The sequence below is a fragment of the Muscardinus avellanarius genome, assembly GCF_963383645.1.
Source record: "Muscardinus avellanarius genome assembly, chromosome: 2".
Lineage (NCBI taxonomy): Eukaryota > Metazoa > Chordata > Mammalia > Rodentia > Gliridae > Muscardinus > Muscardinus avellanarius.
In genome coordinates, this window is record NC_137787.1 from 49,617,444 (window position 1) to 49,761,622 (window position 144,179).

Below are 144,179 nucleotides of genomic sequence, written 5' to 3' on the forward strand. Positions count from 1 at the left end.
TTCTCATTTTTTCCTGTAAACCTAAACTCTTCTAAAAAGAAGTAGCCTGCTGATTTTTTTTGTCCTTCAAACTATATTTAATTTTATAATGACATTTGTCTTCAATTATTTTCTGGTATGAAATTTGCACCAGGTGGTTATGTAGATCATTTCTTTTTGTATTAACTTTCATTGCTGCACTGTAATTATACATCACAGAGAGCTTCACAGTCTATGAACAGACATGCACACAGGCCTTGGTGTGCTTCTTTTCAGGTCCCACTGCACTACCCGCCCTCCCCCAACATCATAGGGACTTGGTAGTGACATGACACCTTCATACACGGACATAGCATTCTCCCTTGCATGCTCATTTCTTCCTTTCCTAAATAAATGTGTCTATATCTCTGGAAAAAAAAACCTGGATTAAATCCTCCAGCTGCTGCCACTTCTGACCCATGGGGCAGTCCAGGCTGCTCCCAGACCATGAACATGGTGAGTCTAGATAGAAACGAAATGCAGGATTCTTCCAACTGGCAACTGGCAACCTTTGCTCAGACATTCACTCATAAGTCTACAGATGATTTTTCCTGTAAAAATGTACTGGGATCTAAAGCTTGGTCTACACAGTCCTCCCACTTCCTCTCTGCACAGATGATCTGGAAGCCTCCCTCAGCTCTCTCTCTCTTCACTCTTCCACTTATTTGACACTGATAGTTACCTCAGTGAATCTTCTACAAGTCTATTCCTGAATTTTGCCTCTTTGATAGATATAGTGATGATCATTTCTACATATCAACTTTACTAAGCTAAGTGATGCCCAAATAGCCAGTACAACATGATTTCTGGGTTGTCTGTAAAGATCTTAGTGGAATCAGTTGATGGTGTAAATTAGATCTGCCCTCACCAATGTGAGTAGGGTTCATTCAATCTGCAGAAGTCTCAAACAGAACAAAGATAAGGAAGATTGCTGCATTCCCCCCTCCTCTTGGCCCAGGGCATTGACTTTCTATTGTACTACTCTCAGGCAACAAAACACCGAGGTCTTAGGGTGCCCAACTTTCAGACTTACAGGAGCAGTATCCCAGCAGTCCTATACTCTGGCTTCTGCCTCACAGTAGGAGTTGAGCAAGTAAAAAGTCTTTGGTTTTAAGCGCCCTATTGTCCTGCCCTATTGTCCTTCTACTGATGCTGCTTACGAAAGATACAAGCTGTTTTCACTGAGCCCACCATATTGCAGATTTGCAAGTTAAATAAAGCTTTGTCATTGTTATTTAAGCTGCTAATGATGGTTTGTTATGCATCAATAAATCAGAGTTGTAAGCTTCAAATTAGCCCAATTTTTCTAATTAGCCTTTAATAAACATTGTTTTCTACATGCAAATGAATTCTGAGAACTCCCTCTAATACAGGACACCAGATTCACAGCCTTCTGGAATCACTACAGTCCACTTTTGTGTTGTTTGATTTTCTGATCCCTAGGAAACCACTATCCCTACATTTCAAGAGTAGATTCAAAATAAAAAAATAACAGCATTATAAAAAGGAACTAGAATTTGAAAGAATAATATTTTTGGTAGGTGCAGGTTTATTGTATATATAGAAATTTATGCTAAATTTAAATAATTTATCCTTGTTGTTTTTTTGTATATTTCTTTGTTCTTGCAGTACTTGATATCAAAACCAAGGTCTTGCATGTGCTATATAGGTACTCTACCACTGAGCTATATCCCAGACCTTATATTATTTTATTTTGAAATAAGGCCTCTCTTAAATTGTCCAGGCTGACCTTGAAACATGTGGTCCTTCTGCCTCAATCTCCCTCACAGGTGGGATTACATGCATGAGCCACCACACCAGGCTAAATTTAAATAATTTCTTTAAAGTAAAATTTTTTACACTTATAAACTGATAGTTGATTGTTGGAAAACTACAAACAGGTCCAATAAATAAAGAAGACTAGTTATGACTTAGTCATTATTTAAATTTTTTTACAGATTTTCCAGTTGTATTAAGATTTACTTATTGATAATTAGACATTTATTTGCATAAAATTTATTTCAGAAGACTTTATTTTAAATGTCAGATATCTAATATTATGCATATTTTAATTTCATGGTCATTATTGAAAATAAGTTTTAATAGGAAAGGACGATATTTAAGTATTCACATTGGGTATCAGGATAGGCAAGTCTCTGGAATAGGCACTTTAGATTCTAAACTGAAACAACAAAAAATTATGTCTATTTTTTATTGGTTTTGGAACACGGTAAATATTTGATAGATATCTGTAAAGTTGATACATCAACTATTTCCATAGAGTGACATGATCAATTTTGATTTTAAAGGAACACCATTTATATCAATTTGGAAGCTAAATTAGATGAGACTGCAGCCAGGGAGTTCAATAGGGCATTACTGAAATAAGAAAGCAAGAAACAAAGTGACAGCTGTGGAGATAGAGATGAGAGACTCAAACACTAGGTAGGGGCTGAAGGAGTTACCATCCACAGGACATAAAGGAGAAGGAGAATACAAAAACTACAAGGTCTTTAAGAAAAGGACACATTTGTGAAATCAATGATTTAGTTCAGTTTTACTCGTAGTATCTTTAAAATGTCTTTGGGATATCTAAGTGGTAATTATATAATTATATAATCATATAAATCATATAATTACTTTATGTATATATAGGTATATAAATCATATAAATTACTTTATATATACAGGCATATATATAATACTTTATGTATATAGGCATATACACATAATTATATATAATGATAATTATAATAGTATAATGTTACATTACTAATATAATATATAGTATATTATATTACATATACATATATGTAACACATATATGTATATACTATACATATAGTTAATATGTAATATATTATAAAATATTATATAATGTATATATAATTAATATATTGTAATTAACATATATTAGTATTAGTATATAATATAGCTATAAAGCATATAGTTACTTCTATTAGAGTTAAAATATAATATATGGCATATTATTTTACTATTATATGATATATCATATTAATATGGCAATAATTATATATTATATCTAATATATAGTACAAAATATATTATAGTATACATAATTTTATATATTACATTACAATATAATACATTTATAATTGTAATTATATATATATATCATCTGCATTTAGAAGTACAAGAAAGAGAAACATTTTTGAAATTAAATATATATGCTGCATATCTGATACCAAGAATATAAAGGGGATGAATTGGGTGTAGATTTTAGAGTAAAAAAAGTAGTATATGGAAACTTGGGGAAAATCAGCAAGTAGTGAATGTAGAGAAAGTATAGCTGGAAAATAAGGCTGAGGTAAAGAAATAAAACCAGCTGGAAATTTCTAGAAAGTTGTGTATATAGGCCAAGTTCTAGAGGTCAAGAGGGTTATTAAGAAGTGTTTATTAGACTTAACTAACTCTTGGAAAGAAGTGCTTCAAAATCTTGGTGTGATGGGAAGAAGTGGAATGGACTTGTGCCTGGGGGTAGAGAAATGCAAAGAGCTGCAACATAGAAGAATATAAAATGCTAAACATAGCCGGGCATGGTGGCGCACGCTTGTAATCTCCATGCTTGGGAGACAGAGACAGGAGGATTGTGCAGGTTCGAAGCCAGCCGCGCGCGCTGGCTTAGGAGACCCTGTTTCCAAATAAAATGTAAAAATAGGTCTGGGAGTGTAGCCCGGAGGTAGAAGGGCTTCCAGGAACCCCAGTACCACCAAAATAAATAAATAAATAAATAAATAAATAAATAAATAAATAAATAAAATGCTAAACATGATGTCAGTCTAAGGAAGTTTTTGTTTCTTTTAAAGAGGGATGAAACTTAATTATACCTTTGATAAACATAGTGAATGTGGAGAGAAAATGACAGGAATAATTAATGGGTGTTGCTCAAGAACAGAGAAAGAAATCACATCTTCAGGGAAGATAGAGAAGAGGACTTATTCATTAAATATGTATTCCCCCTTCTTTTAGTATTGCCTTCAATACAGCAGAGACAGAAAAGCTTAAAACAAATTCCAGATGATCTCAAAGCAAGAATTTCACATGTGCTTTAGGTTCCATCATAAAATACACTCACATGAAGCTTGGAATCAGATCTGAGATTATTGAAGAGGAAAGGAGAGGGTCTGGTTTCCTAACTGGTAGCACACAGTGTGGAAGAGGCAGTAGGGTTCTGAACACAGAAGGTGCAGTGGCACTATGTGTTTGTGTATGCATTTTTGTGCATTTGAAGGAGAAAGAGAGAGATGGGAAGGGAGAGGAAGAAAGAGGGAGAAGGAAAGGGAGAGGGGGGGAGGGGGAGAACGAGAGGGAGAGGGAGAGGGAGAAGGAGAGAGAGGGAGTTATTTGTTCTGGGAAAACACAGCTATCGAGAAAACTTATCAATGCAACAGACAAGTTTCCTATTATGGGAGGTATTGCTAGTATATTGCAGCAGAGTTCCACTACTGAAAGTTTGTATCAGAACCTCTTTCTTCAGCACACTCAATAATGTCTAACTGACTTAGAACACTAGCAAATACCTTTAGCCTTAGATACTTAGATTAGCTGGGTGCAGTGGCACACACTTGTAATCTCAGCAACTGTAGAGGCTGAAGGAAAAGGATTCTAAGTTTTTGGCCAGGCTGAGCAATTGATGAGAGACCCTGTCACACAATAAAACAAAAAGGGCTGAAGGTAATAGTCCATTCCCAGTACTGCAAACAAAAAATAAAACAAAACAAAACTTAGATTAGATTCTGTTTATTTTGCCTTAACCATAAACCATAAAACTTTAAAAATATATGTATAGAAAAAAATTACTGATGGGAACAGGAAGTTTGGAAACATACTGACAGTTTTCTTTCTCAAAACAAAAGGTATTCTACTGAGAGTAAAGAAGTATGTCTTGGAGAAAGGACTTGGGGAATATTATAAATATTTTATCCATGAACTGATATTCAAAAAACTCACTTTTGTCCTATTTCTGGAAGCTTTTTGCTTTGAAGGAAAAATATAAATTCCTCTGTTAATATAATGAAGTAAAAAATATTCTCATTGAAGCAATATAGTAGAATAAGTAAATATAAAACTTTTCTGTTACAAATATCTTGAAGTGCTTTGTTAAAAATATAACTTTTTCTGATAAAAGAATTGCTGTGTTTACAGAAAAAGATGAAAACTACCCCTGGTCAGAAGAAAGAAACTTTAAAAATCCAATCCTATGGCTTTTTCCTAAAGGAAGGAACTTGAAAAAGAAGCCAACTGTAGCTGTGGTTGTGTATTGAGCTTGATTTTACATGCTCATGGGGATAAGAAATAAGTTTTTAGTTCATATAAAACAAGAATTTAGCACTGAGACACCTGAAAATCACTGAGATTCTACAAGAAGTTACACATTGACTTCAAAGGAAGGCAAAAGGAGTCTCTATCCACCTGCAGAAGTAGAGAGTCTCTTGCTGTGGTCAAAGCAAAAAATCATATTTCCCTCAGTAGTTTAAAGCAATATACATATACCTCAAGTCAACTTGAGGTCAAATTTACAGAGTTTTAATTGGTACAGAAATACCAATACCAGAAAAAAAAAAAAAAACTTGCCGGGCGTGGTGGCACATGCTTTTAATCTCCGCGATTGCGAGGCAGAGACAGGAGGATCGCACAGGTTCGAAGCCAGTAGGAGACCCTGTTTCCAAATAAAAATATAAAATAGGTCTGAGAGTGTAGCCCGGAGGTTGAAGGGCTTCCAGGAACCCCAGTACCACAAAAAAAAAAAAAAAGAAAAAGAAAAGAAACTTAAACCTTCATGGAGTTTTGGGCAGCACAATGATAATGCATTCAAGAAAAAAAAATGAGTCATATCTTTGACATCATAAATTGCATATTTTTATTGCAACTTTTCAGCAATGCTGTAAGTTTTGTTATTATAATAAAACCATGTATTATAGAAATTTTGTGAAATAAAATGCCTACAGAAATGGTAATAGAAAGTTTCCATCTGAACAAACAGAAGTCATTTAAGATAACTGGCACTTGTAAATGCCCATTCTGTCTGGATAGACGGTTTTTTGTTTGTTTGTTTGTTTGTTTGTTTGGTGGTACTGGGGTCCCTGGAAACCCTTCTACTTCCAGGCTACATCCCAGACCTACTTTTTTATATTTTTATTTAGAAACAAGGTCTCCTAAACCAGCACGGCTGGCTTCGAACCTGCGCGATCCTCCTGTCTCTGCCTCCCAAGCGCGGGGATTACAAGCATGCGCTACTACGCCTGGCCAAGATAGACTTTTCACAAGTAATCTTACTGTGAAAGCTGAGTTCATTTCTGCAATAATTAATTGACAATTAGAAGACATAGCCAATAGGACTTCAAAATAGAAGATCTGTTCAAAAGACCAGAAAAGAACTATGTACAAATTTATTAAAGTAAAAAGCAAGAAACTAAAAGCATTAAGCCCAAACCATTAAATTATGAGAATAGGCAGACTTGAAAGAGAATCAAGTAGAATATCCAAAACTAAAATATAGTAATTTCAATAAAAAACTTATTATATGACCCAAATTGCAGGTAACACATTGAAAGAGTTAATGAATGATTAGTTATGAGTTCCAGGGCAATAACCCAGGATGTAGAACAGGGAAATATAATTACCTTTACCATCTATTTCACTTAGAAATAAAAGCCAAAAGAAAAGAATGTTCACATACACTCACGATTCTAGCACTCCATGTTTTGAAGGGAAAATGTCAATACCTGAGTTAGTAGAATGCGATTAAAACTTTCTCAAGGCAACAGGGTAGAGTAAGTTTACGTGAAACATTTCCACTATACATGCCATATCTTTATGCATATACTCACCTAAAGTAGATAGGCAATTTGGGGAGCCTAGTGAAAAATGAAAATATTAGCTCCTTCACCAAATGTGAATACAGTGAGAGCAGAGTGTTGAGGCGCAGTAGCCTGCATGGCGGCACAGATCACATCCATGAAGCCCGCCTTCCTTCCGCTCAGCCCTCCCTTCTGTTTTAAGATGAGCTGCATGTCTTCCAACTAAAGTGTGTTCTACACGATTACTGAACTCCAGCTCCTCTTAACTACTTATGATTTTTCTCCTCAAATCAGTTTATTAATCCAGAAAAATGCTAGTCAGTATTATTTTCTTCAAAGAAAGAAGCAAGCCAATGATAGATTGCAAGCTTTTTCTTTTTCCTTGATTGTGTGAGAGGATGAAAACCCAAATACTGTCTCTGTGTTGCCATTGTTTAGTCTAAGTTTTCGGTAAAATGAATATCACCTGGATTCTGAATGACTTCTGTGTTAAAAAAAAAAAAAAGAAAAAAGAAACTATTGCCAAAGCAGTAGAAATTACATTCTTCCCAATCTGAGTGGGCTTTGGCAGGCACCCGATTCCTAGATTGTCTACAGAATCACTAGTATGTGGACCTGAAGAATATCAGTGGGACTCAGAAAAAAATTATGCCTGGAAAACGCCCTTTCCTAAATTGGCTTTGCCTTTAATGGAACTGAATTTACAAGTTCAGTATTTCCAATTGGCCCCACTTCCCTGAGCGGTCAGTGTGGATAGCAGCTGTAGATACTAATGGCTGCATCGGCATTTCCCGTTTACTCTTTCGCCTTCAGTTTCTCCCTGAGCATTTTCTCCAAGCCAAGACTTTTGCTCCAGTCTTTTGATAAATCCATCTTTAGTAATGATTGCATCATATCAAAGCCAGATGTCAATTCTGTCAAAATCATTTCACCAATGAAGAAAATCTATGTGTCATCTGAAGTAGGTAACAGCTTTATATATCTGAATATATTTCTTGACCCCTTTGATGAAAAATGTGCCAGAATGTATGTTCCAAAAAGCCAGAAGTATTTATTTTGTTTACTAAAATCGTCCCAGTAGTGGCAAAGAGTAGGTATTCAATAAATAGCTGAGGGATGGATCTGATTCTATAAATGCTCTTTTTGCTATTTAGTGAGGTAAATGGCAGCAAAGCATTATGGTAGTCGTACATTAAATATTAAAAATTGTTAAGCAAACCAGCAGATTGTTCTAAGGAATATTTTCTGTACCACTTAGACAAATATGTGTCATAGAGACAATACTGAAAGTTATGATGTAAAGGCATAATTTTATATGACTAAAAATTGACAAGACATATCAATTTAGTTTTTTATACATATTTGGTTAATTGGCCAGTAAGCTTAGATAAAAAATAAACCAAATATATGCACAATTCATAAGTATGTACTTATTTTATAATATTGTTTTTCTGTTCCCTTCATTTCAGCCAAATTAATATTATGTTATAATAGAGATTATCATATCATTTTGTTCTTCTTTAAGAAAATATAATTTGACATAACTTATCAAAATTAGAAATTACATTCGGCCTAAACAATTTATAATATCATGTTTTAAATTTTTCCTTTCAAAGCATTAAATACAATTTAGTAAGATAAATAGAAACTAGCACAGTGGCACATATCTGTAATCTCAGTACTTGGATGACTGTTTTGGGTCCAGCCTCAAAAACTTAAGAAGACCCTCAACAACTTAGTGAGACCTTGTTTCAAAAACAAAAAATAAAAAGGGCTGGGAGTATAGGTTGGAGGTAGGGTTGAACCTAGTTGAATTTAATACTAGATTCAATTCCCAGTACTCAAAAGGAAAAATATATAGAGTATACACTTTTAATGGCTATCAAATTTTAAACTACAAAACTACATAAAGCTAAATTTTAATATAATTTTTAAAATTCTGACAAAGTTTTATAAAATGTTTTAAGAAAAATAAAATTATCAGCAGTTCTTGTAATTAGTGTTCATCTAGTTACCCATGAAAAGAATTATTATAATTCATGTCTATGTATTAATCAATTTCAAAATTATATGGGCTTTTTACAACTCTTTTTACCTCAAAAGCTCTCTTGCCTGTCATGTGTAACTGTTGAAAATGACTCACTAATTTGTGTGTTCCTCTATGAAGAAAAATTACAATAAAATTAGGACTCTAAGCAATCTAGGAAAAAAAATAATGCTTAGTATATAAAGATCTATTCAATTCCTGCTACCCAAAAGGACTTGAAAGGGTAATTACTTTGGTTTTATATCTTAGCTGAGCACCTTTGCCACTCAGATCCTTCTTGTACATAGAAGCAGAAAAATGAGAGCTCTCTCAAGGGAAAAGCCTGAGAACCTCAGTTCAAGTGATTAAAATGTGCACTCATCACCAACAGTGAGACAAGCCAAACCAAGTGCTCGGACAGAATACAACGAAGACAAAACATCTCACTCCTATAATAATCCTAGAGGGTTTGTACAACGTGATCAAAATCATATCAAGATATCAAACATACCCAAATTAAGTGCACTCTAAACCTTCCTATAATTCTCAAAAATGTTAACAGAATGCTGCCATATTAAAATATAAGCTATATCTCTATGTAATGATATGGAGTAAATGCACTCTAAGACAAGATTTTTTTTTAAGATTCAGAACAGTATTTCAGCTTTGAAAAGATTAGAGGCAACAACAATTTCCAGAACAATGAAAACAGAGATAATATTTGCTACTCTGGGATCAGGTAGAGACTAAAAGATGTTTATTTTCCACTTTTCACTTTTCTGTATGGTATGATTTATTTATTTGTATTTATCTATTTTTGTGTGTGTGGTACTGAGGGTAGAACCCAGAAACATTCTACGCCTGAGGTACACCTCCAGCCTCATTTTTCATTCTTTATTTTGAAACAGGGTGTCGCTGAGTTGCAAAGGACCTCAGTAAATAGCTGAGGCTGTTGGCAAAATGTGATCCTCCTGTCTCAGCCTCCCAAATGCTGGGATTACAAGTGTGTGCCACCATCAAAATTATATGATTTATTTTTAACATAATACAAATTTTATTTTCTAATTTAAAAATAAAATGATTTGATTCCTGTATGTATTATAAAATTTATGTTTGAGTCTTAGAAAATAAAAAAATGTCAGGCAAAAACAATTGGAGTTTGTCATTTAGTTGACACAAGACTGATTATAGGTTATGACTTAGCTTTAACTGATTGAGGCACTACATACAATTCATTGAAATTGAATTACTCATCTTCACAGATGAGATTTCTTCTATCTCTAACCCTACCTTAAGTACTAACATGAACTATAGCTTATTTAAAATGTCGCCAACAGAGGGCAGTAACCAACCACAAATAGTTCCATGCTTTCTATCCTTAGCAATGAATCATTTTTGTGGAATTTGAAAGATAAAATATTCAACATACAACCATTTTGTTCCCTATTCTCAAAAATTATGATCAAATTCCAGTTTTCTCCCATGCAAACAAAGACTTCAAATAAACACCTATTCTTCATAGGAAAAATTTTTTCAGCCCTTTGGGTAAGGAAGAGAAAATATGATAATAGAAAGAAGATTATAAAATGATTTACTGATGACAGAAGATACCTTATAGAAATCAGAATGTTATGTCCCCTCTGTCTTCTAATCACTTGTATGTGGGCTGTTACAGCATTAGTACCCATTGGAAAGGTCACAGACAAGGGATAGCAACAAACTTGGATTTAAACTCTGCTATTATAGTCTGATAAGTGCTAAAACTTTGGACAATTTAATTAAGGTTTAAAATTCTCAGATTACTTAAAATTTAAAAGAATGGCAATAGTGATTTTAAATAGCGATTTTAACTCTAAGATTATTTTAAATGTATAACAGAGTACTATATATATAACAAGTGTTCAGTCATATGCAGTAGGATTATAATGTAATTTACTATTATCACACAGATTCCTTTGTTTAGGGCCCCTGAAAGTAATAATAGAAAAATTTAATTTTATCCTTAAACATTTATCTGTGTACATGCAGATATACATAAATGTATATAAATGGTGTTCATATGCTATTAATATATGACTAATTTTGATTTCTTTAACCAAATTTTAAAAATTTGGTATATGTTTAACTCATTAAAACAGAGACCTGAGCCACTCATTGTGGCACACATCTATAATCTTAGCACTCTTGAAGCTGAAACAAGAGGATCTAATCACAGGTTACAGGCAAGCAATTTAGCAAGACTCTCAACAACCTAATGAGACCTGTTTCAAAATAATAAAATAAAATAAAAAGGGCTGGAGATATAGCTCAGATGTAGAACATCCCTGAGTTCAATCACTAGTAAAACACACACATACACACACACACACACACACACACACACACACACACACAGACACACACACACACACGATGATGCCACGTTAGCTTTCATCTCAATTTTATACTTTTCTTTCTTTTTTTTTTTTTCTGGTGGTACTGGGGTTCCTGGAAACCCTTCTACCTCCGGGCTACACTCCCAGACCTATTTTTATATTTTTTTATTTGGAAACAGGGTCTCTTAAGCCAGCACAGCTGGCTTAGAACCTGCGCGATCCTCCTGTCTCTGCCACCCAATCGCGGGGATTACAAGTGTGCGCCACCACGCCCAGCGTAATTTTATATTTTTCAAAGGAGAAAAATCTAGGATACTAAATGAGAGCTAATAAATTAATAGAAATAGACACAACAAAATGATAAAAATGAGCAAAAAACAAAGAAAAATCTCCAAGTTTAAGTATAAAATAATCAATAAAAACTTGAACATTCAATTTTATTTTTAGCAAAAGATTGCAATTTTAAAATACTGCTGTTTTTGTCTTTACTACTAAAAGTTTATAATGTCATTGAGGCAGTGATCACATGAGTACAATCCCACTGTGAAGTACTAATGAATAGAAATTAATGTAAAATAAAATATTTAACCATAGATTCTACTTTAAAGATTTTTTAAAAAATCAAACATAATGACCAACGCATAAAAATTTGTCTTCACATTTTGGATATTGAACAATTGTGAACAAGAAACCAAGTTTGTATAAGTTAGAAGAAGGAAATTAACTGAAAGTTATATTAAGTTTTATATTGTTTTGGTGCTAGGGACTCAACCCAGGGGCATTCTACCTCCACACTACATTCCTAGACCTATTTTTATTTTTTATTTTCAAATAGTGCCTTGCTAAGTTGCTGAGGGCCTGGCTAAATTGTTGAGGCCCTGGACTTAAACCTGCAATCCACCAATCTCAGCCTCCCAAGTACTGGGATTACAGGTGTGCACCACCATGCCTGGTTTACATGAAGCTTTGAAATAACTTCTAAGAATATTTAAAGACAGAGGTATTGAAAGATGAGAAATTCTCTCATTTGACACAATCCTTATTCATTAAAAATCATTATTATTAATAGGATTTACTTTAATACAGTAAATAAACATTGCAGAAAGCAATTTTATCTATCTTATTCTTTGTTGCCTTTTTTTAAAACTGTAGACCAATTATTGTCATATAGTTAATGATTAATACATATGCCCATATATGTATGTGCTAAATTATTTTATATTTTATATACTTTTATTTGTATGTTATAGTCTCACATCACAATGTAAAACACATTGACAGTGGCACACATGCACACACTTGGTTCCCCCCTCACATTTCCATCCCCCTTCCCAATACAGAGTGTTGATATTGAATTTGGTATATTCACATATGTACACACAGTTAATGGTAGTATTTCCATTAATGAACCTGCTTTCCTCCTCTTTCCTTAGAACACCTTTATATAGAATTCCTCTGGCATCCCGATTTTTCGTTAATTTTTATATTTAACAAAAGCAGATAAATCTCCACACTGATCTCCATAGTGGCTGCACTAATTTGCAAACCCACCAAAACTGTAAAAGAGTTTCTATTTTCCTAAATCCTTACCAACATTTATTGGTTTTGACTTCTTGATAATTGCCATTTTTGATTGAGGTTAGATGGAGTCTCAGTATAGTTTTGATTTGTGTCTCCCTTACTGCTAATGATGTTGAATATTGAATTCCCTTTAAAATCGGGAACAAGACAAAGAAGCCCACTATCACTCCTTTTCCATATAGTCCTTGAGACTCTTGTCAGAGCAATAAGACAAGAGAAGGATATAAAAGGAATTCAAATAGGAAAATAATTAAAATTATCTTCATTTGCAGATGACATGATCTTATAGAGAACCCCAAAACACAACCAAAAAACCACTAGAGTTAATGAACAAATTCAGTAAAGTAGTGGGATACAAAATCAACCTAAAAAGTTAATAACTTGTCTATACACCAACCATGAATCCACTGTGAAAGAAATCCAGGAAACAATTCCATTCATAATAATATGAAAACCAGTAAAATAATAGGAATAAACCTAACCAAAGAGGCAAAATACTTATACAATAAAAACTATTTTACACTTTTTTTTTTTTTTGGGTGGTACTGGGGTTCCTGGAAGCCCTTCTACTCCGGGCTACACTCCCAGACCTATTTTTACATTTTTATTTGGAAACAGGGTCTCCTAAGCCAGCGCGCACTGCTGGCTTCGAACCTGCGCAATCCTCCTGTCTCTGCCTCCCAAGCGCAGGGATTAGAAGCGTGCGCCACCACGCCTGGCCTATTTTATACATTTTAAAAAATGTTTTCTAAAACTTTTTTAAGGTTCTGGGGATTGAACCCAAGTTCTTTTGCATGATAGGCAAGCAATCTACCACTGAGGAATATCCTGAGCCCCCAAATAAAAATGTTTTTATAAAACATGTATTTAATTATAATAAATGACTTTATAAATTGCTAAAATAAAGATTATCTGTTAGTAGTATTTTTATAATTCTTACCAAAAATCACACCATCAACCATTCTTGCTTTAATAGACTGGATCTTATCTCATTAGACAAAGAGATAGGTAAACACAAAACCAGTATATTAGTGAGCTATTTCTCTCCAAAGTTCCAAATGACAATAGCCAATATAATTTTCTTTGTTCTGTTTCTTCATTTGTTTGGTACTGGTCATTGAATCCAGTATTCTGTTTTCTGTTACAGGATAAACCCTGTTATAGTTAGATAATGTCCTCTGAAGAGCTCATTTATTGGTGTTTAGAGCTAATATAATGAAGTTATGAGAATTATACTCTCTCCAGTACTGGGGATTTTATAAATTCATTACAATGGACTTATCTAGATGGTAACCTAGGCTGCTGGAGGGTGGCTGGAGAAGGTGATACCCCAGGGCCTTAGGGATTGTGATTTTGTCTTTGAATCACCTTACTTGATGTGAGAAGACCCTTTGTTTTCTCACTCCCTTTGTTTGTTTCCCTGAGCTCCTGACACCAGCCTCACATGGACTGAACCCTGAATTTAAAAAAAAAAAAAGAAAAACTGTAAGCAAAAAATTTTCCTATTTGTATAATCAGGTCCTTGGATCTTGGCTTATATCAGTGAAACTTGACTAGACACACCTCCAATCCTTTATATTTTGAAATGGGGTCTAAGTTGCTGAGGCTGGCCTCAAAACTTTGGTTGTCTTGTCTCAGCTCCCCACTGGGATTACAAGTGTGAGCCACACCTGAAAGAGCATGGAGCATATCACAGACATCAGGACTGGAGGAAGAGAAGTTTATTGTGGAAGGGGAGAGGGAGAGAGAGATCTGACAGGCCACCGCTGGCCAGTAAGAGAACAGCAGCAAGGTCCACCGAGGGTACAGGTTTTAGGGGACCCTGAATGGCAGGAAAGTCCATGAGGAGAAGAGTAGACATTTGCAGAATCAGGTTGTTTGTTTCATCATGGTCACCTGCTTACTGAGAAGTAACAGTTTCAGTTGTGAGGTAATAAAACTGTTTTGGTCAGCACCAACATGGTGGATGACTTAAAATGGCTGTGTTTATGCTAATAATTTCTCCTTTTTTGTTTTAATAATTGGCCTGTCAGGATGAAAGTAAGGGTGAAGGTCATTCTTCTTATAGCTTCTTCCTGCTGATAGGAGGCATAGTAGGCTCACGTTCTGCTGTCTGGGTCTTGCAGGTGGCTGTTGGTAATATTGGAGAGTCCTCAGGTAAGTGGTAATATTCTCCTCACATCATCTAATTGACCATTTGGTTGGTAAAGGTTTTTGCCTATTCTAGGACTGTCTCTTGGAGACATCTGAAAAAGTATGGTAGTAGAAACTCAAGGGTAGTATGGGAGGAAGGGGGCCAGGGAGCAGGAGAACCCAGTTGAGTATAGGTTTTCATAGGGATCAAGACAGGAAAGGTTGGCTGGAACCAAAACTCTTTTTATGGATTTTAGAGGCCAGATCTTGGACTGTCTGTATGTTTTGCTCTATTTTGCCTGATTGATTGACATAATAGCAGCATTGCTTCCTTAAAAAGAGTCAGGTACTGACCTTTTCAACTGTAAGTGTTATGAACATCACGATAACTTCTGTGGGTTCTTGGCTTCCATGGCCAAAAGAATTTCAACACACACCAGTCAGAGATAAAGGCAGAGGTTTTAATTTAAGCAAAGTAAGAATACACATTCAAGGAAAATTGGGACCATCTCAAGAGAGGCCATGGGGAGCTGAGTTGACATTTACAGAATTAGGTTGTTTGTTTAGCCATGGACAACTGCTTACTGAGAAGTTACATGAACATGCTGTGATTATATAGTGGTTAGTATTCTGCATTGTGGCCACAGCAAACTCAGTTTGAATCCAGGTCACAGCACCAATGAAAGGGTGCAGGATGTATCACAGACACCAGGACTGGAGGAAGAGAGGTTGTGTGTGTGTGTGTGTGTGTGTGTGTGTGTGTGTGTGTGTGTGTATGTGTGTGTCCTGGTAAGGAGAATACAGCAAGGTCCACTGGTGGTATAGGTTTTATGAGGCCCTGGGGCAGAAATTGAATGGCAGGAAAGTCCATTAGTGGCAGAGTTGACATTTACAGAATTAGGTTGTTTGTTTAGCCATGATTATCTGCTAACTGAGAAATGATAGTTTTGAGTTGTGAGGTAATGAAACTGTTTTGGTCAGTCCCCAACATGGCAGATGATTTAAAATGGCTGAGATTATACCAATAATGCCAATATCATTTTTTTCTGGTTCTTTTTAAAAATATTAATGAAAATACAAGAAATATGCTTAATAGAGAGAGAGAAAAAATAGAAATTTCAAATTAAAAAGTATTGACCAAATTCAGTTATTACAAAACAGGCAGAAATTTTAGTGATCAGGATAGATTTTAAAAGAATAAGCATATTTGATTCCTTTAATCCCACAGCCTGGTAGTATTTAAAATGTTTTTGAGATATATGATTTTGAACATAACTTTTGATTAATATACTATAGATATATTTCAATGTACCTCTGTACATGATCCATATAATTCAGTCTAACCTTCACTCACATGAACTTTGAATGATTTACTGAATTTTGGTACTGAAGATTGAACCAAGGGCATTCTATCTTTGAGCTACACCCCCAGCCCTTTCTATTTTTTTTTTTTTTTAAATAGTGTCTATCTATATTGCTGAGAGTCTGGCTACTTACTTACTGACGCTGTCCTCAAACCTGTGATCCTCTTGTCTCAGCCTCTCAGGTATTGGCATTACGGGTGTGATTCCAATGCTGCCTGGCTCAGATTATTTTTTAATAAACTTAAACAATGTAGCACATTTTCTTCTCTACCCAATGCTTAACCAATCCTACTATGCCTTTAAATTTTTTCTGATACTGTCATAACCTAGAAAAATATTATCAAATACATTTTTTGGTTCTTTCAAATTCTAAACTGATATATTAAAAGAATCTTAGTCCTGGGAAACAAGTCTTTTATTAGTACTATTATTGGAAGTACTATACTTATAGTACTATTTTTACTACTGTAAGAAGATGAGGCCATTTACATGATCAAATACAAAACTCCATGAATCTACGGCAATAACCCCCTGTTCATCCTCCCAAGTACTAGAAACACGGGCATATACCATCACACCCAGCTTAAAAGATGGGACTTTCTAACTGGATGTTGGTTTAATAAAAAACAAAATATTTGTGCAATAAATAACTCCTAGTTATTAAAAAGAATTGAATCTGGTGGGAAACACTGCGTGTTAAGTGCTGTGTGTCTGTGTATTTATATTACTTTAAAGCTCAACGTGATGTATATCTACAAGCAACAATAAAAATATAAAAATAAATAAAAAAGTCGGGTGTGGTGGCACACGCTTGTAATCCCCGCACTTGGGAGGCAGAGACAGGAGGATTGCTCCAGGTTCGAAGCCCGCCTTGCTGGCTTAAGAGACCCTGTTTCCAAATAAAAGTATAAAAAAAAAAATAGGTCTAGGAGTGAAGGCCAGAGTAGAACGGTTTCCAGGAACCCCAGTACCACCAAAAATAAATAAATAAATAAATAAATAAATAAATAAATAAATTGTCAGAAGACTATGTGACAATAAACAGTTAAGTGACTAAAACCAGAACACAATTTAACAGACACAATATAATCTAATTTTTGAAAAGAGAAATATGTATTTATTTGTAGAGTTATCCATGACAGAATATAAAGAACAAATTTTATAATGCTTATGGTTAGATACTTATAAGTAATATGTACTACTTAAATTTTGAGCAGGGTGTTGCAGTGCATGCCTGTAATCCTGGTACTTGGGAGGCTGAGACAGAAGGATCACAGATTCCAGGTCAGCCTCAGCAACTTGGCAAGACTATCAGCAACTTACAACGACTCTGTTTCAAAATAAAAAAATAAAATAAAATAGGACTAGGGGTTTGGCTTGGGAGCAGAATGCCTCTGGGTTCAATCCCTACTATCAAAAAACAAAAAATAAATAATAATCTTTTAACTTTTTAATACTTTCCTTATTTTCTATAATGCATAGATTTTTAAATAGGCGCTTTGTTAGGACTTCAATTTACTTGAAATGAAAATCATTTGAGAGAATAATCATATCCTATACCTAGATGCACTTTGTTAAGAAATCACCAAAAACTCCAAAACTCACAAGAGGAAATTTCAGAAGGAATGATTCAGGAGAATGAGGGGCACTTGGAAGACCAGTAGCAGATTGGGCAGTTAACAAGAATTTCCAGATACAAGTAGGTTTGTAAGAGTCAGGTTCAGAGTAAAAACTGGTCCTCAAAGAAAAAATAAGGATGTTGGCTGGTCTTGTATGCTCTGAAATTCTGGGCAGGATCACACCATCTAACCAACCAGCTCCTCTGAGGTTGGAATTCATGAAGGAATTAGCTCCCTCTAATCGAAAACAACATGAATGGAAATATAGAGATTATTCTGAGAACAAACTTAAGGTAGCATTCTTAACCAAAAAAAGACATAATGTAACTAGTAAACCCTCAAAGCAAGTCCATTAGGAGAAATAAATCAATCTATGCGTATGCTATTGAGGGAGACTGAAAGAAAACTTATCTATTTTTACACATGATTTTCCTGGGACATTCAGAATAAAAGTAGTTTTGTCATGGGAGAAGTGTTGATTCTGGGAAAAGTCCGGAGGAGTTCTTGTTTGGGGGAGAGGGGTCACACCTCCGAACCTTCACAAGTCTTTGGCTTACATGACAGAAAAGAATTTTAGCACATGCTGGTCAGAGACATATACAAAGATTTATCTTAAAAAATAAAGCCGGACATGGTTGTACACACTTGTAATCCCAGTATTTGAAAGGCTGAGACAGAAAGATCACAGGTTCACAGATAGCCTCAGCTACTTAGTGAGGTCCTCCACAACTTAGTGATATCTTGTTTCAAAATAAGGAATAAAAATTAGGGCTGGAGGTGTAGCTTGAAAGTAGAATAGCCCTGGGTTCAATCCCCAGTACTATTTAAAAGAAAGATAGAAAGAAAAAGAAGAAATGTATATTCAAAGGAGAATGCAGGCTATCTCCAGATCTCTAGACTGAGAGACATTTTGAGAGTTCATGTCTTCTCTTTAAAAAAAAAAAAAAAAAAAAAAAACCTTGGTGGTGAAAGGCAGTTATGGTAAGGTATGTGAGGATAACATCAATGTGGTGATCATGATCCTGTTTATGAGCCTGTTTAGGTGGTCTGATCATTCACAGGCCCTGAGGCTGACCATCATCTTCATCAGCTGATCAAGAGCTTATGCTGGAAAGATCTCTAAATTATAGGCTTTTCAAGATACTGTATCTGTCCTGTTGACAGATCACAGGGTAATAATAGCTTTCTTCAGTTAACCTTAAGATTTTTAGATTTACTAGGAATTTGAGAGAGACATGGCTGGAAGAATGAACTGGTGTGGGGAGTAAAGGTCTGATGAATTTTAGCTCCTGGGTTTTATATTAAAGTTATATTTTCTACATATTTCTTTTTTTCTTTTTATCCAACCTTAGCTGGTAGTATACAAAGATTGACTTTTAATGCAGTTTACCAGTATCTGTCCTGGCAAGACAGGTGAGCCTAGGGTTGGAAATAATTTTTGTTTATGAGGCTAATAAACCATTCATTGAGATGGTCTGAGCATCTTTGAGCATTATTTTAGCTAATTAAAGAACAGTCTCTTCTTTAAGGATCAAGGGCTTTTGCTGTAAGAAGTAGAAGGAAATACAGACCCAACTTTTCTGGTTTACACCATGTGACATTCACACTTATGAGCATCATATTATATATGCATATGATAGTACAGTATCAATAACAATGCCTAAGAAAGATGTTATAGAAGTACAAGCTTAAATCATACTGAAAACTATAAAGCTAAAATAAAATACAGATAGTATAAGCAAATTTTAAGTGGGATCCAGTTAATGTAAAATTGAAGAATTATTAAGACACAGTAATTAAAAATATAGAAAACAAAAAGTATGAGACCAGTTTAATAGACAGAAGGTAAATAAGACAAAACAAAGTCAAGAAACTAAAGAAAAAAATATGTATTGTTAGAAATAGAAAATCTAAGGTTTAACTTTCCAGGTAGTAGCAAAAAAGATCTTGAGAATTCTGGGGAAAATGAAAACAAAGATGACTCTTGTTCTTCATTCTCTGGGATTTTGCTTTCTTTCTTAAGGGAATTTCCAAACAAATATCCTAAATAAAGAGAGTAGATACTGAAAGCTGGGTTGGCATAGCAGTCAATAAGCTGCTGGTTCTCAACAGGGGGCAAATTGATTCCTGACACTTTATACATTCTGGGCTCTTTTCTCTTTTTGTGTTCACCAACCCAATGTGCTGTGTACATAATGAGCCCCTTAATATTAGAAAGAAAAAAGACCTTCAAAGGTGCAAGCACCATAAATGAGACAACAGGGCACAATAGTTAAGCCCAAGGATTCTCAAGTTGGACTTAACATTTACAATTCATTTAGTACTTTCTGTGTCATCTTACAGGGTAGTTGAGAAAATCAAATGGGGTCACCTAGTTAAAACTTTCAAATAACAGTAAATGTTAAGAAATAATTACATAGTAAAAATTAAGTACCAACAATAGATTAAATTTAAGTACCAAAAATAGATTTGAGAAGCTGGATGTGGTGGCACATGCTTGCAATCCCCGCTCTTGGGAGGCGGAAACAGGAGGATCACACAGGTTCGAAGCCAGTCGCGCTGGCTTAAGAGACCCTGTTTCCAAATTAAAAAAATATTAAAAAAAATAGGTGTCTGGGAGTGTAGTCAGTGGTAGAAGGGTTTCCAGGAAACCCCAGTACCACCAAAATAAGTAAGTAAGTAAGTAAATAAATAAATAAATAAATATTTGAGTAGTTAATACTGCTGTGATTTTGGATTAAATGTTATTCATCGGGAAACTTCAGCTTTCACGTATGAGGAAGGGGAGGACGTGGGGAGAGAGCCGGAGGGAAGCTCACCAAGTGCTGGATGAATGCCTCACTATCACTCTGACCTACGTTATGATGCGAAACTGCAATGCGCAGATAAAGTACATAAAAATAAATATACTAAAAATAGAAAAAGAAAATATGGTAAGCAGACACATGGCAGAACCTAGGAGAGAAGACAGCAAATATGTGAGCACTTTTTTTTACTGCTTAGAATTCTCACAGGAGGCTTGCTGTGATGGAAATCTGGCTTTTTTCTCTCTCAGCAAATTTCTCAGAAAGAATGAGAAGGCAAGCCAGGCAAGAAGGCTGTGTTCTGATATGTGTGCGTGTGTGCGTGTGTGTGTGTGTGTGTGTGTGTGTGTGTGTGTGTGTGTGTGTGTGTATTTATATATCTATACTTATTTATCTGTCTCTATGTATCTTCCACTGAGTTGGAAAAAGAGACAAGACAAAACAAAGATTTACATCAGTTCTCCATAGGGTAAGGAAAAATGCACACAAAAAGGGGAAATAGTAAATTTCTCTCCTGTGTTTTCTCCAGTTCAACAAAATATTTGCTCCAATATTTATACTTAATGTTGCAAAACTTGAATTGTCATTAAGATTATATACTGAGAATGCTACCATAAAGGGTAAAGGAGCCCCACCACAAATCCACAAATGAAGTTTTTTGTCTCCTCTAAAGAAAAAAATAAATTGGAGGCAAAGAGAAGACTCCTTTGAGAGGAAAATTCAGAGGGGTTTGTTGCCATGCACAGCCAGCACAGGCAGCCAGAGAGCTGTATGTTAAAATTCACATTGCTTGCCAAGAATGGCTTCCCCCTTTGTGGGAAAGACTGCTGAAAAGAAGAATCAGTATATTTAGAAGAGGAATGCTTTTAGTTCACAAAGTTAGTATATTAGTAGTCTATTGGTTACCAGAAAAGACATTTTTAACTTTCCATTAAATTGGCTTTGCAAAGTATTTTAAGAAAAAAAACTTGCTCCTTAAAATAGAATATCTGATTCTAGAAATCCAGGATAAAATTCAAATCAACTTGTTTTTTTTATCCCTCTGTATGAGATATAATATTTAAAAACTCCAATATGTAGCAATATTTTGTTGTGAAATGTCATGCCTAGAAAATTATAGGAAGATTAGCCTTCTCTACTTAATATGTTTGGCGTAATAAAACATCATTCAATCAAGATGTTGACCTTAAATGATGCAAGTTATGACTAAGACTTCTTCAGAATGTCTCTTGTGAGGCTGAAGAAACACACAAACCATGACAAGCGCTTCCTGGCCCCACAGGTTACAACCACTTCTCCATAACTAGTCTCATGTCAAACTTGGCAAAGAATATCTTACTAATAAGAAATATGAACTAGATAAAACAAAAATGAGAGTGACTCCAGTACTAAAGCTTGTAACAGCATGTACTTTGTGATATTCCTGTGAAAATTCAGCCTACTTTGTAAAGATGGGATTTTCCTGATGGAGTCAGCTTGACTGACGCCATAAAATGCCTGAAAACTGTTTTGTTGTTGTTGTTGTTGTTGTTGTTGTTGTTGTTACTACATTGCCTAACAAGAATTGACTCTAATCTTCAACATATTTCAAGTTTGTCATTGGTTATTGTTGCTTTTTAATGAATTTCTGTTTAAGTCTGGGGCTTAGCATAAGTAAATTTGCAAAAAGTATTTATATCATAGCCTGAAATTAAGTATGTAGGAAGAAGAAAGAAGATGGAGGTCCAAGAAGATGAACCATAGGAGGTCTAGCAGTTTTACTCAGCCTGGTTGTCCTGTGCTGTATCAGGTAATAATATTGTTACAATAAACATACCCTATCATCAAGGAGAAAAGCATGGAAATAAGGAATATATCATTTTTTTCTGCCCAAGTTATGCTTAACATAACAACCCCTCACATCTACGAAGCTTTTACCAACAGAAGGTATATTTTCAATCACCTTCATGGGTCACCCATATTGGTGGTCCATTTTCTCTTTACTGTGGTCCAGTTTGAAAGAGTAGCCCTTACCATAAACATAACACTCAATGGAAAGAAAAAAAATGGATAAAACTTGTAGCACCTAAAACTCATAAACTTTGCATAAAACACATAAAAAACTCAGTCAGCTGTCACCTGCATTGTTTTCCTGCTAATTCTTTTGCCCAAGTTAGAAATATAGCAAAACCTGGTGATGATAGGAATATGTCTCATTTTTCTTGCTTTCTCATAAAATGGATACTTTTATATTTTTATTTAGAAATTAAGATAATTGAGATACTTAATCTAAAACACATTCACACAAATGCACTGACTTCAAACTCCTACTTAATATTAGGTTTCTCAAGTACCCCTAAAATTAGCATGATACGATACTAAATTTTGGCCAAAAGTGAGATAGCTGCCTTATATCTGTCTGGTAGCACTGATTTGCCACTACATAATAGTCCTCCCCTCCCCATTACTTTTTGTTCTGATCCTTTATCCTAGGTAGATCAAGCTAAGAGGGAGGAACGGAGGTTTTGTGTGACATGCTGAATGCATGTCAAACTACAGGAGAGCACATATTCTTAAAAGGCAAGACTTTAAGTTGCAAGAATGATGGTATGAAGTGAGAACATATTTAAATTCCAAATTGTGCTCAAATTATAATAGGTCCAAACAAGGAACGATTTCTCTTCCTGCAGAGTGGTAAGGCCAGAGGGCTCATGGGCTGAGGGTTCTTCCAAACACTTACAAAGTACATTAGAGAAGCTAATATGTGAGAGCATTTTAATTTGATGACTTGGGGCACATCTAGGCAACTCAGATTTACCCAAAAGTGGTAAAAATTTTACCACTAATTTACTTAGTGGTAGATTACTTAAAATAGGTAAGGTTACATTTCCCACATCAGCAAAAGGGGCTTGAGGGCAAAGTTAATATCATTAGAGCAAGAAAAGTGAACCACAAAGAGAAAAGGATTTAGATTTGGGATATAAAGCTAAGACTGAGACAGAGTGAGAATTTGCCTCTTACCTGCTCCAGGTGAATACCTTTGCAGTGCAGTCACATTTTGGGTGAAAAGTAATTGCTTAGAACATGAAATAATAAAATTTCTAATCTTTCCCATACTTTAAAATTGACACAAATGACTAAAATGAATGCTTAATATGATAAAACTTAATTTTGGTTTTTATGTTTATCAAAACTTCTAATTTTAGGTTTTGACATCCTATCTAATTTTGGTGTTCTTTATCCTATGTTCTCTTCTTACAATACTGAAGAACCAATTTCCATCCAGATTATGTCTTAATTTTGTAGCTTCCTGAGCTTGTTGAAAACAGATATATTTTAATAGACAAGAATCTTCCAGGATAAAATAAAAAAATGTTTCCCCATATATGGAGTAGGAAAAAAACAGAATTATTTCTGTATCTTTGTTAAGAAATATAAAAGCTCATATTTACAGCCTAGTATGTGTTTCAAATTTTGAGTTGGGAAGAAATAATAGAATATGGTAAGGAATGAGAAGGATAATATTTAGTATTAGGTGGGTTCTTGAAACATCTGAATACTGGATAGATTCATAAAAGTTAAAGATACAATGGTTTATAGTTAGTTTGTTGGTAAGGACATTTATCCAAATAATTTAGAATTAGAGGTATACACAATGGAATGGCAAACTGGTAATAAAACCACAAAAAGGATCTTACACAAAGAAGGAAGAGCTGAATCTAGAGTCTGTAAGTTAATGAATCAGACTCTCTTATTATTTTAGCATCAAGTTCCTATATTTTCTTGAACACAAGAATACCCACATTTGTGTGATTTTTTTTGTTTTTTGTTTTTTGTTTTTAATGTGGTACTAGGGATTGAATCCTGGGACATCCTATCACTTAGCTATACCCCCAGACCTATTTTCTATTTTATTTGGAAACAAGATCTCACTAAATTGCCAAGACTGGCCTTGAACCTGTGATCCTCCTATTTTATCCTCCTAGGTACTGGGATTTACTGGTGTGCACCACCACACCCGGTGTTTGTATATGATTTATAGGAAAAAAAAATGATGAAAATTTTCCTCAACGGTAAGTACAGCTTCAGTATGAAACCTATGATCTTTGGGGAAATCATTTCTGCTCAGTTATAGCTCTTGCACATAGGTTTCTTTTATTTTAATTTCTTATTGGTGCATTGTAGTCACACATCTTAGTAGAGTACACGATGGTAGAGGCATACATGGTTCTTACCACAATAAGAAAAGGAGATTCTCACGTGACTAGGCTGAAAGGTAGTTTGGTGGGAGGATATGTGTAGACTATTAGGAAAACTCAAATGGAGAGGACTGTCCCTCTGAAGCTCAGACATCATTCTCATCTCTTGCTCCTGGCATCTACTCCTCCTCTCCCTTATTCTCTGGGAGAGTTTGCTGCTCCTTCCTCTATTCTCTTTTGCCACTCACTCAACTCTCAACTAGCCATCCTCGCATAACTCCTTTGTACACAACCATTACGGCTTCCAGGCCTCACTACACAACTTTTTACTTAAGAATCTGGCATGTGCTATCTACCTTTTGTTTTTGTTTTTTTGTTTTTAATCTTAGTTGAAGTTTCCAAAGGAGGAAATCTAATTGGCTGAGCCTATACCTGTTCCTCAGCAGAGCCTTTAGATTATCTAAGATTTAACCAATGTCCATTGTAGTACAAAGAATGGGCCACTTTTCTCAATACCTAAATTGTGTTTAGTAGCAGTGATTGAGGTAAATTGTCAGGTTGGTAGAAAATCCAGAACCTGGGGGAGGAAGTGGCCTGCTAAAGTGAAGGTCTGACATCTTGCCCTGAAGCCAGACTGCGTGATTTCAAGCACAGCCCCTATGTTCTGTGCGCAAGCTTCTTGGGCCTGTGACGTGTGCATTCAGGAAGGAGTTTCTTCATAAGTTACTTGTGAGAATCAAATAAGACAACTAAATTGTACACAAAAGGAAAGATTGATTACCTGTGAAAGAGAGGTTGAAGGAAAGTAGTTAGAAATTGGAAGACACCAGAAGAAAATGAAATATAGAAAGCAAACATGTGGTGGATTGGCTGCTTAAATAACCTCAGCCTTCCAAGTGAAGTAGATTCTCATCTTATCTCATCTCTAGAGGTCTTAGATCTCAGCCTGACATGACTAAGATCACGACTTAGGTCTGACATGACTTAAGTATTTCTCTGATGGAAAAAGAGTAAATGTTGGTGTTGTTGCAAGGAACCTACAGCAGAATGAAGCTCAGTGACATCTCTAAAGACTTACATATTCAAAGTAATCATTTGAATGACAACAACAGGAATGTATTTAGGAAAGGTCTGCTATATGCTAGGGCCTGCCTTTTGTCCTCTTTATATTTAAATCAGTTAGTATTTATATTCAGCCTAGGAATTATTATTATGATCATTCTAGGGAAACAGAAACTGAGGTAGACCTAATTTAAACAACTTGGCCAAAGTTGTAAAGTTAGCAAGTGACCTTGCTAAGGCAGGGTTAACAGACTGATATTTTGCATTAAACAATACAGTATTATATTGGCTTGAGTAAGAGGGACTACCTTGAATTATTTTCAAAAACACTGACAGTATGGAAGCTAAGAAACAAGTTGCAGAAAAGAGTTCATTTATTAACAACGTACTAATAAATATATAATGCTTCTAAAATAATTCTAGGGGGATAGGTGGTTTTTAAAACTTTTTAGAATCCTAGAAAGCAAAAAATAATAATAGCTATTCAAAATTGATAATGTGTGAAACTGTTTAAGCTGTTTCTTTCATCTATTTCCTCCATAGGGAGAAAGAAAAAACAAAATGAGGCTTTTGAAAAGTTTGGCAAAATTAGACTAAATAGAGTCAGAGTTGGCGTGACCTAACAGGAAGCCAGCCCATTCCCAGCTGCCACTGATCTCTGAAACAGACTCGGAGGCTCCCTCTCTTCCTAAATACACAGAGACTTTGGGCTAGATAATCTCCTCAAATTCTTACCTCGCCCTTTCACTGCTAGCAGGATCAGATTGCATTTTTTTCGGTATCCTTCACTTCCCCTTTCTTGATCTGTTTAAAAGAAGAAGTGGAGAAGATAAACCCTTTCTTCAACACTTGGAAGGAAAAGCAACATAACCTCAAGTCCGTGTGGAAATAAAAAATCTTTCCAAGAATTTTCTTCAGAGATTGTACTGGTGAGTATTTGGGAACATGCTGTGTAATCCATGAGAAATAAATGTTATTTCTTTTTCTTTGGGAATAGCAGGCAAGGCAGGGCAGAGGAACACAACCACCTCTTCCTTTAAAATGAAAATCAGCTCTTCCTTATAAACAAAGTAGACTCATATTGCAATGCAAAATTTAGTTCTCAGCATTTTGTGTTTTAGTTCTTAAGCGAATGTGTGAGTAGTGCTGATGTATGTCAGACCATGAGCATTGTTGTAAGGAGTTGGGGAGATGTAGCCTTTCCATCACACTAAGATTGTTGTAAAATCCTTTCTAATTGTGCTGATTAATTGGAATTTTTAGAAGGTTTGGTTTGCCTTTACATTATACTTATTAACATATAAAGAACAATACTTGAGAGGGAAAGAGCTTCTATCAGCCACCTGTTAAAAGAAACTTCTTACATTAATATTAGTTGGTGATATTTAAAATGAAGTTTAAATGTTAGAATTCTTGCAATCTAAATATTTTACACTAGCATTAACTAGTCTCTCTATGGTAATATTTTACAAATCTTCAGAGACTAAAGTTTGTATCCTAACATGCTTAAGTGAGAATATGATCAACTTTGTATGTTGGGCAATTTTATAAATTAAAGCAATAGATATTTACATGATGTACTATCATGTTACTATTGACTATGAAAATGATATTAAACTTTGCTTCTGGTAATGAAAAAAAGCAAATAATCTAAAAGCATACACCCGCAGAACTATAATGTGAAAAACAATTATTTAGTTATGAAAAAAGCTCATTTGTATGAAAGAAGTGAGAGTTAAGAGAAATGCCATGTGGGAAAAAAGAAAAGATAAGCCACAGCCACACTGTGACTCAGTGCTCTGGAAATTAGTCACAAAATGACTTTGTATAATATGAGATAACATAAACACAGAGGGCAGAACCCAGGCAGGAAGCATACAGCCCAGAGAGTCATATTTTATATGTAAAGGCACAATATTTATGTCAGAGGGGGAAAATGTGACAATGTTGGCATATGGCAAAATTTTTAACCCTACAATTGTTTCATAAAACATTTTAGAGATGCTTTTAAATTCTTCATTTGAGTGCAAGATTATTTCAAGGCATATTATTTATATCTTCGCTAATCCTTATACAAAAGAATCAGTAGTCTGTTTAAAACCTTAAATAAAGGTGAAATGTCAATATGGTGACTTTTGTTTAATAAAATTAAAAAATATTAAAATGATCAATAGATATTTATAAGTATTAGTGTGAATATAAATAACTAACAAAATAACATAACACCTTAAAACAAGAGCATCATTTTGAAATGCTTTAAACACCTTGAGTAGTTATATTGGGAAACCAAAATTATCTTCTTCAGGTGACCATAAAAGCCTGTTAGAAAACTTAAGTAACATATTTGTTTTTTTCTTTATTAGATTTGCTGAACTGGATACATATTTATTTTGTTTTGTTTCTCTTTAAGACACAGTCTAATATCTGTAAACATTTGTTTTATCTCCAATGAGAAGATAAAACCCCTTCCTTCTGTCAGTGTGCTCCTGTCCAAATGAATTATGCCATTTCCTGGAGTTCTATGCCTATGTGATTGTCCCATCCTCTATGTTTTACAGGTTTATAGGTTGTTTTTCAACCTTAATCTGTTTTACATATATATATGTTTGTTACATATATGTAACATATATATATATATATATATATATATATATATATATATTTGTTAAGTTTTTAGAAGTCCATAGAAGAAAAAAAAGTGTGAAACTAGTTTCCATAACTAAACATTCTTTCCTTAAGAATTAAGTTACTGACCTAATCTAAATCTACCATAATTCAAATTCAAAAGGAATATAGGCAGAATGGAGAAGAGAGGCTATATTCAAAGGCTTAATTTATTTCCAGAATGCCTAGCAACTTCACCAAATAGTAAGTGTATGATAGATTTATCATGAATACTTGCTTCATTAAAATCAATGTCAGGAACTTTGAAGAGAGATTTCAACTGAAATAAAAGCATAAAAATGCAAGGTCAGCACCTTCCCTAACAACAACAACAACAATAATAAAAGTTGGGGGAGCTGGGCATGGTGGCACATGCCTATAATCCCATGTGACTGGGGAGGCTGAGACAGGAGGATCACAGGTTAAAGACCAGCCTCAGAAAGTAGTGAGAATCTGATCAACCTATTAGGACCCTGTTTCAAAACAAAAATGCAATAGGGCTGGGGGTGTATCTCTGTAGCTCAGAGGTAGTATGTCCCTGAGTTCAATTCCCAATCACACACACACACACACACACACACACACACACACACACACACACACACACTGGGGAGAAAGGGAGATAATCGGAAGAGTAGAGAGTACTCAGAATACAATTTTCAATAAAAATGTGATTTATAAGTATATATTAACTAAATTGACAATATAGATTAAATTAACTTAATCCTATCACCAATTTACTTTTGTTGCTATGTGTGCATTATCTAAGAATTATACTATAATCCAACTCATCTAACCTCAATAAACACTTTCTCCATTCAACCAGCCAGCATTTTTATTTTTACAATCTACCTTATTAAATCATTTGGAGAATTTAACCTGGTGGGGTAGCTTTTTAAATTTAAAAATATGGTAAGTGTATCCATTTTAAAAGTAGCTTTTGTCTTTTATATAAACACAGAAACACTATAATTCTGGTTATTGCCCTACATTAGGAGGGGAAATCTGAATTCAGCTGGAGTACCTAGTGAAGCCCTTGTTTTTGAACATCCAATCTCACTGCCTGAGGAAAGGGAGCATGCTTTTCCAGCAAGTTCTTTTCAAGCTAGCCCATCTGTCTTGGCTCTCAGAGAGCCTCAGCAAGCACTTTCTTGGTATTCCAGAGACTCACTGCCCTTGTCTTCCTGTCATCCCTTCCCCACATGACAAGTGTCCTGCACAATGAGAGCCTGGGATTCCACTACCAAGTGGCTGAGGCCCACTGAGTCACTCCATTTTTCTTCTTCCCCAAACTAACAATCACAAGAAGTAGAGGCTCATGTCTAATCCACTGTTTGCAGTTCATTCCGGCTTCTCTTTGGCATCCCATGTTCTCTCTTGGTTGGGGATCTTATGTTCTTTCAGTCGGAACAACTATATTTTAAAATCATTTTTAAAATAAAAGCACACCATGATCCACAGTAAAACCACCAGTGCTGCAGTAATTCGACCTCAGCTGTTCTATCTGGTGGATCACAGCTCTCTAGAGACTTAGAATTGTTGCACAAAGCTTCTCAATCAAATGGGAATGGATAAATAGTGTGAATTATTTTTTGTGGCCGATGGAGGCCACTTCGACACCAGGAATGTGAACAGTGGCCAACTGCAATAAGGCTGTTATTGTCACACATGATGTGCCTGGCCCCGGTGAGCTGTACTACACCGTCAGTGCCACTACCACCCTGCTGCCAAGCTCATTTTGGTTTCCTCCCATTCTTGACTTTTACCTATTACTCTCAAAAGCTCAAATTAATAACACCACCTCCTTTCTCCTTTCCCAGGGCTTAAAAATGGAGTCTCAGAAATAGCATAATCTCGCTACATGAGAGGCTGAAACAGGAGGATCACAGGTTAGAGATCAGCCTCAGCAACTTAGCAAGGCCCTTAGCTGTTTATTATTTTTAAAAAAAGGGGGGGAGGTTGGGAATGTTGCTCTGATGTGGAAAGTACCTGGGTTTAAACTCAAGTGCCCAAAAACAAAACAAACAAAAATTCTGCACTCACCCTTTTTTCGTGCTGCCAATTTCAAACACACCTAAACACAAAAGAAATGAAGTTCTGTTAATGATAAATGAGTGAACCTTAAAGACTCCAGGTGAGCCAGGCGTGGTGGCACACGCTTGTGATCCCAGCATGTGGGAGGCTGAGGCAGGAAGATCACAGGTCCATGGCTAACCTCAGCAACTTAGTGAGGCTCTCTGCAACTCAGTGAGACCCTGTTGCAAAATAAAGAAAAAAAAATAGGGCTGGGAGTGTAGCTCCGAGGTAGGATGCCCCTGGGTTCCAAAAACTCTAGGCAAAGTGAAATAAGACTGACAAATTAGGATAAATAATATATAATTCTACTTTATATGGTTATATAAAACAAAATTTATAAAAATATTTAGTAGAATAGAGGTATGAATGATGAGCTATTGTTTAGGGTGCGCAGTTTCTGCTTGACATAATGAAGATTTTGGAAATGGATACTGGTGCTATTTGCATAACACTGGGAATATACTTGTTAATGCAATGATGTTGTATATTTAAAAATTATAGCTGGGTGTGATGGCACATGCTTGTGATCCCAGTGCTTAGGAGGCTGAGACAGAAGGATTGCAAGTTCACAGCCAGTCTCAGCAACATTGTGAGGCCCTCTGCATATATTGTTTCAAAATAAAAAATAAAATTGGACTGGGGATGTAGCTCCGAGGTAGTATGCCCCTGAATTCAATCCTTAATACCGCCACCAACAACAATAAGGAAACTTAAAATATCAAACTTTTTGTAATATCTACTTTACCATAATAAAATATGTTTAAATTATATTAATAAGAGTTAAGTTTGAAGAACTCTATATTCATGATAATATTTTTATATCTTCTCTAATATATTAAAAAGCATAAATATTTTAAAATGTCAGTTGCCTAAATCTTTAAAAATATGAACAGAATCTTTCTGTTCTTTGCTATATCAAGGCTAATCATTTTACTTATAATGTTTTTCTCTGATTATATTATGAGGGCAATTCCTATTTCATACAATCATCTGGCAAGTGTTCTCTTCAATCTTTTAGATTTTCTGAAAGAGTTAATGGCCATTGGTATTATTTATTTAAGTACTTGGTAGAATTCTATAATAAAGGAATCTGAGGCTGGAGTTTTCTTTGTGGAAAATATCTGAAATTACATATTTTTAAAAACTGGTATTACAACTATTCAAATTATCTATTTCTGAGTAAGGCCAGAGCCCTGATAGTCTGCCCTCTCTAGTGACTCCTCAACACAAGACATTTATCTTTCATGTGTTTGTTACTTTCTAATATCTAGCATCTTGCCTCTAATGATGCTTCTGGTCTTTGAAGCTGATAAGCACATATTAAGCTTCCAATAGCTAACAAACTATGAGTTAACCCAAGAGTGCATCTGTCCTCTGTCCCTATTATGACCCAGTCTCAATTCAAATACTCAGTAACATATGTGTGTGTGTGTGTGTGTGTATATATATATATATATATATATATATATATATATATATATTTCCCATGGTACTGGGGATTGAACCCAGAGGCCTTTTACCTTTGAACCACATGCCCAGTTCAACTTATTTCTTATTTGGAAGCAGTCTCCATAAGTTGATGAGAGTCTTGCTCCTTGCTGAGCCTGACCTCAGACCTTTGATCCTCCCATCTCAGCTTCACAAGTACTGAGATTCTAGATGCGTGCCACCACACTTGGCAGTAATATTTTTAAAATAAAGTTCTTTATTAGAATACATTTATATTTACAGCTTTTCCCTTCCTTTATTTGGATCAACATTTATTTCATCAGTGCCACTTTTCTTCTTCAGAAATTCTCTCCTGTCTTCCTGGACTCTATTTACATGTGAACCTTAGGATGCTTAAAATTACCTGACACATTCTACTAATGACTTTTTGTCTGTTTTTTCCATTTCAATGTGTATATCTTGATAATTATTTCTTCAGGTTACTATTCCTCTTTTCTACCATGCTCAATTGGTTTATAATATTATCTAGTATATGTTTCATCTTACACGCTATTATCTCCATCTCTTAGGATTTGATTTAGATCCCTATGTTCTAAACCACTGCTGACTGTACCCAGTATTTTTTGTAGCTCTTTGAACATATGGAATACAGTTAAAATGACAGTTTTAGGATTCTTCTCTACTAACTCTATTTTCTGTCATTTGGGTTCTTCTCATTATAGGTCACAGTTTGCTATTCTTTGCATACCAGGTAATTTGGATATAAATAGTTGATCCTATGAATTCTAACTTTTAGTTACTGGATATAACATGTTTCTATAAATATTCTTGAGCTGTCTTCTGGGTTGCAGGTATATTGCTTGGAAACAATTTGGTAATTTGTTGTCTTGTCATTAAGCTTTGTTGGGCAGGAACAAAGCAGTATTTGTTCTTTTGTTAATTTTTCCCCACAAGTCAAGCGACCTTCTAAACACTTGGCTCCATGTTCCCTGAATTGCATTTTCTTTTTCTGCAACTCAGGGACAGGAGGTACTTTCAGCTCTAGGTGTGCTCCAGGTGCTGTCCCCTCTACCCACCAGGTGGTTCTTCACCCAGACTTGAGGACTTTCCTTTTCCATGCACTCATGACTATTGAGTAGAAAACCCAAACTCTCTCGGGAGACCTCTGGATCTTTTTCTCGGTTCAGCTCTCTCTACCCCTGCATACATCAGCCATCTCGGCCTCCCTAGATTCTCTGCCTGGTTTCCTGAGCTCGGGGAGATCACTGTGTCCCTCCACTATTTGATAGCTCTGAATCTTAATGTGGAAATTCTCTCCAGGCACTACGCTGGAGCACATGTGGGGGTTCAAGGCTGAATATCTTTTTCTCAAAAGAAATTTATTTGGATCCTTTATTTGGATCTACATTTCATCAGCGCCACTTTTCTTCTTCAGAATTTCTCTCCTGTCTTCCTGGACTCTATTTAACATGTCAACTTTAAGATGCTTAAAGTACCTTACAGCCCACACATCTTATTAATTACTTTTTGTCTGTTTTTCTGTTTCAATGTGTATATTTTGACAAATGAGCTTCATACCCTTCCCCCTAAAGACAATTTGATTTCATAGAGTTTTATTTTTTTATGGGGCAGCATAAATCCAGTCCATGTTAATAAAATTTAGCTAGTAGTAGAAAGGACTATTTTTAATTATATCTTTAAAAATTCTAGGCATGGTGGCATACACCTATAATCATAGCACTTGGAAGGCTGAGACAGGAGGATCAGATTCCAGGCCAGTTTGCAATTTAGCAAGACCCTATTTCAAAATAAAAAATAAAATAGGGATGAGGTATGGATTGGAGGTAGAATACTACTGGGTTCAATATCAGTACCACAAAAGAAAAAAATGCATACATATATATGTATATACATATATATGTATATACATATATATGTGTGTGTGTATATATACATATATACTTTATTACATATGTGTATATTATATATAATATAAAATATATATGTGTATAGATAATCTTTAAGGATACTAATTCAGTAATTTGTTAGTTTTCTTGGATGAGCACAGTTATTATCTGCTCCATTCCAGGAACTATGTTATGCTTACATTTACATGCACTTGCATGTTTATATAATGAAGCACTTAAATTTACCGTTCCTAATAAATAGCTGTTTCATCTTAGATAAGCAGTTTATTTGCTCGTTATGTTTTTCTGATAATAGCTGTTAGAAAATGATTGGATTTTGCTCTCTTGTATATTAGATGACAAATGAGCTCCACACACTTAAAATCAATCAAGCTGTCACTAGTTCAGCAGGCAGGGCCAGAACGAGGTGTGCACAGAGCTGCTTCCCTGGAGCCTCGAGAGATTTATCAGGAACTACAGGTTACTGTTTCCTGATAGTTTCCTATCAGAAATTCTAATTATCTTCCCTCCCCTGCTTCTTATTTCTATATATAGAAACCTGGGTGGAATAAAGATAAATTAAGACTTTCTCTTTTGTAAAAGGAAGTATAGTTTCAGGTGTTTCCTACCCTATACTAGTTGAGACAAACAGATAAGTCTCTGAATAACAAATTTTACATGCTTTTGCCATTGGAATTTAGCTTTATGGTTACATAAGAATACATATCCTATCCAACTTTTTATAGGTTCTTTAGTTCATTTAATTCTATAGTTTAATCTCATTTATCAGAAATATTTAGATGATGAGGAAATAAAACAGGTACCAATAAGGAAATGATGGTGTCCATGTTCTGATGTGAGTTACAAAACAGTTTAGAGATACACAATTTACCTCAGAATTATTCAGGCCTCTCTTTTGGTGCCAAATATTATTTTTTTCTAGTCCTAGGCGTCCTAGAATTAACTTTAAAAAAAATTGGTGAATTCGTGAATAATATGTCAACTGAAGTGAACTATTTAGTCAAGTCTTTCCTGATTTAGATTAGCCCCAGTTCTCATAGCAGTAGAGATTTTTTGATATATGTTCAACCCTGAATGAAACTCTTCTCAAGCCTTTTTATGTCTGAAGTCATTTATTAACTATTTCAAACAAGTAAAAGTGATCCTGAGGCATCAAGCTTTGCTTTATTGCTGCATATCACTATGATGGCCCTGTTACCAGGTAGCAGCAGAGCATGACATACTGGATCATCACCTCCTTATTCCTAAGACAAAGAAATCAAGTGACGGGATAAGTACTGGAAGCCTCTCCTGTGACAGGCATGGGTGAATGGTGGTCCACGAGTGGTCTCCAAGAACATACGTGAAAAATATCTGTGCCTCTGTCTATCTGGGCTATAGAAGGAAATTCATAACATTCTTAAGATATTCTAGAAACTTTCACATTAGCATAAAGGATAATCAGAGATGTGCTCAAATATCTAAGGAAAAGGGTTAAGATATAGTTAAGATCAAGAAGAGTTTCAAGCAATAGCATGTCCTGAAAAAGGCAAAATAAATATTTTAAAGGCAGATGGGGTGGAGCTGGAGATATATCATATGATAATAAATCTTCAAGAATCTTTTTGAAAGGTAAGGAAGATATTAAAGCATTTTAAGATATTAAGTTCTATGATTACTTCCCAATAAACAGATTCAATTTTGAATATCTTCAAAGCTGAGTGTTATCTATGTGATTTTAATATTTTAGATCCTTTACAGGACACAAAATGTATACAGTGTATTAAATCTTAATAATTTATAAATTAGCCCAATTACTGAATTTGAAGAAGCTTATTAAAAACTCAAACCTTGCTGGGTGTGGTACTGCATGCCTTTAATCTCTGTACTTGGGAAGCTGAGACAGGGGGATTTCAGATTCAAGGACAGCCTCAGCAATTTAGCAAGACTCTCAGCAGCTCAAGTAAAACTTGTTTCAAAATAAAATAAATCACTGGGCATGGTGATGCGCGCTTGTAATCCTCACGCTTGGGAGGTGGAGACAGGAGGATCGCACAGGTTCGAAGCCAGCCTCGCTGGCTTAAGAGACCCTGTTTCCAAATAAAAATATAAAAAATAGGTGTCTGGTAGTGTAACCCATAGGTAGAAAGGTTTCCAGGAACCCCAGCACCACCAAAATAATAATAATTAATGATAATAATAATAATATTAATAATAATAGAAGAGCTGGGACATAGCTTGTAGGTAGAATGTCCCTGGGTTTAATCCCCAGTACCAAAAAAAAAAAAAAAATCAAAAATAAAGTTTTTGCTTTACATTCCCAGAAAACTATAATAAAAGGAGTTAGCCAGAATATTTTAAAAGAAAGCATTGTCTGATACCTGATTATATGATTTTGGTTAGGTAAGACTTGGATAGATAAAAGAAGAATGGCAATTTAAACTATTTATTTTCATAAAAACTATAAAATAAGTTGGGGGCAATGGTGTATACCTATTTCCAAATACTGCTTGGAAGGCTGAGATAAGATGATGGCAGGTTTGAGCCTCAGCAAATTAGGAAGACCCTCAGCAACTTAGAGAGACTCTGTTACCAAATTAAAAAGTTAAAAAGTCTGGGGGTGTAACTTGGAGGTAGAATGCCTCTGAGTTCAATCCCCAGTAAAAAATAAATAAATAAGAATGAAAAGTAAAGAACATTCACAATGAGGAAAAAGAGAAAAAGAAAACTATTCATTGGACCTTGTGAACTAGATCTTGTGAATGATACGGGTGCTTAGCATGCTCAGGACAGCCCAGGGTACTCCTTTCCTGACTCTGATGTTTTACTGTCCGAGTGGAACAGGCTGAAGATTGACTTATTAACAACCCCTACAAGACCATGACTCAGTTTCTGGGGGCTCCCTTTCCTTAAGAGTGGTGATTCAGAGAAGCTGAATGCAGGATGTCCTCTGGACAGATGGATGGAGTCACCCACAGCTGCAGTTTCCACCATAGACCCAGCTCTGACCCCTTCTAAAAATTTTCCATTAGAATTCTGGGGTTTTTCCATATTAACACTCATTTTTATTATTATGAGAAAATATCTCAATGACATGAATAAAAAAAATGGATCACTGCTTGTTTACCATCTCTCATTCACTTTTAAGGATAAAAACTTTAGCTAACATTTGAAACCATAACTGTTTTTTGTTGAAAAAAATACCTGATTTGTCATGTATCTGAAACAAAAATGTTCTAAAAATAAAGCCTATTGAGCATACCACTTTTTATTATCTTAAAAAGAATATAATTCAGTAGCATTTTGTAGAAATTTTTAATTTGTGAACTAACATTTTATCTTTTATTCTCATGTCCCAAGCTGAGAGCATTAGAAGTAGGAAGTTGCCAAGTCTCCAATGTATCTGCCTCAGCAGAGCCAAAAATCTGGGATGAAAACAGACTCTGAGGGAAAAAGAGAAAACTGGTCTAATTTTTAGCTATTGATCTTTGAATTAAAAAATGGTAATATCAACCTACATATGTCATGAATAAAGGTTTTAATTTGAACCCTAGAAAGGTCTTAAACGGCTCCCCATGTCTTTTCAAATGCATTTTCCTCTTGGATATAGATGTCATACTCAACATGAATTAATAATTTTAATGAATACATTAATAAATTAACAAATTAACCAAGAGATGGATTGGGAATTTGATCATGAAATACCATTTACCTACTTAACTAAATAATGGATTCCCACAAATATAAAGGGCAGAAAAAATAGACACAGGCAGCCATAGGTCTTTTTATATCATTCGCATTTCTAAGACATATACCAGATAAACATATTTGATATATTAAATTATTTTCTTTCTCCTTTCTAGCCAGATTCTTTTTATACATTCATATTTTTTCCATTCCCTTTGATTGGAGCTACTAGCATTTGTAGTGGAGCAGAATTATATTTTCAGAAATCTCCATTTTTACTTTATATGAAATACCAATATTTGTTTGTTTCTCCATAAATACATTAAAATTGTATGCTTTGAAGACCTTTGCTTTTAAACAAATTCAGTTATAATATCAAAACTGAAGCCATCGTGATGAATGGTGAACTTATTAAAAAAATGAATGCCACCTTTTAAAAACAAGATCTTATAATGTGTGTGTGTGCATGTGTGCACATATGCATATAAACCCAGGGGAATTCTACCTCTGAGCTATAGCCCCAGCCCTGTTTTTTTTTTGTTTGTTTGTTTTGTTTTTTTTTAGTTTGAAAATAGGGCCTTGCTAAGTTGTTGAGGGCCTCCTAAATTGCTGAGGCTAGCCTAGAGCCTGAGATCCTACTGTTTCAGCCTCTCAAGTTCTTGGATTACAGGCATGCATCACCATACCTGATGATAATATCTTTACAAATTTAACTATAAAATCCAGACAAAATAATCCCATATATTTTTTCTAATATTGTTTTAGCACTTTGAATAACTATATGCATAACAAGCATAATAAAAAAATTCATTACCATTAAAACAGAAACTTTAGCATTATTTCCTTTATTATATGTTTCTATTTTATTTCACTTTGTCCATGGTATTTTAATACTAAGAGACTGATAGCACATCACATTCTTTAGACTCTTGTTGCAAATTAAGGTGTATGTTTACATGTCCTTTTTCTTCACTTTGTAATTATCTCTTTACCCCATAAGCCTCCCTTGCCCCGTACAGCTTGCTAGTGTCCCTTCTCCACACTCATCTTTCTTAACTGACAAACAGAACTAATATTGCTCATTATTGTGGATGGGGAGTTATTTCTTCTTCTCAAAAAATATAAAAACCAAAATCAAGGGGAATAAGTGTGAGTCGGGCATGGTGGTGACGCTTGTAATCCCAGCATTTGGGAAGCTGAGAAATAAGGATCGAGGTTTGCGGACAGCCTCATCTATTTAATGAGGCACTTTGCAACTTAGTGAGGCCTTGTTTCCAAATAAAAAATAAAAAATAGGGCTGGGGGTGTAGCTCGGAGGTAGAATGCATCTGGGTTTCATCCCTATTACTGCAAAAAAAATAAATAAATAAAAATGATTTTTATTTTTACATTTCTTGATCTAGATTTTACTTTCAGTACCTAAGCCCAAAACAGAAAATAAAAATTTCTTAGTAGTGATTTGATTAAATGCTAATTTCTAAAGGTTTTAAGTAATCTGAAATTTGTTTCACTGGGAAAAAAAGAAGATACTTATAAAGATAATGGCTCTTCTACAAATTTGCAGTTGCTTCTTCTTGAAAATGACCATAACTTCTGAGTGTGAGGAAAAGATCCGCCAGTATGAAAGACTGAAAAAAGCTTCAATTTTTTTCATAAAAAATACCAGGATAAGCCAGACGTGGTGGTGCACATGCCTGTAATCCCAGTACGTGGGAGAATAAGACTGGAGGATCACAGGTTTGACGTCAACCTCAGAAATTTAGCGAGACTCGGGAGTTTAGCAAGACCTATGTTGCCCAGAGGTAGAACACTCCTGGGTTTAATCCCCAGCATGGGGAAAAAACAAACAAACAAACAAACAAAAAACCGAGAAGATCCTTCAAATATGTATCTTTATGATTTCTAGTAATACATAATTTTGTAACCTTTCTTCCATTTTAGTTTTTTAAAAAAATTTTTAAATAAATGTAGTTTGTTCATGCTCTATGCCATTTCATTGTAACATAAAATATTCACTCCTTCTGCTTGGTATTGCTGCTACCTTGCTATGACATTATTTTCCACTTTTAATGCTGTGACTAACAAGAAGTTAGGTCTACACAGTGAATAGCTTTTAATGTTTATTCCTAGACGAAACTCCCTTGCTTTAAAACAACGTCCATGACATCTACTTCTGTATCTAAAAGAGAAAGAATAACAAGCATAAAAAAAAAGGTAAAATAGCCATAGTTTACAATGTGAACTGTTTCTACTCGTTAGGGAATTTCACATTAAGTAATTCTCCAGAAAATTATGACTTCCCATAACAAGAGCCAAATACAAAAGAAGTTCCCTACTGGATTAGCCAATCCTTTCGTAAACATGATCAGATTCAATAAACTCTGCAATTGCTTTAAAAGCTTTTAGTTGTTTTAACATTTATTTTAAGCACTCTATGTTTCTAGTATTAATTGACTTATCAGGTGAAGAATGTTTTGCTTCATTATTTTCCATGTTTTATTTTTAGTCTGGATGATGTAACCTTTCTTCCATTTTAGTTTTTTAAAAAAATTTTTAAATAAATATAGTTTGTTCATGCTCTATGCCATTTCATTGTAACATAAAATATTCACTCCTTCTGCTTTGTATTGCTGCTACCTTGCTATGACATTATTTTCCACTTTTAATGCTGTGACTAACAAGAAGTTAGGTCTACACAGTGAATAGCTTTTAATGTTTATTCCTAGAGGAAACTCAATTTTAAAATACAATCTGAAAATTACACTGTTTTATAGCAAAAATAGTAGGCATCACTTTAATGTCAAACCAGTTTTAAAGATGAGAAAAGGGGATTATGGGCATTGTAGAAGTAACTGTCTCATTCCTTCAAGCACATCATCATCATCATCATCATTACAATAATAATAAAAATAATAATAATAATAATAAAATGTTTAAAATGGGTTAATAGCTTATTTGTAAAATAAAAGCTAGCAAAATAATTCCCAGGTTGCATTTGACTATTAGTAGGGAAAGAAAGGTCCATAGGATACACCTTAAATAAGGTGGCCATTGTATCCCACATAGGACAGAGGTAGGATGCTTCAAGCCTGGTAAACTCAAGAAGGAATCAAGTACTCCTTATTTTCTTATTTCCATTATCCAGGAAAAATCAATATTAGTTTAAGGTAGATTTCTTCAGCCCTACCTGGTGGCTGGCTGCTCAGTCAGAGGTATGCCATACACAAAGGACAGGCTAAAGAAAATACTATGCTGATCTGCCCATGCACTTAAGTTAGGGACCATTTTCACATACACTCCATCTTCAATCCTAAAAAATTATACTCTACCTCTCCCATCTCACTGGTCAGAAATCTACAATATAAAGTATCCATACCAGTCACCGTAAGGAAATGTAATCACCATGGTTAATGTAGATTAAACTAGTTTTATTATTCCTTATATAGGCATACATAGACTATCGTTCCTTATGAGCTAGCTTTGTGAGCATATTGAATCTGTTAATTATGCAAGAGGCAGATAATGGTTGCTTCAAAAAATTGACAAGATAATCAAAACAATATTTTTATAGAAATAAGTTTAAGTCAGAGAAAGATGGAAGACAGAAATAGCTCCCACCACAAGGGAGAAAGAGGTCCTTAAAAGAGTTAACAACTGAAGCTCTTGAAAGGTGGACTTTTAAACCTTATTGAGGTTCCCATCTGCTCTCTTAAGGTTGGTCACAATTGGATCTTTAGAGACTAGTGACTTTTGTCCAATTTCGAGCCTTAATTTGAACCACCTAAACAATACTTTATATCTAAAATTTGAAGGTAAAACTTATAAATTGATGGATTGTCATTCAAAAGAAAAACATTAAATCTTTCACATTTAAAGAAAAATCCACTACTTCTTGTCATTTTGAAAAGACAATGTGAATTGTTTTTCACATTTAAAAAAACAGAATCACAGCAAGGAAATCTTCAACTCCCAATCTGCTCCTCTACAACTCCAGCGTCACACACACAAACACAAGTAGGCTTTGAAGTCCATCTGCATTCCCTCTACCCCCAGCCCACCAAGGAAACCTCTCGCTTCCTGAAAGATACGTATTTTCTTCAGGCTAAAATGAAACTTTCCTTACCTGTGCTTAGGACGTCATCCTCTATTTATTTTATTTTTCTTTTACCTTTGGTCTCTCCTTCTCACATGGCAGAACCACATAAAACATACTCTGACTGGATATGTAGGTCAGTGGGATGGCATTTGCCCAGCACACAAGAAGCCCTGGGTTCAATCCCCAGCACTGCATAAACAAACAAAATTGTATGCTCCATAAAACATTTCCCTTCAAATGCTCCCTTAATTTCAAGCATAGATTTTAATAGTGTCCTGAATTTCTATTTTCACAGCCCCTATTTTTTGATCCTTCCCCAGTTTACCGAATGCTGCCCCATCACTCTAAAAGATCTTTTGCAAGAGGACTGAGGACTCCATTGTCAGTCACTAAGCTGCACATGTGTTTTAGCCCTTGCCTTGGGGAAACCTCCATGATTTAGGTATCATTAATTTGTGACAGTTCCTGAAAATATTCAGTCCCTAGGCTCTGTGTCATTACAGGCTAACAGGTTTCCTCTAATGTCTCTGGCCTGGTCTGCGTCTTCTCAGACCTGTTTTCATCATTCCTGTTCTTCAGAATTAGCTTCTAGCGTAATCCTCCTCAATCTTCACGGTCACCTAATACAGTCACTATGAGGGTTATATAAATCACTATTTATAAAGCACTTAGAAGAGGGCCTACTCCATATCAAGTGCTTAGTGGTACTTTTAAAATAAACAAATATCATAAAGAGATTGTCACACTTTTATCTCCAGCAGAGCCCTCTATCCTGAGCCTCATATCTACCTAACAAGGGTGTTTTATTTTATGGCTCCACTTGACGTCTCACAAATATTTCGCATTCATAGTGCCTCATTTGGAAATTCTTTATAAGGCAGTATTTTGCTTTTTCCAGACTCCTCACCTTAGTGCCTGGAACCATCTATTGTCCTCTTTGCTTACATCAGACACTGTACTAGTCTTTGATTCCTCTTTCTTGCCCAGCTACTTTATCATCTTAATCATAAAATTTTCTTTAGTTTACTTTTTACTTTTCAAATCAGCCTACTCACTCCAACCCAATTTCCCAAATCATATGACATATTTTGGGCATCTCTCATTCTCAAACATAATCCAGAAGATTTTGATTTTCAAATATTCTAGAATATTCTTCAGATTACTTCATAAATCTCTCAGGTATACATGTTGAGGATTTTTGTCTTATATTTTACATTTTCTCTCTGTGTGGTAAATGTTTGTGATGTCATGGCATTAAATATAGAGGGTGCGCAATATCATGTGTGAAGATTTTTATATAGTCTATTGCTTAGTTGTATCACTTCATGCTTCAGAATTGAAAGCATCTTAAACAATCTGTGATCATTTAATACTATCTCTTAAATTTCTCTAATTCTTCCATAAAGGTTCATTCTTTCTAAGAAAATATATCATATAAAAAGTTCTCTCTTCATACCAGGTGTAGTGGTGCAAGCTTGTAATCCCAGCATTCAGGAGGCTGAGACCAGAGGATCGTGGTTCGCAGACAGCCTCAGCTATTTAGTGAGGTTCTTCGCAACTCAGTGAGACCCTGTTTCAAAAAAATAAAAAGACTAAAATAAAAAAAAAAATAGAGCTGCAGGTGTAGCTCAGAGGCACAATTTTCCCAGGTCCCATCCCCCAGTACCACACACACACAAAAAAAAAACCACCTCTCTCCATTGAACTTAGAAATATAAAATTTTTCATCCAGGCGTGGTGGCGCACGCTTGTAATTTCCGCACTTGGGAGGCGGAGACAGGAGGATTGTGCAGGTTCGAAGCCAGCCACACTGGTTTAAGAGACTCTGTTTCCAAACAAAAATAAAAAAAAAAAAGGTCTGGGAGTGTAGCCCGGAGGTAGAAGGGCTTCCAGGAACCCCAATACCACCAAGAAAAGAAGGAGGAGGAGGAGGAAGAGGAGGAGGAGGAGGAGGAGAAGGAGGAGGAGGAGGAGGAGGAGGAAGAAATAATATAAAATTTCTCATACATTTACTTCACTTGCCACAATCTGTCCAGTGTTTCCCCAGGATTTTAAAAAATTTTGATATTTAAATTTAGGATCTATCATCTAGATATAACTCCACTCATATTATGACTCATTATTATTTTGTGTACTGAAGATAGAACTCAGGGACATTCTACCTCTGGGCTACATCCCTAGTCCTATTTTATTCTTTACTTTTAAACAGGACTTACTAAGTTACTGGCTTTCAACCTGTGTAACTATCATTATTAAGAGCACGAATTCCTTTATCCTGCCTATATGACTCAATCCCTTTGATTTTAATGGCAGTAAAATGTGATTTATTAACACACTGTGCTCTCCCATCTTATCTGCAATTTTCTAAAAAGAAATTTATGTATCAAACACTTTCTGTTTAGTGTCAAACTAAACTGCAATAGTTAAGGGTTATAAACCAGGATGACGATAATGGGTGGTGCTGGTGACATCAAGGATGTCAGGATTTCTCTAAATGTTCTATGGTACAGAACATGCTTATTTAATCTGAGGATGGATTAGACTGTTTACAAAGCTACTCTGCCTCTCACTCCCCTCCCCCACTTCCCTGGTCTTTTTCCTTCCGCCTGATTTATGATAAATCACATTTACCATTCTGTAAACAAATGGGGCAAATTTTCAAACTTTCTAATTTTTTTCAAGTTTTATCTGCAGGCACTTGATCCTTCTGTAAAATGTCACAAATGGAGTTTTCAGGCCCGGAACAGGCTTTGATGAGAAAAGTCTATGTACATTACATACATAGGATTTGCTGTGTGATTTACATATATCTTCCCCTATGTATACAAGTAGACAAAACAGACTCATTTATTAACATGTAAAAATATGTAAATATCATAGGTGTTTAAAGCTTTTTCCTTTAAAAAAAGATGATAATTAAATTTGGATCTCTGTAATTCCTTTCTTCTGTCTATTCTTTTTTTTTTTTTTTTTTTTTTTTTTTTTGTGTGTGTGTGTGTGTGTGTGTGTGTGTGGTACTGGGGATGGAACCCAGGGGCATTCTACCTCTGAGCTACACTCCCAGCCCTCCCTATCTTTTATTCTTTATTTTGCAACAGGGTCTCACTGAGTTGCAAAGGGCCTCACTAAGTAGCTGAGGCTGTCCGAGAACTGTTATCTTCCTGTCTTAGTCTCCCAAATGCTGGAATTACAAGCATGCGCCACCATGCCTGGCTCTGTCTATTCTTTTGATTTTTGTTTTATTCTGTTGCCTTGCCTTGGAGATGAAATAACATTAGTGTATTTGTTTCCTGCATTTTATCCTTCTTTAATACTTAAATCATGTTGAAATAAAAAAGCACATACAAGATGAAACACAGAATTTTAGTATTGCTAATACTTAATTTGCATCCTCATGCTCTTAAAATACTTCTCTACTGTGCTCACAGACACTGTACTATCCACATTAGCAGATATTTAATTTTCGTTGAAATTCCAAGGAAAAATTGATAAAGTTTTAAAACAACACACACACACACACACACACACACACACACACACACACACACACTTAGGCAAAGGTACAAAGAAATAAATACTTTCATATGCTCCTCAAATAAGTATATGTTGGTGTTATATCTCTAAATGATCATTTCAATACATATTAAAATTCTTAAAAATGTACAAATTTTAGGTCAAGTAATTCCTTTTCTTTGAATTTGCCATAAACAATTAAGAAAATTTTAAGACATTAAATTATAAATATACTTATTGCATTAATGACTGCAATTGCAAAACTAGAAATTACCTAATTACCCAAAAAATATGGGTTTGGCAAAATAAATTTCTAATTATCCAACAAAAATATTATGCAGCCCCTGAATGAGGTTATTCATGTCAATTTGGAGAAATATTAATATCATCATGTTTAATGATGAAGATTAACTCATGTGCTATGATCATTCATGTATACTCATATAATCAAATACATGTATTCAATTATATATTCAGGTATTCACATGCATATGAAATCACATGCAAAAGTGATGACCTCTGAATGGAAAGGTTGATGGCTCTTCACTATTTTCCTTATTCTGCTTTATGTTCTATAATTGTTCAAAAAAGCGCATATAGTACTTCTCTAACTTATGAACATTGCTTTAGTTTTATAAATGTTAAATACATGAACTGTTAAATAGTTAAGAAATAAATGAAATAAAGAATATTTAGAATTTATATTTTAAAAATACTAAGAAAATCTAGCATTTTACTTTACTCTCTACATCTGGATGAAAGTACATATTTAAATGTATTAAAATTATTAGCAATAGATGGTGGTAGAAACATTTTACTAAACTATAGTGAATACCACCAACAATACCAAACTAAATGTGTCCTGTGGATTTATATAGATATTCAAATCAGTAAGAAAAAATGAACTGAAAAAGAACTATCTTAAATGTCATTAAATATAAATAAGAGAATTCTAAATAATTATGTTCAAAAGAATTTTTAATATTTGTCCATTCCAGAGATGAAAAATATAAAATCTTCAATTGACATAGGACTTATACACTTAATACAATAATAAAAATTATACTATTAATTTCTAATGAAAATTATTTATAATAAATGGGTTGCAAAATATACAGAAGACATATCCCATAAATACATTTATTACACTGCTCTTGACACACTTCTTCATAGCTTTATTTATTTATTTAATTTATTTATTATTTTTGAGGGTCTGGGGATGGAACCCAGGGGCATTTGACCTCCGAGCTACACCCCCTGCCCTATTTTTTATTCTTTATTTTGAAACCGGGTCTCTCTGAGTTGCAGAGGGCCTCACTAAGTAGCTGAAGCTGTCTGTGAACAGCGATCCTCTGGTCTCAGCCTCCAAAATGCTGGGATTATAAGCGTGCACCACCACGCCTGGCTTGTCATAGCTTTAACAAGAAACTGATCATTGTATCACTTAAGGTGCTGATAAAGTTTACTACATTTTAATAATGTGTCATGAAAGAATTCATTCAGATGCAATAAATGTCACATATAACAAAACTTCAAAATCACAATGTGGAATTCCTTGTCTAGGGAGCATTTTAGAGGACCCGCAGTCATGAACTAGGACAGAGACTTTAAAGGCAATCAACCCAGATCTCTGGGGAATGCTCATTACCCAGCGCTCTCTAGAAGTCTGTGCCATAGCTCTCTACAGACCAGCAGTTGAACTGAGTCTGTGCGGGTTTTGATCCCTTGACACATCAGCTCTGACCAGATATTGTGCGATTCCATTACTGTCCATTCAGTGAAAGTTTGTGGGATCAGATCTTCTGAATACAAAATATAAAAAGGTTTTCTGTATTATCTTCTCTAATAGAGGGTTAACTTATAATCAAAGTCTATTATATTTACTTTCATCTGTATGGTCACAGATAATTTCAGTTTATATATTTTTATAAATTTTCTTCAGTGAACTTTTACTTTATGCAAATAAATTTTTTGTTCTGATTTTTTAATTCATTGATTCTTCCACAAACATTCATTGAGTTTCTTAATTACCAGTGAGAACAGATGTAATTCCTGCATAGAAAGAGCTTATACTTAAGGCAAAAGACAGAAAGAAAATAAATATACAATACAAAACATAGGAATAGATAGAGTTGTTTTAAGAGCTTTTGAGGTCATTGAATATAACCATGGCTCTATTTTGTCCCTGGTATTCAAAGAAGTATTCTGAGAAGACCCCATGTGAGCAGATATGACATAGGAGTATTTATGTGCATTCATGAGAATAAATCAGGGTACAATCCCAAGAATGAGGAGGTAAAGAGGACCTTGGGTTTATCACAGACCCCTTTGCTGCAGTCAGGAATGTTTTCCCTCCTTTTCCTATACTACTAATGATGGCTACTCATTTTTATGAAATCTTGTGCTCCATGCTACATATTTAGCTTTTAGACCCTTAGAATATTTATTATACATACTTTATTATGAGAAATTATGGAAAAGTTTCTATTTTAAAAATACACAACTAATTTCCTGAGGAAAAAACATATTATTCTTCAATTTCAGGTTATAAGAATTAAGTTCCAGAGCAGTGCTTTCTGCTCTCTAACAACTGATTTTCAATTATAATTAATGGTAAAGAAGGGTTTAAGTAATGATGGTCTGTTTCCCTGGCTAATTATTTTTAAATTGTGAACTATAAAGTATCATTTCTTATTAGAAGAGATTATAGAGAATAGATATTTTTCCAAGATAGTATTCCCTTTCAGGAAACACACACTCACACGCACGCGTGCGCGCACACACACACACACACACACACACACACACACACACACAATTCAGGCAAACTGGTTAGAAAGTGTACTTCTTACTCTGGCAACTTCTGCATTTCCTATGGAATATTATAGGTCTTGGCCATTCCTGTCCCACAATTAATAATGCGGCCAGCAGTGTAACCTGGAAGTCTGTCTCTGTGCAGAAGGGAAAGAACTGGTTTCCGCATTAGAAAGTCGACAATATGGCCGAAATAGCTCCTGCTCTAGCCCACCAAGAGAAGTGTGGTCACTTTCTCTTCTGAGATAAAATTTTAAAGGCACTTACTTGACAGACTAAGAAAATTCCTCCTAAAGTGTACCCCACCCCCAATTCATACACTGGAATCCTAACTTCTAATGTGACTCTATTTAATAAAGATAAGACTTTTAGGAGGTAAAGTTAAATGAGGTCATATGTTGTGTTACCATTTCCATAGGCTTATTGACCTTACAATAATAATACTAAGAGCATTCTTTTTCACTGCTTGTCCACACACAGAAGCTTTGTAGGTACTTATTGAGAAGGTAGCCATCATTTGCAAGCTATGACAAGAGTCATATCTGGGAACCAAGTAGTCCAGAACTTTGACAAGGGACTTGCCAGCCTTACAGCACTATGAAAAACAAATTTTAGTTGTTGGGCCACTCAGTCTGCGATGTTTTGTTATAGCAATATCAGCAAACCAAGAAAGTTTCTGTGAGCTTTCTCCACAATAATCCCTGTGCCCTTACTTGATAAAGGTACATCTCAAGCCCTGATGTGTAGTTTGGAAGTAAAAGCAAAGGAAAGCCACTTCCACCTAGGTCTGTTTCAGCAGTCTTCTCAGAACTCCAGCTTGCAGTAGCTTATTGAAGCCTGCCTATATTCATTATTTGGGAATTTTTTTTCATTTATTTTTAATGGTTTAACTGTCAAAATAAAATTTTGCCTATAACATTTATATGTTCAGAGTTCCAAAACAATGGTCCTACCACATGGTTTGGAATAAGATGATGACTTCCTTCATCAAATTTTACTGCCTTTTAAAAATTCTTACCCTTTTTATTAAAACAAACCATACTAATTAAATATTTAAATTTTACTATATTGAAGTTTTTTACAAATTTGATAGTATGTCGCAACAATTAAAGGCACTTGCCTCAGAGACAGATACACCTACAGTATCATTAACAGAGGCTTCTATATGGGTTTTTTTCTGCTAGTTTATCATTTTCAACCACTGTCTCTTTTCTCTATAAAATAAGGATGAGATAAAATTCCCTGAAAGTAAGGCTGGCATGGTGGCACAAGTTTGTAAGCCCAGTACTTGGAAAGCTAAGACAAGAGAATGGTAAGTTTGCGACCAGCTGAGACCCTTTTTCAAAATAAAGAATAAAAAGTAGGGCTGGGAGAGTAGCTCAGTGGTAGAATGTCTCTGGGTTCAATTCCCAGTACTGTAAAACAAACAAACAAACAAACAAAAATTCTCTTAACGTGTATGCTGGATACAAATGAGAAAAGCAACATAATAATAAAGGTCCAGTCATGGAACCTGCTGTTTGCATTACAATTGTTATAATAAATGGGCAAACTGTAATTTAGAGCTCTAGACAGAAAATCTAAAGTCTTATTACCAGATCATTCAAGATTTGACTAAAATTACATGCTTAAAAGAAATCCTAAGCAAAATAAGCTTTGTTCTTTTCAACTCTTGTTTTTAGCCAAGTTTTAAAAAAAATGTGTGTATGGATGGTTTCTATTTTCTCTCAAGTTTAAAGAAAAAAAAAAAGCAAATGTGATACTTGGCAGATTTCAAGTTCTCCCTTAGATATTCCTTTGTTTGGGCTTGTTCTAGACTGCTCACTCAGGATTTGACCGCTGGGTGAACTTCTGAACCCTACTCAGATTAAAGAGGCAAATCTCAAATTTTCTAAGGCTTATGGCCTACACTCTTTTCTAAAATTAAGATTTGAGCTAAAACTCAATTTTTTGTGTGCATGGTACTGGGGTTTGAACCCAAGGGCATTCTACCTCTGATCTTGTACCCAGACCTATTATATATATATATATATTTTTTTTTAACTTCAAAACCTAAGTTGTTGAGGCTGGCCTCAAACATGTAATCCTCCTATCTCAGCTTCGCAAGTACTAGGAATGTAAGTGTGCCATCATGCCCAGCTTTAATTTTTTATGCGTGTGTATACATGTGTGTGTCTTTAGAAGGTGTAGAAATATTTTATAGTAATAAATACCATTACTAATGATACTTAGAGATTAAATTAGAAAAATATAAAAAATATTTAAAAAATTAGAAAATAAAACTTTTGGGGCACTCCTTGAATTAAAGATTATAACAATAATCACAATAAAACATTAGATTGGTTAATGAGCTAAACTTGTATTATTAGCAAATAAGCAAAATCAATATTTGCCCTGTAGTTCTAATTTCCTGAACTGGACTTTGGTTTCTACTTCATTCATCTTTTTATCTTAAAGATACTCTTGGATAATGTAGTCCAGAACCTTGTTCTGCCTTGGTCACTTACTGGCCATCAAGGAATATGTTGTTAAAAGTGGGCTTGTTTCTGCAACATAAATTCAATACACCTATTAAGTTGGTTGCACCACACTGTTGTCAAGATATAGTAACCTGGCATTCAAGAAGCCAGTCTACACAGCAGTAAATCATTACAAAAAGAATGTATAATGTTCCATAATGATATGTCATTGTATTCCCAATATCCTTTTTAAAAAATAAATGTGGCATATGTACTATACAGCCAGAACCTCATGATATTTTATATTAGCTTAATTTTATATCATAGAGAACTAAGTTTGGTGGCAAAATAATACTGATAATGATGACTCAATGTCTGAGGAATGTAGGGTGGGGGTGGGGGAGTCAACAAGAGATAAATAAGGCTGTGTGCTGACTTGTTAGACTTTGGTATGTGGCAAATGTGCAGTTACTCAGCTCCAGCCCTCCCCTGGGAAACTGCCCAAACATTTGCATTCCCACAATGTATTTTTTCAGAAAATAATTTTTTCTTATAACATTCTGGGTTTTAGACCTCTCCCTGAGATCATGCATGTTCTGCCTTGGGAAAATAGACTGGGAAGTCTTGTAAGAAATAATTTTAACAAAAATCCATTTCCTGGCCCTGGCTATTACGTATGCTTTGGAATTTCACTTGAGAATTCTATGTATAAAAAGTAAACATCAAAGCATAAAGAGAAAATAGAAAATGATTAGGATTACTCTAGAGATTGCTGTCTCTCTCTCCTCACCCCCATAGTTTTATCCTGATACTATCCCATTGATTTTCCTTTGTATTAGTGTCCTGCAAACTCACCCCAAATAAGAAACAGAAAAAAATGCACGTAGGTTAAAAATTAGAAAGAAAAAAAAAAAAAAAACAGAATGCCAGGTTTTAGTGTGCATGTAAGTAGTCCTCCTAGGAATCAAACAAATTCAGTGAAAAGAATTTATAAGCACAAAGAGGATAGCATCTGAAAAGAAAACAATGATTCTTCAAGCTTTTGTTTCAATTTCTCTCTACTAGTTTTCAGTTTTTGTCGCTCATGTCTTTCATTGGTAAACCATATATTAAAAAAGCAGCCAAGAGCCGGGCATGGTGGCGCACGCTTGTGATCCCCGAGCTTGGGAGGTGGAGACAGGAGGATCGCGCAGGTTCGAAGCCAGCCGCCCATGTTTCCAAATAAAAAAAGTATAAAAATAGGTCTGGGAGTGTAGCCCGGAGGTAGAAGGGTTGCCAGGAACCCCAGTACCACCAAAAAAAAAAAAACAAAAAAACAAAAAAGCAGCCAAAATAACATTTCTAAAAAAATAATAATAATAATATTTTTTCTTTAGGACATAGCAAAGTTTTCATTAATTTTGAGATTACTTGTAATTTTTATAAAGTTCAGCACTATGCATTAAGTAAAAAAAGAAGTCTACTGGGCATAGTAGTGCACACTTATAATTCCAGTACTTTGGGAGGCTGAGATAGGAGCATTTTATGTTTGAGGCCAGCTCAGCAACTCAGTAAGACCCTGTTTCAAAATAAATATATAAAAAGGTTAGGGGTGTAGCTCAAAGATATAATACTCCCCAGTTCCAGAACACCAACAGAAATATTGAAGCAATAATTTTAAATTACATTAGCACTATGCTTATAATATATATGTAAATACAATATGAAATTGTTTCTAGATTAAAAATGGTAAATATATATGCCGCAGAACGAATGATAAATAAATACCTGCCTACTAGTCATATCATGTCTTTCCCTAAATAATATCAGTCTGTTGTAATTCCAATTTACCTTTAGTCTCATTTTGTGTAAGCTCCTTGCTCTTTGAATTACCCCATAAATTCTTAAACACATCAATAACCACAGCCCTTTATTTTGAGTTTTTCTCTTCAACTACTAAAGCCAAATTGCCAAAATATATTAGTTCAAATGGATTTGGGCCCTCGAAAGAACATTCATTTTACATTGAGTTATATACTACTTCATTTTATATCTTATAGTCTAACCATTCTCAGCTCCCATTTCTATGCAAATTATAAGAAAAATGTTTCTTAGTTTAGCTCTAAATTCTTTGAAATCAATAGTTGCCAGTTTTTAGACCTTCATAAAGTCCAAGATGACACCCTCCTCAATGCGAGCGAGCTCTATTAGCCTCTGTTTTTCTAGGGTACCCAAAAGAGTATGGGACTTCTATGGAAGAGGGGAGTGTAGTCCAGTGATAGTGTACTTAGTATGTGTGAGGCCCTGGGTTCAATACTAAGCCTGAAAACAAACAAAAATCCAGCAAAACAAAGCAAGCAAACAAGAGTTACTTATAAGAATTTTAATAGCTAACATATATTGAGCTAGTAGTCCCATTTTATTTATTTTTTGGTACTGGGGATTGAACCCAGGGACATTCTATAACTGAGATACAACCCCAGCCCTTTTATTTATTTATTTTATTTTACTTTGAAAAGATATCTCACTAAGGTGCAGAGTACTGGCCTCCAACCTTTCATCCCCCTGTCTCAGCCTCCAAGTACTGAGATTACAGGCGTGCATCACTACACCCTGACCTTGCCACCATTCTAATTTGTTTTCATCTAATGCTCACAAAAGATGATGAGGTAGGTGCTAGTAAAGTACTCGTTTTATATATGAGTGAATATATCATCAAATTATATAACTAGTAAGTTTAGGAACTGATGTTTAAAGTTGTATGAAGTTGGCTGTGTTGGTTTACTAGGGACATCAGACAGGTACCACACGCGAGTTAAGTAAACAACAAACATGTATGTCCTCAGTTATGGAAGTTAGAAGTTTGAGATCAAGGGTTCAGTAGGATCAATTTATTCTCAGTCCTATCTCTTTAGGTTATAGACAGTCAAGCTTTCATTACTGTATGTACATGTCTTCAATTCTTTTTATAAGGAAAATAGATGCTGGGCAAATGCCTATAATCCTAGTATTTGAGTATATGTAGTACCTATAATCCTAGTATTTGAGAAGCTGAAACAGGAAGATTACAAGTTTGAGAACAACTTCAGTAATTAATAAGACCCTCACTGACCTATTAAGATCCTGCTTCAAAATAACAACTGAAAATCAAAGTAGAACTGGGGATATAGCTCAGAGGTAGAATGCCCTGGGTTCAATCCTCAGTATCATATACACCAATAAAAGAAAATAGTCATAGTGGGCTAGGGTCCCCCAATGACCTCATTTATCTTGTGTTTGCATGTGTGTGTGCAAGTGCACGTGGTACTGGGACTTGAAACCAGGAGCATCCCATCTCTGAGCTATACCCTTAGCCCTATTATCGTTTATTTTGAAGCAGGGTCTTCTTAAATTACTGCACATTTCTGGCCTTGTACCAGCAATTACTGCAATTCTCTTGTCTCTCAGCCTCTCAGGTGTGGGATAACTGGCCTGCACCATTTTGTCCAACTCTCAATTCGCTTTTTAAAATTCCTTACTTCTGAATGCAGTAGAGGTTTTGGGGATCTGGACTTCAATATTTGAATTTGGAGATACACAATTCAGATTTTCTCTAAATTCCTCCTCTCAATCATTAAACATAAAAAAGAAGAGGATATAAATAGGTTACTTGAAGTACAGTGTGGGGCATTATTTGGATTTAAAGACACTTGGTTTCCATGCCGGCGACAGCCTTCTCCAATAGTTATTTGCTTCTCTTCCAAACCAGAACAACTGGAGCCAAGGTGCCTTCTAAACATTGCTAGAGACAAATTGACCGATTCATAGTATGATAGCTTTGTATAATGTAGTGAACATGAACTCTGGAGTCACAGAGATACAGATTCAAATATGAATCTTTCTTGTTCTATTTGGTAGAGTAATAGTTTCTGAGTTGAGTTTTCTTAAGATGTGTATCATGTGTCTTATAGGATAAGATTACTAGAGGGATATGGGCTATTTTTCCTTTTTGTTTTCTGTTTTGGGATCTTCCTTTCAATATAGACCATTTGTTCCTTTTTCTACATATTCTTTCATTAAGAAAATTAATATTATAAATAAAAGTAAAATAGCAAAGAATGCATTTATTTTACCTATTTTCTAAGCTGTCCTTTCTTCAGTCACTCTCCCACATTCTTACCATACCTCTATTTCTTGGATTTTTATACCTCCCATTTTTTGCTCCATGACTCTAATGGCCCTCATCCTTCTTCACTTGGTAAAGTTGGACCTATACAATCTGCCCAGAACTGAATGCATCCCTACAAGGCACAGCAATCAATACTAACTTCAGCTTGCCTAGTTGTATGACTAGAACAACAATTCACTTGAAATAGTCTTGATTTTCTATCCTTAATATTTTTACTTTACTTGATTACTCGGTTTAATCAATATTTAAACCAAAAAAGCCTCTCACAAATTTCTATTTCTCTGTAGTTCCACTGATAATCCCATGTTCATAATTTTAATCTGATTCCATATAATATTCTATCTTTTATTCTAGTTATTATTTTCTGAATGTCAATATGTTACAGGTGAGGTGACAGATTTATCTAACAAACACCTCTCAAAGTTCTTTTGTGTCTTCTTTTTGTTTCTTTGCTTTTTGTAAGAACACATAACATTAAATCTACTCTTAATTTAAAACCTCTAATACAAGTGTTGACAGTATTATGCTGTTTCCGTAGATCTCCAGACTTTATTCACTAGAATACAAGAAACTTTGTGGCCACTGAATAGTTTCCCATTACTCCCAGCCTCCAATGTCTGAAACAACTATGTTTCTAAGAGTTTGACTATCATAAATAGTCCCTGAAACTGAAAAACCTCTGGAAGAAAACTTAGAGAAAATCCTTCTTGATACTGATGTTGACAATGATTTCTTGGATAAACACCAAAAGCATATGCAAAACAACAGCAACAACAAAAAAAATGGACACATGGAACTGTAACAAACTAAAATTTTTCTGAACAGCAAAGGGAGCAACAACTGAATGGAAGAAATACAGAATGAAAAGAAGATATTTTCTTTCTTGCCCTCTTTTTACTTTTTAAACGACTTTCTTGAAATATAACTCACGTACAATGCAATTCTTTTATTTAAAGTGGCCAATTCACTAGTTTTTAGAAACGCAATCACAGTGTTACACAACTATTGCCATCATTCAAATTGAGAATTATTTTTACAACGTCAAAAAGAAACCACAGATGAATTAACATTCCATCCTCCTTCCTCTCCCAACCCCAGCAAGCCTCAGGACCACTAATTAATTTATTTTTGTCTCTGTAGACTTTCCTTTTCTGGATGGATATTTCCTACAAATGGAATAATATAATATTTTTATAACTGGCTTTTTTCATTTACATGTTTGTAGGAGTCACCCTGTAGTAGTGTTATCAGTACATAACTCTTTTGTAGTCCATTAAACGAATCTACCACATTTAACTTATCACTTGAAGATTTAGATTGTATCTACTTTTTGGCTGTAATGAACAGTACCTCCATCAACATTTCTGTGCAAAGTTTTATGTGAACATGTGTTTTCATTTTACATATGCATCTACTTAGGAGCGGAATCCTTGTTATCTAACTTTTTGATCATAGCCATCTTAGTGTGTGTGATGTGTTACCTCATGTTTTTGATTTTCACTTCCCTACTAACAGTGTCAAACATCTTTCCATATTCTTACAGTTAATGTCTATTCAACTACATATATTTTTATATTTGAGTGGTCACAGTTATTCATTTAGAGTCATCCCTCTGTATTTGTAAAGGATTAGTTCTAGGACCCCCAAGAAAAAATGCCAAAATGTACAGATGCTTAAACTCATATAAAATGGCATAAGGGTTGCATGTGACCTACTCACATCCTCTCATATACTTTAAATAATCTCCATATTACTTTTAATAACTAATATAACATAGATGCTAGGTAAACAGTTGTTAGACACATTGCCTAGGAAATAATGACAAGAAATAAAAGTTTGTATGTTCAGTACAGATATCTTTATTCCCCAGATATTTTCTAGCCACAGTTAGTTAAATCATGTGATGCAGAGCATTGACTATATTCTAGTTATAAGTCCCTTATTCTATATATGCTTTCCACATATCTTCTCTCATTCTGAATATTCTCTTTTCACTTCCTAGATAATTACTTTGTAGACAAGTTTCTAATCTCTATTGAATCCAGTTTATTATTTTCTTTTGTTATTTTTGCTTTGGGTGTCACGTGTAAGAGGTATTACCTAATATATCACAAAATTTATTCTTATGGTTGCAATCAAATTAAGTTTCAGTTCTTAAATTTAGGTCTTTGACTGTTTTGTGTTATTTTTGTACAGAATAAGAGCTAGGGTGTGATCTCATTCAATGCATGTGGCTATTCCAGCATCATCTGTGGAAGGACAGTTCTTTCCCCAATGAGTAGTCTGGACAACCTTATTAAAATCAGTTGATCTAGGACATTATGAGTTTGTTTTGATTCTTGATTCTCTTCCATTATGTTATCTGTGTCTGGCTCTTTGTTAGCACCACACTGTCTTAATCATTGCAGCTTTGAATTGTTTTGAAATCAGGAAGTGTGAGGACTCTGACTTTGATCTTTTATAACTTGGTTTTGGCTTTGATGAATCTTTTCAGTTCCCACATGAATTTTAGGATTACTTTGTCAATTTTTGAAAGAACAAACAAAAAATACCTTCTGGAATTTGATAAGGAGTGCACTGAATCTGTAGTCCAAATTGGGGGACACTACTATCTTAATACTAAATCTTCTGGTCCATAAACAAGGGAAGTGTATTTATTTATTTAGATATTGAATTTATGTCCATTTTTATTAGACTATATCCACAACCCCTCATTGTAACTAAGATATATGTAGATCTGTCTTCTTTTTTAGTTCTCCAATCTATTAAAACACAAACTGGTCAGTGTTATACATTTTTCTTCCTCTTTATATAGGATGATTTATTAGGTATTGAAGTCAATGAAGTTAGTTTTCTGCTGATTTGAGTGTTTTTTAATCTGGTTTATTGAAGAAAAATGTCTCTAGTGAAATAGAATTTTAAAATGCATAAATAATTGTGTCATCCTATTTGCATATATAAGGCATGAAAAAATACATGTACATAAGAGCATATAAAATTTTGGAAGAAAATACACAAATTTTTAACAGTAATTAATTATCTTCGGAGAGGAAGAAGCAATGGGATGGAGAAGAAGAAAAGTGCTAAAACTTTTTGCATATTTGCCATAAAACTATTTTCATTTTTTTCTGGTACAATAACAATAAATAAAACTATTCGCCATTAAAGTTTTTTTTTTCCTGGCTGACCTTGATTAGCACAAGTGCTGCTGGGCATCAGGTAGAAGACATGAGGTCATATTGCAGGATTTAGCTTAAAGATGTATTTAGTCTTCTGAGGATCTCATAAAGAAAATAGGAACTATGGTCATTGCTGAAGTATTCTGACTTTAAGAGTTTGTAAAGATCTGTTTCTATGAGGTCCTGCACTATGTATACATCTTTTGTTTGCTTGATGGTTGGCACTCGATATCATTTATTCCAATGATGTTCTCATGTCTAATGTGTAGTAAGATTTTTATCTTCCTTAGGGTTCTGTGGCAGTAAGCTGGGTGCTCAGAAGAACTGATTTTGTTCATGGCTATTGAAACTTTGGTGACATTATTATAATTAGCAAATTTTAGAAATACAGTCTATGACCAATTGAATTCATTGCTTTGTACAAGGCATGAAACATCATTGTGAGTGTTTGTGGCAGGGTATAACCATTCATAGCATGACCAAGAAACAAGTGAATGAAAATGTATTTTTCAGGCTACATATCTGGTGACAAGTGAATTTTCAAAATATAAAAGGAACTCCCTAGACTCAATGGCAACCACACACACACACGCACACACACACACACACACACACACACACACACACACACACACAAAATTGAACACATACTTTCCCAAAAAGACATACAGATAGCTAAAATTATCTAAAAAATATTCAAGAATATTATCCAGAAAATGAAAATAAAAAGTAATCAGATACCGCCTTACTCTTTTTAGGATGGTTATTATAAAAAAAAGAATATTTTGACATGGATCTAGAACAATGGGAACTCTTGCACACTGTTGGAAAAACAATGTAAAATGGTGAAACAGCTATTGGAAATAGTGTGGAGTTTCCTAAAAAAATTAAAAATAGAAATATTGTATGATCCAGCAATCTCACCTCTGGGAACATACCAAAAGAAATTGATATCAGAGTTTTGAAAAGATCTCTTCCATTTTCATTTTAGTTGCAGCATTACAACATTCAAGATATGGAAATAACTCAAGTATCCATCAAAAGAGGGAAAGAGAAATGTACTATAACAATATCATGAATGAATCCTGAAGATATATGAAATGAAAAAATAGTCACAAAGATTATACAGCTATACATAAAGTTGGTATATCCTTCCACATAAGATAATCTACAAATATGAATTTCTTTGGCCTATCAAAGAGAGGTCCTAAAAGAAATGACATTCCTATAACAATAAGCATACATATTGATCAAGTCTTGCTTTTTAATACCAATCCCCAATAAAAGAAATTGGGGCTCTTTGGAGAAATAGCTGGTTCTAGGACAAAATATATAACACAGGCCTGAAGTATTTTGTAGCAACAGAAAGTAAAGAGACACCCGGACTGGGCGTGGTGGCTCACACTTGTAATCCCCTCACTTGGAAGGCGGAGACAGGAGGATCGCGCAGGTTCAACGCCGGCCGCGCTGGCTTAAGAGGCCCTGTTTCAAAATAAAATATAAAATAGGTCTGGGAGTGTAGCCCAGAGGTAGAAGGGTTTCATCCCCAGTACCACAAAAAAGAAAATAAAGAGAAACTCAAAAAACTGACATTAACACAGGGACATCAAAGATATACAGGAGCCAACTCAATGCTCTCTCATATTGACCAAAGCTCAAGGACAATTTGAATAAGAATATAAATAAAATTATTCTGGCATATAATACAAAATACATGATAAATGTCCATTAGTCTATACTGATATAAATAAAGCATTTAGTAACTTAAATATGGGAAAAAAGATATCTCACAGAAGGTTTCCAAACAATTTATGTAGATACTCTCACATCAAGGAAAGAGAACAACATAACTCCCAACTCCTAAAGTGTGTGTCACACACAGTGACTTCCAAAGAATACAGTAGAGAGAGGTGAGGATGGAGAGGAACTTCACTGGGGAGGAACCTCGCAATCACTACCAAGTCCAAATTAGCAAGGCCAGCATCAACAGTCTTAAGTCAGGCTGCTATTATATCCTCTTGAAATGTGATAAAAACGACAATCTACCTCTTCTCTGATCTTCTACCCCAAAACTCAGAACAGTTATATAATTATAAATCAGACAAATTTCAGTAAAGGGGAATCCTACAAAATATCTGAATAATACTCCTAAAAATTTCTCAAATCATCAAAATCCAAATTGAAGAAATATTAGAAAAAGATGACAACTAAAAGTAATGTAATATCCTGGAGTCAATGCTAGGACAGGAAAAAACTAGATAGAGAAAAACTAAGGACATCTGTATAGACTTATTAAAGTCTACATGGTCTAGACAAAGTATAGACTTCAGTTATAAAATGCTTCAGGCAGATCCTCACAGTATATTTTTTGCACTTCCATTAAGAAAGGTATCTGTGAAGTGTGATATATAAACCTATGTATTCTAATTTCAAAAAAGTAGGGCTTCTCCAAAGAAAGAAAAAATCAGAGTTGGTACTTAAAGTTATACCGATGTTAAATTTATTCTCACAAGATTTTTGGCTAACAGCCTGGGTAAAGCAAAGATAAATGAGGCACACTGTGTTGGATAACACTGGGAATTTTATATTTTTATGTTTTTTATTGGTGCATTGTATTCATACATCTTAATGGGATACAAGATGGTGGAGACATACATGCACACAACACTCAATTAGCCATTACCCAGTTACCACACCTTTCCTTCCCCCTCCCTCCTTCTAAAGTTTGGCTTAGTGATTGACTTTGATATGTTTGTTAAAGTATTCCATGTGTATTAGAGAATTTCCCTCTTCCCCTCTCCTATCCCCTCAGTTATGTCCCCTAATTTGCTCATCTATAGAAATCTCCTTATTCATCTAGAGCTCCTTCTATGACCTATTTTCTCCTTAGCTTCCACATTAGAGAGAACATCTGATTTCTTAATTTTTGTGACTGACTAATCTCACTTAGCATAATGAGATTAGTTTTTTCAATTTCATTTATTTCCCTGAAAATGACATAATTGTGTTTTTCTTTATGGCTGAGTAAAATTCTATTGTGTACATATCCCATAATTTTGTAATCCATTCATCTGTTGATGGACATCTTGGCTGGTTCCATAGCTTGGCAATGGTGAATTGTGCAGCTATGAACGTAGATATACATACATTAGATTGGTAGTTTGGTTTCCATTATTTTGGGTAGATACCCAGAAGTGATATTGCTGGATCATATGATAAGTTTGTTTCCATTCTTCTGAGGATCCTCCATACTGTTTTCCAAAGTGGCTGCACTAATTTGCAATCCCACCAACAATGTATTAGAGTCCCCACTTCTCCACATCCTTGCCAGCATTTGTTGTTTTTTGTGTTTTGAATGATTGCCATTCTACTTGGAGTTAAGTGAGATCCCAGGGTAGTTTTGATTTGTATCTCTCTGATTGCTAATGATGTTGAGCATTTTTTCATGCATTTATTGGCCATTTGAATTTCTTTCTTTGTGAAGTATCTATTTACTTCACTTGCTCAATATTTGATAGTGTTGTTTTCTTAGAACTTCATTTTAATTCAATCCCACATATTGATTCACTTTTTAGTTTCTTATGCCCTTGGGGTCTTGTTGAGAAAGGGTTTTTTTTTTTTTTTTTTTTTTTGTGTGTGTGTGTGTGTGTGGTACTGGGGGTGGAACCTAGAGGCTTCCTACCTCCTGGATACACTCCCAGACCTCTATTTTTAAATATTTTATTTGGAAACAAGATCTTACTTATTTGCTGAGATCCTCACTAAATAGTTGAGGCTGGCTTCGAACCTGTGTGATCCTCCTGTCTCAGCCTCCCAAGCACGGGGATTACAAGCATGCACCAGCATGCCCAGCTTTTGTTGAGAAAGTTTTTACCTGTGCCTATGTGTTGCAGTGTTTAACCTATGCCCTTTTCAAGGAGCCTGCAGGTCTGTAGTCTAATTTCCAAGTCTTTGATCCATCTTGAGTTGACTCTTGTGCAAAGTGAGAAAGTGGGATTTATTTCCATTTTTCTGCATATGATTAACCAGTTTTGCCAATGACATTTGTTGAACAGGGTATCTTTTTTGCAATGTATGATTTCGGCTACTTTGTCAAAAATTAACTGACTATAAATGTGTGGATTTGTTTCTGAGTCTTCTATTCTGCTCCACTGGTCCGTGTATCTGTATTTGTGCCAGTAACATGTTGTTTTTATTTCTATGGCTTTGTAGTAAAGTTTCGAGTCAAATTTTGTCATTCCTCCTGCATGTTTTTTGTTGCTGATAACTACTTTAGCTATTCTGGTTTTTTTTTTGTTGTTGTTGTTGTTCTAAACAAATTTAAAGACTGATTTTTCTATGTCTGTGAGAAATGATCTTGGTAATTTAATGGGTATTGCATTTGGAATTTATGTATTTTTAAATATATGACAGCAGTGTGTTAAGCATATTCAGAAGATATACTAGTGATGAAATTTCTTGAAGAATGGAGGATAAAAGAGGTCAATTTTAAATGTACTGGGCTCTCAACAACCTAGTAATCCAAGAGTGAAATCTGAGAAAGAATCCACATTTAAGTTTGCCTAGGTCTGGCCTCTTGGGAAAGTCTTTGGTCAAGTTGAAACTGCAGCCAAGGTGCGTGCTTCCACATAGAACATGAAAAAACTTCCAGTTTTCCAAGGCATCTGGATTTCATTATATATTGAAAGTGATGCAATAGAAAAGTCAAAATAATAAAAGATAAAAAGTTCTGAGAGAAACTATCCATAGCCACCACCCTTTGTTTAAAAATGTAGGTTTATCCAGGGTTTGGATATCTTGTCCTATATTGTTTAAGACAATTAACTTAGACAAGAGAAAATGATACAGCAAAGATATTAGGTCAATAAAAATATACTGCTGAGAAGGGTAGTACTCTGGACCAGATGGCTGTTGAATATTGGCCTAGAGTTTAATATAAAAATGTGGAGCCACAGTCAGTGGTGAGAGAAAAGGCACTGGTCCAGAATTAATTGAGAAACACTGAAGCTGTTTTTATTTCTATTGCTTTGTTTCATAGTGAAGAAAATATAGAAATGGTTGTGCTGTTAGGACAAGGGTGTTATGCTGGAAATATATAAATGACCGCTGGTTACAGTGGACTATAAAAGAAAAATCGAATAGAGACCCATGTATTGATTGTGGACAAAATGAACACAACTTCAAAAATTACTGTTTATCAGTATATGAGGACTTTCAAAACTTGCAATTAGAACTCAAGTCATCGAATGTGTCATATACTCATTTTTCCCACAAAATGGTTTCCCACTGGAAATCTATTTAGAACTGAATTAAATTGAAGTGTTATTATTCATTAAGTTTAGTACTAGACAGCCAGAACCTATGAAACTTGTACTGTTTCTTAAGCCATTTCACATCTATAATCCTACCTAGATATGGTTGGTTCATACCTGTAATCTCAATACATGGAAGGCTGAGATAGTACACAGCTTTGAGGATAGCTTCAGCAACTTAGTGAGACACTGTTTCAAAAGAAAAACGTTTAAAAAAAAATAAAAGGCTGGGAGTGAGCTCAGAGGTAGAATGTTTCTGGGTTAAAATCTCATATAATTTAGTACCATAAAAGAGAGAGGGAAGCCGGGCGTGTTGGCGCATGCTTGTAATCCCTGTGCTTGGGAGGCTGAGACAGGAGGATCACAACAGGCTCGAAGCCAGCCTCAGCTACTTAGTGAGGCTCTCAGCAACTTAGTGAGACCCTGTTTTCAAATAAAGTATAAAATAGGTATGGGAGTATACCCTAGAGGTAGAAAGCCCCTGGGTCCAACCCCTAGTACCACCAAAGGAAAAAAAAATAGGGAGAGAGAGAGAAAGGGAAAGAGGGATAGAAAAAGAGAGAATAAAAAGAAAGAAAAAAGATAAAGAGCTTTCTGGTAAGTTTTTTACTTTCTTTTCTTTCTTTCTTTTTGTGGTGTTGGTGATCAAACCTATGACCTTACAGTGTCCTCAAAAGATAAATGGGTAAAATGTGGCATTTACACACAATGGAAATTTACTGAGTCATAAAGAACAAAATTACGTCACTTGCATTAGTTAAGTGAAATCAGCCAGTCTCAGAAAGTCAATGATCCTCTGTTTTCTCTCATATGTGGAAGTTACAGAGAAAATAGGAAAGAAAGAGGACTTCACAATAAGAGAGACCAGTAGAAGAGTAGAAGGGTTGGGGAGGAAGAGGGAAGAGCAAAAAGAGGCTTGAAGAAGGTAACATACTAAATAATATTGTATTTATATAAGAAGGTCTATGAAAAGCCAGGTATAATGGTGCACGCTTGTAATCCCAGCACTTGGGAGGCTGAGACTGGAGGATTACAGTTCGTGGACAAACTCAGCTACTTAGTGAGGACCTTTGCAACTCAGTGAGACACTGTTTCAACAATAAAAAGACTAAAAAATAGGGCTGAGGATATAGTTCGGAGGTACAGTGCCCCTGGGTTCCATCCTCAGTACCTAAAAAAAAAAAGAAGGTATATGAAACTAATCTCATTTACGGGTACAGGGAGGATGTAGAGGTAATGGGAAGGGGTGTCGAGCAAAGCACACAGAGAGATGCTGTGTGCTTACATAAATGTATCACTTTGAATCGCACTATAATGTATAACTACATCACAGCCATAAAATTCTAAGAGGAAAAAAGGCCCTCTCCTTCAATTAAATTTCAGATAAATTGCTTCTTTACATCTAAAGATATACCCTCAAGATATTTCCTTAAATGTTTACATTCTGCAGCAATAAAATCCAAAGTGGTTCTTTGGAAAATTTGTATGTTCATAAATGCTGTGCTCAGCAAAAATTATCTTTAATATTATATTTAAAATTACTTTAGCAATGATTTTCTGTAGTAGGTAGTCATCCTTTTACCTGTCCAATACCATTTTATTTTTCTGGGAGCAACAATTCTCTCCCTTTGGGAGCTACACTTATTCACTCCACCTCAAATCATATAATCCATTAGGATTTGCCTGATTCTTACATTTTCTTATGCAGACCTCTGACTTGTTTCAGATCCACTCAATCCACTAAGGGTCTATTAAATCCATGAAATCTTCCTACAGAGCTCCATTTCAAACATGTTAGTCCAAAAGCAGCACTTTTTTCAAACTGATAAGTGCTACCATTAAGTGCCCCTATCAGGGGAGTTGTTTGGATCTGATATATAAAGAGAGTATATTGGGTTGTTGTTGTTGTTGTTGTTGTTGTTGTTGTTGTTGTTGTTGTTTATGCGGTACTGGGGATGGAACCCAGGGGCATTCCATCTCTGAGATACACCCCCAGCCCTATTTTTTATTCTTTATTTTTAAACAGGGTCTCCCTGACTTGCAAAGGGCCTCACTAAGTAGCTTAGGCTGGCTGCAAACTGTGATCCTCCTGTCTCAGGCTCCCAAATGCTGGGATTACAAGCGAGTGACACCCACACCCGGATTAGTCATACTGTTTTAGTGGAAGACTCTTTAAGGTTTACAACCCAAGAATGTTTCATGCCATGCAGAGAAAGTTGTGCAGCTCTGAGATAGAATACGGCTTTTGTAAGAAATTTAACAGCCAGAAGAGATACCTGGTAATGTTTAACGTCCAGCTCTGATTTTTTTCTATGATCCAACATAATCTTTTTATTATGGTCCTAAACAGTTCCACATTGTCAAGAATGAACAGCTTATTACCTTTGGACACAAATTTGTTTGAACCTGCTTTGGATCCTTGCAACCAAGGAAAATCTAAATAAGTTTAGTTACCACTTTAGGCTGCTGTGTTTTAAGAAAATAATTTGATAGATTTAGAGTTCTAATTGGCAAATATTTCAACATTCAATCTTTGTATGCTGTCTAAGCCATGCAATACAAGAAACCTATGTATTACATAAATGTTAAACTTGCAAGATTGGACATGCCATAGAATTAAATTTAAAAAAAACAGTTTCTGAAAAATATTTTCAAATATAATATAAAGTTTTCAAAACTAAGGTAAAAACTAGAAGCTTAAGGTCTTCAAAATCATATCTGTGTACACATATGCACACACATTTTATAAATTTACACAGTATATAATATAAGGTATATAATGCTGCCACTTACTAAAAATCGAGTATCTTAATATTTCTATGCCTTTTTTTCTTTGGGCACTGAGATTGAACACAGGGGAGTTTTATCTCTGAGCTATACTGCTAACCTTATTTTGTGTGTATGCAGGGGTTGTACTGAGTATTGAACCTAGGAACATTCTATTTCTGAGCCACATTCCCAGCCCTATTTCATTTTTTTTTTTTAATTTGGAAACAAGGTCTCACTAAATTGCTGAGGGTCCTGCCAAGTTGCTGAGACTGGCCTTTAATCTGAAATTCTCCTGTTTCAGTTCCCCAAGTACTAGGATTACAGGCATGTGCCACCACACTGGCCTTTTGTTTTTATAAACAAAGTATTGCTAAGTTGCTGAAGATTTGCTAAGTTACCAAACTGGCCTCAAACCTGCAATACTCTGGCCTCAGCCTCTGAAGTGCTTTAATTACAGGTGTGTGTTAACACTTCTAGTGTGTCATGAGAAAATATATTGTACATTTTACCAGTGATTTTAAAAAAGCTTAAAGTAAAATATCACTTATGATTTTATTATTTCCTTAATGGCTACCCACATCTCAAGGGTGCACATCATATCTGTGTCGTGATGTACGCCTTTTCTGTGACTATAAACAAACCTAGAGAATTCTCCCAATTGATTGTGTTGGGAGTCTGTGCCTGTAGGTGTGCGTGTTCCCTCCTCCCTTCCTGTGCTGGCTTCGACGGCTGAACATATATGTATTCCTTTCTTTCCTTCTTTTGCTGCTGTGTAGATGTTATACATTTCCTTTCGACCTTGGATTCAAAGGAGAAAGCATTTTGTTTTTAAGAGTTGGTTGTATTTTCCCATCATTGTTTTGCTGTAGCTCTTTCAGTCATTCTGAAACAGGAAAATGCTCTTTCTCCCGCTGAAATGTGTTTCCGTTAGAGCATTAATAGTGTTAGTTCCTTACATAAAGTCACTTTTTGGTGACACTCTTTTGAAACAGAAAACTCTACAGGTCGGAAGAGGATGAACTGGGGAAATGAACTGGTTGGAATGTGAGACATTTATTTTATCTGCAGTTCTGTCTGCTATCTCATAGAAAACCTGGTTAGGAAGTCAGTTATAAAAAATATAAAGGAAACAAGGTTGGAATTTCTGAAAATGTGTTTCCTTTTAAAAAGGAGGATTCAGAGCAATGGGAAAGAGAAATACTAAATTGAACTTTTCATTACGAACATAACAAACCCAGCATGGTGGTCCAGGCCTGTAATCCCAGGATTTGTGAGGCTGAGAAAGAAGGGTTGCATGTTTGAGGCCAACATAGGGTAACTTAGTGAGACCTTGTTTCAAAGTAAAAAATAAAAAGTTCTAGGGGTATAGAGAAATGGTAGAACGTCCTTAGGTCCAATCACTAGTACCACACATACTCATATACACATGCACAAAAGAAAACTGCAAGGGACAAGTAAATATAATTTGCTCAGAGAAAGATTAGCTATGGTGACATATGACTGCAATTCCAAGAGTTTGGAGGATGAGACAAGAGGAGCACAGATTTGAGACTGGCCTCAGTAACTTAGTGAGACTTTCTTTCAAAATTAAAAATTTAAATAAATAAGCTATACCTGTTGGGGTGTAGCTTGGAGGTAAAATGTCCTGGGTTCTATCTCCAGTACAAAAAAAAAAAAGAAGAAGAAAAAGGAAAAGACCAACTATGTGACTGATTTGCAAGTACAACTGAACATGAAATGGGATTTTAATAATATTTAGATTAGCATTTACCATGATTCTCGATTATTACCCTTTTCATTTTCAAAACTGAAATATATCCTGTATGCCTGACTGTTATTAACTTTACGCACTAAAATATGTATGCCCATAATTTTGAATGTTTTATATACATTTTAAATATGATTAATAGAATATATGAGTACATATTAAATATCACAGAAATCAACCTTTAGATGTATGCAGAAGATTCCGACTAGTCTAGATATGAGTCTACACTTTACTTATTAGCTATGTTTGGGTTCTGTGTTTCAGAGTTGATTTATACAATGAAGAAAGAATGTGTTTTGGGGGCTTTTGTGTGTCTGCTGCTTAGTCTTGCCCCTGTGCCTCTCAATGCTGGTCCTGAGGAAGATGAAGAACCTACAAATACTACAGGTAAAATATTAGGAACATTTGCCTTTTGTAGCTAGTCAAAGCTCTTGGTTTTACTCTGGTAATTTATCAGATTTTTATTGTATTGAAAAATTAGTTATCACCAAAGTGACATTTTCCTTAGAAAATTTTTTATGCTTAATGTGCTGATTTTCAAACTCATTTCAAAACCAAATCACTTTAGCAAGAAAGACTGGGTACAGTGTCACACATGGAGAGGCCCTGAGATATTGGAAGGAGGAAAGTACGAGAGACACAAGTCTTTGTGACACAGGGCTCTGCCGTTTGGCTGGGAGAAGCTCGAAAAAAAAAGGAACTACAGACTCCTCAGGTTTCTACCATTCTCTCCTTGCCCATAATTTCAAAATAAGAGTTTCACAGATAAAACTAATGTTAAGAATCTGTCGAGCAGGATATCAAAGAATCTAGTAGTAGGAGTTAGTTTCAATCCCATATATATTTATGTTAAAAAAAAATTTAGCCAGGTGTGGTGGTACACACCTGTAATTCCTGGTATTTGGGGAAATGAAACAGGAAGATCACGAATTCATGGCCAGCCTCAGCAACTTAGCAAGGCCCTCAGCAACTCAGAGAGACCCTGTTTCCAAATAAAAACTAAGACAGGGCTGGGAGTTCAGAGGCCACTGGGTTGAATAGTAGGTACTACAAAAATGTAGGAAAATTAAAAATTTATAATGAAAAACTTAAAAATGTTAGGAAAACATTAGAAATAGTAGAAAAAAGAAAAGACTGTATAATGGTGTCTATAAGAAATTTATAGTCTTAAAAGTAACCCTTTTAGTAAATTATTGATGCAAATCTCAAAGAATTAGTAAGAGACTATTTACATTGTGATAGTTTCATATTTACATAGCAGTTTATGATATGCAAGGGATTTTCTCAAATATATAATTTTACATCTATAATAGCTTCTTAAAGTGATTGCATTCAGTGTATATTCATTTAGCAAACATTGAGTAAGTATATTTCTGTGTCTGAAACTGGTTGGTGACAGACACTAGGTTCCTAAAGATCTCACAGTTTCATAGAGGAGGCTGAGGGTAGACAGGATAGTCTAGTATAAAGTAGTAAATGGAGACAGAAGCATGCCTATGGTGCTGCAAAAAAAAGGAGACTCTTCCTGTGAAAATGTCCTGGGCCCAGTGTGGTGACACACATCTATAATCCCAGTACGTAAAAGGCTAAAATAGGAGGATAGTAGGTTCAAAGCCAACCCCAGCAACTTAGTAAGACCCTGTTTTCAAATAAAAAGTAAGATAGGGATGAGCGTGTAGTTCAGAGAGAGAATGCTCCTAGGTTCAATCCTCATACTCCAAAAAAAAGTGTCTTGAGGATGGAACATTATTACATATTTTAATAAAACAGAAATCATAGTGTGACTTTTGAAGACAGGAATGTAGTTATCATGGGATGACTGTTAGTGATTTATTTGGCTCTTTTCTTAAATAGAAGTGGGCTAGCGTAAGGATATCCTGACTGTTAGGGAAACTAGGGATAAGAGCAGGCCACCTGGTCTTGGGAAGTGCTCGAGGAGAAGGGGTCCTGAGCCCCCAGTCTTCTCGGGAGCTCGCCCTTTGCTGGCTGGAAACACACGTGCTAGTGAACCAGGGGGTTCCTGGCAGTGCTACTGTTGCCAAAGTCCTCCAGGAAACCAGAATTAATTCATCAATAAGTGAGCCAAAGCTCAAAATCACTACAAGGTAGTTTGCTAACCTAGATAGATAAGAGAGAACTTTAATCTTAACTTGCCTTGATGACCTCTGGGCCACACAACCTTATATAATTTGGCTTTTGATTTTATTTTTAATTAGTTTTGCAACACCATGCTGCCATATTTGATCAAATGCAATTTGGGAGATATGCTGCATCTCAGGATATCAGCATCCTGTCGTTATTCTATAGAAACGTGTGGATTCTTTGAAATAAGGTACTATCATTTATAGAAAGACATACAAAATTTTATTATCTCATAGCCAGTGATGGACTTTTTAACAAATCAGCCCAAAAAGCAGAGAGGATAATTATAATACATTTCTTGACTTTTAAAAATGGTGCTAATAAGCTTTTATCAAAGAAAAAAATAATTTGAACTAGGAGAGAGAAGATTAGCAGAAAGCATTTGGAAAAAGGTTGATGCATACCTTTCAGAACGCTTAGAATTAGACAGACTTGTATTCAAAGGAATGTTTGCCTTTGTGAAATTAAAATTATTTAAACCCCCTGACTTCCGGTATTCTAAACTCTAAACAAGTGATGTAAATAATTACGTCCATATGGTTGTTATATGAACTGTATAAAGGCATCTGGCACATTTTTATCCTGGCTCAGAAAAGGTAACAGTACCTGTGTACTTTCTTCCCTTCCAAAGAACTTTAATCCTTTGGAGAGACAAACGGAACATGACTCTTAGTCACCTGAAAACCCTAGATCCACCAAAGCGAGGCATTTCCTCAGGCACCACATGTTATATTGAGCCTGTTACCCATCATCTGAGGACATGGGAGATAGAGGGAGCATGATTGTAGCTGTCAAACTGAGGAATGTAAAATATATGAAATCAATTAAAAATAATTAAATATAACCCACAATTCTATTTGCCTGGCTATATCAGATTGAATTCCTATTATATTGCTCTTCATGTTTTCTAGTTTCATGGCTGTAGGAACCTTATCTCTTTCAATATTTGCTTCAGGTCTTAATTTCAAGTTTCAGTAAAGTTATTCTTGATGCGCACAGCTAGCTACGTGCTTGCACACCACCCCCAAATCTCCTGAATATGTATAGAAGTAAGTCATCCGTGTCTTCTCTCTCCCAGGAAAGACTTATCTACTGCCACCTCCTCATCCACTGTCACACCTGCTGGTACTGCACAGTGCCAAATACATGATTCTTAACATTCAAAAGGTTTATCCTAGGCCAGGCATAGTGGTGCACACTTGTAATCCCAGTACTTTTGAGGCTGAGACAGGAGGATCTCAGGTTCGCAGCAAACCACAGCTATTTAGTGACACTCTCTTCAACTTAGTAAGACCATTTCCAAATAAAGTATAAAAACATAGGGCTGAGGATGTAGCTCAGAAGTAGAATAACCTGGGTTTCATTCCCAGTACCAAAAAAGAGTTTATCCAAATGAGAAATGAAAAACAGGACAGACTTTCATCCCTTTTGAGTGGAGTGGCGTGGCACTGTTTGTCAGATGCATACCTGAGTACTCACCCCCACATTTCAGGGATGCTGGGATCAGATGTGAACCAAAAGTAAATGCATAAAAAAAATCTGAATACAAGATTTGCACTTGCCATTTACATTGTGAACAGTAAAGAAGAATGATCAGCTAATGATTAATAAAATACAATTCATAAAAGTTGATACAGTATTTTCCTTAACCAGTTGTTATAAAACTATCACCTTGCTTTCATCTTTATTAACTAGTTTTAGTTTTATAGTATAGTTTTTAGAAAAATGTAATGAATGGAATGGAAATCATATAATCAGATCTATGTCACAATTTTGTCATAAAAGACTGTGACAGTATCACACAAAGGTTAAGAATGTGAGCCAGGCGTGGTGGTGCACACTTGTAACCCCAGTGCTTGGGAGGCTGAGACAGGAGGATCACACAGGTTCGAAGCCAGTCTCAGCTACTTAGTGAGAAGAACCTGTTTCCAAATTAGGTCTGGGAGCATAGCCGGAAGGTAGAAAGCCTCTGGGTTCCACATCCCCCCCCAGTACAACAACAACAACAACAACAACAACAACAACAACAACAACAACAAAGAATGTGTAAGCTACTTGGCTGAAAAACCATATGGGGGTCAATTCTAGGCCTATCCCTAATTGTATGATTTGAGCAATTTGCTTAATTTCCATGGAAATTGTGTTCTTTAAGTGATATAATGACAAAAAGTTTGGAAACTTAGTAATTACTCAATAAAATGATAAAATAAATTGTCACTATTACTGTAACTGCAGACAGCTTTTCTCAGCTTTTCTTTAATCTTTTCATTTTGAGGTGCACTTCTACCCTCTTGTGCCAAAATTATTAAATTGCAGGTTGAACCTGGGATGAGTAATTCCTGAATAGGGAAAATGTAAAAGTATTCAGCTTGGTGATAAAGACTATCAAATATACATTGAGCAAAAAGAGGGGGAAAAAGATGAACTATCAATGAAAATAAATCTTATATAAAGTATGACATTTTTTTCTGAATATATTTGAAAATGGGTATTTAGGAAGCTTTATGTGTTATAAAGATATAGGTCTCCACTAAAGGTATCTATCTGAAACACTGCTCCAGTTATTTGGTGTCTAAAGTAACATGTGCTTGGGAATAGAGAATATCATATTTTATAAGAAAGAGCTATAGGAATTCACAGTACCAATTCTATTATATTAATGTTGGTCTTCTCTAAGTCACATACACCATTTAGTGTCTTTCTGTAAAACTCTAAGTTTTCATAATTTAGCAACCCCAAATATCAGTTACAGCACTCTAAACTCGTAAAACTCAATCTTAAAAGTTTGGAAAATATTATAACTTGCTAAAATTCAATACAAGACAATTGTGTTTTGTGTTGAAGTTTTCTCTGAATTATTATAATAATTCTCTGCAATATGTTGGTTATATCTCACCATATTTGTGATCTGGAAAACTTAATGTTTTAGAATTTCTGTCAGCTTAATTTATTTTAAGATAAAATTCACATTCATAGTATTACATATATCTAACAGCATCAAAATGTCAACTTATATATCAAAAATATATTTTTTCTACCAGGAATTGAACCCAGGGTCTCATACATGCTAGGCAAGTATTCTCACTGAAATATACCTAAGTGCATTTTACATTTTATTTTGAGATAGGCTCTAAGTTGCTGCAGGTTCCCTGGAACTTGTGATACTTCTGCCTCAGCTTCCCAGATAGGATTACGGGCATGGACCACCACATCAGGCTGGAAAGCTTTATTCTTGTCCCTTCAAAGGTTTCAAAGGCTATTTATCATTTTATGACTCATAAAAAAGCATCAACATTTAAATTTTTGTTATAAAACATTTTGACATTATTGGAATATGCCTAATATTGACATTAATTTAATATAAAGCATTGTAATAAAATATTAACATTGGAAAAGACTTGATAAAATTATCTGGTCAAACTTTTATGAAATGCATATTTTCCTTAAAAATATCACCTATGTCTTAAAATTATAGAAAACTTACAATGGATTTCCTTCTAGATGATTATGTATTCACAAACTTATCCTATATTTCAAGTTTTAAAACATTTTACATGACAATATTAAAGTAACCTCCATTCGTGATTCTTTGTTCAATTGAATTATTTTATAGTTTATGAAAACATGATTTCTAAGACAGACTAATTAGTTTTAATTTAATAGGACACTGCTGCCCTCTGTAGGACAAATAGTTCTAGATCATTTAGAGGTTTAAATACCTTCCCCCTTTAAGGGAGCAAAAATCAATTCCAAAGAAGTAGAAAATTCTTGGAGGCAATACAGAGATAATGCATGGCATTTTTTATCAGTATTTTCATTGCACCAATATTAATTTTATTTATTTAGTTATTCTAATTTTTTAGTTCTTTTTCTAAAATAACAGTTATGATTGCATACATTTACTATATACAACATGTTTTGAAGTCTATGTGCTATGTAGAAAGACTAAATCTAGCTAATTAATATATGCTTTGCCATAGTTATCATTTGTGTGATTAGAATACTTTACATTCCTCTCATAACTTTTCAAGAAGAAAATATATTATCTGTAGTCATCAAGTTGTACAGTAGAGTTCCTAAATTAAATTGTTGTTGTTGTTGTTTTGAGATACCAGAGATGGAACCCAAGACCATTCTACCTCTGAGCTACACCCCCAGACCTATGTTTTGTTCTTTATTTTGAAACAGAGTTCCACTGAGTTGCACAGGGCCTCACTAAGCAAAAGCTGAGGCTGCCTTGAACTGCAGTCCTCCTGTCTCAGGCTCCCAAATGCTGGGATTACAAGTGTGTGCCACCACACTGTCGTTGTCGTCGTCTCCTTCTCCTTCTCCTTCTCCTTCTCCTTCTCCTTCTCCTTCTCCTTCTCCTTCTCCTTCTCCTTCTCCTTCTCCTTCTCCTTCTCCTTCTCCTTCTCCTTCTCCTTCTCCTCCTCCTCCTCCTCCTCCTCCTCCTCCTCCTCCTCCTCCTCCTCCTCCTCCTTCTTTTCTTTGCAGTACTGGAGATGAAATCCAGGGTCACTCTACCTCTGAGGTACATCTCCAGCCCTATTTTTTATTTTATATTTTGAAACAGGGTCTCACTGAGTTGCAAAAGGCCTCACTAAGTAGTTGAGGCTGTCTAGAAACCATGATCCTCCAGTCTCAGCCTCCTAAATGCTGGTATTACAAGCACAAAAATTTTTATGTTCTGACCACCATCTTTCTAATCGACTCAGTCAACTACAATTTTCAAGATGTCTCACTGGTAAATTTTTAATGTGCTTTTATTGATGTCTTATTATATCACATCGTAGTAGAAATGATGTTTACAATGAAATATATGCACACAGTTCTTGGTTCCACCCCATTTTCCCCCTTCTTAATACAGAGTACTGAGATTGACCTTGGTGTATTCACATATGTACACATAGTTAATGGTAGTATTTCCATCAGAGAACCTCGGTCTTTCTTCTTCCCTTCTCTTAGACCACCTCCCTGGCTCCACTGAGGTTTCTCCTCCATTCTTCTCCTGGAGAACTTCTGATATCTCAATTACTCCCTAGCTTATACATATTAGAGAAAACAGCCCTTCAGGTTGGCTAATCTCACTTAACATAATATTCTCCAAGTCCTTCCATTTTCTTGAAACATAATATTCTTCAATCCTTCCATTTTCTTGCAAATGACATAATTTTGTCATTTTTAATTGCTGAGTAAAATTTTATTGTGTGTACTTTGCATAATTTTGTGCTGTTTTTTTGTTGATGGACACATAGGTTGGTTCTATAATTTGGCTATTGTGAATTATACTCCTAGGAACATGGTTATGCTTATAGTATTGAAGTTCTCTGGTTTCAAACTCTTTGGAAAGTTACTCATGAGTGGTACAACTGGGTCATATGGTGGATCCATTCATAGTTTTCTGAGGAATCTCCACACTGATCTCCATAGTGGCTGCACTAGCTTGCAGTCCCACCAACAGTGTAGAAGAGCTCCTATTTCCCCACATCCTCTCCCAATATTTATTGTTATTTGCCTTCTTGATGGTTGCCATTCTTGCTGAGATTCAATGGAATCTCAGTGTAGTTTTGATTTGCATCTCCCTGATCACTAATGATGTTGAATATTTTTTCAAGTATCTTTGGTCATTTGTATCTTTTCTTTTGTGAAATGTCTATTTAATTCAGTTGCCCATGTCTGGCTTGGAATTTTTAGTGTAAAATCTTTTAAGTTCTTTGTATATTCTAGAGATTAGTCTTCTGTCAGAGGGATAGCTGACAAAGTTTTCCTTTCATTTTGTAGCTTTCTCTTTAAACTCTTGATGGTTTCCTTTGATGTGCAGAAACTTTTTAGTTTAATGTCATCCCACTTATTAATTCTTGTTTTAATTTTCTGAGCTTTGGGAGTTTTGCTGAGGAAGTTTGTACCTGTGCTTCTATGTTGGAGTGTTGAACCTATGCCCTCCTTTAGTAGCTTCACAGTTTCTGGCTCACTGGTAAATTCTGGAAATAAATATAACTTATTTAAAATTAAGCCTTTATCAATACTATTGGACTTAAAATTTAAAAATATAGTTTTATTTTTGCAATATCTTTTCTCACAATAGAAACTTTTTGTGAATAAAATAAGTAAATATGTAGATGCCACATCTATAATTGAAGAACAAGATAATTGCCTCCTTCTATTTAAAACAGAAAGTGTTCAGTTTTCCCAACATTGGTATACACCATACAATATATTATTTGTGTAATATTACACACCTAAATTTGTGTCTATACATAAAAAACATACACATTAATGTGAATACATCACTGATTTTAAAGAATGTTTATGTGTAAGAAGTGAAACACTAGCCTTTGAAACCTGCTGAATTAAAAGAAGTTTCTATTTAATTATAATGTGGACATATTCATTTAAGTGAGGTTGCCTTACAATTGCTGTTTAATTCCATCTGTATCAACTGATGTAGATTTAAATAATAACTACTAATAAGAGCCCAGAAAATAATTCTATATTTTTTCAATAGTTGATTAATATTAAACTTAAATAGTTGATCATCTGTATCTCATCTATGATTTTCTAAGAGATATTTTTATTGCTGGTATACTTTTCCTTAAAAATCAAGACAGGTTGAAAGGCAATGCATAGGTAAGAAAGAACATTACTACAGTTTTGGTGGAGGAGTACCATTGACGCCTTTTATTTTTATCTCGTAGATACCAAGCTGCCACCACTGAAGCTCTTGCATTCATTCTGTGCCTTGAAGCCAGAAGATGGGCCCTGCAAAGCAATGATGAGAAGATTTTTTTTCAATATTTTTACTCAACAATGTGAAGAATTTATATATGGGGGATGTGAAGGAAATGAGAATCGATTTGAAAGTCTTGAAGAGTGCAAACAAAAATGTATTGTAGGTGAGTTTCTGACTTGTAAACCTTTGGGGTAACTGAGTATAATCAGAGATTTGACCATCTTAGAAAATAAAAGTGCTAGCGTGGTGGCACACGCTTGTAATCCCCGCACATGGGAGGCAGAGACAGGATGATCGCACAGGTTCGAAGCCAGCTGCTCTGGCTTAAGAGACCCTGTTTCCAAATAAAAAAGTATAAAAATAGGTCTGAGAGTGTAACTTGGAGGTAGAAGGGTTTACAGAAACCCCAGTACCACCAAAAAAGAAGAAAGAAAGAAAGAAAGAAAGAAAGAAAGAAAGAAAGAAAGAAAGAAAGAAAGAAAGAAAATAAAAGTAATGGAATGTTACTTTAGCATTCCAATGAATTTGTATTTACCCCACATTTTCAGTTTTCATGTGCAAGGAGCGGTTTCATTTCTCATATGTTGTTATAAAATGGTGTCTCTTTCATTGGCCCCTACTCTTTTCTATAATAAAGAGGGGAGAGCGACTGTCTTGTACACAGGACAGTTATGTCCCTGCAATAAAAATGAGTGTGATTCAGCTTCTCTGGGTAGTTTTAAGTTGGTCCCATTGACTCTGCTGTATGGTATCAACACAATTATCTTATAGCTATCTTTTCTACAAATGCTGAATCTGTGAATCCAATTTAAAGCCCTCGGGCTACTAACTAGAAAATACAGGTTAAAATTGTGAATATTTTTAATCTCAGTTTACTCTTCTGAATTGTGAGCTACTTGAGAGATGGAAGAATAATCAGAATCACCTTTATTTCTCCAGTTTCCAGCCCAGAGTTCCCTGTAGCAGGTTTAGTGCCAGCTAGATTGACTTGCAGCGCTATAGAGATCACATCTACAGTCAGTCAGCAGCAGAGGTCCTGTCTTTGCAAAGCAGGAAGCTCTCCTTTCTCCTGCTTTCCAGCAATGTCTGGCTACACTGAACAGTCTCTCCCATCCACCCACCCCACCCATGCCTCAGCCTGTGGGAGAAACTTCTGGGTAGTGAAGAGATAATGATTCTTCTGTCACCCTGTGAGGTGCTTTGTTACTTCTCCCCAGTCCACTGGAGAGAACTGATGTGAACGTATTTCTTTAGCCTCAGAGCGTGTACCTCCTTTCCGCTCCATAGATGTATTTGGAATGTTCCTAACAGGGATCAGGCAGCTCCCAGGTTTCCATTCATTCCAGATTTATATACCCTGTTTTCTTCCACACATGTTGGGCCACGTATCCTTTGGTGTTGAGTTGAAAATCACTCCCAGTTTTCAGTACTTTGGCTGGAGGCCTGGTTGGCCCGTTTCTTGTAGTCTTCACTTTATTTTCTTTTTTTTTTTTTTAATTTAGCAACCTACCTATTTTCATCATCTTCTCTGAAACTAATACCTATTTTTCTTTTTTCACTCATTCAGAAGTTCTGTAGTTCAACATGGTACAAAGTTATTCTTCCTCTTAGAGTTATCAAATATAATTTTGTTTATCAGTGACAGTCCTGCTTATAGTAATTTAAAATGCCATTATTAACTAGCATATAAACCCTTGCCCTCATTTAATTATCTCTTCAAAGACCACTTAATATTGTTTGAATGTCTGCGCTTTTGACACATTAGGCTACTGTTAAGGATATAGTTGGCATATAGAAAAAGTACTGCTAGACTTTCAAAAAAATTACCTAAGAAGAGAATTCCATCTTCTGTCATAATGAAGTAACTACAACTTGACTTTCTAAAATTGTGTTTTTATAGCTGGGCATGGTGGCGCAGGCTTATAATCCCCGCACTTGGGAGGCAGAGACAGGAGAATCATGCAGGTTCAAAGCCAGCCTCACTGGCTTAAGAGACCCTGTTTCCAAATTTTAAAAAGTATAAAATAGGTCTGGGAGTATAGCCTGGAAGTAGAAGGGTTTGTAGGAACCCCAGTCACCAAAAAAAAAAAAAATGTGTTTTTTATTGGTGCATTGTTAGTGTACATCAGATTGAAGTTAAATGTGATCCAAACATACATGCACACAGAACCTGGTGTGTTTCCCTCTGGATCCCACCTCATTCCTTCACCCTCCCTGTTATTTTATAATATTGAAATTGATATTTCAATATTGATTGTATTGATAGCTTCACAAATACACATAGGATTGTATATCTGGACTTTTTCTAAGATAAGAATCTTAAAAAAAAAAACTTATGGCCAAAGTATATAAAGCAAACTGTTTTCAAACACTGATCACAAGGTTGCATAGGATTCTAATCACTAAGTGAAGGGAAGTACATGAGGTGAGTCCTCCAGTTACCTCTACTTTCTGCATGACATTCTGGACCACAGTTAAGGGATGAGAACCCCAAAGCAGCATTGTAGTCTTCCTTGCTGAAGGTGCTGGAGATTGTGAATAATGAGGCTGTGGTGGCTGGGGTTTTGGAACCGCTTGTGAGAGATGATGAACTTATATAGAGAAAAAACTCAGAAATCTGAACAGGGTCCCCTCTGAGTTTTTCACTAAGTAATAAAATTCTAAATGTATTTGGTAAAATCCCATGCATTTGGAGAAATAATGATCAGGGATCTATAAATGGAACAATTCTCAGACGTCCCACATTACTGAGGTATGTAGTATTTAATAGTAGGAATAAATTAGAACTAGAATAAAGACTACTTTGGACTTGCCCTAACAAAGCTAAAAGGCAAACCTTAAGTATCCAGTTGATTCACAACTAACTAAACTACCTGCCAAAAGGAGATTCAACATTCTCAACCAACAGTGTGATATTCAAACGTGTTCATAAGTTCTCCATCTATAAAACACTAAATGTTTCAAGAACATGCAAATTATGCTACAAAATGTTGAGAGAAATGTCTCATTAAAACAGCCAGAAACAATAAAAATGATGAAATTAGCAGACAGTAGCTTTAAAATGTCTATTCTAGATATATTTAAAATTTTTTAAAAGCATGAACATAACATGGAGAAAACTGAAATATATAAGATATCTAAATAGAAATCCCAAGCCCATTATACATATATATATTATATATTATAAATATAATATATATAATAAAAATTTACCAGATGTGCACAAGAGAAGACTACAGCAGAATATATTGGTAAACTTAAAGACAATGCATGAAAGTGTTGAAAATGAAGCACATCAACTATGAACACACACACACACACACACACACACACACAGAGGATAAAATCCTGTCCTTTATAGCATTGTGGATGGAATTGGAGATCTGTGTGTTAAGTAAAATAAGGGAGACATAGAAAGATAAATGCCACATGACCTTACTTATATATGGAATGTAAAAAAGTTTAAAAAATTGATTCCATAGAAGTTGCGAGTAGCCTGGTGGCTAAGAGGTCACAGAGAATGGAGCTGGGGGTACCTGGAAAGGTTGATCACTGGGTACTAAGTTGTAGTTAGATAAAAGTAAGAAGTTCTGGTGTGCTACTGCACAGTGAGTGCCTATATAACAATAATACACTGTATATTTTAAAAGCCTAGAAGAAAGGATACTGAAAGATTTGCTCACAATAACACACTAAATGTTTGAGAAAAAGAAATGCTTAACTTAATTCAAACATCATACGATGCATACATGTATCAAGATAGCACATAGTACCCCATCCATGTGTAACACTTTTAGTTTTTGTTTTTGTTTTTGTTTTTTGGTGGTACTGGGGTTCCTGGAAGCCCTTCTACCTCCGGGCTACACTCCCAGACCTATTTTATATTTTTATGTATTTGGAAACAGGGTCTCTTAAGCCAGCAAGGATGACTAAGAACCTGCGTGATCCTCCTGTCTCCGTCTCCTAAGCGCGGGGATTACAAGCGTGCGCCACCATGCCCAGCACACTTTGAGTTTTTATTTAGCGGTTAAAATATATTTTTAAAGCAGGAGAAAGCTTTGTGGTTGGAATAATTAGAAACAAATCTTTGGAAAAAATAAAGAAGCTTTATTTATTCAGGCATTCTGTATAAGAATAACATAATGGTAATGCATACATTGTCCTCATTTGTTTGCTAAATGTAAAGTCATAATGTTACGTCATAAAATCTTGCAACTGGTACACATGTATTGTTTTTCTTGCAGATTATCCAAAGAAGACTATAAAGAAGACATTGCAAAAAGGTGAACACTCATTCATTTGCAAATTAATGCATTTCTATAAGGCATTAACTCAGTTCTCGGGTTTTTTCTGATACAAGGCTGCTCATAAGTCCCTCTGATGTTTGAAATGGTGCTTTGTTTCAGTGGATGTAGTGAGATTAGAGATAATATGCATGGTATTGGATGGCACCAAACATCATAATTATGCTCATCCTAAGAAACATGATATGTTGGTTTAGCTCACTCACAGTCCAGAGCCACACGTGCTATTTTAACTTTTTTTTAGAGAGTTACGTAGGTGTTGCTAGTCTTATTTTAACTCCCCAATGTAGAATCCCTTGTTCGTCTCAGCATTGTGTGGCTTATGCAACTTTCATCCAACATTTACCTGACTGGATATATCTCTGAGTTGTCAATAGTTACATATTCAGAATTTAGTGGTGATATTTAGAAATAAATAATTGCCTTTGCCAATATTATTTACTGTGTATGCTCATCTTTGGTTTTGTAATTTAAATTATTTTACTTATTATTTTTAACTAGAAATGATTACTTTTAGTAAATCTCTTATAGCAGCAATAGAAGCAGTATCACCAATAGATAAAGAAAACTCACCTCTATTTAATAAAGATTTAGAAACTAATTCAATCTAGAAATTGATTTATGGCATTACACTTGAATTAAAAATTAAAGAGTTTAAGTTATTTAACTGAGAACATAGAAGAGCATAAAATTCAAAGTACATTTTAACCTTATTTGTTTTGATTTAGTCAAGTGAGAACTAGTTGAGGATTTGTTATTCAATGATAATATTTATACAGCTTACTAAATAGAATTTTAATCAAAGTTTATAAAGTAAATTTAATGGCAACATTTTACTAACAAGTGAAAATATGTGTGTATGTATATGTATGTATATATACATATATGTATATGTGTATATATATATATATGTTGTTGTTGTTGTTTGTTTATTTCTTTGTTTGGTTTTGGTGGTACTGGGGTTCCTGGAAACCCTTCTACCTCCAGCCTATACTCCCAGACAGGCTTCAAACCTGTGCGATCTTACTGTCACCGCCTCCCAAGCGCGGGGATTACAAGTGTGTGCCACCACACCCGGGAATATATATATATATATATATATATATATATATATATATATATATATATATATATATATATATTTTTTTTTTTTTTTGGTGGTACTGGGGTTCCTGGAAGCCCTCCTTCCTCTGGGCTACACTCCCAGACCTATTTTATATTTTTGAAACAGGGTCTCTTACGCCAGCACGGCTGGCTTCGAACCTGCGCGATCCTCCTGTCTCCGCCTCCCAAGCGCGGGGATTACAAGCGTGCGCCACCACGCCCGGCTAAGGGAGTACTTATATTTTTAAAAATAGCTTTTTGCTAACATTTAGTTAATCTTAACAAAATGTTTGTTACTTTATGGCATCCTAATAATAATATCAAAGAATATAACATAGAGAAGAGGTTCTATTGGTTAAGAGAAAATATTTTCACGAAAGTACCAACATTGAAACTCTAAGACCTTTTTCCACAAAACATAATTGGAAAAATTATAGCAGGTTAAATTTTGCTATAAAATTATGCTATAAAATATTTATTTAATAATGCAGAAATCTCCGGGTGTGGTGGCACACACTTATAATCCTTGCGCTTGGGAGGTGGAGACAGGATGATCGCACAGGTTTGAAGCCTATAAGAGAGTGTAGGCCGGAGGTAGAAGGGTTTCCAGGAACCCCAGTACCACCAAAAAAAAATAATAATAATAATGCAGAAATCAATCATTCTTAATTAGTATTAACATGAAATGGTATTAGACATGGAGACTAAAACTTTATTCACATGAGTGTTAAAAATATTTAGATGCAAAACATCTATAATAAAGACCTTATCAACTTGAATTTAACTTTGTGATGTTGACTGTAGACATTCATTATAATTACCTGAAAAGAAAGTTTAGTCTAAGGCAATTTCCAAGAATGCAGGCCCAAATGAAAATGTTAAAAAAAAAAATGTCTATATCTGTGCTGAGCATGGTGGTGCATGCCTATAATCCCAGTACTTGGAAGTACTGAGACAAGAGGATTGCAAGTTCAAGGCCAGCCTCAGCAACTTAGTGATATCCTGATTCAAAATGAAAAATTAAAAAGGGTTGGGTGTGTATCTTGGAGACAGAATATCCCTGAGCCTAATCCCCAGTACCAAAGACACTATGGCATAAGAAAGTTGGTATATGGCTTAGATTCTTTTCTCTGTGTTACTCAATTATTTATTTATTTATTTATTTATTTATTTATTTATTTATTGCGGGTCTTGGGATAGAGCCCAGAGGTATTTGACCTTCGAGCTACACCCCCTGCCCTATTTTTTATTCTTTATTTTTGAAACAGGGTCTCACTAAGTTGCGGAGGGCCTCACTAAGTAGCTGAGGCTGTCCGCAAACCGCGATCCTCAGGTCTCAGCTTCCCGAATGCTGGGATTATAAGCATGTGCCACCATGCCCAGCTTGTGTTACTCAATTTTAAATTAACATCAATTTAAAGCAAGACTGTGTATGCAAATTTAAAAGAATGAGATTTTATTTGAGGAAGTGGGAAATTAATATTGCTTTATAACCATATTTTAAATTGAAGCCCAAGAAGAATTATGTTACATGTGTGCATTTTCAACTTTCTCCTAAACTAAATCCATGTCTTCTGATAGGGCCTCACACAAATAATAAGGTGTAGTTGTAGCATTTATTAATTATACATATCAACATGAATTATAATTTCTTTGGTTTATTTATTTATTTATTTATTTTGGTGGTACTGGGGTTCCTGGAAGCCCTTCTACCTCCGGGCTACACTCACAGACCTATTTTTACATTTTTATTTGGAAACAGGATCTCCTCAGCCAGCGCGCGCAGCTGGCTTCGAACCTGCGCGATCCTCCTGTCTCTGCCTCCCAAGCGCGGGGATTACAAGCATGCGCCACCACGCCCGGCCGTTTCTCTGTTTTTATATGCAATATTTTTACTCATTTCCTTTTGGTAAACATAAAATTCTTTATACTATCAGGATTACTGAAAATTTCATATAAATATATACTGACTAAGATAACTCAAAATGATGTTAATTTAATATGTTTCTTTCTCATAAAATACGTATAATAATTTAAAGAATTATTTTTCCTTTTCCTGTATGTTATACTTTCCCCATATTTTATATTTCCCTTTCCCCATATATTGTACTTAAATGAAAATCAGTAACATTCACTTTGAAAAGCAGGTATATGCTATGAAAAAATGTTCAATAGCACTAATCATGAGGAAATGCAAATCACTACCACAAGGAGGCACTCCTGGATATCTTTTGTCACACTAAAAAAGAGGTAACACTGTTGATGGGAATATATATTTGAATGGCCATATGGAAAACAGTATGGAGATTCCTCAAAAAATTTTAATTAAATATAGGAATACCATATGATCCAGCAATACCACTACTAGGTACATATTAAATGGATATGAAATCTCTATGTTGAAGAGATTGCTGCATCCTCATACACTGCAACATTATTCACAAAAGTCAATATATGGAATGAACTAAAGTGTTCATCAGGAGATATGTGGATAAAGAAAATGTGGTATATTGTATATAATGGGATCCTGTTCAGTCATAAAAATGAATGAAATTCTGTCACTTGAAACAACCTTGATGGATAATATCATATTGAAAAACATACATATTCTAAAAAACAAATACATTATATTCTCACTCATATGTGGAATCTTAAAAGCTGATTCCCTAAAAGTAGAACATACAGTGGTGGTTACCAAGGGGGGGGGGAGGGTAGCTGGCGAGATGTTAGTCAAAGGAAAGGAAATTGGAGAGGAAGGAAAGTTCAAAAGATCCATTATATAACATGGTCACAATACTTAATGGCCATATAGTGTATTCTTGATGAATGAGAGTAGGTACTAAAGTGCTCTCAGCACAAAACTGGTAACTATACGAAGTGATTCATATGTAATGAGTAGACTTATCTCTTTCACACCGTGTATGTGTTTTGAGGCATCATATTTTACATAATAATTACATATCATTTTTGCTGCCTAGATTCTATTTAAATAAAAATAAATATTACTAAATTTTAATTTACTTAATATTATTTAAATAAATTTGAAAAAGGGAGATAATATAGAAATCATATTCACATTCATAGTGAAAAGGGGTAATAAACAAAGTTAACTTTAAATTGGTAGTTTAAGAAGTTATAGAAAATAGATTTTGTATTAAGAGAGAGTTGAATTTAATAAAACAATGTTTTTAATAAGGGGTTGCTTCTTCTCCAGATCTGAAACTACGTAGATATTATTAACCTTATTAAATACATGCTTTTTTCATAGTAAATTATTTTCAGGCATAAGTTCCCTGAGATAGAAGAGCAAAGTCGCTATAAGATATAAAAGTAACTTTTTTATTGCCAATATAGTCATATGCAAAAGAGAAAAATGGAGAAATTGGAGCTTTGTGCAAAATATTCAAAGGCAATAAACCTTGAGATTATAATTCACTTGACAGCTCAAGTCTCTTCACAAAGTGTATGTAGACAGTTTGTAATCTAGACCACAGCATCACAACTTCCATGACAGCTGCATTTAGCCGCCAGGTTTGGAGCACTATCAAAGAAGAGGTATAAGGTTCTGGCAAAGCCTCTCCAATTCCTGAATATGTATTTCCTTTCTGCCTCTGATTCCAGAGAGAGAGAGGAGAGAGGAGAGAGGAGAGAGGAGAGAGGGAGAGAGGGAGAGAGGGAGGGAGGAGAGAGAGAGAGAGAGAGAGAGAGAGAGAGAGAGAGAGAGAGAGAGAGAGAGAGAGAGAGAGAGAAAAGGCAGCATCACAGGGGAGGATTTCATAAGCACTTCAGATATTAATTGTAGCAGATGGCTTTGATGTTGATTAATGGATATAAAGTAGTCTCTCACAGGAATGACAACTGGCAGCTGGGAGACCAGGGAGGAAAGAGATGTCTCTATTCTTGCCGTCCTTCCACTAGCATTTTGCTTTTATTAAGGGTTATAACCAAAACATTATAAGATATTATTAATCATAGGAAATAACAAAGAAATCATGGAGTGAGTCGGGGAATAACAGCAAAGTAGTCACAGATGAATCAGGGAAGGAAACGGTAAACAAGAAAACTGTCAGTATCTTTGCTTATCGGTCAGGGTCCCTGGTCATTGGTCCCATTTAGTCCTTTGAAACTTGTCTGTGTACAAATAATTCTCACTTGGGTGGGCAGTTTTTGTGCTCCTCCCAAGCTGGACTGAGGTAACCTCAAAGTAGAGGACTAACAATACTCCCACAATTAATTCTAACATAAGAATTTCGGAACTTCAAAGAATAGCCATGAAAGCTTCCATACCCTCAAACCTTCTTTTCCAAAGTTTAAAATTTTAACCATTTTTAATGAAGCTACATGCTGAACAGCCATCCCTAATAATGCTTTCAATAACATGAAATATCCATAGGCCTTTCCTGAATATTGATACATAGATGCTTAACAGAATTAATTAAACCAAAATTTGTCATAATATTTTGTACTTCCTAAGCAAGGGTGGTACATGACAAAATAAACCAGCATTCTTTAACTTCTTAATTTATGAAAAATCTGATAATTAATTCTCTGTTTACTTACTATGAGAAATTTATAATCAGAAATGCCAGTTATGAAAATATATGTGAAAGCCACAATTCCAGCACTTAGGAGGCATTTACAGGAATATTGTAGGTTCAAAGCCACCCTCAGAAACATAGTGAGGCCCTCAAGCAACTGAAGCCCTGTTTCAAAATAAAAATATAAATAAAATAGGGTTAGAGGTTTAGTTCAGAAGTAGAATAGCAGATGCCCCCAGGTTAAATCCTCAGTGTCTCTAATATATATATGTGTAGTATAGTGGTTATATAATCATTATTCTAAATACTATGAAAGGTATAGTGTATAATTCTAAAATTATATAGTTTTCAATAAAGCTATATTTTACTTCTTTAAATTTTTATGTTTATTCTTTAACAACTTGTTATTTTTGAATTTAACTATAAGTTGTTTATAAAAATATTGGTTTGTGACATTTTTGTAATTTCTAGAAAAGCCATATATCTGCTTTTTGGAAGAAGATGCTGGAATCTGTCGAGGTTATATTACCAGGTATTTTTATAACAATCAGTCCAAACAATGTGAACGTTTCAAGTATGGTGGGTGCTTAGGCAACGCAAACAACTTTGAATCACTGGAAGAATGCAAGAACAACTGCGAGGATGTGTGTAAGTTCATTCCTAATATCCTTTTAGTTCATTATAAGCATCCTACTAAAATAAGGCATCTTAAAGGATGCTCAGACTTACCAAGATTTCTTTCAACCATCCAAATGAAGATATACTTGATTATATCTGAAAGAGCTTCTTCACTGTGTGTGTGTGTGTGTGTGTGTGTGTGTGTGTGTGTTTTAAAGGAAAATAAGAACCTGTGCCTTCCTCTAGTAATTTAAAAGTCTTTGGTTTAACTTCCAGGTCTTTGATCCTTCTTGAGCTGAGTCTTGTGCAGGGTGAGAGGTTGGGATTTAATTCCACTTTTCTTCAAATGGATAACCAATATTTCCAACACTATTTGTTGAAAAGGCTTTCTTTTCTCCAACATATGTCTTTGGTACCTTTGTCAAAAATCAACTAACTGTTAGTGTGTGAAATTGTTTCTGCATCTTCTATTCAGTTTCATTTGAATATGTGTCTATTTTTTGCCAAATACCATGCTGTTTTTATTACTATAGCTCTTTAGTATAATTTGAAGTCAGGAATTGTAATGTCTCCTACATGGTTCTTATTGCTGAGAATTGCTTTAGGGTTATTCTGGGTTTTTTGTCTTTGCATATCAAATTGAGGATTGATTTTTCTAATTTTGCAAAGAATGACACTGGTATTTTTAGGGATTGCATTGACTCTGTAGATCACTTTTCATAGAATGACCACTTTGATAATATTTATTCTGCATATAGGGACAGGTAGAATCTTCTTTAGTAAGATCCCCAAAGCTCAATAAATTAAAACAAGAATTAATAAATTGGACAGTATTAAACTAAAATGTTTTTGGTCAGCAAAGGAAACCATCAAAAGTCTAAAGAGAGAGTCTACAGAATAGAAAAAGATCTTTGCCAGTATCTCTCTGATAGAAGACTAACATCTACAATATATCAAATACTTGAAAGACTTAACACTATAAAAGCAAATAACCTAATCAAGAAATGGGCAATTGAACTAAATAAACACTTCACAAAATAAAAAATATAAATAGCCAATATATAGATGAAAAATATTCAACATCATTAACAGTCAGGAAGATCCAAATTAAAACTACACTGAGATTCTATCTAACCCCAATCAGAATGACAATGATCAAGAAGTCAAAAATAATAAATATTGTTGGGATGTGGGAAAATAGAAACTCTTCTACACTGTTGCTTGGACTACAAATCAGTGCAGCCACTATGGAGGTCGGTTTGGAAATTCCTCAGAAAACTGGGATTGGATCCACCATATAATCCACTTATACAAGTCTTGAATATCTTTCCAAAGGGACTGAAATAAGAATATTATATTAATATATACATATTCATATTTATAGCAGCACAATTCATAAAATCCAAATAATGGAACCAATCCAAGTATCCATCAACAGATAAATGGTTCACAAAATGAAGAGATATACACACTATGGAATTCCATTCAGAAGAAGAACAAAATCATATAACTTTCAAGAAAATGAATGGACCCGGAGAACATTAGGTTAAGTGAGAGCAGCCAGTCACAGAAAGTGAAGAGTCATATGTTTTCTATCATAAGTAAAAGCTGGGGAGTAAGGGAGATACCAGAGTCTTCAGATAATAAAGAAGAAACCCCAGTGGAGGGAAAGGGAGAATTAATGAAAGAAACCCTTCCACTGACATTATGTATGTATGTGAGAATATCAATCCCAATCTTGATATCTTGTATGGGGAAGGGGGAATGGGAAGGGCACTGGGAAAAAAACTCACTAAGTGCTATGTGTATGCATGTCACCATCACTATTTATTACATTATGATGTGATAATATAATTCACCAATAAAAGTATAAAAATAAAAAGCATAGAGATTTAATATATTTAATTACTTCTATAGGTCTCATATTACTTTTATGAGACATTACTTAATTTTTATGCTAATAAAACTTATTAACGTGGTGACTTACACATTAACTATTATATTTTCTAGACAAGAACAACAAAGTTGCTCATGGAAATATTACCTTATATCACACAAACAGACATACACATACTCACACTCACATATATGCACAGATATATAATAATATACATATATTTCACTATTTGCTAATTGATCATCAATGATGTGACTAAAATTACTAGACATCTACTTTTCTTAACACAATTGTGTGATTGCTTTGTGTGCACAAATATGAACTCGTGACAGTATTCTCATAGTCTAATTGGCTGTATTTTTACAGTGAATGATTTCCAGGTGGATGATTCTACAACCCAGCTCAATGTCATAAGTAATAACTCTCTGACTGCTCAACCTACCAAAGTTTCCAGTCTTTGGGGTAAGAATCTCATCTTATTTTATTGCTTTCACAAAATATTATCAGGGTAACTGATGTTACTTGTATATTAGAAGCATTCTTTTTTAAAAATACCCACATTTGCAGTTTCATAATGGGTATGTTAAAATACTGAGACTTATTGTTTAGCACATTTAATCTCATAAAAGTGATGGTTCTCCTAATCTCTCTTAAAGTATGCTTTGAAGTAAGCTTTTATGTACCACATGAAAAACTTTCATATGTTATTTAATTCTGTGCCAATATTATTTTATAGTGTTAGGGATTATCAACCTCAATGTATGATGGTAAATAAGCAGCATATCAAAAGTAGCCTGGAGTGCTTTTATATTGAGCACTGGCCCTGGGCAAGGTCTCTGGAAATAGAGAGAAGTTTAGAAAGTTGTTCAGTAACCATCCCCAAACGGCATGTCACTCTGGAGTAATTTTTTTTGGGGGGGACAGTTTTCTGCAGGATTATTTTCTAAATTGTACCCCATTAATAAATTTATTTGATTTAAACAAGCATATGGGAACTATTCCTTCAAAAATTCGGAGCTGAGAAAATAGCATAAGTATAAGAAAACACAAAATAGGTAGACAGAAACAAACTTAAAAGCTGAAAATTAACAGTGTGGATATCAAGTCCTATCTAATTTTAAAAACCAGTATGTTCATTTGAAAGTTGGACATTTTGAACGTGTCAAAAGTAAACATGGCATGAGATTAAGGAGTTCCTATCATTAAAATTGTAACCTTAGTATAATAAGGAAATATTGTCAGAGCGTTTGGTCCAGGAGTTTTCTATCCTGATGTATCAGAATCAGATGGGATTTACAATCAGAATGCCTTTATAACAACAAACAAACAAACAACAAAAATAGCAGGCAAGCAAACAAAATTCTGCCCAGATGAATTTGAAGAACTACACCTGCTGAGCTGGGCATAGTGGTTAATACCAGTACTTGAGAGGTTGGGAAAGGAGGATGGCAAGTTTGAGGCCAGCCCCAGAAACTTAGGAAGCCCTCAGAAACCTAGAAAGATCCTGTTAACAAAAAAAGAAAAGAAAAGAAAAGAAAGAACAAGTGTTGCCTGAGACTTATCTGGATTGAGGGCTGTGAATATCTAGCTTTGAAGCTTTTACCCATATCTTTGTAATTATTTGGGGAACTTGTGTTAGTCCTGAATACAAACCTTAGAAGCCACACAGAAAAACTGAAACATGCTAATAGAAGAAATGGAAAGTGGAAGGAAACATGGGCTCTAAGGGGAGCACCCCATGTGTTCTCAGTACTTGCAACACTACCATATGAACAGAGAATTAAGTGTCTCTGTACACACCTCGCCCCTGAGTCCTGCCAGGTCCTCACCCCATCCCCACGCTCCCTCATCCTCCTCAATCCAGCCCAAGCATCACGATTAACACGCTAGATTTAGAGTACAATGTCCTGCAAAATGTTTGTTTTGATCTGATGTCTTAAACATTGAACGGCTATCTCAAGAACTGAATTAGTAAATCCTGTAAATTGTGTCCATTTATTGTCCTAACACATGAGACGCCATAAAGGAAATGCACACTTTTGCTGGGAGTGAACGACATGGTATGTTCAAATTGCCTCTAGGTCCTTACAGTCTATAATTAGAGCAGTAAATTCAATGCCAAGGGAACTGAGTCTTATTTTTGAATGTGGCTTTGTTATAAGTATCTTTTCTGTTATTATTTATATTCTGTAAAATTAAATAGTTTAATTGCATTGTTCTTACTTTTCAGCTATATATCTTTCAAAGATAATTTGTTTTATCCACTTTAATATCACGTGTTTAAATGTATGTTAAATTTTTTCACTGTAAAGGCATGAACGTTTATAATGACAAAGTGAACAGGTTCAAAGATACATATGGTACAATATGCCTACAAATAAACGTATGAAATCAGTTCTCAATATGTTTGAACATTTTTTCTGTTTGATTTTAATGCCAATTTAAGTGGGGATCTTTCGTCATTTATCACTAAAATAAACAGTAGTGCAGGAGATAGTCTTGCCTTGGGATTTAATGAAATGTACAATCCACAATTTTTTGCAGGTATACTACCAACTAAGAAAGGAGAAATAAAAAAGGATAAGAAAGTAATATTAATGTTTTATAAATACTTTGATATATGTCCATTCTAGGTTTTTATAGAGATGTATTTTGAAGTGTGATAAATAAATGATAATAAATTACTATGGAAGCTATAAAAATTAGCAATGTGAATTTAAAAGAAAACATAATTTTTAATTTAAAATAGTGGAAATTTAAAGGATAATTTTGTATAGTAACATTTAAAATTAAGGCATATGAACTCTTTATTAGTTCAGAAAACTATTTTTATTTTATATATATTCTCCAAAATCTATATTCCTAAAGCAAATTTGACTTCTTTTCCTAGGCCTATAATGTACCTTTCCTTTTTCTTTTGTTTCATTACATTCATAATCTAGACCATAAAACCATGTCATAATAACTTATAGGATAAGTTTTATATTATGTGTGGTTTCCCATGCAGAGCTTGGCAAAAAAGCCAAATCTTCATTCTTGTAAGACTCTCCTGATCCCAGAGCTGCCCTGCCCAGGGTGCAGAAGGCTAAATACAGATATTCCTCTACAGTATCAAAAACCAAGATAATACTCCCCACTCCATACAAGGAGTTTACTTAGATCTATAAAGAACACTTAATTTCCTAACTCAGAAAATTATATCTAACCCTTCCTGATGTATGCAGTTGTATGCATAATATTCAAAATGAAAGCTCATCATAATTGGTTCCTCTTGACTTCTCCTCTGTGATTTTTGGGGTGATGGAGTAGATTAAAGCCTCTCAAGCCCCAAGTCATTGGTTCAGATTCCAGTTTTACCACTTAATAGATGTGTGGACCCAAACTATTTCTTAACCCCCTGAGTCTTATCTTTTATCTGTTAAATGGCATGGTGCTACTATTGTGATAAACTGACAGGTTTTGTGGTGAGGCAATAATCAGTCAATATACAAAACTACCTGGGTCAGTGACTGACACCTGGTCAGCACAACAGAGTGTTACTTGCAACTGTTCCCCAAGTGACTCAGCGAATACACCTCACTTTCCAGGCTTTTGTTTCTCATCTGAGAAACAACTCTAAGTTCCCATTTTCAGAAAAAAATGCACTGTTCAGATACTAATGAAATTTTTAGTAAATCAGATTAACAGATTAGTGACTATACAGTCTTAAAATCAAAACTAATCTTTAAAGGAGAATTCACACCAGTAGTAAATTAACTACACATGAAAATATAGACAATTGAAGTGTTTTTATTTAAAAAAAAAGGTTAAGGCAGGATGTGGTGGCACATACCTGTAGTGCCAGTACTTAGGAGGATGAAACAGGAGGATTACAGGTTCAAGGCCAGCATCAGCAACTTAATGAGACCCTTAGCAATGTACAGATAACCTATCTCAAAATTAAATTAAAGAAGAATATGGTGCATCTTGGAAGTAGAATGCCTCTAGGTTCAATCCTCAGTACCAAAATAATAATAATAGTTATTATTATCATCATTATTATTCAAGACTATTGGCATGCAGAAGAATCAAGGAATATCAAAACCAAAATATTTTTGTATATTTTTTCTTTATCTTTTCAATATTTCCATCTTTTTACAATCCAGAATTCTGCCACTATTTTTCTAATTATTCCAATTTAAGCATTTGAAAACTTATTTTGTTCATTTCTCTTTTCCTAGTTATTCTATAAATTTAATGGCTTTTTCTGATGAAATGTTCATTTCTGTCTCTTTTTAGTCTGATCTATTTTATTCAAATAATCGACCTCTCCTGTTTAAGTTATTTAAACACCACATATCATCTAAACTGGAAAATATATTTTAAACATACATGTATTGACAGAAAATCCAAATTGTCACTTCTGTTGATTTATTAAGTATTTTTCTTTTAAAAAAATTTTGATTTCCTAAAATCACATATAATATTGAGATATAATGTCTCTCTCCCCAAAATAAGCATGAACTGATACTGGCTTGGCTAAAGCAGGCCACAAGGACATGAGACAGATATTACAAAGCTCAAATATAAATAAGATATTCTCTATGTTCATATAACACATAATCTGATACCTGACACAGGTTAACAACAATGTATTTATATATACTCATATATGGACAAAGTTATACATAACATGGATTATATTTTACATTTTATACATCGTTATCTAGTTCTGCATTTATTTTGTCATAATGAGGCTGCCTTTAATCAAAAAGTTTACTTATCTTTCTTCCTTCATAGAAAATTTTAAGAAAAAACCCTGAATGAATTAGTTCTGTGTTAATTTAATATCAATGACTTGGTTTAAATTTGTATTGGTAGCTCTCTTCTTTTTCTAAAATTTCTTATTATTCCTTAAGTATATAAAAATGACCAGTCCATTTAAATTTCTTTCTTCAATATCTTTAATCACTCTTCATCCTAGGTAGGGATCTATGTGCTTTCTCCCACCTGACATTCACTGGCCCTCCTCCTGTTCTTATCTAAGCTGCCTTTTCACTACCACACACTCACAAATACCTCTCTCCTCTCTCTTCCCCTGGCTTCCTAATATGATTAGTTTAATGCTTGTATTATTTGACATTGTGGTTTTTTGATTCATTGACTATATTACAAGTTTTTTAAGGAAGAGATGATGTATTACATATTTTATAGCCTGCCCCCTCGCCTAGCATTTAACCGAGTGTTTAGAACATGAAAGATGACTTACATTTTTTATTTATTAATTTTGTGATCCACAGTTACAAAAGCAAGAACAAATGATGGTTGGAAGCAAGCTGATCATACTTACCAAGTCTTTCTGAACGCCTTCTGCATTTATGTATTTGTTACTTTTAGTACTGAATAACATTTTGTCCATATGTTAATATTTGTGTTTCTGGCATTTCCTTAATATTTATATAGCAAAAATTATGCCTCTGATAGAATACCATTAATAAAGTTTTAATATTTATGCATAGTTAATATAATCCTTTCACTATCACTTACTGATAAATCTCTAACTAGCAAAGAAAAATTAATGTTCTCAAGTGTTCATACTATTTCTGGACCAGACTATCATGGAAAAAAGTTTTGACTTCTGAATTCCAACAGTCTTCTTTGTTTCTATACATCAATTCTTGACAGCTGCCTTGGGACTACATCAACTTTCTGAAATTTTATAGAAAATCATCTTGGGGTAGGCTTCTAAAACCTACTGCCAAACCAGTCTTTGGCACTTGGTCTCTGACCGAGAAAAGGAATGCCCAACATGACCAAAGCCACATTGCTTCATGCCACCTGCCAGGTCTAGGGAAAAGGTTGAGTTGAATGTTATACTGAAAACCACTGGCTATTAATGGCTACTAGAATTTCTCTATCTCTCTCCTGACTTTGCTCTATGTATGATCTAGTGGCCAAATATCATACATATATGGAGAAAAATATGTATATATTTATAAACATACACACAAATTTATACATATATGCATAAATAAATATATTAAATTGTTTTGGGTTATGATCTCTTCTGAGAGAGAAGTCATGACAAGGGATCTAATCAATAGGCAAACACCATTATTGATACAAGTCAGCAACCAAATACTTATAGATCTGCAATGGAATAATTATGCATTTGGCCTCTGGATGAAGATGTGACTACTTGTAAAGGAATTTCAATTGCCGTGTAAACTTTCTTGGAATTACATAGGCTCCATCAGCTAAAGAGTTCTATATATTCAGCTGCATACCGTAGTAAATCATGAGCACCATGGACAGTTCCAATAAAACCCCATTTCATCCCTGACCCAGGAACAATTGCAAATAAACACCTGCCTTTCAAATGCATTCTCATATCAAGAAGTGAAGAAACATCCCGCATGGCCTAAATAAGCCAGCACAATAAATCTGGTTCCTCTTACTGAACTTCTGAAAGCTGGCTTTCCAAAAATAGATTTTTTTTGGAGAGCATCCATTGGACATTCTACTTCCTGGCAGGCGTACTGGTAAGAAGCAAAAATGTGGCACCACTTCTCTGCCAAAACTGAAGCCACTGAAATATGCTCACCCTAACTGACCAGTGCCTGCCTTTCTAATCCCTTTCTTCCTGGACCATCTCAAGTTCAACCAAATATCTTTTTTTTTTTTTCTCCGACATAAGAGTCCTCCAAAGAAATATTTCTCAACATTAGCAAACAGATACTTTTTTTTTTTTTTTGGTGGTACTGGGGTTCCTGGAAGCCCTTCTACCTCCGGGCTACACTCCCAGACCTATTTTTACATTTTTATTTGGAAACAGGGTCTCCTAAGCCAGTGTGCGCGTCTGGGTTCGAACCTGCGTGATCCTCCTGTCTCTGCCTCCCAAGCGCGGGGATTACAAGCATGCGCCACCACGCCCGGCAAACAGATACTTTTAAAAAGGAAACCATCAAAGATTTCTAGTGTAAAGCAACATATTTTAAATGAAACTAGTTTTGCAGTAACAAGTAAAATAATAGGAAAACCTCCACTTTATGGCAATTATACAACTACAAATCAAAATATATTCACAGATTAATCGAAACCAAATCACTAACTAATAAATTAACACTACTAATTTGTACTAATTTGATAAGACATATTTTAACTGAGAGGAAATCCCCATTATTATAAGAATTTTGTATTAACAGCAATAGGGCAGGCTATAAATGAGATAGGGATAGCTTAAAAAGCCTGTGTGACTGTATATTGTTCATAAGTCTCTGAATGCACGTGTTCTCTTTAAATACTAGACAATCCCTGGGCGTGGTGGCGCATGCTTGTGATCCCCGTGCTTGGGAGGCAGAGACAGGAGGATCGTGCTGGTTCGAAGCCAGCTGCACTGGCTTAAGAGACCCTATTTCCAAATAAAAAGTATAAAATAGGTCTTGGAGTGTAGCCTGGAGGTAGAAGGGCTTCCAGGAACCCCAGTACAATAAATAAATAAATAAATAAATAAATAAATAAATAAATAAATACTAGACAATCTACAGGAATGAAATGGAAAAGTTTTGGTATAAAATGGGCTGACTAGGAAAATCCCCACTCTACCTTTGATGGGATGACCATGGAGTGATGCCCAGCACTTTCAGTCATATCCCCAAAGCACAGATCTGACTGACTGGGTGCAGATATGATCACAGAGTGCTTAAAAACCTGAAACTTGGATCTGTCATCTAGTGTTGGCCCAGGTTGCACATGCAAGCTCATAATCTTGCCTTCAAAGGTTTGAGCTCTGTTTGTCTGAGTACTACTGCTCCCAAGACTTGTTTTTATCGCTCCTTGTTTGGTGGCCTATTTGGATGTTATCTTTCTCCAGTTCAAACCTGATAAACTCCAATGTATGTGTTTGTTATGGATAAGACACATCTGCACATTTTGAACACTAACTTTTCATGAAAACAGAATTTGGAGATCATATATAAGTAAATTATAAGAATATTCCCTTTATCTGATAAAATTATTAAAATCTTTACCCATTTATGATTAACTTTTAAATAATCTAGTTCCTTTTTCTAATAACATATTATGGTGGTTAAGACCATCAGCTTTATGGACAGAAAATGCCTGTGTGGGTTTATATTTTAGTTCTGCTATTTATTTCTTGCTCTGTGGTCTTGAAAATAAATCACACAACTTCTCTCATTTTCAGATTCCTCTTTTGTTATATGTGAAAAGTAATATCACATATAATATTTTTGAATGGTGTAATGATATGTAAAATTCTTAATCCAGTATCCAGCACATAAGAATAGCTCAAAAGTTTTAATTTTTGAGGTTGTTTTTGATGATGATCATAATGACCCAGTTTCACATGAGGTTTGTAGCACAAAAAGAAACAACATAATTATAGGCATTATTTGTATGCAGGTCACTATAGTTTAAATAAATTATAAAAGTACTATGAGAAAACATTATTATGCAATGATGCTTCAAACTGTCTTGGAAAATTACTCCATCTTTTAAGTCAACCAGTCTAAAAATGCTAGATTTTCTTTTGCTCTCTTTCTGCCCACATTCAAACCGTTCTTTAAATTTAGTTATTCCTACTGAGACTTAGTGAGCATTATCTTATAATCTCCTCTATTGAAGGTCATTTGATTAAAATTACATATGGATGGTTGTGTTTGGCTCATATATTAAGCAAGATTAGAACTTGTCTCTTTCATTTTTCAACACATTCAGTGGTTCATTAACGTCCATCTCATGAAGTCCAAATATATTATCATTCAAGAACTTTCATGTTTCTAAATCTACTTTTCAGCCCCTCAGTCTAACCTTTGTGTTCTTATTTTCTTTCACCCATATGTCCCTCTGTCTTTTCTGCTTGTTAAAATCTCATTCTTCCTTGAAAGCTGGACAAAGAACTAGATAAACATTAATTTTAACTTTTTACTAAAATCTTATAGAACTTTTGGTTGTGCACAAGTCACAAAGAAATTTTTTAACAAAAGACATAATTTTCTTAGAGAAATTATATTCATATAGATTCCATAATTTGTCATATCCATATGGCTTTGTATAGAAAAATCCATGAGTACTGAGGACTCTGTTGACTCTGTCCCTGGATTAGGAAATATCTGGGCAAAGAAGCCCAAGCCAAGAAATATCTGCCCGGTTTCTTTTTTTCCTTTTTAATCTGTGAAGGCTTTCCTGTCTAGGCAGGAGTTCTCACAGTCTATCCCCTGTGACCTTTCAGATTCAAATTCCCTGGCAGCCCACCTTCTACATTTCACCTTCAGCTACATGGCCTCGGTACACACAAGAAAAAAAAATCTGTAAAGTGATTGTTTTCTCAATCCTTGCCTTCTTTCCAACACTGTGTGGAATGTCAGTTTCCGCCAGCTTAACACCACTTTCCTAATGAATGGTGAGACATGCTTATCTTTAGTACCCAGATGACAGGTTTACTGTTCATTCCTGATCAGAAACAGAGGTCAATTCTCAGCCTTTCATTTATGATCTTAGGACCCTGGACTTCCTCTAAGAAATTGTGTTTATTATGCAAAATGAGCAGTGCAATTTTGGACAATTAAAAAAATAGAAAAAGAAAAAAAATAGGTCATATTTCACATTCTAGAGAAAGAATCAATATTATTATTATATTGTTTACTATTTTTTATTAATTTTTATTTTTAAAAACTCACCATGAAGTAAATAAAGTAACTGGCTAGAAGCATCTGCTAGATGAGTCTGAATAATATAGAATTAGCTTAACAAAGATCAATCTATTTCACAGACATGTAACCTAGCAAATGGGTTATGTGCTAACACTCTCTGTGAAGATTTCCCCTGATGATTGTACACCATCTCAACCTTTTGCCCAATGCTTAATGTATCGTACTTTCAATTCTCATTTATGTGTGGTTCTGTGTGTGTGTGTGTGTGTGTGTGTGTGTGTGTGTGTGTGTGCATATGTGCATGAGCTTGGTGTATTGACACAAAAATATAAATAATCATGTTTTATTGATCCTAAGACATATTTTTCTGATAATGATTAGAATCAATCATGTATAATAGTTTAATTATATTTTTCTTTATTTCAAGCATTATATAAAATAATGCATCCCAAAATCTATAGCACCTTAGATCCTAAGTGATATTTTGCCAAACATTGGAGAAGCTATAAGCAATTACTTGCCCCAAGTAGCACCTCTTTATTTTTGTAAGTGTGGGGAGGAATAAAAAGTGATGCACAATAAACAAAGACATGTCTGTAAGGTCATTGTTTTGTTAAATAATGTTTAGGTATTTTCAAACATCACTGTAATCATGTAAATTCATATTATAATTAAGTGACAAATTTAACAATATCTATGAAATTATTAATGAAGCCGGGCATAGTGGCACATGCTTGTAATCCCAGCATTCGGGAGGCTGAGACCGGAGGATTGTGGTTCATAGACAGCCTCAGCTACTTAGTGAGGCCCTCCGCAACTCAGGGAGACCCTGTTTCAAAAATAAAGAATAAAAAAATAGAGCAGAGGGTATAGCTCGGAGGTCAAATGCCCCTGGGTTCCATCCCCAAAACCACAAAAAAAAAGAAATAAATAATAAAAGAAATAAAAATGAAATATTGTTTTTTGTAGTTTTATTTATTCTATGTGTGGTATGGGGTGCCCAGAAGCATTGTATCTCTGAGCTACAGTCCTAACACATTTTATGTTTTATTTTGAAACAGAGTTTCACTAGTTACTCAGTATTGGCCTCATACCTGTTATTATCCCTCTCACCTCCCAAGTACTAGGATTATAGGCTTGTATCACTATGCCTGGCTTGTTACAATTCTTATTTTAGAAATGTGTCCTCCAAAGGCATGTGAACAAGTATATAATTATATCTGTGAACCATTATCTGAAACTGAAAAAAAAATTAAAATAATCTATATACTCATGAGTAATAGACTAACTGAATATACTACAATCAATTGTGCAAATATTTAAAAGAAGGAGATCCTGGCGCAGCAGCTCAGGCCTGTAACCCCAGGACTTGGGTGACTAAGACAGGAGTATCACATGTTTGAGACCAGCACGTGCTAATTTAGCAAGATGCTATTAAAAATAAAAGAAAGCTGGGGGTATAGCTTAGAGGTATAATGCCTATAGCTTTAATCCCCAGTACCAAAAAAATAATAATTTTAAAAGAATGAATATAGCCATATAAATGTATGGAAATGTATCCACAAAATATTATCAAGTAGAGTATAATATACAGAGTAATATACTAACCGAGGTTTACATATGCAAACAATTTGGGAAACCATGTTTAGCAAACTGGAGAGTGATTTGAAGATAGGAAGCTATAGAGAGCTTTTGTTTTATATTTATTATACTTGTATGTTATTTAAAACTTGACAAAGATAATCTGTAGTAAATTTTTAAACTTGTATTTCTCTTTACTTCAAAATTATGAGAGAAAAGGTGTTTATTCTATGCCTTAGAAAGTCTCAGAAGACAAAAAACAAATACATAAAAATTTTAGCTAACAAAGCCATAAAGTGGTTCATAAATCCAAACTTGTTAGACAAAATGATATGTCAACGGAATATGTGAAGTGGAAATCACAAGGAGGACACCGCAGTAAAGACCCAGAGGGAGTGTAAGAGTTAGAGCTTTCTGTGTGAATCTAAAGCAACTAACTTTACATAAACCACTTCACCTCTAAACTTGACTCTGAAGCACCTAACTTGTCAGCAGTCATGCTAGATCATGGTAGTTCCTGACAAAAGAAAAGAGGAATTCTGAAATCTGAAATCTATTAAAAACCTTCTGGATGAAAACTGCTAAATTTGTTATTCATACCAAGATCAAGACAGAATGCAATTGGTCATTAAATTTCCTTTGGAAAATGAGCAGACATCAGGTTAGTGCCTTTTTATTCTATTTTAAATTTCTGTGAATAATTATAATCTAGACCAAATAAAGCACATTATGCAATCACTTCAAAACCTTTATATTTTCTTTCATTTTAGATATCAAAGTCTGGATTTTGAATAGGTGAGTGGCTATCTGTATCTAGAATAAGTTTGCTAATTAAAAATAGGCTTATCTCCTTATGGGGTACAAAAAAGTGTCAATGCCTTACCTTTACACACTATCTAGATTCTAATTAAGTATTTAAAAAATCTGAGGCTAGCTAATCCCAGCATTTGGGAGGCTAAAACCAGAGAATTGCAGTTCGTGGACAGTCTTCACTCCTTGGTCAGGCCATTCGCAACTCAGTGAGACCCTGCTTCAACAATAAAAAGAATAAAAAATGGGGCTGAGGGCGTAGCCCCGAGGTATAATGCTCCTGGGTTTCATCTTCAGTACCGAAAGAAAAAAATTCTGAGGCTAAAATGTTCTTAAGACACTATATAATTAGCAAGGAATAAGAGCACATGTCTGTAATCCTGATACTATGGAAGGAGAAGTATGAGGATCCCAGGTTTGACGCCAGCTCACAGCCACTGAATGAAACCTTGAACAACTCAGGGATATCCTTTCAAAACAAAAATATATAAAAAGGGCTTCAGTATAACTCGGGGTTAGAATGCCCCTAGAAGAAAAAACAAAGAAAGGAAAAAGAAAGAAAGATAAGAAGAAAGGAAGTGGCAAAGAGAAAGAAAGATGTACTTCATCACTTTAATTTCTTTGTAGTCTGTACTATGGTACCCCAATGATAGTCTCACTGTTCAGAGTTAAGAGTAGTTGCCTTATAAAAATCCCCAAATTTATGATAATTTATTGCATTTAAAATTTTTTTAACTTTATTAATACAATATCCTTCATGATTACTTTCAAATTTTAATCCACTATGGAAATATCTGTATTTCCAGTGTTAGGAACCTATGTCCTAAGACTCAGTTTCTAACTAGGTCATAGCTGTGTTCTGTCTGATGACCATGTAGGTAGGGATTGGAATTAGGGTAAATGAAGTGAGATAGACAACTGCTATTGAATCGGTCTTTTGGAGGAACCCTCTGAGCAGGAGTCTGATATCAGGGGCAACACACATCTGCACACCACGTGCCTGGCTATCAGAAGAAGCATATCAAACCCTCTCAGACTCAGAAATCACCAAGAACATAAGGCAGAGGCAACTTGCTACCCTGGATATGTTATCTGGTGGCGATGGCCTCTACTGTTATCTGTGCTAGTCAACCTGTTCTCTCTCAAACCAAATCCCTGACCTGTGCTGTCTTGGGGAAACTTCTTTTCTCACTTCTGAGTAGATTTGGTAAGTAGCAGACATTATCCAACTACTGGGTGATCAAAGGAAAACAGAAGCTAGAGTACAGTTTCTCACCACACCTATAACAAATATACCATGGTTTCCACTCAGTGGACATGTCTCTTACGGTACTCGTTTTTAACTAGTAGTCCAGACTCTGTCTCTTATAAGAGTCTCCTTGCTTGGTCCTTCCAGCCTAGGGACTATAGGCCCATAGCTACCAGGCTAGCTTGCCCTCACTTGAAAATAGCCTTGCTTATAATTATGAGGCCAGGTTTACTATAGGTTATGTATTTGGGGAAAAAGAGGCATTTGTTCCCTGTCAAGAGAAAATCCTCTCTATCCTGTAATAAGGGCCTTTAGGGAGTGCATTGCTAATAAGACCAAAAAGTACAGTTAACAAGGATGCAGTTTGTTAAAGACATTCACACATATTATCTATAACTTTCTGTGAGTTGATACAACTTGTGTACAAAATAAAAAAGTGCAATGTGTTTATGTAATATTATTTACCATATATATCTGTAAAGCATCTGTGAGTGCTTAATGAGGAAAAATAAAAGAAAAGAGCAGTTTTCTCTGTTGCTCAAATTAGGGCAATTGCTCCTAGTATGTTTTCTTTCTGAATATAGGTTATGTTTTTAGTAGTTTATGAGATAAAGATGGTATCAATGCATAATCATTTCATATTGAAAATTGTGGAACTATGAGAATCCATAGAAAATTCATTGAAAAAGTTGGTACAATGATATAACTCAATTACAATATACCTCTTTTAGACTGTTATAATTCTCTCACTTAAACCATTCTTAGTGACAGCAAATGGCAACATTTTGTACAAAGTTTAGAACACACTCTTGCCAAATGCATCTTAATTTTGAGCTATAACAACACATATCATACTCAAGGATACAATATACCAGACATATAGGATAAATAAATTTAGAATGCATACATGAGTTTGAACAGTGTTTTAATTTTACAAGTCCTAGGTGTTTCATTTAAAAGCAGTGTGTATATGTATATATATATATATATATATATATATATATATATATAGTCAAAGACATAAATAAGCTTTAACATTGTTCATGTGATTGTAATTCTTAAATTTTATACAAAAATATCATGCTTCTAAAACTTTTATCATATTTTTTCCAATATATTCACTCTCTCTCATATTTCCATATTTTCTCTATTATATGAGTTATGTCAATTATTCTATATCAATCACGAGTTAGTATATCAAGATACTATACTCTCAACTTGAGTATACAGAAGGCATGCAGTGGTCAAAATGTATTTATTAAAGTAAGATTTTTTTCCTCTCACTTTGTTTCATGTCATTTCTTTTCTTTTGCAGCCTGTTCATCTGGGGTTCATTTGACAAAAGACTGTCTCTTGCTTTATGCACAATCTATTTGCCTTGGTTGACTACTGGATTCCTCGAAGTTTCATTTCCCGACAGTGTTGAACATTTAGCAAAGCTTCATCTGCATGCGCTGCATCACATCTTACCACTGGGCAAAGCCATTAAAGTCTTCTAACATTAATTCATCGCCATCCAGCAGCTTCCCTGCAGAACTGGTTTCTTAACATCGGGGTTATTTAACTGGACTGCTGAAGAGTTCCAGCTTCCCCTTACTGACAGAAAGTCTCCAAGAAGTTAAAAACTACCATTAAGCTGAAACTAATTCTCTTCTTTGCCTTAAGGATATGCGTACTGTTTTATTACCCTACTTTTCTTTTTCTTTTTTGTTTTTAAAAGTCATGGGTCCCATTGACAGAGAGCCTTTCTGTCTGGTCCAAACTAGTATTTGATTTTTACCAGCTTTAGTAATACTGCTTCATTTGCAAAAATATATGACACATCTATACTTTATGAGAAAAAAAAATGTTGTTACCTAAGGAAAACATCTCTTCTCGGCTCCTTCTCTGAAATCTAAAACTTACTACACCTGAATTCCTGTGTTTTTAGTTGTGATTGCTTGACGTCATGCCGTTCAGAGAAAAGACATTTCTTCAGCTTTGTTGTGTGTGTCACACCACGAATGAGGGCTTTGCTCATTAGGACTATTTTTCCAAGCTGAACATCTATGACCAAGTTATATATAAAAGTTCAGAAATCAAACCGTTGAATGGTAGTTGTCTTGATTATGTACACCTAGTTTGTACATTTAAGGAAAAGTCAAGCTGCTTCCTTTCAGCAAATGCGTCTGCTTTTTATTCATGGGAAAATGATCTCAGTGTTTTGTACACTGGGACTGTGAATACCTGAGTTACTTGAGCACTTGCTACGATTTGAAACGCATGCATTTTATGACCACTCTCATTCGTTGCTCTACATAGACATGCCACAAAACTGAACTGTAAACGATGTATGACATTCAGTAAACAGAAGCTGACCATGTTTTCTTTGTTTTTAGAATTTCATGGACCCTCATGGTGCCTCACTTCAGCAGACAGAGGATTGTGTCAGGCCAGTGAAAAGAGATTCTACTACAATTCAGCCATTGGGAAATGCCGCCCATTTAAGTACAGTGGATGTGGGGGAAATGAAAACAATTTTACTTCCAGAAGAGCATGTGTTAGGACGTGTAAGAAAGGTAAGAAGGCATTATCTTCTTTAACTCAACGTTGCTCAGGGTAACAGTTGTATTAAAGCTAGAAATGAGTTTTAATCTCTAAAATATGAAATTATATTTTATTATTATTATTTAGTTAATAAATATTTTGACTAGATTTAGATAACATTGCAGATTATATTAGCCATCCCTCCTCTTAATGTGCCCTCGAAGAAAAATAATCAATTTAAGGCAAATTTAACATTTTATTTAAAAATTTTTTTAAATACTAAGAATTTGTTTTAATAAATTATATTAAATTTTTTAACTTATACAAAGTGGCAGCATATGTATTAATTTCTTCTGACTATAAAATATTCTTTATAATGAGGTAGAAAGGGTATAAAAATAAAAATAATCTAATTCTACAAACCATGTATAGCCACATTCCTACTTTTTAAAAATAAAATATGTGAAAAAAATGTTTAACAGCTTTATCAATCAGGGAAATGCATATCAAAACTACACTGAGATTCATCTAAGCCAATCAGAATGGGGTTCTTCATCAAGAAGTCAAATAACAATAATATGTTGTTGAGGCTCTAGGGAAGCAGGAACTCTTTTACACTGTTGGTGGGAGTGCAAACTAGATCAGCCACTATGGAGATCAGTGTGGAGACTCCTAAGAAAACTGGGAATGGATCCACCATATGATCCAGCTCTACCATTACTGGGTATTTTTCCAAAGGGGTTGAAACCAGAGAACTATATAATATGAGCATAACCATGCTCATAGCATTATAATTCACAATAGCCAAATTATGGAACCAACCTAGGGGTCCATCAACAGAAGAATGGATTACAAAATTATGGGAAATACACACAATGGAATTCTATTCAGCAATAAAGAAGAACAAAATCACACTATTTGCAAGTAGATGAAAGGACCTGGAGAACATTGTGTTAAGTGAGAATTAGCCAATCATAGAAAGTAAAGGAAGGTCATATGTTTTCTCTAATATGCACAGGCTGGGGAGTAATTGGGATACAAGAAGGACTCCAGATAATGAAGGAGAAACCTCAGTGAAGCCAGGGAGGAGAACTGAGAGGAGGGAGGAGGAAGACTGAGGTTCATTAATAGAAACACTACCATACTACCATCTACTATGTGTATACTTGTGAATACACCAATGTCAGTCTTGGTACTCTATACTGGGAGGGAGGGAAATGAGAAGGGGTAAGCACCAAGTGCTCTGCGCATGTATGTCATTGTCAGTGGGGTTTACGTTACGATGTGAGACTATAATGCACCAAGAAAACCAGTAACAACATAAAATAAATACAATAAAGTGATAATGGATTTCTAGTTGAGAAATGTGTTTATTCAGCTTTCTAACTAGTATATCTGCAAAGTGACTTCTTTAGAAATATATTATTCAATAAAAATATGGACAAAGACTTTTAAGTCTATCAAGTTTTTAGATTTAACATTAGAAGATAATTTGAGAAAATTTTAGGTAGAATGTTTCATTTTGTTTCCTTATTATTTATAAATGTGCTGTTCTTCCTATTGTAGGCTTCCCCAAAAGAATATCAAAAGGAGGATTGATAAAAACAAAAAGAAAAAGAAAGAAGCAGCCAGTGAAAATAGTATATGAAGACATTTTCATCAAAAGGATATAAATCATTCATGCTATTAGAACATTAATTTCACTAAATATTTTAACAAAACACTTCACTATGTTTTGCATTTGTTCCTCTGCTAAAATAATTTCCATGAATTTGTGTGAAGTAACAAAGGCTGATTGTGCCTGCTATTAATACATTGAAAATCAGAGTTCCTTTTCTAATCTGGCCAAGTTGCTTATTCTAGGTATAATGTATTAACTAGCTACTGTGAATTTCTCTTGAACTCTTTCTATTTGCCACATAACTACAAATTATCATACTACTGGCCACATCAACTCGGGATTTTTTTAAACCATGTGTTGACCATATATTTGAGAATAAGTCTTTACCTTTATAATCATGTACAAAAAAAAACCCTTTACAGCCTAAAACCAGATTAAGAATTTTGTGGCCTATAAAGAACAAGCAGGTTTTGAATTTTGCATCTAAACTGGTGACAAATACCTGCTTCTGATAAAGATCATTTAGTTGTGCATTCAGAAAAAATTGATTGTAATATAATTTTATCACATACTTCCGCCCCCAGACACATTTTTTTTCTGATTTTGTATTAACTGGTACATCCATAAATATTGAACCAAATTGTCTATGAACCAAGTTTTACACACAAACTTGAACTTGTCATCTAAAAACAAAACCCACTTCATCTGCTTGTTTTAGCTTCATGGCTTCTCCCTAGCAGTAGAATTCAACCCACTCCTCAGTAATGAAATGTCTAATTTAGTTTTGATTTTTTACTTTCCCCCATATACCAACCATGTCTAGTTAAGCCTCCAAATCTTGCTTCCCTCTCTATAAGGTTCTTCCAACTCCCAAGCATTTTACTTTTTATTGTATCCTATATAGCAGCATTGAGTTTATATCTCAGAACTTTAGTATATTTTTATACCATTGAAAATCTTCTAAGAACTCACTAGTTGATATTTAACCCCACAACCTCCAACCCACAATTTAATCTTGATACATATTTTTAGACTTACTTCATAATACTCTATTTCATGACTATTTCAATTTTGTTACGCATATTCACTGCTCATAGAACATATCTTCCATTACTCAGCATATTCCAAAATCTGATGCCCTCCAGGCCCTTGAGCTGAAATCAGGGTCCACCTAAGGTCCACCTGCCTAGAATCACTGGGTTTCAAGGTAGAAAATGAAAACTCCTAACACACGAAGATAAATCATTTCAATCCTGGTGTAAAATTATACCATCACAAAATAATGTCAATTTGCTTATTTTAAGGAAAAATTTATATCATAACTTAAAATGTTTAAGACCTACGTAACTGTCTTAAACTGGGTGTTTGCTATGGAATTTGAAACTTGTGAAAATCAAAATCCCTTGTGAAATATGCTCTGTTATCATTTTTTTATGGACAGAAGCAGAACTAAAGAAGAGGAAAAGTGTTCTTTGGTCCAGACCCACCCACCAAGGACAATATAAACAGCATGTTGATGACCTAGATGATTTTTTTATAATAACCATTCCTTGATTTATTAGTTAATCAACAATGACATACACTAGGATGTTTAACTGTGAATTTTATACACAATTACATTATGTAGCATATATGTGTATTTACATACTTGTTTATTCTCTCTATTCAAAGTTAAGAGGTCATGCTAAAATCACTCAAATGGTCTTATTTTTTGCATTGTAAGAAGCAAATTTTATTATTCTGAACAATAAACTTGAAAATAACTTAATGTGTTTTAAGTGTTTTGTTTTCAGGGTTGGGGATTGAATTATGTGACTTAGTTCTTTTTAAAATTTTTGCTTTTTTGATATTTGGAATTGAACCCAGATGAATTCTACCTCTGAGCCACATTCCCAGCCTCCTCTTTTTCTTAAGATTTTTTTTAAACAGTATCTTGCTAAGTTGCTGAAGGTCTCACTAAGTTGCTGAGGCTGGCCTCAAACCTGTGATCCTCCTTTTTTTAGCCTCCCAAGTACAGACACGGACCACAACACCCAGCTGAATTGAATGCCTTATATCACAAAGATACAGTATGCTAAACAATACAAACAAAAAATTTTCTTCCCAGTTTCATTCATATTTTAATTAAATTGGACTTTCTTAATAATCTCCTTTCAATGGAAATAGCAAACTAATATAACATGATTTCTTATTTGTCAAAGAAACAGTATTAAAACTATTCCGCACCAATCTAGACATTCTTCTTATTATGTAGCCATTGTATTTCCATCAATCATTCCATATGTAATTGCATAAATAGAAACAAATATGTTTAAACATGTATCATTCAAGTTTACATTATATACATTGCTTTAAATCCTAACTATTTTAGTCAGCCTGGCCTGTCTCCACATCCAAAGATAAAAAAAAGACACAAGATCTGTTAATTTGCTAGAGTAACTGTTGATTCTTTCATCAGCTATTCCTGCTCTTATGCTGTTTTTATGAAATTAGCATTTGTATTGGGTTTCCCAGTTCTTGGCTCCCAGCTCTTCCTTGGGGACTTTAACCTGGACACACCATGACTGGCTTTCCACATCCGTTATGAAGAACAAACAACTTGTTCTTGTCTGACCCTCAGGCCCAGCCTTTGAATTACTCCCACATACAACTAGTATCTTGGCTAGAATGACTCAGAGTATTTTTAAAAAGGAAGAGTCATATAGTAGTGATGCATATTTGAAAGAAGAAAGATAAAGAGGAAAAAGGTTAGATGGAAAGAGAGGGGACAATGCGAGAGAGTGAGATAAATGATGATACATAAAATAATAGGACACTAGGATAATAAATATGATTTCTTTATCAGTTTTCTCCCAGATGTCAAAAATTTGAATCCCAAATGGAAAATATTAGAGGTATTTGACTTCAGTATGTATAAATTTTTAAGTGCCTCACATTAAGTAAGCAAAACTCAGTATATCTTTCTCTCTTGATTCTTTGGCCCAACATTTTTACCTTTATTTTCCTAATCTCAAAGGATTCCAAAGTGGCTCTCAGAATTTAAAGCTCTATTTTAGTTAGCTTTTCTCTCACTGTAACGAAAATGCCTGATGAGCACAACTTAGAGGGGGAAACGTTTCTTTGTGCGCACACTCAGAGTCAGCGGACTCAAAGGGAGACATCATGGCAGCTGGCATGGCAGAGGAAAGTGGAGATCAACCCAGCAGTGGCTGGAAGATGAAAGTGTGACAGAGAGCCAAGAGAAGCAGACAGTGAACCCAAGGCCACACCCCAGTGATCTACCTCCCTAGCCACATTCCCCCCACTAAAGTCGCTACCGGCTAAACTCACTGAAATTATTCACACTCCAGTAGATGGATGAGATTAGAGCCCCGCTTGAATTATTTTACCTCTGAATTTGTTGTGTAGGGACATCTTTCAACACATGAGCCTTTGGGAGACATTCAACCCAAACTATAATGAGCCCACATTTTCTCAAGGTCATCCAGTATAGAAGTTTGGATTCTCTTACCTCAAAATTGAATTGAAACCCTAAAATCTTACTCACTGACCCTCATGAATTATGGCCAGCACTAACACAAACACCATGTTAAAATATTTCTGCCAGACGTGGTGGCACATGCTCCTAATCCCAGAATTTGGGAGGCTGAGACAGGATTGAAGTTTGCAGAAAGCCTCAGCTACTACTTAGTGAGGCCCTTTGCAACTCAGCGAGACCCTGTTTCAAAATAAAGAATAAAAGAAAAAAATAGGGCTGGGGGTATAGTTTAGAGGTAGAATGCCCCTCAGTTCAAAAAAATAAAAAAGGGAAAAATAAAGACTAGACTGGATTCACAAGTCTACTTCTACATATCTGTTTGACATACTTTCTGAAACTTGTGATCTGACTGGCAGGACTGGGATTAGAGTGAAGCAGGTGAGTTAATTGCCTCAGGCACAAATGGAAGGAAACATTAAAAAAATCTCAGTAGCCAACATAAATAATATTATAATGCACAATTTTTAAAAAAATCTAAATGTTAGCAAATATCCATGTTGAAGAAAATATCAAAACTTGAAAAAACACAGATCAATATCTGCCCTACATTGTCATCTGAGGCAAAGCGAAAAATCAGAAACACTAGTAATTTGCTAAGAAATTAAAAAATAGTTCTACATTGATAATTGTTTAATATGGTGAAATACATTAAGAAATGAAGGTTAAATTGTCACTCTTGATAGATGAAAAAGGAAATCATTTAATCAAATTCAGCATTTCTTTCATGATTAAAACTTTCAGCAAGGTAGAGAATGACCTGCTAATCTGATGACTTATGTCTACCCAAAATATATAGCAGCATATTTAGTGGTCACCTTTTAAGAGATTCCTATTTAAGTCAAGAACAGGACTAAGATGAGCTTCATGTCTATTATAATCAACATATCCAGTCTTAATTTATAGCCAAAACAAAAAGATAAGAAACAAATTAGAAGCCAGGCATGGTGGCACACACTTGTAATCCCAGCATTCGGGAGGCTGAAAAAGGAGGATCGTAGTTCGCGGACAGCCTCAGCCACTTAGCGAGGCCCTCTGCAACTCAGTGAGACCCAGTTTCAAAATAAAGAATAAACAATAGGGCAGGGGCTGTAGCTTGGAGGTCAGATGCCCTTGGGTTCCATCCCTAGACCCGCAAAAAAAAAAAAAGGAAAATATTACATCATATATTGGTATTTATATATATATATGCATATCATAATTTAAGATCCAAGATAATCTAAAATATACCAATAAAAATACTATAGTTTTGCAAGATTGCTAAAGGTATATCCAATATATTGAATCAATATGTTTTCTATATATTAGATGGACAAGTAATAGAAACTACCAGCCATAATAGGATAAAATCAAATTCAACAATAAATTCATAAGTAATGATTTTTAAAACTTCCATAGGTAAAACACAGGAAAAAAAATCCAAATATGTAATTGAAAGACATAGAAAAAGATGAATATTTTTCTATTTATTGTTACCCTTATAATAAGTATTCATAGAGAAATAAGGCTTCAATAATAATAAATTATGAAGAAAAATGTTAATTCAAATACAGTAAGATTTAAAATCAAGAAATAGCTAGGCATGGTGGCACAGGCTTGTAATCCCCGCACTTGGGAGGCAGAGACAGGAGGATCGCGCTGGTTCGAAGCCAGCCACGCTGGTTTAAGAGACCCTGTTTCCAAATAAAAATATAAAATAGGTCTGTGAGTGTAGTCCTGAGGTAGAAGGGTTTCCAGGAACCCCAGTACCACCAAAATAAATAAATAAATGAATAAATGAATAAATAAATAAGTAAATAAATAAAATTAAGAAATAGAAATATTTTAAAAGAAATATAAACTATAGAAAATATCAGTTAGGTAATTTATGAACCAGAATGTACCTTTTTTTGGGGAGAGCAGTAGGGATTGAACCTAGGGGCATTCTACCTGCAAGTTACACACCCAGTTCAGCTGGCTTCAAACCTGTGATCTTCCTGTCTCAGTCTCCCACATACTGGGATTACAGGTGTGCCACACTTGGCTAGAAATGGTCATTTTTGAGCTTCTAAAGTTTCTTAGAGACATAAGACATTTAATATTTTAAAACAAATTTTTGTAGGCTTGAAAAATAAAAACAGCAATTCATTGATTTATATATTTTTAACCAATGTTTTATATTAAAATATTACTAGTAATGTTTTATATTAAAATATTACTAGTAACTCAGGCAATCAACTAAAAACAAATTATTGAAATAATTTTTAAAAATTCTCTAATATATAATTTTTTTACATTTCCCTCAGTTGATCTTGTTAAGAGTAGAACAACTTCAGGCATATGCTTACTGCCCAATAAAATTATTTTGATGAATAAAATTGGACTAAAAGTTTCCTTTTGGGGGGGGGGTGGTACTGGGGTTCCTGGAAGCCCTTCTACCTCCGGACTACACTCCCAGACCTATTTTGTGTATTTTTTTAATTTGGAAACAGGGTCTCTTAAGCCAGCGAGGCTGGCTTCAAACCTGCGCGATCCTCCTGTCTCCGCCTCCCAAGCGCGGGCATTACAAGCGTGCGCCACCACGCCCTGCGCTAAAAGTTTCTGTTTTAATTGCCTAGATTATTTGAGTGATTGTTGTTATAGCTTAAAGAGATTGTTCTAAAATTTGATAAACTAAATATTTCAAAACCAAATGTTCAGTAACTTGTAAGAGCAGGAACTGCCATTTGGATAGTAGCAAACAATATAGGACGTGTGAGCTGCCATTTTCTCTCAGTCCTTTCACAGACAAGAGAACTAACAGATAAGGAGGCCTATGAGCTGGCATCCAAGTTGACTTGAATCCAACCCCTCTGTTCTTTGTTATATCTGATTTGGCATTTATTTCTTTCATACAAAATATTTAAGATATTATTTGCATCTGAGAGTTTCATGACAGACAGTAGACATGGGGGAAGATGTGGTTGAGTGTGTGTGTGTGTGTGTGTGTGTGTGTGTGTGTGTGTGTGTGCCTTGCAAAATAAAAAATAAAGGAAATATGAAAACAGTTAAAAAGTTTTCTAATATATATTTAGCTTCACAATTTCCAAAACTTTCTCATTGCACAGCAGCAGACATTATGAGTTAAAAAAAAAAAAGGTGATTGTTTATGTCTTCATTTCTGGAGTAGTGATTCCTTGGCAAGATGAATCATTTAGGTAGCTCGCATCTGTTCACTATTGGAAACTCAGTGGACATTTCCCAGGAGGGATTTACAAAGTTTTCAGACCATTCGGTTGAGAGTTGGGATAATGTTGAAAGGGAAAGACTACTGGATAATTGCCGTTCTTACTCTCTGATTCAAGAAATTGCCTAAGAAGAAGGAAGTGGAAGTTTACTCTGGCTTCTTACTAGAAAGCACCTGCTGCTTAGGAGAGTTCAGTAAAAAAGAGTTCTACCTTCTGCAAAAATACAAATCAAAAAGGATAAAGTGCCAGGTGTGGTGGTATAGACTATTTTATCCTTTATTACTTTTTTAAGTTAACAACACATAACATATCTAGACTTCTACTTTCCCAGCGTTGGGCTAAGAGAGTAATGTCCATTTCTCATTCCCAATGCTCAGCAAATATAAAATAGAAGCGGAAGCCAAATATAATGGACGTTATTTATTTATACCTAAATGTATTTGGTTCCTTACTTTTTGTCTTATACTTAAAGAACAGATTTTAGCCATATTTTTTCAATTAAGGATGGTTGGTACAGTTGCTTTTTTTTTTTTGGTGGTGGTACTGGGGTTCCTGGAAACCCTTCTACCTCTGGGCTACACTCCCAGACACCTATTTTTAATATTTTTATTTGGAAACAGGGTCTCTTAAGCCAGCGCAGCTGGCTTAAAACCTGCGCTGTCCTCCTGTCTCCACCTCCCAGGCATAGGGATTACAAGCCTGCGCCACCACACCCTGCTTACAGTTGCATTTTATAAAACTGAAAATGAAAATAAATCCTGATGAATTATTATAACAAAAAGAGATGTGTTACTCTGTAAATACCTTGGAACAGAAAAAGATTTCAAATAGAGTGAAATCTTACTAACTTTAAAGTCAACATTGAAAATATACACAAGCAGGTAGGTGTCACATACCTATAAACCAATACTTCTGAGGCTGTGATAGGAAGATCAAAGGTTCAAGGCCAGGCTGAGTAACTTAGCAAGGATTTCAGAAACTTAATAAAATATAGTTTCAAAATAAAAAATAAAATAGGTCTAGAAATGTAGCTCAGAGGTAGAATGTCCCTGGGTTTGATTCCCAGTATCACACACACACACACACACACACACACACACACACACACACACACACTCCTCTAGTTTCAATTTCTTGGGTCATCTTCCCAAACATTTAGAAACTTACATTACCATCCATATATGAATAATAGAAGAAACCAGTATACAAAATAGAAAAACAGCCAAGTTAGAAGATATGTTTTAATGTAAACTTGTTAAACATTGTGTTCTTTTCCTATTTATTAACACTACTCTTTTTTTTCTCACTATGGTATTACTAACTTAAACCCCAATAACCCTTTTTATTTGATTTATCATTTATACATTTTCTTCCAAAGTATTTTAAATAGTTTGCCAGATTAAATATTTTGGAAAGAATAGAAGATGGGCAGTAGTAGCCTGTTTTAAAGAAAAGGTTTAGTAACTCAATGCCTGTAAGTTTCAAGTTCCAGGGCTACAATTTCCAATTGTATAAATTTACTAAGATAAGATTTTGTCCTCTCCCCTGACTAGTTCAAATACAATTTTTGCAGAATAAAATAAAGAAAATATCTAAATCATATAGCATATTTCTGGAAAAAATGCCAGTCATGAGCAATGTTACTTTACTGCCTTAACTTACCCTAAAAAATGAGATTCGGCAGTGCTACCTTATAAGATAATGCAAAATTGAATTTGTTTTTCTGCTTCTTTCTTTATAATTAATTCAAATAGGAGGTTGTTCTTTGATTGTAACATTTGTTTACTATTGAAAAATTGGTTTTAATGATATCATATATATATAAGACTATGGTTAGTACTGTAACATTAACTTAAATCAATACTTTGTAGAAAGACACAAGTATATTTCCCCAGAAAAGGTTTTGTACTTGCTTCTTTATCTCAATTTCACTTCTCCCCACCAGAACAAAGAAAATCCTTAAAACACATATGACCCATTGAACACAGAGTGAAGTATAAATTACTAACCACACTTTACATGTCTAACATTCGATGTCCTCTCCTACTTACGTAGAACTTATTGCTTCCTCATCTCTAAGATCCAGGAAAATCCAAGTGCAGTGCTTCAACAGCCTGCCTCTACCTATAGCCTTTGTCTTAGGAGACTGTCTGGGTGTCCCACCCGCGCTCCCTTCAAATGATCAGGTACCTGCATATCCCAGTTGCTGGGAGAATTAGTTCATAGTATCATCCAGTTGCATCCTCCTCCAGACAACTGTTCTTAGCTGATGATAGTCTCTGCCCTTATAAAATATACTTCCCACTTCAAGAATGGCTCCTTCAAACACAAAATACCAAAGAACTACTAAAGACAAATATCCTCACATGAAAAGAAGACAATTGAGAAATAGATTTTAGGATCTAGAGTTATCCCTGTGCATTGGGTCAAGTGCAGATCTGGCCTGCACCCACATGCTCACTAGACTTACTCTTCTTCTCAAACCAACATTTTTTCCTCATTTACTGAGTTTTCCTGAAGTCCAATGTCGGGAATCCTGCCCAACAGCTGGCAGGGCTTGGCGAGATGATGAGTACCGACGACTCGAACACAAACCCACAAGCCGGGAGTCAAGTCAAGCGAGATCTCATTTATTTCTCTCCAAGCCATCCTATATATAGCACCAAGCCACGAGGGGAATTTCCATGAGAAATAGCCTAGCCTATCGGGGATAAAGATCACTAGCACGTAGTTCACAGCCAATCCCAGGCCAGTACATGAGCCATTCATGTGTGCGGAAAGCTCCTTTAAAGGTAGAAAGGGAAAAAACGCTCAGTCTCCCCACCCATAATGAAGGGGGAAACCACGCCTTCCTAGCTTCCTCCAGGCACCATCTTTGCCCCTTTTTTGCTGAATCACTTTACTTAAAGTTTTGCCTTAGGCCGTAGACCGCTCAGGCCGAATCTCCTTAGGCGCTGTATAGACACACTCCATCATATCCCCCTTTTTCTTTTATTTTATCAGGACTGTGCCTGTCTTAGGTTGTCCCCATCGAGTACCAGGGATTACCCGTCATTGGATAGTACAGATCGATGCTGTACTTCCTGTCTTAGGTTTCCATGGCCCCTGGGAAATCTTACCCGTCATTGGCTACCAGCCCTTCAACATGCTTTGATTTTCCCCATCTGGGGAACTTGTAAGGCGGGAGAGGGGTGGTCATATTCAGAGCGCCAATCCTAATATTTATTTTCTTTGCTGGCAAGCCTTTGGTAATGCACTTCTATTTGGTTGATTTTAACAGAAACTGGACTAATCTATTAAAGTCACAGGGGTCTACAATGCACAAAACTATGATAAACAGCAAGGGGCCTAACAAAGGAAAAAATAGGGCAAAAGTCCATGAAAGCCGGTCCAGAACAGATTCTCCTGAAGGTCTCCTCGCCACCTCTCCAGATCATGTTGGAGCTGCTAAATCTTATCTTGTTCCTGCAAAAATAAGCAGATGCCTCCCTTTTCGGCTGTTAATAAATCCAATATCCATCTTTTTTGTGATACCACATAGGCTAGGGAATCTAATTGGGCTTGTAAGTCTCAGACAATTTCTGAGACAGACTTAACACCATCAATTATTTGGAGGGAGTCTCCTATGTAACTCAAAGGCCATCCCAAGGCCAGCCACACCCATGGCAGTTCTGGCAGTAATCTCCAGGCCGATTAAGAGCAGAATGGCTTGTACTGCTCTCCTTTTTCGCCCTCCCCAATCAAAAAGGGGGGGATGGGCATTGATTTCTCCTCAAGGATAATATTTATATCGGAGAGCAGGGAGGCAAGGGTGCAAAGGCCTGCATTTAATATTTCCCTTGCCTTACCTACGTTTCCAAAGCCTGGCATACTATACCGTATTTGCAGGGACATGATGACGAACATTAGGGTTTTCATGACTATCTTCTTTTAAAATAAAAAACAAAGGACTAATTTCAGGGATTTCCTCTTCCCTGGAATCATAATTACCAGTTATTGTAGGCAGGTGTTTGATATCTCTTGCTGGGACCCAAAGTGGTCTTTTATTATCATAGGGGAAGACACACCCAAAGCCCCTTCCTGCAGTTATGAGGGGATCTGGGCCCCTCCACATTCCCGTCAGGGGATCTCTCCATTTTACTTTGATGGAGGAAAAGGGAATCTCTGTGGTCCAATGCCTATGAAAAGGGGACAGGTTGGAGTCTTTTGAAAATTTTAAAATATTTAGGGTTAATAATGCTTTTCTTAATTGATCATGTGGGGGTAGCGACTCCCCCTTTTTGTTTTTGTAATTGAACTTTTAGGGTATGATTATATTTTTCTATTAAGGCTTGTCCTTTTGGGTTATATGGAATGCCCGTAGTATGAATAATTTTCCATAATTGAAGGAAGGAGGCGAAATGTTGACTAATAAAACAAGGGCCATTATCAGTTTTTATTTGTTCAGGAATCAAAACAATGAAGAACATAACTTATAGCATGTTTTGTCTTTTACCCGAATGAGCTGAGTGAGGTCCAATCAGCCCTGAAATAGGTATCTATGGAAACAAAAATATATTTAAGTTTTCCAAATGGTTGAAAATGAGTTACATCCACTTGCATAATCCATTGGGGCGTAGGCCTCTCGTATTAACTCCAGACGATTGAAGAGGGGGTAGTTGCAAGATGGGTTGACATGATTTACAAGTGCGAACAATTCTTTTTAAATCCTTATGAGGGATTTGAGGATATTTGTGTTTTAATCCCCTCCAATTTACATGGGTTAATCTATGAAAATCCAAGGCCTCTTTTACAGATAGGGCTTGAAATTTTGTGCAGGCCATCTCCCGTCCCTTCTGAACGCCCATCCCTTTTGACTGGCACTCGCCCATCTCCTTAGGACCTACTGTCCCATGTGCGACTGCTGTTGTTCCAGCATGCCAGAGGCTGTTTATCTTGGAGACCTGCTGCGGCCCAGTGCGAAATTTACACCCTTTCCCCCTGATTTTCAAGGGCCAGCGAGAGCTCGCTGGACACCACCAGAACCGCGATGCTTTCCAAGGCACAGGCCCCTCTCTTGGGGCAAACCCATTCCAGGGCACCCTGCTCTTTACAAAGAAAAGAGAACTCTCCCCGGGGCTCCCGCCAGCTTCTCTGGGATCGGTCGCGTTACCGCACTGGATGCCTCGCGGCGACCATCTCTGCCACTTCGGATTTGAGGATCTGAACCCGATTCGCTTTCGATCGGCTCTAGTATCAATTAAATATTTAGAATTTTTATCTCCAATTGTGACGACCATCTTGGGTCTTAACCCATTTTTTACCGGGACTGGGGGAAGCCCCCTTGGGAGGTTATCAGCTCCTCCTTTTAAGTTAAATTTGGACCGGTAGTCCCGGGCCCAATGAAAGCCCTTACGGCATTTGGGGCAGGGTGTCCGGGGAGTTTCCCCTTTCTTCCCTCCTCCCATAGGAGGCGTAGCCTGGGACGGGCACTCTCGGCGGAAATGGCCCTCCCTTCCGCATTTGAAACACATGGCGGGGGGCAACCCTTGATTGCTGCATTGCCTGTATCAGAGTCTGTATGCCCTCCTGTTGCCCTTCCTTTACAGCAACTGCCATAGTTTGGAGTTGATGGCTCATAGAGCCAACGTTCTGAGAGGCCACGATCCATCTCTCTAAAGTATGCCCCTTCAACCCTGCACAGGCCAGCTTATGGTCAGCTGTCATCCCGTCCCACACAAGCATTTTGACAAATTTGTCTCTTAATGGACCAGCCGGAAACTTCCTCTTAAGGCTGTTATACACTCTCTCTATAAATGTAGGTAGATCCTCACCGGGCTTTTGAGTGATTGCCGCAATAGGGGCCTCAGTGGGCCCATCGTCTAATTTCCTCCATGCTGCCAGTGCAGCCGCCCTAACCTGATCCTGGTATGGGGGGGGGGGGCAAGGCTGCCTGTTGTAGGCCAGTGGTGTGCGGCTCGGCCGTCCCCATAAGCATGCCGTAGGTTAAGGGGATGGCGGGATCGGCATTTTGATTTCTTTCCCCCAAGATTCGGCATTCCTCCTGATAATAGGCCATCCATTTCATAAAGAGTGGCCCAGGGAGAACTGCCTTGGTTAGCTCTCTCCAGTCCCGGGGGACTAAGGCCTGATGGGCCAGCCCTTCCACTAGGGTATCTGCCCAGGGGGAATTGGGACCATCCTCCGCCACCGCCTTTTGGAGCTCCTTAAGATCCTGCGGTTCCTAGGGGTACCTGGATGGTTTGTTCCCGGATTGATGTTGACGGAAAAGAGGCCCACAGTTCCTCCGGCTCTCCGTACATCAGCATAGAGCGGTGGAGCAAAGGGTATGAAGAAGGAATTTGTCAGGGAAAGGGACTGTGGGGAGTCCTTGGCGTCCCCAAAGTGATCGGAGGGATCGGGAGGTTTTTTAGAGGCTTCAGGACCAGAGGGGTCTGTATGCTCAGCAGCCCCTTTTTTCGCTGGCTTGAGGATACGGTCAGCGAGTTTCTCCGGGGGTCGCAGGGGGAAACACTTTTAAGCGCAGAGATGGTGGGGAGAACTGCAAGGGGGGGAATCTCCCCTTGCTCTGTCTGGGCTCTCCTAACCAGCCCCTCAACTTGATTCCAGGTATCCCAATCATAAAGATTACTTTCAGGGAGCCATGGGGCAGTTTTTAGAAGGTATCCCCAGGCCTGGGTGGCTTGGTTATCAGCAAGATTAAGTCCTCGGCTCTTGAGAACGAGTCGAAGGGATTCTAGGGCAGGGTCAGGTTTAGAACTGAACTTCCCCATATTAATACCCATATTAATATACGGGGGGATACTCACCTGAAGACCGATTGTTCGCCAGCGATTTCTTTTGTTAGGGGGTGAAGAGGGGGTCCTCACACGGGGCACCAGACTGTCGGGAATCCAGCCCGACAGCTGACGGGGCTTGGCGAGATGATGAGTACCGACGACTCGAACACAAACCCACGAGCCGGGAGTCAAGTCAAGCGAGATCTCATTTATTTCCCTCCAAGCCATCCTTTATATAGTACCAAGCCACGAGGGGAATTTCCATGAGGAATAGCCTAGCCTATCCGGGATAAAGATCACTAGCACGTAGTTTACAGCCAATCCCAGGCCAGTACATGAGCCATTCATGTGTGCGGAAAGCTCCTTTAAAGGTAGAAAGGGAAAAACCACTCAGTCTCCCCACCCATAATGAAGGGGGAAACCACGCCTTCCTAGCTTCCTCCAGGCACCATCTTTGCCCCTTTTTTGCTGAATCACTTTACTTAAAGTTTTGCTTAGGCCGTAGGCCGCTCAGGCCGAATCTCCTTAGGCGCTGTATAGACACACTCCATCAGTCCAAAGAGGCACAACCTCAATAAGTCTCTTTCACAGAAACAAATAACAACAACAACAAAAACCTCTTCTCTCAAGCTCTGCTTCTGGGGGCACCTTCAAGAACAGACTTCTTTCTAGTCTTTTCCTTGTCATGTGGGTTCCAGTGCAATTAGGAACTTTTAAGAAAATGCTTTTCTCCAGGAAGTACATTCTATTCCAACCACCATCCTACCTTTCCATCTATTCCATCCTGGTCTAATTGCAGCCATTGAGCATGAAGCAGTATGAGCAAAATCTAGTATAGCTTCTTAAGTATCTAGCTTAGGGTTAAGAATAAATTTCTTGAGAACAGAAACTATGTCCCTATTATCAAATCCAAATGCTGGGCACATGATGGATGATCAAGTGATTTGTGTTCAGTAGATGACCCTGGTTCATACACTTTGCTTTATGATAACAACAATGTTCATAGACCTAGATCTTAGAGATATGTACCCAATACTATCTGAATGTTAGCTGTAGTAGGTCAGAGCAATATTAGAGCCAAGTACTGATTGGCATTTTTAAGTCAGTAGAACATTTTTTATGTTTACACATAGTGGGGACCTTGTTTATCAAATGTGGATTTCAGATGAGCTATATAGGTGTTCATCTACTTTGGCCCCTCTATTAGTATCAGGGTGGTATAGATCTGTCATGTGTTTATGACAAAATATTCATTTATTTACTTATTTTGTGGTACTCAGAGTGGAACCTAGGGTCTTCTACTTCCTTGTTACACCTCCAGCCCTATTTCATGTTTTTTTTTTTTTTTAGAAACAGGGTCTAAGTTTCTGAAAGCCTCACTAAATTGCTGCTGAGGCTAACTTCAAACCTGTGATCTTACTGTCTCAGCCTCTCAAGTACAACCTCTCAATATTATATTACAGGCCTGGGCCACCACAACTGGTTCAAACCATTTATATATGAATAAGTATTTATATATAAATATATGTCATATATGTGACAAAATGTCATTTTAATTGGTATGTTTTAATTTATATCATGTTTTAGCAGTTACTACTGTTTGCCTTTGCACTTAATATTTTATGAAGCAAATATATTCACTGTAAATGAACTAATCCTTTAATTGTTATAATTCACAATGAGTACTGTTTATTATAACTAGCTACTGAGTGCATCGGAATATATTCTTAGATAACTTCCATAGTTGTATGGATTTTTTTAATTATAGAAAAAGAGAATTTTTGTTTTGTTCCCATTAGAAAGCAACTTACTATAATTTAAGAATGTTTAACACTAGATGGCAGAATGAGACTATAAATACCCAACTACTTAATGCTAAGCATAGAAAGAAGTGTGGGACAAGTTCTCAAAGATTTTAAGAGTTATGAGAAAAATAGCATTTTTCCTTAGTTACATGCATTGTATATCTATTGTTCCATATTTCTTTATATTTAAAAACTCACACTTTATATAATAAAATTAATATGATATATAATGGATTGATGTAAATAAAATAAATAAGCTTTAAAGAAAATCAAGAAAATACAAACTGTGAATACTTTCACAAGTTAACCTGTTAGTATTAGAAAAGACATTCATGCCAGACATGGTGGCACGCACTTGTAATCCCCGTGCTTGGGAGGTGGAGACAGGAGGATCCTGCAGGTTCAAAGCCAGCCTCGCTGACTTAGGAGACCCTGTTTCCAAATAAAAATATAAAATAGGTCTGGGAGTGTACCCCGGAAGTAGAAGGGTTTCCAGGAACCCCAGTACCACCAAAAGAAAAAAAGCAAAGACATTCATACCATTTGGTATGCTGAGAGATTAAGAAAAATATAAGACTTGGTCATTTAATCAAAAGTTACTTAGGTCAAGATGCTAAATGCAAATTTAAATAAATCTTTTATTTTTATGATCAAGATTGATATTCAGCAAATGAAAGTCACTTCAGAATAAATTCACAGTGAATTCATATGCAGAGATGAAAGAGTATCCTTTTCAATGTGAACTAAAAGTATCCTAGGAATCAGAAGAATTATTTTCAACCTTTCTGAGGAAGGAGGTAAAGCTCTGCCCAGTGAGTCACTCACTCTTGGCACTAAGTTATCATTTGTCAGTAGAGATACAAAAGGGCTAGGGTGTTCATCTATAGTTTTTCATCCAAACCAAAACACTTACATGCACTAAAGTATAAATTGAAATTTCCTTATGAAAATGAGAATTATGGTCACCCTACCAAAAGGTGTTTGCACCCAGAAAGTTCATATTGTATCCTCTTTTATTTTTATTTTATATTTATTTATTTATTTATTTATTTATTTATTTATTTATTTATTTATTTATTTATTGGTGGTACTGGGGTTCCTGGGAACCCTTCTACCTCCGGGCTACACTCCTGGACCTATTTTTATACTTTTTTATTTGGAAACAGGGTCTCATAAGCCAGTGCAGCTGGCTTTGAACCTGATTGATCCTCCTGTCTCCGCCTCCCAACCACGGGGATTACCAGCATGCCCAGCATGCGCCACCATGCCCAGCCACAAGACATAGAGTTTTGAATTAAAAAAAAAAAAAAGGTGTTTTTTTTTTGTGTGTGTGTGTGTGGTACTGGGGATGGAACCCAGGGACTTTTCTACCTCCGGGCTATACTCTCAGACCTATTTTTTATACTTTATTTAGAAACAGGGTCTCACTGAGTTGCTGAGAGCCTCACTAAGTAGATGAGGCTGGCTTTCAATCTGTGTGATCCTCCTGTCTCAGCCTCCCAAGCTCTGGGATTACAAGCCCGTGCCATCATGCCCCGCTTATAATTTTGTTGTATTTAAAACCCTGCTTTTAATTAACACACTACCTATTTCATTGTCTGGTACTAGTTCTTTATCATACTAATAATCATCCTTCAAACACTCATGAATATCTGTTTGCTGAGTTCCCTGGAAGATTCAATCAATCCATCAGACCCTGACAAGAACCATTTTTTAAAAATAGGCACATATTTGGCTATTTTATGTTAATTGACTCTCCTGGGAAAATATATTATAAAACACTAAAAGAAATACTATATATAGCCTTAGTTTTATGTCTCTATATATGGACTGGATACATTTACAGCTTACTTCAAATTCAGTTTTCTACATTTTTCAAATTTTTATTCCATAACAAGTATTTTTAAACATTATGATTTCCCTTAAATTGATGTTATATACACAATTAAAGTGAAAATCATCCCTTTAGTTTTAATAATAAACAAATACATATCTACTCTCAGTGGTCCAGCCATTGGATATGGATTCCATTACCAATTGCAATTCATTTTGTTTTGTTTGGGGGAAAAAAAACTTGGAAAAAAATGCTAACAGGATTGGGCAGGTAAAATATTTTCAAATCAGGTTAACTTGCTTTCTTGCTAAAATAATTTTTGATGTAAATAAAAATTATATGTCTCAAATTATTAGTGATTATATGTGTGCATGTGTGCATGTGTGAATTGTGCTGGGGATTGTTGTGTCCTGTGCATGTTAGGCAAACAATGAGCTGCATTCTCAGCTCCTATTGGTAAATTTTTAATAAGACAGAGAATACATAATTTTTAAGTGCACAAATCAACCCCATCTATAATCAATGAATTTAAGACTATTAAGAACACAAAATAATTATTTATCCACCATATAATAACTGAAATCCTTCGTAAAAATTATTTTTAAAATTTTCTCTGACTCCTTATTCTTGCACATTCACCAGGGACGGTCTTGTCCACATGTCTAATGTAAAAGTGATTTGTTTTGTTTGGGTTATTTTTGCAGAAGAACTATGCTCCAAGACAGTCTCCACATGAATTCAAAATTATTGGTCAGTTTAGTTATTCAAAAACAAAACTGTCAAATGACATTTGGGGCCTCATTTGACTCTGTCAATATAAAAGCAATCCAGAGACTTCAGCATCCTTCTGATGGTGAGGCAAAGCACGTTTGCGAAGGTAACTTGTATTTCCTCTTGGGGAACTCTGGCATTTGTGTGACCTACATGGGAGCACAAAGATGGGCATAAATCTTAGGTGTAGGATGCTGAAACACACAGGTGTGACTGTTTATCATAAATATGCTTAATTGTGCACCATTCTTCCCATCTCCAGGAAGCCGTACTGGGGGTGCTTTTTCTGGTCACATCCCAGCTCTGTGTATCAGTGTCAGTTGCTAATTTAAAGAATTTGGTACTTGATTATCATGTGCTAGACAACTGTCCTGTAAGTGACTAAACAGCGGACAGACACATCTTACTTATAATTGACTCCTTAAAACATAACTTACAGGGTCCACTCAAAATACAGGCTCAATTACAATCCATTAAATTATTTTTCTGTGTTCCAGGGAGAGATTATAATATTTAAATGCACATAGCATACATAAAGTTAAATTAATTGTGTTATGCCATATTGACTCAAAATCACCTCCTTGATTAAAATATTTTCATTTAGTTCTGTTACAGTTTTCCAGACATCTTCACATTTAATTGTATGTTTGAAAAAGTTTTCTCATCTATTTTTTCACATGCAATTGGGTATACTCAGATCAGCACCTGGGAAGTCCTTATACCATTTATTTCTTCTGAGGCTTATAAAATGTCAACTCTCAAAGATCTTATTATGAAGATGGAGGGTTCTTGTTATTTTAAGAAAGGCCTATCGATGATATTGATTTAAAAAATTACCCAAGAGTCCTCATGGACTACAACCATAGGCTTATGTTCCCAACCAATAATTTCAGTATAAATACTATACTTCTTTTAGACTTCCTGTTTAAAAGAGCACTTGGTAAACAACAGAGGGGAAAGGAGAAAGAATACTAAAAATCATATGAGACAATCTCAAAGCATGGATTTTTCCATTTATTAGACTTTACTATTATTGGACAGATTATATAAATAAGTCAAAATATTAATGCATTCACAGACTTACTTGGAAAAATGTTTAGTTTCTCATGGCAAACTCAAAAACTAAACATTGATTTCTTTGTAGGGTAGATACCATACTTAGCAGAGAAGACAGAGCAGGGACTATGATCACCAGATATTAAAATCTAGTGTTTGATCTTGCTCTGAATCTTAAATAGGAACAACACACCTAAGAGGCTCTGTCAAGATCACACTAGAGCAGGGTGTGTTGGCAACAACTATATTCTGGTACTTGAAAGGCTGAGACAAGAGGATCACAGGTAAGGAGAAAACCTCAGCCCCTTAGCAAGACTCTCAACAACCTAGTAACACCCTGTTTCAAAACGAAAAGTAAAAATAGGCTGGCAAACAGCTTGGAGACAGAATGCCTCTAGGTTCAATCCCCAGTACTAAACACACACACACACACACACACACACACACACACACACACACACTCACACTCACACTCACATCAGAGAGCATCTGAGCCAGCCCTGGAGGCTGAGGTCTCTTAGCCTAAGCTTAGTGTTTTCTGTGTCTTCCTGGTTCCCAGTACAATGTGCTAGTTCCACCTCAGAATTCAGTAAAGCGTTTACCTGAAAAATATGCACACTTTTTTTTTTTACAATATTGACTTTTCTTCTCATGAGTTAAGCAGCTCAAAAATTAAGAACAGTTCAACGGTTAGTAAGTACTGCTTCCCCAAAGCAAAAGAAACTTAAGTTCTCATCACAAAATATAATATTCTATAACTGAATGATTTAACCCATCGGGTCATTTTTTTTTATATCTCAATAACCATACTGATGTAACTAAGTTTCTTACAATCCTTTTACTTTAACTACAATTAGTAGAGAATATTGTGTACCCTGTTTTTATATGTGTATATTCTATTTTTATATATGTACTTTTATTAACCTTGATCACATTGATCATAAAAATAAGAGTATGCAGTAATTTTCATCATTAATCCAGGTAGTAAAAATACCAATAGAAGCTCAGTGCCACGAAAAATGTTCTTCAGTTCTGGGTGTTTTGCCTCCATTGTTATTCCAAAGGAGTCTGGGCGTCTCGTGTCATTCCTTGACTGCAGTAACTTACCTGCCTCTCTGTGCTTTTGATCTCAATTCAGTAAGATTTGAATGATCATCATAGTATCTATTTGGTCTCTAAATTGTTGGAAATTTGTTGATTCAATGTCTTAGAAAGTTTTAAAGATATTAATCGATCTATCTTTTCTAGTTTGTAAATGAAACTATGGTGTCCAGATTGATAAAGTAACTTTTAGTGCTGTTTTCATTTCTTATACTTCATTATAAAAAATAAAAAATAAAGGCAGGCACAGTGGCACAAGCCTATAATGCCAATACTTGGGAGGCTGAGACAGAAGGATCACAGGTTCCCAGCCAGCCTCAGAAATTTAGTGATACTCTGTCTCAAAGGGTCTGGCATAGTTCCTGAGGGTCTCGCTAAATTACTAAGGCTGGCCTTGAACCTGAGATCTTTCTGTCTCAGCCTCCTAAGTATTGGGATAACAAGTATGCACCAGCATGACTAGCCTGTGATGTCTAAATTTGTAAGAAATGGGGGGAGAGATAATATGCCATAATGCCTTTGGCTTACTTTTAAAAATATTAAATACATTTAAGCTGTAAGCCATTTTGTGAGAAAAGTATGACTAGAAGTGACCTTACTACTTATCAGGAAAATATTAGGAAAACAAGTATGTTATATACATTTCAACAAATGAAAAAAATACAATAAACTTTTCTATAATATTAAAGATAAAAACATAAAAAGGTCTGGGAATGTAGCACAAGAGATAAAAAAAATCTCTGGGTTCTGTTTCTAGTAACATGCACACACACACACACACATACACACACACATACACACACATACACACTCACACACAAATGCATTTAAATTTATAATTTCTCTCCAATTATATTTAATAATTATTAAACATATTCAAGATGCAATTATGTTTTTCGGTAAAACTTTTTTTTTGTAGTACTAGGGATTGAACCCAGGTGCTTTTTATCTCTGAGCCATGCCCCAGCACTATTTTTAATTTTAAAACAGGGACTTGATAGGGATTTAAGGGTCTCATTAAGTTGTTGAGTGAAGCTGGTCTTGAATCTGTGATCCTCCTGTATCTGCCTCCCAAGCACGGAGATTAAAAGTATGCACCACCATGTTTAGCTACTTTTGCATAAAAATTAAAGTTTCTTACATAGTTTACATTATTTCATAATACTATGTTATAAAATATCCACATTTTCTTTAAAGGTATTTAAAGCATAAATATTGTAGTGTGATTGTAATTATTGACAGTGACATATTGCATCAAATATTTTAAAGTATATACAATTATCTTAAAATTGTGAATTCTTCTGAAAGTTATTTTCTCAAATATATACTTCAGCACATGATATGAAAAACAATACATTCTACACACACCCTGGCTTTGTAGCACATACACATATACTTTTATCATTAAAAAAGTAAAAAAAAATTATAACAAAAAGCTACAGGCTAAAGTAATCTGAACTATTTTTGTAAAACTGATGGGAACGATCTGCTTGTCAGAAGTCCAAATTAGTGAGTCAAATCACAGAATCAATTTTGATAAATGAAGGGGTTTTCCCATGCTCATTTATTAAGAGAGATGTGTTAGATTATTTTTTTCTTGGATGTTTTGTAAAATCTAAGTCAACAAACACATGCACACACTCCTGACTCCTTTGATTCTTTGACTTTTTATTTTTTTTAATACCAAGATTTCCTTCAAATCACGGGCAGCCTTGTTTGGCAAGTCCTAACAGAACTCAGTCAAGGTGAAAGCCAGCCAGCTTTTGCTGGTAACAATGTATTCATACAGCATAGGATCTGTGTCTGTTCAGGCTGCTTCTTGCTCTGGTCTCAGAATAAGAATGAAGTGTGGCTCCTTTCCTGGGGTATGCTATTTGAGAAAGAAAGTAACCTAACACTAACTGCAGGCGGGTCAGAGTGATGTAACAGGAAGCTCTGATGTTTCCCTTCTGCTGCGGATCACTTACAATCTGACAACACGTCTAATCTACCCAGAACAACCCCTCTCTCTCCAGCAGAGTCACCTCCAGCCAGAGGACCAGCAAGCTCCTTTAACTGGAGTCCACCCAGCCTGCAGGATCACACTGCAAGGCTTTCTGTCTTCCCCACTTTGCCTGGGGACAAATCTCTTCTGTGGAATCTCAGAAAATCTCAGAACATCCTCAGGATATTTCATCAAGAATTTCCATAGGAGCTGTGCTGGGTAAGTGCTTCGTTCTACATAAATATATTTATTCTGAGTAGTACTCTTATGTAGTTTGACAATGCTTCTACCAGGAATTTAGTTCAGTAGCACTGAAATTTTGTTGAGAGTGTCTCATTTATTTCAGATGTTAGAGAAATGAAAATGTGCTACCTAACATGCATGCAAAATCTAGTACTATTGTATTGACAGTAATATCCTAGAAAGTAAATTTACCAGGTAATAAAAATCTAAATGGATTAAAAGGCATATTTGTGAACAAACACCTTCATCGGGGAACAATGGCTTTTAAAGTTAGCTCTACTATGTTAAGCTTGAATCTTGACAGCTGGAAAACATTTCTACCCCAGGAAGGGTCTTTAAACTTTCCATCTCAGTATTCTAAGAAAGGGGCGAAAGTAACTGTGTACGGGTCCCTAAGCCCCACTCACTCTATGGATCAATACGATGTGGAACTAAGAGAACGTAATCCATTTGGATTTATTGTATTTACCTTCTATTTGTTTTTTACTTTTACTTACACATATATCTCTTATTACTGAACTAACGGAATTTTCATTGTTTGCTGCTGCCAGATGTGTTTAAATTCTTTTTTACTAGCCCTGAACTGTTTCCATTGTATTTAGATCAGGCATAGCTTATAGAGTAAAAAAAGAAGAGGAAAACTCTCTAAAGTTTTTTTTTTTTTAATGTAGAGATCTCTTGATTAATTCTTAATTTTAAAAATGTTTAGCTTAGAGAACTGGATCAGTATTCCTCTGCCAGATTTTGTGAGAGACTGTGATATGGAGATATCTGTAAATAAAGAAGCATAACAGACCTTTTCTAAATTAATATATTAGGTCAATAAACAGAGAAATTAAGTTATATGTATATATACTAGAGTTCCCAGGATAAAACTTCTGAAATGTTGAGAAGAAACATCTGTTAACACTTTTCCCCACAGTACAGATTGTTGTGGACAGTTCAAGAAACAAGTGTGTATTCAGTAAGTTGTTGCTACAGAGATAGCACTGATTTGTTGGTAAGGAAAGCTAAATGTCAGAATTGAGTTCCAATTGTGTTAATTGGCATAATTTGTAAGTAATATGTTTTCTTACCTAAATGAAATTGTGCTCTGGGAGATGTCCTCCAGTGGCATCATCCTGTGCTTAAGAACTCATACCTAGCCACATGGGCAGCACACACGAGTAAGGCCTTGGTGATTTTTGACTTGGTTTGCCACAAATTTCTCAATATAATAGAAACGTTAATGGATTCTTACATATATGAATTTTTTAAAATATTGTGGCTGCTTTCTATATCTTTTCAATCTTTAATTCTAGACTGAGTTCCCTGAAACATGTAGAAATGGAAAAAGTGCTTTTAGACTATCACTCTGCAGTCATCATTAGGAAATTGGAGAAAGAAGTAGAAACAAGATATTAAATAACCCCAGTGCAATGGCTTCATAACAAAAATTAAAATAGCATTATTTAAAATCAGATTATGTTCTTAAAGGGAGATACTATGTTAACGTGTTTCATAAGTAACTCCTAAAACTTTTCTAATTTTTATTTGCTAGCTCCAAACACAAAATTCTCTTGTATAATTTAATTAAATATTCAAACATGTACAAATAACATGGCTTATAATATTGGCTCTCAAAAGATATTTTTTAAAACAATGGTCAATGAATATTGAAGATCGTTAAGCAAAAAAAATATTTGGATAAATACCTACAAGTGTTCAATAAGCATTTATATTATTATATAATACATTTTGCTTCTTTAAATGGATGTCAGAGTATTAATCATGTTTTTAGCCTTAAAGTTAAGTTACTTTTCTAAATGATATTTCCCTCTAGTATCATAAAATCATTGCATAGAGTCTTAGGCCAGTTCTAAATATGTAAAATTAAACATAGAATTGAGAAATTATATAAATAATGTGAGCTGATATATGTTTTACCTAAAATACTATATTGTTAAGAGATATGCTTTTGAATATTATTATGGTATTTTTCTAATATACTTTAGCACACTGTTATAACTTAAAATGTGAAGATTTTTAGTATATGCAAATCTATTCATTTCCTTGGAGAGGAATTGGTGAAATGGGAAAATGAGAAAATTTTTAACTGGATGTGCACATTTAAGAGTACTTTAATAAATTTCTAAGATATGTACTTTTCTCACTGATGATTTCTAATAATTTAAGGTTTAATGGTGTCAACATCTGAACATACTACTTAACATACTACATTTACATTCACCTGCATATATTATACTATTTTTATGTACAATCGAAGTCTATTTTATTAAAACATTAAAAACAATATTAAGACAAAAGATAACTTCATATGCTTTATACTGATATGGAAAAATTATTTGATAAATACAAACTGAAATTTAGTCAATAAAATTATTACATATTTCTAACTCACCTCATAGTTGGCCTCATTGCAACAGTAATGTACTACCAATTTTACCTATATATTTGAATTTTAATAGTAACAGTTTTTGAAGGCGGGTTCAGAACTGTGTAGGAAAACTAACACAAGAATTCTTAAAAGATTAAAGTAAGTATGCACTAAAAAAAGTTTATTTCATACTTTATGACTTTGGAATTTGGAATAAATATTTCTGATGTTAAGGATAAAATAATTATAGTACAAACTTCTCAGAATACACATATAGTCAAACATTATCACTTAAAATCTTTATTTCTTTTCATAACTTTGTTTAGGATTTAAAGAAGCTTTTAACCCATAAACATAACCGGTATCGTTGCAATGGAGTTAATGAAAAATAGAGAGTTTAGTTTGTAGTACAACTTAGTATTTCAACTTCAGAGAATACACTTAAGATGAGCAAATAGTACATATTTACTTAAAACATTTCTCTGTTTCTGGTTTTGAAGTTTGTGGGTGAACTATAAACATAATTTCTCAGGAACGTTCTCTTTCTACCAAAGTACTTGTACTATGTCACAATATTAAATTGTCTCAAGAAATCTTTCCCTTTAATATATTAAAATGTTCTGATGCACTTATGTAGACATAAAAATTTACCAGAAATACAAGATAAGGTCTGTACACTCACCAGAGAGCTCGGTCATTTTCCCATTTACTCACTATCCGGCTATTACCACACAATTTTTTCATCAGTAGCAGCTATGCACTCAATGTTATCTGGATATTTTTCACACTGTTTTAGTTTTCATACTATTTTACTTTATAAAAAGACATACATTTAGTTTTTAAGAAGACAAAAGTCTTACTATTATTTAAAATAAAATAGTACCAATGGCTACTTGATAGGGTCTATTTTTCCTAGGTTACTAGAATTAGTATTGATAATAACTTATTAGTATTTTTCTAGACCACAATTTTTCTTCAATTAGTTTATTTATTCAACAAACAGTTTTATTCAAAACTAACATACTAGTATTGTTTGCAAAAAATGCATTTATTTTAAAAATACAAAGCAAATTTTGTCTTTTTATTCTTTCATGGTTTTAAATAAATATATTACGTGTGTGTGTGTGTGTGTGTGTGTGTGTGTGTGTTGCTGGGGATGGAACCCAGGGGCTTTCTACCTCTGGGCTACACTCTTAGACCTATTTTATATTTTATTTGGAAACAGGGTCTCACTATGTCGTTGAGAGCCTAAGTAGCTGAAGCTGGCTTTGAACCTGCGAAATCTTCCTGTCTCAGCCTCCCAAGTACTGGGATTACAAGTGTGCGCCACCACGCCTGGCTTAAATGTATTACTTTTATCTTCTTGGCAATTGAAAGAACAAAAATTCCAACCCATTCATCCCAACATAAACCAAAATAAATAAATGATACCTATGGTTTCATAACATTCACAAGTGAATGTTAATTTGAAATCATATTCGTTAATTAACCAAAGACCAATTGTTATAGAAATATTTTGTATATGAATCTCCATTTTTTTCATCCTAGAAAAACTGGAACTTTGGAAAATACTAAAGAGGACCAAATTACATTTTAATAAGAAATGTCGATTAAACTGTGGGAAAAGAATGTCATCAATACAAAGCTGTAATTTTTTTTTAAATCTATGGTTATATTTATTATGTGAGATAAAATGGGAGACTTGCTTTAACTTAGGTAATAGAAACCTAATATTATAGTAAAATGTTTAATATTTTACTAATTAAGCTGCAGGTCTACTTGAAAATTTTATTTCAATGGAAATTTTCGGTTTATAGGTTTTTGTGGCAATATATCAATATACTTTATTAACTCTGGGAGGAAGCATATATGTTTACTTAAAAATGCAGGCATGTGTTATTTGTACAAGTACAGCCTCATGGGCTTTGGATTTTTATCATTTGCCGCAAACTCTTAATTCACCACTTACTAGTTCCCCTTTTGCAACTATAAAATAGAAGTAACAGTCACACGCTCTATAGTTTACAAATATACAGATTTTAGTATAATCATTCTTTTACCTTTATGTAATACATGCCAGTACATAATAAAACTGATACTGTTAATTGCTATTTCTATAATAACTTAAGCATTTAAAAAGTATATTTGCTGGGCATAGTGGCATACACCTATAATCCCAGTACTTGTAAGGCTGAGATAGAAAGATCCCAGGTACAAGGACAATCTCAGCAATTTAGCAAGTCCCTTAGAGACTTAGCAAAAGATTTTGTTTCAAAATAAAAAGGCTAGGGTGTAGTCTGGAGGTAGAATGCCCCTGAGTTCAATCCCTAGTACCAACTACAACAATGAAAAAGTGACTTCATCTTAACAATTTTAAAAAGTATATTAAACGGAAATTGTGTTTCTTTTATACATGAAACTCAATGAAGTAGATACCCCAGGTCACACAATTATTGACGTGACTCTGACTTGGGCCCAGGCCTACTAACTAAACCCTATTATGTCATCAAGATATTGTCTATTATTATTAGAGCTCTCTTAACTGATGTCCTACAAAGTCAAATATATAAAATACTGATTCATCAAGCTCAAATGGGATGTTTTCCAACAGAAGGTAGTAAAATTAAATATATTTAGGTTGCTTATTTGAAATTTGCACAATATAGTATATTAGAATTTTATTTAGAATACTGTCAAGAATTTTAAGTTCTAACCACTGTAACAGCTGCAGGAGCTCAAAATAAAAAGAACATTAAGAATGATCCAATAAACCCAATTTTTAGAGTTTCAAGTTTTTGTTAGCTAATTTTGTGGTAGATGTCTTTATTACAGGCTTCTTACTACTGCCTAGTAGCAAACATATTATTCTCTTAGGTAATATCTTTCAAAAAATACAAAAGTATTCATGCAATAGAATGGCAAAAACACAATTAAGTTTTGAAGATAAATAACTCTAAGAATTTGTGAATACTTATAAACTTGATCTACACTGAGAATACAATAAAAACTATATATTAATTATCCAGAAATAACAAAAATTAGGTCACATCAATAGACTTGTGTAGCTGCCCAGGTTCCACCAGATCCTCCCTTTTTATCTTTCAAGGGTGGCATGTTTTTCTGTGAGTCATCCACATCAGGCTTTCCAGAACTGCTCTTCCTCTAATCAAATTAAATGTGTTATCATGGTATTATCATTTTTATTTGGGAAGGAAAGCATTCTTTCTCTTCATGTCACAATTTAATCTTCTCAGACACCTCCTGTGTTTTAACTTCTATGAGCATGCAGGTATTTCTATTAAAGGATGCTAAGATCATGCAGCATGGCATTTACAATGGAATAAAACACAAGGAAATTGTCTCTGCTAAAGCATGGAAGGCCAGTGGTCTAGGAGGAGTAATAGAAAAGATGTTTCTGAGTATTTAAGTCAAAGCACATAAAATTGTGATCCAAGAGCCGGGTGTGGTGGTACATTCTTGTAATCCTAGTACTTGAGGAGCTGAGACAAGACAGAAAGATTGCAGGTTCAAGGACAGACTCAGCAAGTGTTGAGACTCTCATCAATCTAGTAAGGCAGTGTTTTCAAATAAAAATAAAATAGGTCTGGGGATGTAGCTCAGAGGTAGAATACCCCTGGGTTAAAATCCTGGTATCACTCACACACACACACACACACACACACACACACACACATTGTGAACAAAGTAAATTAGATTAGACTATTTTTGTTATTTTGGAAGTTTTATGTTTGTTCAAAATAAGAAATAGATACAGAAAATACCTGATTTATCAAGTGTTGATACTTTAGAAAACATTTCAGGTAAGACATCATTGAAGGATGTAGGGTAGATAGAATCTGCTTCATTTAATTTTAGGATTGAAAGACACAGTCTCTTCTGATAATTTCAAACTGAAATATGGAACATAGTATAGTAAATCCTTTAGGCAAGTATATAATTAAGGAAAGTAACTTTTGTGATGTCTTAAATTAAATGTAACATCAAGGAAATCACTTTATATATTTTAATGTTGTCATATCACATTTAAAAGACTTCGTGTTCAAACTAATGAAGCCAGACATATTTCAAAGCCTTATCCTTAAGAGAATTACTTCCTTTAACCACAAACATTTTGTTTCAGAAATTGATAATTTATGATCATGTAATGAAATGCTCTTATTTAATGAACCAGATTCTACTCATCCCATTTAGTTAAAAATAAATATACTAACTTTAACAAAGATTTTTTATTTGAGTTTTGCTCTAACACACACATCCTTAAACAAATATCCATTGTGTGTGTAATTTTTCAACCTAGTTCTGAAAGCAAAGTTTATTCACAAAGTTCTCAACTGCCTCAGCCCAAATATCCAAAATCTTTGAAGTTACATGTTGATTCTGAAGCTGGAGGCCAACATAAATTTGTTTTTTAATTGATATAATGCACAAAATTGGAAGTAGTAGACTTCTGCTCAATGTGTCCTCAGAAGGTATTATTAAGTCTGACTACGATGTAGGTATTAAAATGGGACCTGCTTTACAAAAGAATATATTATGTTAGGATTTTTATAGCTGGATCATACTCTGCTCCTAATTATCTAAATAGTTTAGATTTCAAGTATTGTCATATAACGTGGTTTACAATTTCCTTCAAGAGATAATTACATAACATCATAATAATGGAAGAGAAACAGCCTTTAAATATAATATACGGACGTTTCTATTGGACCCCTACTATAGAATATCAATTCCAATGTGAATAACTATTTGGAATAAAGTTAAATTTGTGATAAGCAACAAACAACCTTGTGCATCACATTAGTTTATTTATGTAAGACCATAACATATCTGAGTGGGTGCTTATTTGAGGGAAGCTGAGCACTTCTCAGTCTCTTGTACCTCCTTTACTACTAAGCACATGGGTATCATGACAGCATTTGAATATGAAAAAAGTTTTAATCTTCCTTACTTTTTGGCCTGTAATTCCTAGATTACAGATTTTTGTGTTTCTTCTTCCATTTATTGAATCTTTTAGCTCTAGACAAGTTTCCTTCTTTCCAGGACTTTTGAAGTAAATTGGCATAAATTGAAAGGAAGTTAAGTATACTACCTAAAAGAGGATTAAAAATGATCTGTACATTACTTTCAATGAGCACAGATTATTCTTATCCCAGATTATCAACATGCCCAACTCTTTACCTCCCCAGAAGTGATAGGAGCTATTTTCTACCGTCTTACCCCAACTAACCACTGTTTAAAATCAACCTTTGTCCACACCACCACAATCTTCCTGCCTTCATCTATTTTAGTTTTTCCTAGATTTTCCTTATAACACTGTCTTGAAGCAAACCACTTGCTATTATTCATTTAGTTTGCATTCCACTATCATTGTAAGCTCCACAGGAGTAAAGATTACTGACTTTTTAAAATTAATGTATTCTAAGCACTTACGTAAGTGTCTGCATATAGGTGGTGGTTAAATTTGCTTAACAGATAATTTAATGAATGCATAGATGTTTCTTTTACCAGCCTCTATTTTACAGACACTGGATATTGGCTTTCTGTTGCTTTGTGTGCAGCATATAACGGAAGCTGGAGCTAGAAGTCTGTAGGTGTTAAAATCATTGCGCATTTCCAAATACAAAGTCATCAGAATTTGATTGCCATTTTATTATTCTTAGGTTAACCTAATATTTATCCATGCACTGTTTTGGTAAGGGAAAATGAATTAGCAAAGATATGTTCTATAATGAAGTTAAGTGTTCAGGTTTCACTGAATTCCAAGGAGTGACCTTTCAAACTACAGTAAATGAGAAGGTCGCTCAGTGTTTTAACACAAAATTTTGAGGCCTTTTCACCAATGGCCCAAACAATGGCTGGAATTGGCAGGATTTCTTGTTGAAACTGGCAAAGCTGTCAACTGTTGCTTCCAAACAAAAGCCTAAATCCAGTACTTATTGCCTATGGACAAGAATGCTAGAGTCTACTAGAGGAAATAGACTTAGTAATGGAGTTGAAAGAAAGGGATTCTAGCATTTAAAAAATGTATGTCTGGTAGAATACAGGCTCTAGTTAATGACAAAGAGTTATGCATCCCTTTAATAAGGGTTGAATCGCATGTTTGTTAGCTTGTAAGTTATGAAGCATTTAAGTGTTGATTAATAATTATTTCAATATAATTATAAGAATACTGTCAATGAACTTTAATCACCTTAGTTTAAGAAATTTTCAAACTAAAGTCAAGGGACCAATTCATGGATTTAAATATGTTTACATTAGTGATTGAGTAAAATTGTGACTTGAGAGTCTCATAATAGACTTTTACAAAATGGACTATTTGAACTGATACAACTCACAAGTTATAACAACACAACTTTCTTTAGTAATTTAGATTTACATGCTTGTTTAAGAATCATAGCGCTAACTTTATTGTCTTCTTTCAGAACATAATCCCAATCATTCATTCACTGAATAACCAAGACTGAATCATTTTTTTCTTCTGAACCTAGATAGATCAAGCATTCAGAAAAGGGGTGATTGTCGGCCCGGGGCCTATATTCAATTCAGAGAAAGAGAATCTCTCTCTCTCTCTCTCTCTCTCTCTCTCTCTCTCTCTCTCTCTCACACACACACACACACACACACACACACACACACACACACACACCCCACACACACAACATGTTGAATTTGCAGCTTACTCTCTTTTTACATATTCTCTAATTCTCATATTCTTTATTCTCTAATAAAATCTGACTAGATTTTAAGCAGGAAGCAGCAAAGTACTTTGGCTTATTTAGCATTCTCTCCTAAATGTAGTACTGCAAGTACTGCTCAAAATACAAAATAAATTACCAAATGACCTTTTTTTTGTGTGGTACTGGGGATAGGACCCAGGGGCTTTCACCTCCAGGCTACCCTCCCAGACCTATTTTATATTTTATTTGGAAACAGGGTCTCACTGAGTTGATGAGATCCTCACTCTGTAGCTGAGGTTGGCTTCAAACCTGTACGATCCTCCTGTCTCAGTCTCCCAAGTACTGGGATTACAACCATGCCCAGTACCAAATGACTTTTTAACACTATCCTTTTCTGTTATTTAATTTTTCTTGAATTTTCTGACTTTATTTGAAGCAATCATTATCAAATAGTATATTTACAATAATTACCATTATAAAACATAAAGTAATGCCCCCCAAAATGCTAACTTTTAAGAATTAGTCTGTATCCAATTTGCTCCTGATAAGCAAGTATTTCTGCTTGTTTCTTGCTATTTTTTCAGTAATATATCATAAGCATCTACATAAGTGCTTACACATATGTATAGCAAGAAAACACAATATCCTACAACATAGTCTCTTTGTCTCAAGTAGCTTAAGACAGAAATTAATAATAATAAAATAAATCTGAGACCAATAATAATTTTGAAAAGACAGAAGATGACAGTTTTGTCATTTGAGCAGATTTAATGAAACAGTGGGAAAAACACTCAAAAATAAGCTTCATATAAATAAAACTCTGAATAGAATTTCCAATTCAAGTACTTTGCCCCTAAAATTGATATGCAAAGATGATTCACTTCAGAGCCACTTTCCACTGCCTCAAGCTAGTACCCATCCCTACAGTGATAAATGGGCACTCTCCGTATCCCTGTCCAGAAAAGGCAGTGCCACACTCTTTGTTCCCTCTCATCTAGATTCAGCAGAGGCAACAGATATTCATGAGAGCCTTCTCTAACAGAATACTGTTTGTAAGTTGAACAGTCTATGATATTTGTCTAATACTACATTAAGTTTACACGATTTGCTATACTAAGGTTTTAAATACTTTCACTAATTATTACAGTTTGCTCTCCCTAGCAGAGCAGATTTTATGGTATAGCATAAAGTTTGTATCTGTCTGAGTGTTGCAGATCTATCTGCTGGATCACTTTGAAGGTGTTAAGCATCCTACTCCAGTAGATTGGTGGTCGCACCAGAGATGTGACTAGCTGGCCTACATCATGAAATAAGACCTTTACACAACTTTGAAATTCACAATGTTTCCTACAAATAAATGTTATTATCAATTCTCTGATAAGCCCCATTTTAACTAATTCCCATTTCTAACAAGTTCTCGCCTCAAATATTTTCTAAAGAGAAGTTTATGCGTATCACATCTTTCCTCACACAGATGTTATTTTATTTTTTGGTACTGGGGATTGAACTCAGAGGCATTCTACCTCTAAGCTACACCCCCCAGCCTGGTTTTATTTCTTATTTAGAAACATAGTCTCACTATGTTGCACAGAGCCTCACTAAGTTGCTGAGGCTGGCTTTGAACCTGTGATGCCCCTGCATCAACTTCCCAAGTACTGGGATGAAAAGCGTGCACCCCCACACCTGTCTCTGTCACATAGCTTTTAAACAAAGGAAATTTTATTCCTTTTTGGTAAATCCTGAACAACGTATTCTATTTCCGGGCTGGTATAAAGTTTGCTAATTCACCCAGAGGTTTTGCACATGGAAATGAAAAGCACAAGATGAGGGAGGGACGCTTCCAGCAGGAGGAGAGAGGAGGTTCTGGACAGAGTCTCATCTGGAGAATAGAAATACCTAACTGTTAGAATAGAGTTAACTTAGTATTTATTGCTGACTGAGTTAACAGACTGACATAAAATCAAAGCCAAGGATGAAATTTGAAAGTAAAAGAAGCTAGAAAAAGAGGATTGAACAGAAAGAGAGAGAGGAAAAGAGAAAGTAAAAGAAACATATATGAAGATAAACTGATTCAATAAGAGATTTAATTTGCTACACTAGTTAGGAAATAAAAGCCCAACACACTGAGTTATATCGTTTGAAAGAGGGAACTGCTGGACACACGTTGCTGTCATCAGTAGGCACACTTGTGGTACCATTTTTCATTGATATGTCAATGTCTTTCAGATGTTTGGTCTAAAATTTCCAATGAAAAAAATTCATCTGCTCTTTTGATTGGGAAATGGGATTGAATGTTAAGCCTAAGGGTTACTGCTTGTGATAATGGCCCCAGGAGTGTTTATTTAAGTCCTATGAAGCAAACACCACCTCTGAGGAGGTAATCACTGCTTTAACATTCTAAGGATTGAAACAAATTGGTCAAGATAATGACTCTACTTTTAAAAGGAGGGTCATGGAGTCTATTAACCTACTGGCAAGTCTCAGCCTCTCATCTGTGTTTCAATAGAAGCCCAGTTCAGCTGTGTTAATCCTATCACAGAGAAAAGATTAAGACAGATGACATGAAATGCCTCATTGCCAACCTACAGAGTCAGTGGTGGTAACACTCAAATGATCCATGTGAGCCCTAAAACCATTTCTTTGCTGAACCCCGGATAGTGTTGAGAATAAGACACCATTACACAGTAGGTTCGAACTTACAATAACAAGATAAAAGGGTAAATAAGACACATGTAATTGTCAAATAAAGTTATGATTTTAAAACAAATCCTAAGTAATGACATTTTTTAACTATATGGAAAAATTTGATCCAATTTGAAAGTTTACTTCATTTATTTCAGAATTAAAATTTGAATCTCTGTTAGATTTCATAGTGATTGTCACATGAACAATTGTTACATTTAGATGTGATTTAGGTAGGTGATTTCAAATTGGATCAGTATTGTGTGAAACGGTACTGTCTTCCAAGAAAATTTCCTGACCTATCACAAACACATTGCATTTTCTTGTTATGTTTCATAGATTCAAAACAAATATGTGATTTTAGATTAGAAATAATATTCTACCTACTATTCTATAAAGCTTAAACTTTAACATCACTTACATATGGATTATGTACAGCAGAAATATACTGCTTCAATAAACACTTGCTTGCCCACAACCTGGCGTCTCCATCACATTCCTCCCTGATTGACACACACGACCATGCCAGAAGCAAATCATTACCCTAAATTAGTACTAATCGTTCCCTTGCTTTGCTTTATGGCTTTCCCACCTATGAGTATGTTACTAATCAATATGCTATTAGTTTTATTGTATTTATTGTTTACTTTCATCAAAGTAGAATCGTCATGACTAGAGTCTCTATAAAGATGTTAATTCAACATTATGTTCTGAGCCGCGTCATTGCCAGTAGAATTGTCATGATTATAGCCTATGAGGACATTCATTCAGCATTCTGACTCTGAGCTGCGTCAGTGCAGTGTGTCTGGGCTTCCTCCTTTTCACTCTCTCAATGTTCCATTGTGTGAATGTATCAGAATGTAATTATCTTTTCTCCTGCTGAGGGACATCTGGATTGTTTCCACCATTTGCCTATTAGAAACAATGAAGCCATAAACATTCATGCTACACATCTCCTGGTTCGCATATGTCTGAGTTTCTTTAGGGAATATATTTATAAGAGAGATTTCAGGATCCCAGCAATCCACAGTGCTCATACCAATTTATATTCCCACCACCAACTGCACATGAGGTTTCCATTGCACCATATCCTTTCCAATATTGTGTATTATTGTCAAACTTTCTATTTTTTTGCCAGTCTAGTGGGTGTAACATAGTACCTCATTGTGGTTTTAATTTGCATTTTCCTGATTATAAATCACAGTGAATTTGCATGCTAAATGAATTTAAAAAATTTTCCCTGAAACATTTGTTTCTATTTGGGTAGTTGCAAGGTCTTTTTGTAAAATTATGGTTAAACTGCATTTTGCTTATAATTACTTAAGAGAATGAGTATTTTTTTGGTTAGGTGGTCCAGGGAAAGAACATGCTTTATTGTTTTGAAAACTAGAAATATATAAATAGCACTTTTTATCATGAATGAGAACACAGGTTGATAAAGATGGATAATGTCCCAAATCATAGCCCTAACTTTCCATTTCCCTTTATTCAAAAACCTCATCAACATCTATCAAAATCTCCTTTGAAAAATAAAGAGAGGAAGAAAGTGAATCATTCCATTTAGAGGTGTGTGTGTGTGTGTGTGTGTGTGTGTGTGTGTGTGTGTGTAGCCTTTTCAAAATCTGTTAAATACTTAAAAACCTTATGGACCTTTCATATCTCATGAATAAGATTTTTTCACACCATTTAGAAATATTTTTTCTGCATCAAACCATCATAGAAGACATTGGAGTTTATCTTGCACTTAATTATTAACTTTGGAAACCACTTAGCTACCTTTATAGCCATAAGCTGAATTTAAACAATATATTTCTTTAAGGTTTTGATTTCCTCTTAACAAATATACTTGGGTGTATAGCTTTTTCTTTATCTTAATTATTGTGCTTCACTATAGGAGTATTACAGGAGGAAGGTTTATCTATTATCCTTTCTTGCTGTATTTCTTTTCTGTTTCCCAAGATTTAGTTGATAATAATTATTTTGTCCAATTAGTTTAATCAATAGTACCACTTGAACAAAATTAGTTCTTTTTTAAAGTTTTCCTTAGGTATCATTATTTTCATTACAGTTTTACAGTGTTTTTGTACCACCTCTTTCTGGATACTAATCTATTTTCTACATAACTTGATACTATAGATATTGATATTTTTTAGAAAAAAGCGAGTACATGCTGGTGTGTATACTATACTTTTGTTAATATGTGCAACACAGCTACTAACCAAAATTAACTCGATAGTTTTGCTGATAACCAAAAATTATCATTTACATGGCAAAACATCAAAAGGGTAGAAAGATATTTTTGTAGCATTTTTGGCTGGAATAAAAATGGAATTTCTAGAACCATGCAGAAAAAAACAATGATGCTTCTCAGTTCTATTTCTAGTGGCATTTTCTAGGAAGTTGGGAAAATACTCAAAATAAACTTCAACTTTGAACCCGCTGAATTTCATATGTATGCCAAGAAAGCCTGAGACTGATGAGTTGTTCTTTTTTACACAACAGCTTTCAGAAAATTTAGACTCTAAACACATGAAGTTTCTACTAATTTATAAATGCATCTATCTTTGATATGACCTGATCATGATCCTAATTATATTAGTTTATAATGACATACAATATATTATTAAAATATGCAAAGATGTAAAAATTTATGATACTGAAAGGGTACACTACCATGCTCGGCGCTCGGCTCAAAGTTGCTTTTTAATAATAATATTTCTTAATACTGGGGTGTGTGTGTGTGTGTGTGTGTGTGTGTGTGTGTGTGTGTGTTTTGGAGATTGGAAATTGAACTCAGGGCTTTTTTATCCCCACTTCTTTTCTTCTTTCTTCTTCTTTTTTTTTTTTTAACAGGGTCTCACTAAATTGCTGAGACTGGCCTCAAACTTGTGATCTTCCTGCCTCAGTGTCCCAAGTAGTGAGATCACATGTGTGGGCCACCATGTTTAGCTTTTCTTAACACTTTCTTAATACAAATTCCTAATGACTTCATAGAAACCCTTGACAATAATTCAGATTATTGTAAGGCATAGCTGCACGTTGATGTTCCATAAGAATAATGTTGATAAAACCTCCTCAAATTAAAATGTAAGTTAATTGATGTAAATAATATATAAAATGCATATTTGACACTTTTCAAATTCTCTAAGTCTAAATACAGTTTAGATGCAGAGCAAGATGAAGTAGATAATATTTTGTTTTTAATAAGAATTTGGGCCTGTTGGGCATGACGGTGCATGCCTATAATCCCAGTACTTGGGAGAGTAAGAGATCAGGATCACAGCTTTGAGGATAGCCTCATCACTATAAGGAGACTCTCAGCAACCAAGAGAGATTTTGTTTCAAAAATTAATAAATAAGCTGGGTGTAGTGGCACACGCTTGTAATCCTCGCACTTGGGAGGTGGAGACAGGAGGATCGCGCAGGTTCGAAGCCAGCCTTGCTGGCTTAAGAGACCCTGTTTCCAAAAGTAAAAATATAAAATAGGTCTGGAAGTGTAGCCCGGAGGTAGAAG

At 35.1% G+C, this 144,179-nt stretch overlaps 1 protein-coding gene across 1 annotated transcript; it reads left to right on the forward strand.

The window, feature by feature from the left end:
- Positions 1 to 14,501: 14,501 nt before the first annotated feature.
- On the forward strand, positions 14,502 to 106,646 carry TFPI (tissue factor pathway inhibitor; the record flags this gene model as incomplete). The annotated part of the gene is made up of 9 exons (XM_080689366.1): positions 14,502 to 14,624; positions 14,855 to 14,978; positions 68,086 to 68,208; positions 76,659 to 76,856; positions 80,938 to 80,976; positions 87,111 to 87,287; positions 89,521 to 89,616; positions 104,826 to 105,005; positions 106,540 to 106,646. The coding sequence occupies 9 exons, from the start codon at positions 14,502 to 14,504 to the stop codon at positions 106,644 to 106,646; spliced, it is 1,167 nt and encodes a 388-aa protein (XP_080545492.1).
- Between the last annotated feature and the right edge of the window lie 37,533 nt (positions 106,647 to 144,179).